Here is a 144179-nt window from a genome sequence, read left to right as displayed (position 1 = left end):
ATGACACACTCTCTTCTAACGAAAGTAATGGGAATGAAGGGGGATGGGATTGGGTAGGGGGTTGTCATTTAAAACATAGAAGAAAACTAACAAAAAGAAGAAGAAGAAGAAGAAGTGTCCTGGCCAGTGTCCGAGTCACCTGAAGTGACCCACCTGACCCTTGACGGATCACGCGTAGGATCGTACGAGAGGGTGAAAATCCCTTTACCATTTCTCCCCCTACCCCTAAGAGAGAAAGAGAACATCGGCTAGGTAGAAATTCCTTGCTGCGGCGGCGCTACTTGGTCAAAGTAAAACAGAGAAAGACGGAAAGAGAGAGTGAGAAGGAGAGAGAGAGAGAGAAAGGGGGATGGTTTTACCCCTTCGGTGGCTTTTCGATAGTCTCTTCTCCCACCATGTATAAGTTTGTCCAATTGGTGGGGATACCAGAGGGATGCTGTCGTCATGGCGACGGGTCTTTTATGGTGGGGGATGAATCATAGTGAGCCGACGGTGGCATTGATCGCTGCGCCCATGGACCATCGCAGCGTTGCCACGGTCGTAGGAAGGGGCTGAAGACGAATACCCCCAAGCCCCTCTTCCCTCTTTCCCTACATTCACACATACTATTTTACTAGTGTACTCAGTTTGTTCGCTAGTAGCTAACTCTAACCTATCTTTTCTTTCTTTCTTTCTTCTTCTACTTCTATCACACTCATACTCACATACACATACACAGGACGTATTATGGACTGTTCGTTTTCTTCCTTCTTCTTCTACTACTACTACTACTACTTCTATCATATATACATATATACATATATGGGACGTATTATGGACTGTTCGCATTCGTATGGAAGCATGCGTCCAAGTATGGAGTTTTGGGTTGAAGCTTATGCGCGCCCCTTCGTCCAAGGCGTGAATGATTCCCGACTTCGCGAGAACCTTTACCTTTTCTACCTTTGCGTTTATATCGGCCGGTATATGCAAACCCTACGGCCGGTATGGTACTGTAGGATTCTCCATACTTTTGTTTTACATTTATCTTTCAATTTTTATTTATTTATATATATATATATGTATTTGTTTGTATTTAATATTATATGTCAGTGGCACCATGTTGGTGTCATGCGGAAATTATCGAACAAACGCCGATGGTTCCACGTTGATGCCATGTGGAAATTATCGGACAAGCATTGGTGAGTCAAATTTTATTTGCAAGATAAATATCATAAATATCCAATAAAATATAAATAAATAGATAAACATGTAATAAAATAAAAATTGTGGATTTTTTTTTAATCATTAGTTGTTATACAAAATGGGACCTATAAAAAAGAAAGTAAATGCTAATCGTTTCTATGAATGTATCGTTGACATGGGCCATTCGCGACAAACCGCGAATAACAAAAAAAACACAGCTTATCATTTTGTTCTTGTTTTGGGTTGGTTTAATCGAGAATTCGAGGGATATTATAAAAGAGAGAGAAAGTGGGATGAAAGAAAAGGAAAGAAAGAAAAAGTAATACACACAAGAGTGAAACGGAACAAATTCAGCGATTTAAAGTCGTTCGTAGAGTCATTTAACTAACGGTGCTGTGCGGAAGTTTTATCGGGATCTCGGATGACATTATGCTAAGGGATAAGAGGGGTTTTTAACACTGTCGTAAGCCCATTACGCGTGGCGCCACCCTTATTCACCCCGGGAGCATGGACAACGACGTGTACAGGCACCACCAGGGGTGCTTCACTGGTGAGATAAAGATGTAAGGGTGAGATAGATCGTTTTATCTCTCTCTCTCTCTCTCTCTCTCCCTCTCTTTCTGTGATATTTTTTCCTATGTTTATACTTTTTAACAATCTCGTGTGACATGTTACAATCGCATACGTAAAAACCCTTCTTTTTATTCTGATAATATTTCAATCGTCTCTGTGTTATCATAACAAATTGTTTCACTAGTTTAACTCGTTACTAACTTACGTTATATTTTTTTTTAATCCAATAAAAAAAAAAAGAAACAATCCTAACTATCTTACAAACGTAACAACACAATGTAGATCACGAGCAAACAATTAGAAATACAAAAATAATTCACCGACATATAAACTTTTTAATAATTGCAATTCTCTTACTTTAAAGTATGCACTTGGGTAAAGTTATTAATTAAAAAAAGAAAAAAAAATTGCTTTATTACGTACGTTATATTAGTATTATTTTTTTTATTTTTTTATCTCTGAAAGTTTTTTTCTAACGATGACACTCGTCCTCCAATGATCTTCTCTCTCTCTCTCTCTCTCTCTCTCAATGATAGACGCATCGTTTCGAGAGGAAGCAAGCAAGCAAGCAAGCAAGCAAGCAAGCAAGCAAACAAACAAGCAAGCAAGCAAGCAGGCAAGCACGTTTCCGTGTCGTTCGATCGGTCCGCCCGCATCCGTCCATGCGGAAAGTACCTTCGAACGTCGACAACTTTATTCGTTGAGCGTAACGGGCCATCGTGTCGCATCGACTTCTCTCTCTCTCTCTCACACACACATACACACACACACTCTCTCTCTCTCTCTCTCTGACACACCTACACACACATTGGATTTTTTATTTTTTTTTCCAAGTTCTTTGCTAATTAAAAAATTCCACGCGAAGTCGGATTTTCTCTCGCCGCCGCAGAGAACGCCCGTATGAACAAATCCAATACGCTCGACGTCCCGTTTCACCCTGTGCACCCCTCCTCCCCCACCAACCCACCCACTCTCTCCTCACCACCCTTTCTTCTCTTATACACATATACGTGTAACTACATACACTTTCTCTCTAGTGTACATGGTTACGCTCATTTAATTCGTTATGAAACGCGTTCACCAAGACGCCAATGGTTTATATGTGATACATTATTATTATTATTACTATTACTATTATTATTGTTATTATTATTATTATTATTATTTATCGATCGGTAAATATGAAATGTGGTTCACATTTACGTACGGAAAGAAAACGTTCTCACTTCGAATATAATATATTCCCATTTCCACTTCGGTAAAATTAATTAATTAAACATATATATATATATATATATATATATATATATATATATATATATATTATTCATTTTTTTTTCTTTTATTTCTTCTTCCATCTTTCCTTTTTTTTTTATAAATTAAATAAAGTACATATAATAATAATAATAATAATAAGAATATTTTATTAAACGAACATAACGCGAGTGTCTACTTTCCCTTTCCCTTTTCACACAAATAGATATTATAACCTACCCCTGTAAACATATATACGTGTACACGTGTGTGTACGTGTGAGCGGATGAAAGCTTGCAAAAAAAAAAAAACAACAAGTGAAAGAAGCAAAAAGAAAAAAGAAGGCGTAGGGCGATTCGCGCGTGCCAGTTTATTTAACGTGCCTTTCGGCCACATTAAGGGCCCGCCTTCATTACTGGTATATTCTACCACCAGTACCAGTACGATAATGCAATTTTTAATTTTACTTGTGCACGATTATCCACAAGCAGCAGCAAGCAGCAAACAGCAAGCAGCCTTTGGGCTCTCCTCCATTCTCTCTCAACTCGACTCGAGTGAAAAAGAGAGAGAGAGAGAGAGAGAGAGAGAGAGAGAGAGAGAGTTTATAAAGCTTTTTACCTTTATTTTCCAACTTACCAACACTACTATTAACTTATACAAGCATATGTGGTGTACACGGTTATACGTCGCGACACGTCAAGGAAATTAACCGCGGTATGCGGACCCGATGCTCGTATCGTCTAATATTTACTTGAGTTGAATAAAGAGAGAGAGAGAGAGAGAGGTGGTGGTAGGAGAATTGGGTGGTGGTAACCTGAAAGCCTAGACGTATATATCCGTAACGCTGGTTTAAATATTTTTTAATTAAATTCAAATCGATCATCTCATCGGCATCGCATCGCATCGTCGTATAGTCTCGCTTGTAATTTTTTTTCTCTTCCATTTTTTTTTTAATTCCCTTCCTTCTCTTTCTCTCTCTCTCTCTCTCTGTTTCTCTCCTTTTTTTTTCAACATCGAGAAGAAACAAAAAAAGGAAAAAAAAAAAGATTACATTCTGCATTCGTTGATACACCTAGCAAACATGGTGATGATAGCAATAGATGGAACCCCTCCCCCAATCCCAACCCTTAACCCTACCTCACCCCTCTCTCTCTCTCTCTTCTGTTTCATGTGCTTTTCCTCTACTACTTATTCTTTCACCAAGTGAAAAGGTATGAAAAAGGGTAGAGTAGTAATTTCCAATCAAGTGCAACGGTGGTAGGATGTCGACCAAATCATCATCCCCCTTTTTTTTATACCTTCTCCTTCCTTCCTTCCTTCCTTCCTTCTGTCTCTATGTTTGTGCTTTACTCTTTTGTTTTTTTTTGTTTTCACCCAAACAATTATGCAATGCGTTTAAAATTCATCAGAACAATTTTATTTCAAAGTTCTTTCACTGTCATCTTATTCTACTTCAACCCCTTCTCTATCATTTCTACATACACACAAACACACTCTGAGTAGAAAGAAAAGGAAATGCATAGGTAAGTGGACTCGTAAAAAACAAAAACAAAAATAAAAAGAATTAAAGAAACCACCACCCTTTCTCAGCCCTTATGTTTCCCCACCCTACGAAATTGTTTCCATCTCTTTTTTTTGGAAGGTTTCCTTTGTTTAGTCTTTCAAACATTCTCGTAGCAACATACCTCCTTCTACATACATATACACACTTACACATACACACATATATGTAGATACACATGCGTAGATGCATACCAGACGTTGCGTTGCACGCGACGCAAGGTAGATAAGCTCCCTTTCATCCAAACAGTATACCGGTATCGCGCGAAGATAGGAGAGAAAATTAAAATCTGAGAAAGACGACGACGTGAAATGGTTGGTTGGGGTGGTGTGCAGGGCTAAAGTATCATAGCAAAAGTGTTGATGGTGGTGGTAAAACGCTAGCGATGCTAGCTAGCTACTAGTAGTAGTGGATGATGGTGGTGGTGTTGGTGTTGGTGTTGGTGGTGGTTACACCACAGTTGGAAATCTGAAACAATAGGAACCCTTGGGAAGAACGGGTCCGCTAGCGAAGTCTATGAAATCTTTGCTGCTAACTTTGCATTTAGTCCTAAGTAAGTTGTTCGTATTAATTTCCGTACAGGCTGCCAACTGTTGTGTTGCGTAGTTACACCATTTCGTGCAATCGCGTATACGTATATATATATGTGTGTGTTTCTGAGTCGTATCAATTATGGTAACGCTTCGTTCCCTTTCCAAACAACATATCCCCTACCTTTATCCCCTCCCCCTCCTTATACACCTTTAGCCCAATAGAATTAACTATTACTCGAAGAATGATTTTAAAGCAAATATTATTTCGTTTCTATAATACGTGGAAAAGAGGTTATCTAAGTCTTTAGGTTCAGTAAGTATTCGATAGATGACGCTGTATTACAATTTAATTATTTCACTTTATTAGAGTCACACGTTTTCCTTCAGATTTACGTAATATGACGTAACTAACTTTACTTTTTATATACTTTCGTGCATTTCATTGTAATTTTGGTATATTTTTATAATTATTACAGTAGCTTTGTTCTAATACTTAAACTATTCAATGCAGTCAAATTAGTATTCACTTATAATTTCAGAGAGTTGAAACAAGACACAAAACAACATAAAATTTTATCCCACCATCTCCCTCCCATTCTTTAGTCCAATAGAATTCACTCTTACTCGTAGAATAATTTTAACGCAAAATATTATCTCGTTTGAATAACAGGTGGAAAAGATAAAAATGGCCTTGAATTTGAAAAAGACTTTATCAATCATGGAAACAAAGTGATATATTCTTTTATCATGGTTCTCCATGATGGACATTATTATCTAAAAGGCCATCAATTTTATACGTAATACACATGTATGTATCTATACACATATTATTTATCTGCATATAGATTATACAATATATATATATTTACCGCAAAACTTACCGTCTGGCAGTGACAACAGGATGACAATGGGCACACGTGAACGATACTCCGGCGGCATTGTACGCAATTAGATCGACGAAGGAACTACGGGCACGAACACACCACCGTTTCCCTTTTAGGGAAGCACCTTGTGCATTGAAGGAAACGAAGGATTGAGGAAAGGGACTTTGATAAAGACGTGAACGTGTGTATATGTGTACGAGAGGGAGAGAGGGAGGGTGCAAAAGAGGGTTTGAAGTTGAGGTGGTAATAGTGGTGATGGTTGGTGGTGGTTAGTGTATCCTCAAAAGTTATCGCGACACGATCTGTCTACTATACACGGTATTTAATTCGATAGATAGATAGGAAATCTAGTAACTAGACTAAAAGGGTCCTTATTCTCTTCTCTCCTCAGTTTTGTTGTTACATATCGGCTGAGGAACTCACCGTTCTAGTTAACGGACGTATACTTTGGTACGAGTCGATGACGATGATAGCAACGCGCGATTCTGCGATGTCGTGGGAAGGATCGTTGCGTTTCTCTGCTTATACTATTGGTGGTGGTGGTATTAGTAGTGGTAGTGGTAATGGTTGTGGTGGTGGTGGTAATGATGCTAGTGGTAGTAATAATAGTAGTAGTAGTAGTAGTAGTAGTAGTAGTAGTAGTAGTAGTAGTAGTAGTAGTAGTTGTGCACTGTCAGTGGTGCAGGCCTATTGTTTGTCAGACACAAAACAGTCGGCGTACAAAGTGGCTGCTGCTGTTGCTGTTGCTGCTGGTGCATTTGCTGCGGTGAAGGTGAAACTGAGAAGGGATGAAGACTAGGAGGTAGAGGATGAGGAGGAGGTGGAGGTGGTCGACGGGACACATTGAGAGAGAGAGAGAGAGAGAGAGAGAATCACAACGGTATCAGAGAGTGGGTATTGTCTACAGAGCTAATCAAAACCAGCCCTTTCAACGAGCTACTACTACTACTACTATCGTTGCCACCCCACCATCACCACCACCTTACGTCTCTTCTACTACCCCTTTTCCATCCTAGTCCGCGAATGCACACACGCAATGCATGAGATAAAGAGAGATATAGAAAGACAGAAAGAAAACCTGCACACTTACCTGGCTAGAGAGAAGCACAGCTGTTGTACTTTGAACGATCGTTCCTTTACCAATCTCGGTATAGTCTCTTTTAGATAAATAACACAACTGCCAAGGGATTTTCAATTCTCTCATGGTTTTTCCTTTTTTTTTTGTTTTCCAATCGATATTCCTTCTCTTTCAGTTCGGTTTTTATTTTCCATTTAAAAACACTGTGTTGTTTCTATTCTCGCGTAATAATGATTTTACCCTACGACATTTTTATTTATAGATTTGTAATTTAGAATTTATAAGATTCTAACCTGCGTGAGAATGAGATAGAAGACAATATATACATTTGTTTAATTCTTAAGAAATAAATCAAGTATTTGTACAAGGGAGAATATATTTGGGTCAACGGGAGGAAAATGTTTTCACTGTGTTTCACGATAAAATAAGATAAAGAAAGAAAATATAAAATATAGATAGAAATAGATGAAAAGCGTTATGTATATATATTGGTGAGATTCAATGAATGTACTAGGAGAAGAACTTTCTCAAATCGAGAACGTGAGGTACAGCACAAAATGAAGATTTCGTTGGCTGATTGTACTCTAACGCCATTATAAGCTCGAAGTAACGGAAGCTACGTACGCTCGTAAAAGCTTCGTTTGCGCCCGGACTGATGGTTATGAGGCGTGCAATAGCAGAGTGAGATGAGAAATGAGAGATAACGTTTCTAATTTCCGAAACTAAACGTCGTACGAGTCGCTAAAATATCAGATGAATGTTCTCTAACTCTTAACAAACCCTTCCTACCACTCGTTCAATTCAATTTTTCTCTGTTTTTTTTTTGTTCTTTTAGTTTATCCCTGTAAAATCAGATATTTTCTATGTGATATTAAAGTGTTAATAAGGTTAACCTTTTAGGCAGGACGATATGCCATTATAGTGGCTTTCACGGATGCCATCTTCCAGTACGACGCGTTACTATTGTGGCTGTCACGGATGCCATCTCTCTAAACGAGACACCACTATAGTGGTTCACTCTAGTACTTTACTCGCTCATCATTTGTGTATCAAATGAATTATTAATTATTAAAATAAATTGTTCAAGTTAATGTACTCGCGTACATTCCAAAGATCAAAGTCAATTGATATACCTACGTATTAATCCTACCCTCAAAAAAATAATAATCAAACAAATCAGTATGGTATAAGTAGACATGCATAAAGCCGCAAAGAAATGAGAGGTAGAGATAGATATGAAGGATGAAAAAAACGAAACCCCCTTCTAAAACCAGCAGCAGCAGCAGCAGTAGCAGTAGCAGTAGTAGGCAACAGAAACAGCAACCCTCAGAAGGTGCTTCTTTTTGGGTTGGAATGAGTCAACGAGTCTTGCGGTGTAGGTTTCATAAAGTTAGATGTGCCATTTGTATTTGTGAGGGGTGATAGGCGTCATCTAGTGGAGATGCTGGTGGTAAACTGGTGCCGGATGAATTGGTGTTGGTGTTGGGCGTTGGTGTTGGTGTTGGCGTTTGCATTGCGTTGGTGGTGAAGTTGTATCTCTGACTGGAACTGGTCTATAACATCCATATCTATATCCCATGTACCGGGTGTCCAATAAATCTATTACCCGATCCCGTGGGGTTGAAGGCGACGGTGACTCTACGTACGAACGTGTGTAGCTATGTACAACCACCAGCTTTACACCACTGGAAAATCCTATATGTGTGTATATCGAGTAAAACACACATCCACATGAATCTTCGGTATAGACTGCATGAAGGATCGCTCCGATGCCCGTCTATCTCCGTTATGACTTCCAGCCGAGTGCCGCGAAAGCCGATCTTGTCCTTTTTTCACACGGTCCCGAAGAACCCGAACCCGAAACTCACGAAAAGCCTGCCTGTCGTCTCTATTTTCTTCTTATTTTCTTTTTTTCTTAGATATAGTCAGTAAGCGAATGGAAAGTTGGTTACAACCATCCTCCTGAGCGATATCTGTATTCGTTTTTTACTTTGGCTCCCGCAACGGGACGAGTACTTTGTCTTTTGTTTTTTTCCCCTTATACTTTTACGAATGATCTCTCTCTCTCTCTCTCTCTCTCATAAATCATATTCAAAAGGATATTTTTTGTTGAAAATAAAAGTAAACAATAATAAAATTCGATTTCGTCGATGATTATTTGGAAACATGTGAAAACAGGTGTCTGAAAAAAAGGGGCCAGGGAAAATAATTCCAATGACGACACTGAAGTGGCCACTTTTCAGTCAATTGTCACTCGAACACTCGACAAAAAAAAAAGTAGATAGAATGAAAGACAAAGAAAAACGAACAGAAGTGATTTTCTACGAAATAAACAGGTGGATCAAGAAGAAGTAGATGAAGAAAAAGAAATGTTGAAAGGAAGAGATGATATTCAAGAAGAAGGTTAGGAATAGGAAGCCTATGATTGGTGGAAAAGCAGAAGCAACAACGTCGGGATAGGTAGGAGAAAGCGAGCCAAGGGCTTTGAAAAAAAAAAAATCGAGAGAAATCCTAGGATGAGGAACGTAACGGGGTAAAGGGGGGAGGGTGTGGGTTGGCATCTAGGGGAGAAAGGAAGAGGGCGTAGAAGGGCACGTTAATACGTGAGACGGAAACGGGTGGGGGCGAGGGAAAAAAAGGGAGTGCTGCTGTGCCTAGCGGAGAATAAAACCAGAGAAATTGTCATTGTGCTGAAGAGGTCCAGGCGTATAACAATGACAGCGGCTGACGCAGCATCCCGCAGCTACAGATCATCCCTGGATATTAAAAAGTCGGTCTGCCGCGCGGCTACAAACCCCCTCCCTCCCTCCCTCCCTCCCTCCTTCTGTCCTTTTCCTAAACCCCCCACCCCCACCCCTCCCTTTCTTCTACTCTCTCTCTCTCACTCTCTTTTCCTTTTCTACATTTCTCAACCACCCACCTACCCTGTTTTCAGAGAGAGGGAGAGTTCTCCGACGTAACCGATACCGCTGTTAGAAAAAAAAAACCAGAAAGAGATGGATAGATAGATGGATAGATAGATAGATAGATAGATGAGAGGTAGACAGTAGTATTAGTAATGGTAGTAGTAGGGGTGTTGGTAGTTGTAGTAGGGATGATGACGCTCTTACAGATGTTGCTTGTGTTGGTGATACTTGAGAGAGAGAGAACCACCACGCTAACTCTCGTCTTCCTATCCTCCACCTCTACCTCCAACAACCCAACCCCATTCCCCTTTTCCTCTCCCTCTTATGAAAACAATGGGCGAGTACTTGCGATTTCGTGTCATCGACTCTACTACCTTACCAAGAATTGTCCTTGCTCTCCCGACGTTTTATATTCTCTTTCTCTCTCTTTTGCAGTATCTTCCTGCGTATTCTGCGAGTTGTCATATTCCACTCTGTTGTCCCTCTCTCTCTCTCTTGTCTTTCACTCTTTATTTCCCTTTTTGTTCTTCTCTTCCTTTCTTTCTTTTTTTCTTTTGGTTGTGTTCGGTCGGAAGAAGAAGAAGAAAGGGGTCAGGTTGAACGATTCCGGATGACTTCGAGGAGAACGGACAGCGAACTATGGTTAAAGCATACGCGTATCCTAGTATTGACATTCCTGTGGCTTGGGAATGGTTAGAATGGAACGGTGGTTTACTGACGTTGCACCAGACGCCGCCGTCGCCGCAACGCTTGCGTTCGTACTAACGTCCCGTCCGTCGTCTTCCTCGATTAATGACGAATAAACCGACGAAGATAGACTACTCGCATCAGAGAGAAAGAGAGAGAGAGAGAGTGAAATAGAAAGAGAAGATGAACGAACGGAATAATGATTGGCGTTTTACCGAGAGCTTACTATTATTATTCACTATCTCTCTGAAGAGAAGATCGTTTATATATCTTTCTTTTATGATAAAACACAATGTTCTTTTTTTTTATTTCCTAGCATCGATTTTCGATCGAAATCAACGATTGATTTATTTCTTACTAAATAGTTATTAGGTTTTTAGTATAATTATACTAAAATATTTTATTTTATGGGATATATGGATATAAGATGATTTGAGTAGCAAAATAATAGTAACAGCAGTATCGAAAAATCTACTGCTACTCGAAGATCGTCGTCGTCGTCGTCGTAGTAGTCGTAGTAGTCGTAGTCGTCGCGTCGCTTAATGAACGTCATGAAATATGGCTAAAGCATTCGAACGGATAAATGCGAGAGTAGTATGTAGAGAAGAAGCATTTGAAATTCCGTCAATGTCATTTTATCTCGTATGCATACCGTTACTTTCCCTCTCTCTCTTTTTCTCTTTCTTTCTCTCTCTCATTGGAAATAAATTACAACCTTCGAATGGATACGTGAAGTGTATGTTTGTGATAGTAGGTAATGGTAGTATATGGGGTAGGTGGTGGTACCATAGTGTTGGTGATGATATCGGTGATATCGTACGTTTCGTTCATACGTTCATTCGTTCCTACGCTAGAGAGAAATGAAATATTTCCATTAGATCCGCAACGATAATCCATCCGGTGCACTCGCGCGCAACCTGCACTACTGATGCACCTTCTCTCTGATACGCAGAGTAGAAGGGGGTAAGGGCAGGGGTAGGGAATTCGTCGTTATATACTCTCTTCTCTCATGAAGTATTCACTCACATATGGAATCGATACCGATCTCTGTCCGCATCGTTTCGATGCCCATTAATGACGCCCGTTTAATTTTACTCCTATCATAGAGACATTATACACAGGATATATTTCTCCTCTCGTCCTATCACATCTATTGTATAATACAATACAGTTGTTAGTATATATATATATTTTAAGTAGATATAACACATTACTTACTTACTTAGTTACTTACTTAGTATATGATATTAGCATTAGATTTATGAATGTTTTGTTTATTATTTTTTAAAATGATTTAATAACATTGTTTGAATGAAGGGTTGAGTAAAAGGGAGGAATTAATATTTACGTACTTTTCATTATTAAAAAATAATATTTAAATTTTAAATATATATAGTAATCAAATGTTTAATAAATCAAATTGGATTATTTTATATATATATATATATAATATTAACCAAGAAAAAAAAGGTTAGCGAACATGGTTTTGCATGGATCTGGTTGAAAATTTTGAAGAGAATGGTAGTCCTAGTTGTGCTATACTCCAAGTGGGTGTACGAGAAGGGAAAGGGAGACAGGGGGGAAGCTACCCCGTAACACAGTGCATTGCAACGTGCATTTCGGTTGTACACACAACCGAACGATACACCTACTATATATATGTATGTTTGTATATGTGTACGAACGCGTAGCATAGTGCGTATACATTGGATCATGCAAATGTGACGCGTGTGTGATGCTCGTGTGGCCCGTGACGTCTAGTGCACCTCTGCCAGTGACGTTTACTGCAACCACGCCCCGTTCGTGCTAGTCCGACGTCCATCCTGGACAGACATCGACCTCCTTAATTACCAAAGATTCGCTTGACAATCCGACCAATTACATGCAACTTCACGAGCCCTACGACTAATCCCTTTGACTGATCCCTGTACAACAAGTTGAGTAAAAACGGCTTGTGACACAAGGAACTTGTTAATATTCATCGTATTTATATATTTATCAATCATTTTTAATTACTGTTAATTACTCATAAAGAAATTATCAAAAGCTGCATTATTGAAAGAATACATTTTGTATTTTTTAGTAATATCTTTCGAATCGATACGATAATTTTTTGTTATACGATGACAATCAACTAGTCTATCTATCTGTTTCATTTGTATATATGTGTGTGTGTGAGGAAATGAGAAGAGAACAATCGTCGAACTTGGATAACAATGGGGTTTTTGATGAACGACAAATTCGTGGGTGAGGAATCCGCATCGAAAAGCTTTGGAAACAACCAGACAGGCAAACCAGGCAGGCAGGCAAGCAACCAGGCAACCAGGCAGGCAACCAGGCAGGCAGGCAGGCAGGCAGGCAGGCAGGCAGGCAGGTTGTTGGCAAGGATATATTCCGCGAGAATTTCAAGCACGACGTCGAAATATCTGTTAGGCCGTGGCACCAGCCTTCTACGTACTTACTCAGGTACGGAAATGTCCAGCGAGATAGCCACTCGTAACGAACAATGGGCCGATTCCTGGTTTCACCCAAGTCAGAGGAGTTTCGTTCAAACACCCCAACCCCCAAACCCCAACCAACAACCTCAAACTCCCACCATCACCACTACCACCCTTCTTCTCTTCTTGCTTTTGCTTCTTCACCCCCTCCTTTCTATTTCTATCTATATACATTGCCATAATACATGATATCGCTACTTCTGCCAAGTGAGCGACTTCCGTTTTCCTTTGGTCCTACATGACAATGGGATACAAATTTTAAGAGTGTCTGAGAGAATTCTACGAAGACGGTAGAGGATGGATACCTTAAGAAACATCTTCAATACTACTAGGAATATTTCTTAGACGTTTTCATCTCTATCTTTTTATCTTTTCTTACATTTTTTGTATATACAATGACTTATGAATGTATTTTTGAACATTTACTATGAAATATTATAATTATTATAATAAGTATTACAGAACTTATTATAAGTAAATATGATTATTTAGATTAAATTGATAAAATATGAATAAATATGTCATAAAAAAAAACATTATTCATATGTTAGTAATACTTAAATAAATTGAATCTAACTTTTATCGAATATAGAAATATAGAAATATAGAAAAATAGAAAAATAGTTAAAGTTAATTTGAAGAATTCGAAAATGGAACCGATCCGTCTTATGTAAGACTCGTTAATCTTAAAAACGTCTGAGATAAAATTGTGGCCAACGTTGCACGGTTTTTCTCGATCGTGTGGTTACATGTATGTATCTAGGTATGTACCTAGAATAAGGTATAGTGTGATCGAACCAGACCCTGAGCTTTACCAAAACTAATGTGCTAGAATCGGCCAACCACCTATCGCGTTAATCTTTCCCATTTTTCCTAATACCATACCAAATTTTATGAGATACCTTTATAAGGTACCTACACCAATGTCTCGATAGATCTTACGACTTTTATTTTCTTCTTTTATTTTTTACTCTATTTTTACACATTTTCTCTAACATTTTTTCATGATATCTTCAGATCAATGCTACTATTTTACAATCGTTTCTTTTATTTCGATTTATTGATAATATTTAATTCATTTAATTAAATAATTATTTTATGATACTGTGAGATATTATAAATTATATAATATTTTATATATTATATAATATAGAATAGTACATTATATTTAATAATATTTAATAATTTTTTAATATATATATATATTATATAATATATTGTATATAATATAAAGCAGAAATATATTAAATTAAAAAATAATATAATATATTATATAATTTATATTAAGTATAATATATATATATATAATTATATAATATTGTAAAAGTTATTGTAAGTCAATTTTTTTTTTGAACAAAATTGCAAAGAAAACATTATTATTATTATTTATAATTATTTCAAACTAACTTCTTTTCACAATTATTATTTTAAATGAACATTTAAGAAACATTTAATAAAAAAGATTTAGTATTGTCATTCGAATTGAAATAATAACCATGATCGATATAGAAAAAAAAAAAAGAAAAGAAAGGAAATAGAAAGAGGAGAGAATGAAAACGCATTCGATTCCATTTCGACGATTAAAATTGCAAATGGTTCTCGCACACTTAACCTATACATACTTACATTACCCTAAATTCTTCTTTTACGGAAGTCTTTCTCTCTTATCGTAATTCGTCATCGTCTACCTAAGAAAAACGAAAGGGGACGAGATTAGAAGAGGATGACATACGTTTTTTTTTTCTTCTCGATGAGAATGAAACAAACTTCGAGGGTGCAAAGTAGAAGAAAAAGAAGAAGAACCAATGAACGAACAAATGAATTGTTACTCCATTTTGTTAGAAAAAGAGAAAGTCAAAGAGAATGATTTTTTTTCTTCCCTTATTCGTTTCAATACTATTATTTTATAGATTAATGTATTACTAATGATCTAAAAGCTTGCAAATTGTTCAAAATAATCTAAATAAGTATTATATTAAATGACTCGTTTATTTTGAAAGTAACCTAACCTCATTTATACTTGAATTGAGATATTTAAGTGTTTGCGTTTCAATTATGGAGGGTAGAGGTAAGGAGTAACATCTCTTATGGGAGAAAATGTGAAAAAGTGTCCAGCGTTTTCTATAAATAATAATTCAAAAACCTTCTTAGAGTGGCACTGGTGTAGACAGAAGGTATGGTATGAATGTAGCAATTGTAAACGAATTGAAGTATGCCGAGTTATGTAATAATGTAATAAATATAACCTTAAAGAAATTATTATGAGAAAACGTGTAGCTAAAGTGATTTTATGTCGTCAACTGCGAATAGTAAGTTTATTGATTTTTTTATCATTTAATTGTATGAAAAAGTATGTGAATAATAACAAAACAGTTATGGGTCAAATTTGTGTTGTGAAATTTGTGTTCCTTGTTTATTTCTCAATCCTACTCTAATAATATTTGGCGCTTCCTTTAAAATTGACCCTGTAGCTACTAAGGCGCCACCCTAATTGAATGCATTTCGACGGACACTTTTCATATACAGAGTTGTTACTCCTCACTTTTACCCTTCATACTTTCAATGCAATTCAAAATATACGTAATTAGTCATACTATTTGAGTATATCTACTTAAATTTATGGTTATTAATTTAATTAAGCGAATAATGTGAGTTTTCTTAGACCGAGAATGGAGTTAGGTCATTTTCAAATTAATATAGTTAGATACAATTGTAATATTTTTGTCAATCAATTGGTATAAATCTTTGGTAGAAAAGAAACATAAAAAAAAAAATGTAATTTAAAGATATGGAATCGATATTATCCACTCGAGAGAGCAGGGATTTTTGCTATGCCGTTACACAGAGAACTATACCTATACCGAAAGGAGATAGAGTGGAAAGAAGAAAGGGACGACGGACCTGTCAGATGCGAGCGTTACCAGAAATGGGATTGATTATGATTTATTACGAGTCGCTAAATCGTTTTCCTCAAACCGATTTCCCCCCACTTCCCCCCTCCCCCCGCATGCTTTCTGATTCGGAAAATTTTCTACCAATACTAACGATATAGAATTTCTTTTTTTTTATTTTATTTTCATTAAATTAAGAAGTTCAACGCAATTTTTGTTTTCTTTTCTTTCGAAACAAAATTATTTTCAAATATATTCAACAGAATCATCTATTTTCATTTATTTCGATTTATTCGATATCAATGTATTTTATTAATCAATCAGTTATGGTGAATTCTATGAAAAGTGTATACACCTAAATTGTATCGTTAAAATGAATCGATGACTAGTATACTAATGTAATGTAGTTGTATGTAGTTACATTATGTTAATTAATAATAAATAAATAATATCTATATTACATTAGTATAACAAAATACAAGATAACATGTATTACATATTTATATTAAATATCTAACAAATTAAATTAAAAATAAATTCAATTAATTTTCATGTTAACAATTGAGTTTTCATTTAGAAAAAAAAAAACTAAAATAAAATAAATGTATTATTTGAAAGTATCCAAAAAAAAAAAAAAAAAGAAAAGGAAAGTGTTTGCTGTTTAAAAAGTTCAATAGAGTCAATGGTGGTTTTCTTTTTCTCTATGGTGTTCTGTGAGAATTATACTAGGCAACCGTCGATATTTCGTCGGGTATCCAACTCGACCTCGAACCTTATTCAATATTAAGGATCAACCAACAGCAACGGTTCGAACACCGGACAATGCGTCTCACTATCGCAGCTGTCGACCTCGACGAGCACGCCAATTGATACTCGAAGGAGTCGCGAATAGTTCTCTAGGGATGTTAGCATGTTCGCAAACACACACACACACACACACACACCTACATACATACATACATAAACACAAATACTATATCTCTTCCTTTCCCATTTGCTTTCTTTTTCTTCATTCTCTCTTTCCCCCTTTTTTTTTAAGTTCACTTTGTATTAATTCGAAGTACTTGTTCGTAATATTTTTTTTACTTATGTATACTTACACAATAATTAATATTATAAATAATAACATACGATCAATTAATATGATCAAAGTGTATCTCTAAATTTAATTAGAATTAATTTAATCATCGTAACGTTGTCGTGTGACACTTAAATTGATTTTCAAAAGTGTTGAGAATATAATATTACAATAAAATGGTGTTGATAGAAATTAAAGACGAAGATCGACATTTAGGTACGCACCAACGAGTGGAATATATCCGACGGTAAAGGGAACACGTCGCTCGTCAAAATGCCGATATTACCCAGCTCGGATCCAATGGAGTTAACAGATCGAGCTTGCCTGGCTATTAATCTCAGGATTAAGCGCAGAACGTTCGTTTAATTCGCCGTTAGAGTCTCCAACGTTCACCACATCGTTTATACCTAAGTACAAATGAATCTATATATGTAAGTTTAACTATGTGTGTGTGTGTGTGTGTATATTGAGTATGTTTTGTTTGTGTGTGTCTGTGTTATGGGGCAGGGGGGGGGGGTAGTACAGGAGGGAATGTTAACGCGGGAAACTGTTAAATCGATCATTAAACGCGTTCGAGCTGTTAAATTAAGCATCATATACTAGTGCTAGCTAATAAAGTGTTCGTTCATGTACTTTCCCTTTCGATCTTTACTTTCACGTTTGCTTGTTTCTTTTTTTTTTTTTTTTACCTATGTTAAATGAACCTAATTTGTATTGTATTTTATATAGGAATATTATACACACACAATTTATTCTAATTGATTAGTTAAGATTATAAGAAACTAAACAGATGTACATTTGATAGAAAATCTCAAGGAACCTTAGTTGAGAAATTTCAGATTATATTTAAAAGAAAATTAAATGTAAATACGTAACAATATTTATGTAGAAATCTAAATGTTATTTAAATAAAAGATAAAGATAAAGAAACAAAGATATTAACTGAATGTAAGTAAGGTATGTTAGTCAGGAAAGTTTGAACAGTTTGATATAGGAACGATTAAGAGGTGCCATAAGGTAATGTTCGGGTATAAGGCTCGTTAGGTAAGGCTTGCCCTAAGTGAACTCGTATAACACGGGATTTTATGTAAAGTGCATTGGGTCGCTCTCTTTGCATGCATTTGTTTTCACTCCCCTTCATTCTCAAGTGGTATACTGTTTTACCAAAAATGACGATTATCGTAGATCTTTTCTTAGTATTATTATATACAGGCTGATGAGATCATGCTAGCCAGGTTTTCGTAGTCAACTATATTAAACCTTTCTACGCATTACCCTAAATTCTCAAAGTATTCAGACGTATCGGTTAGCTCAACGGGGAAATAAAGTTAGACAACTTATTAGCCCTTTTATAGGTCGTTAACTTTTCATAAATGTGATTCTCACACTAGGATGTAGTTGGTTTTGTTAATTTTTTCAAGGACGAACTTTTTTTCTTTTTTTTCTCTAACTTGTACATTAAAAATCACTATTACCATTGCAACCAAATGAAAAAATGTTTAATTTCTCTGATTGAGAGATTCTTTAGTGAATAAATTGTTATCAAAATTTTGTTCTAATCATATTATTGACATTAACAATAATTATAAAAAAATTACACATACACACATGAAGAAATGAAAAATATGGTTTATCAATTGACACGTTTTCACTTACAGACAAAGTACTGTTGTGTCACGTGTGAGGTAACTTACGATCGTTAAGGGTAGACTTACGTTAGACGATACTAACCTAAGAGAACGTGAGAATTTCATTAATACACATTGGCTAATTGTAAGTTGCAAGACGCCAAATAGATGATGTAAGAGAGAGAGAGAGAGAGAGATACACCTACACAAGTATACATGGACACAGATATCCTCGTATAGTCAGGGTTGATTGTATCTGTAATATTAAAGGCAATCCAAGTTGCTTGATTAGACAGTGAATCGGAATCAGTGCGTCAAACTAAACGAGTCCCTTAAGATATCAGTAAATCCCTTATGTTAATTAAACGTTCATGATTTTCAGATTAATTTCTCTATCTATAGATAGGTATGTATATTGTTTAAGTTTGATCATCATAACGTTGTCTTCGGCAATGCTAGGATCATAGAATCTTAGGATTAAGGATAGTGAAGAAAATATAGTGAAGAAAGAAAAGAAAAATACTGGATTTTGATTAATTTACCACCCTTGCGCACGACCTGTCACGCTTTATTGGTTTCTAGGGCAAGAAGGGAAGGGGCTTTTTCTGTATATCTTTGCCAACCCTGTTAGGTCATCGAAATCACGGGGGAGGAAAGGGGAATGTCGTATTGCCTAGCTCTCGAAATTTGTTTGTCTTGTTTTACGACGTAGCCAGGTTGCATCGACTGTCTTATTGGATTTCAAGCCGATCATTCGGCTGAGATTCACGTGTATGAGATGAGAGGTGAAGAGAAAGGGGCTTGAACAAAATGTGTCTAGACATTTTTTCAAGATTTTTAGTCTTGTCTAGACTTTTGATCTAACCGTATGACTTTTTTTTCTGTAAATGACAATCCTATTTAGGTTACTAACAAAATATATCAGGTAAAAATGTATAGAATATTATTACTTATTATATTGGTAATATAAATATATTATATTATATAAAATTTCTTGCATCAAATATTGCAATAAAAAAGATCTGTCAATATTTTTAATATAAACATAATTTGAAACTAACCAATTACTTAATTTTACCAACACAATTTCTACTTTAATTATAAATACTGACAATTTAAGACAAAATACCATGATAATATATAAAAGTTGTAAACTAAATTATCCTTCAATCGATTGAAGACAATTTTTAAAGTTCTTCTCGTTGATATCTTGGAAGAACAAAATGAGAAATAATAAAAGAAAGAAGAAAGGAAGGAAGGAAGGAAGGTAGGTAGGAAGGAAGAAAACGGGGTAAGAGAGGTGGTGGAACACAGGCGCAGGACGAATAGCAAGCAACGTCTCGTGGGAGCCTCGTGCACCAGGTGTTGGGCTAACCCCCGTGGCTTAGATGTCTTTAGATGGCGCGTTACGTGTCGCGTTGTAACCAACGCAAGATGGTATAAGCAATCGCTTTTCTAAGGTCTTCTTCTTCTTCTTCTTCTTCTTCTTCTTCTTCTTCTTCTTCTTCCTCTTCTTTGGGAGAAAGGGTACACGTCTAGACACGAACAAGAAACATTTTCTACGTGACCGAGAAAATCATTCTTCTTGCAAACATACCCATCCCCACTTCTCATAGATTTCCAACGAATAACAAACATTGATATACTTTTAAACAAAATCACACGTACTTGTCAATGTATACATTTCTTTTTACAATTAATTATATAATATAGAAAATTTCTGTGGATTATTTTTCATACAAAATTTAACTAACATTCTTAAATAAAGTACAATTAAGTTTACCTATATTAACAGTCTGTACAAAAACCTAATGGTGATCGTAAAGAAAAAGGGTACATGGAATAATGTAACTGCAATAAAGAAAGGATAGATTTAGTATACCTAGAAACATATAATAATAGTATGAGCCTATATATTATATATAATACATAGATAGATAGTTAGAAGTAAAGTAATTGGTATAATGGAAGATAAAAAAGGGTAGTAGTGGTTTCAAGTGAGAAGTTCAAGCAAGGTCTTTCCAAGGACGACACTAACGGGACATTAGTAAATTTCAGATGAACAAAATAACCATTTTATCGAATGTAGAAAAAAAAAAGAAGGGATAAGTAAGAGAAAAGAAAGAAGATGTAATGAAAGAAAAATGTTGCGCAAGAGTAGGGATGCACATTCTCCTGTGTCGTAGATACGAAAAAGGGGTTTGGTTTCCACAGTTCCGCATGCGGTTTTTTTTTCCACGCTAGCTGCGCAAAACAGTAAAACAAAAAAAGAAAATAAAAAAAAATGTAAAAAAAAAAAAGTCAAACCCGATGCTAGCAACCAACCAACCAACCAACCAACTAGGTTGTCAGGCAGGCAGGCAGGCAGGCGGGCAGGGTTATGGTTCGATAGGGGTAGGGAAAAAGAAAAAGAAAAACGAAAGGAAGGGACGAAGAGAGAAAGAGAAAGAGAAAGAAAAGAAAAAAAACACAAGCGTAGTACGTACGTATTCGTGCAGTAGTAGGGTAGGTAAGTAAAATATGTAATAAAATATAGAACCCACGTTAGAGTACCTTCTATCCGGTGTTATATAGCAGAACACGCGGCGCACGCGGGGTGGAGAAGGGGGATAGGGGGGTAAGGAGGGGGGGGGGTTACGGTACAGCGACATGACCAATGAGAATCACGGAAAACCCGTGACGTAGTTGGACGCACGCCCTGTTTTGCTAGGAGGGTCGTAGGTGGAGCTTAGAAATGTTACGCCCTTAAAAGGACAGGTACAAAACTCACAGGTGAAAGAGGCTAACCGGAGATTCTTCTCTTTCCCTACTGTCCCCCCCTACCTCCCTCCCATCCCGCCCCACCCCACCACCACCACCACCTACGCTCCCACTCTTTTCTCCTTTCTCTTACTCTTTATTCGTTGGAAACAAACTATACCCTAAACGCGTCGCGCGTAGCGGCCCTTTTTGCAGACGCTCGATTTTTTTTACATCCTCGCTTTAGATTCCCTTTCCTTTCTATTTTCTTTCCATTTTCCCTTATTTTCGCTTTTGTTTTTCTCTTTTTTCTTCTTTTTCTTTATTTCGAGAAACGAGTAGTACCTTAACCAAGCCCTTATCTACCTACCACTGCACATCTCTCTTTCTAATTTTCCCTTTTTACATTTTTCTTTTTACTTTAAATATTAACCACCATCCCTCCCCACCACCATCAGTGCTTTTTTTTTCTTTTTTTGTTCTTCTCTGTACTTTTATCTCTTTTCTCGAAACATTAGAAACCTTTTACGTCTCTACCTATACTTTCCTTCTTTTTTTTTTTTGTGGCACTAATGGCCACCATTTTGTACCTTATTCGTGTACATGTTATACATACGTGTATATTTTCTCTATATATAAAAATACAGTGTCACATTGTTGGTTTCAAATGAACTTCGAAATTACTTAACAGATTGTTAATGAAATTTTTGGTTATTTCTTATTGCTAATGTAAATATTTAATTATTTAGAGGTTAATTTCAGTTATTAAGAGGTTATCTAAGTTCTGTAAGTTTCCACTAGATGGTACTGTATTACAATTCAATTATTTCAATTGATTAGAGTCACAAGGTTTTTTTTCAGATTTACATATGAAATAACTAAGCTTACTTTTAATATTTTTTTTTCCGTGCATTATTATTGCGAGAAGTGGGAGAGGATAAAGATAAAAAAAGAAGTTCGTGTAAGGAGAGATGGAAAAAGTCTCCATGTTTATTCCACGTAGGTGGGATCGAGATATGGAAGCACGTACATCCGTATTTCGTCGAAAGTAACTATATATACATATACTCCTTTCTTTCTTGGTTCCACCCCCCTTATACTACTCCAAATACCTCCCTTAAAAAAGGGGTCTGGGTGGAAACCGATGGAAAAAGTTGCCTTGGGTTACACTACTATCCACCATTGGAAGCTTCTTCTTCTTCTTCTTCTTCTTACATCGCATTTTTTTGGGTACCCCCTTCTATGTCAAGGATTCTACCACATGTAAGTATGCAGTGTGTAAGTACTACAAGTACGTTCAAGGTAACGCATATAAAAAAAAGAGTCACACGAATACATATAAATATATATATGTACACACACGTCTATAATCTTTACTGTTGGTGAAACACGTATGGGGAGGGGTTAGTATATACCTCGAAAGGTTCTCTCTGCAAGTTTCATGTAGTACCTCGAAGGCCGACTTCGAATATGGCCGCCTCGGGTAACAGCCATAACAGGAAGGAATATAAACGGGTAAAATGGTTTCTTTCGTTTCTTAGCTTCGAGCTATCCATTTTCGATTTCTTACTTCTTCACTTTTTTTTTTTTTTTAGTTAGAAATCTAATGCACTTTAGTTTTTTTACTGTTTTAATTTTGAATTTATGTATTACTTGTAAATTGTGAACGATTATTTGTTGTAATACATTTTAATTCATGTGAATCTTATTAAAAAATTTTCTATTAAAGAAAATATTATGTTAAAGAGATAATACGATAGAACTAAAAACATTAATTTTGATTAATATTAAATTATATTATATTATATCAAAGTGATTGTTAAATCTCGTTTAACTTTTATTTTGTCAGAAAGAACATTCATATTAAATAATCGTCAATTTACAGGAACGTTACAAGAACCTCTAGCATGATTCGTCCGCCACGTTAAGATTTGCGATAAGCTAAAGATCGAGCGAGCACGTATACGCATTTTCCTGGGATTAAAAGTTTCCTATCGAAAATTGAATCTTTCGTGAAAGAGAAAAAAAATACGACAGATATATATATAAACTGTTAATCAAAAAAAAAAAAAAAAAAAAATACAAATTATCTCAAAAAAATTTAGAAGACCTCAAATTAAAGATCAATCAAACGAATCACATTGAACTCATCTTGCAAATGAATATTGCAAAACAACGTAAGTATTATCAATATGCACAAAACAAAACGTAGAATGCATACTTAATATTCTTTTTTCTTCCATAAATTCTATTAGAAAAGAAAAAAAATTCTCCCCAAAATGTAGAAAATTTCAGATAACAGATGAATCACGCGAATCACATTGAACACACACACACACACACATGCACACGCATCTTCAATGAATATTATAAAACTACGTTAAGTATTATAAGTAAGGAAGAAAGAGAAAACGTAAAATGCATACTTATTATTTATTTTCTTCGATAAATTCAACTAGTTGGACAGTTTGATCCTGGTGGAATTTGAAAGTGGCTGTCAGTTAGGCTCGCGTACTTATTACTCTACTTAAGCGTTTTAATGGACAAGTTATTATTCTGATATATTAGTTTTTAAGCCTATCCAAGCCATTGGAAGGGGTGAAGAGAAGGGGAGAGGGAAGGGAAGGAGTGTTGTGACCTAAGGGATGAGTTAAAACACTTACCTATCTACCCACCTATCTATCTATCTATCTATTTATCTATTCCTTCAACGTCAACCCTTTTTTTCTTTAAAGCTACGAGAAGGAAAATTATTTGTTAACCTTTTTAATGTCCTTTGGAGATCAATCTTTTTTCACTGGAATAGAATTCTGATGTTGAAAGGAATGTAAGTAACATGGTTTAACTTAAATGAAAATAATTCTTCAACTTTGACATTAATTTTTGATCACTCATATCTTGAAAGGGAATCAAATGAGGGGAATAAAAAAGAAAAGTAACGTGTTATCTATCCATCTCTCTTTCTTTCTCTTTTTCCATCGCATTAATTATCACGAGTCTTTGGCGAATGAAACAAAGGAGAATAGTCTAGGGTATAAAATACATGAAAAAAAAGAAAATGTAGTAGGTAGATAGGTAGATAACAGTGAGAGTAGAGAATACAACAGTAGTCCCAGAATAATTCTCTTTCCGGAAGGAGGAATCGGATCATGCGCGATTTCTACTACTCGTGTGTTCTTTTTACTTGGTCTCTTTTCGTGTGACAACACCGGGGATGATGACGGTGGGTGAGATACTGTTGATGGTAGTGGTAAGAGTGAGCGAGAAAGAGAAAGAAGGGTAGGGCGAGTTTGAGGATGGAAAATGGGCTTTGTGCGGGACGCAAATGGCGAGAGAGTGAGAGTAAAAAGGAATAATTTCAAATGGAGCCCGCATGTGACACACGCTGCCATAAGAGGGAGGAACATGAGGGAGGTGGGGTATAGTACATCCTACACTAGACTCTTCTACACACTCATAACTCTCTTTTTTCTTTTTCTTTTTTTTTTTTACTCTCTTTTTTTCCTTCTAATAAACGAAGACGTCGTCGGTTCGTATCCACCAACGAACAAACCCACCCACTCACTCACCCATCTACTCTTTTGCTGGTTCCTGAAAGGTTCGTCCGCGAAGCACCGTTTTGCATTAAATCCATTCCAAGTACACACATATTCGTGCAATCGTGTTCTAAAAGTATCAAACAGAAATATAATATGTGACACCTATGGTTTTTCTTTTGTTTTTTTCCCCCCTAGATTATTTAGATGCGGGTGTATCGTGAAAACTAACGGGGAATTTAATTTGTTCGTATATCTATCGATTAAATGCAAACTTACTAAAACAGTGTTAGATGAGTGAATATAACACTTTGCTGACTCTACTAGCAAAAGAAAGAATGATAAACGTTTTTCGTTGGGTTAGTTTAAAAAAAAAAAAGAAAGAAAGAAACAAAATAATATTCAAATCTTCGCGTGCCGGACCAAGAAAAGGAAAAATTGTAAGAAAAAACTAGCAAGCAAGTAAGCAAGCAAGCAAGCAAGGAAGGAAGGAAGGAAGGAAGGAAGGAAGGAAGCAAGGAAGCAAGCCGTCTTTTCGTAATGCCGTCTCTGATATGCATCTACGTGGCTGCCAGGGGCAGAGTCAGGCCAAACCCTGGCTTATTAATATTAAACAGCGCCACTTTCACGACGCGGTTCAGCTATTGTCGATCGAGCCCTGTCGCACTTCCAACCAGTTCAGGGGTCTTAACTTGCTCCGGGTACGAAGTACACTTTTAAATAGCGGAACAAGCAATCCACGAGAGTGAAGGGATTGGAGGGCAGAGAAAAAGAGAGGAAAGGGTGTTCCTTCCCGTCCCCTTCTCCCTTCCCTCACCAATTCCAGGATAGATACTTCATATCTCACGAGAATGTTACGGCTGCACCGACCTTTCGATCATCTTCTTTTTTTTTCGACCCAAGGGCAACCAACCCATTCCCAACTCTAACCCTAACCCCAACCCAAATCCAAACTAACGGAATCGCTAACCAACTAGGGAAAGTGGCCTCCTTTTTCTTCAAAAAGTGTAAAATAGAAGGAGGAATAAGAAGAAGTGGAGAGGAGGGGGAAAAAAAGATCAACTGAGAAGACAGTCCTTTTCCTCTCGTAATTGGTGAAGAGAGACAGAGAGAGAGAGAGAGAGAGAGAAAGAGAGAGAGTGGGGGAAGATTGTTCCTTTTCAAAAGGAATGGAATAAGAATAAGTGGAAGAAGAAGAAGAAGATGAGTTTTTGTGGAACAATGGCCTTTTCGTTTCCGACCGTTCACCATTTTTCTTTCTCGACGATTCCTCCTCTTTACCCCGGACGTTACTCGTTTTCTACTTCCTTTTCTTTTTCTCTTTAAGATTCCTATTGAAGAATTTTAGTAGATACTTACGTATACCTTTTTTTTTCTCTCTCTCTACCCTCACTGCCACCCCCACCCCTAGTTGTTATCTCGTCCGATCGGTTGGCACCGATTCACAAACATTGACAAATCCGTCGTCCTACGTGAAAGATAACGGAACGGTAAAATCGCGATTATTATCTGTCAGTGAGGAGTTAAAGGTTGGTACGAGAGAAGAAATAAGAGGGAGGAGGAGGAGGAGGAGGAGGAGGAGGAGGTGAGGTAGAGAGGGGCAGTAGAGGAAAGTATGAGGGGGAGGAAGGTTGTCTTATTGGGACAATTTCTTCGATCGGGGCGAGATCCCAGGTGCATCCCTCGAGGAAGAAAATCCTTTTCTCGTTCGCTAAGGGATGCTTAGGAACGATGGAAGAGAAAGAAAGAGAAAGAGATAGTGAAAGAGAGAGAGAGTGAGAGAGAGAAGGAGAGAAGGAGAGAGAGTAGGAACAATGAACGAGGGAGTTATCTGTAATGGAATAAGTTGGCAACAATGGCGCATTGTTTGCCGAGACGGGTAGCATCGTTCCCGTTGACGGACATTATCGGCGGACGTTGCGTTTCCGTTGCGGACGGGTACGTCCTACTCGTCCTCGACGTACGCGTCAGAAGACGTGTCACGTGTTACGGCCGTGATTCGCGGAATGTATGCCACGCGAGAGACCGGCCAGCCATTCAAATTCACGGAACCAGCCTATCCAACTGTTTCAACGTTTTGCCGCGAATAGAAATACTCTTTGCTTGTTTCATTTCTTCATTTCTTTCTTGCTTTTCTCACTCACTCATGTTAATCATTCGTACGTGCAAAATATACTTGGATACGTCGTCCTTGAATTTGTTCAACTTTAATATTTTTAGGAACGATTTTTATGTGCTTAAATTGAGAATTAATGTCTCCTTCTTCAGTTGAGAATTTAGCCCGTCGAAATCTTTGGATTTGTAATCGTTGGAGGATACATAATGTACACCAAACCCTTGCTTCGAACGAGTTTGTTAGATCCCTTAACAACACTGTAATACCGCGAACAGACACTTTCTTCCCTCCCTTCTATTTTGCTCTAGGATTAGCAAGGTAAACCCTTTTACATCCGCGATCTTTACTTAATGATTCCGTTTTTCGTCTGTTAACGATTCTCACAATCAGAATTATTATATTAAACTTGTCAAGAATATTCGTGACGATTATTGACGAAAGATTAAAACGCTTTAGGTTTCTACCAACCTTTCTTCATTTTTCAGGTAACCTAAAAATTCCAGTCTTGCTGATTTTTTATTTCTAGAGAAAATCGTCACAAACATACTTGAACAGTCCTATACATAAACAGATTTTTGATCTTGAACATATGTAATAGTAGTAGTAACAGTAGTCGTAGTAGTGTGATAGGAATGGCAAAATCTCGTCTCATTCGTATGAGGCGTGGCAAAAGTATGGTTGCTGCTGATGGTGTAGGTTTATTTGAAAAACGAATCCTACGAGTTAGAAAGAAAAATATCAAACAAGACCAAGATAGATAGATAGATAGATAGATAGATAGAAGATGGAAGTGAAAGAGAGAGAGAGAGACAAAAAGATGAACGTAGGATGTTATCCTCGATTCAAATTGCTACGTAAAAGAGACTACGTACGAAACAGTAAGCCCGTATCGTATCGTTGAATTTTTCTTTTTATCAATCCTCCTCTTTCACCTCCACCTACTCCTCTAGCTATTCCTCAAACTCCTCTAGCTCTTTTACTTTTCGTACTGACGATAGGAGTATGAGAGTATGAGGGATGAGTAGAAAAAGGTGGAGGTTGAATGAATGGTGAAATTACGAATCCGAAAGGATGCGCACAACCTGTCGGCGACGTTTTTGTGAAGTAACAATATGCGTCATGAGAAAGTATAGAATATAGGGGTGGGGGTTGGTTGGTTATGGATGAAAAAAAAGTACCTGCACCAAGAGAGTAGGGAAAACACTGTAACAACTGGTGTACGATTGTAGAAAGCACCGATATTCCACCTCTAAACCACTTTCCCTACCCTTACCACCCTCGTCCAGGGAACCTCTTTCTCTCTCTCTCTCTCTCTCTCTCTCTCTCTCTCTCTCTCTCTCTTTTGGAATGAGAAGAAAGTGCGACATTATCGCTTACGTAGGTGCAAAGCGGATTACAAAGGAGTTAAAAGTATTAAAATCACGATGTATTTTAGTTTCAGCGTAGTCCTCTGTGTTGTGTGTATCATCCTCGAGTCGAGTGAATGAGAGAACACGTTGGATAGATAGAATGAACGATGAAAATGAATCTATATATATATACAGTAAGATAGAAAAAGAAAGAAAGAGAATCGAAGGGAGGGGTGAGCCCTGGATGGTAGAGAAGATTCAGAAGAAGGGCAAACGAATAGTAAGAGACAAAGTGTAGAGTGGCGTGCAGAGTAAAACTGCAGAGAGAGAGAGAGACAACAAGAAAGAAAGAAAGAGAGAGAGAGAGAGAGAGAGAGAAGGAAGAAGAAGAAGACGAAGAAGAGGAAGAGATAAAGGAGGAGGAGGAGGAGGGGAGTGGTGGGGGATGAAAGACAGAAGGGAAGAAGAGAGGAGAAGAGACCAAAGAGACCAAAAGAAGATGAGAACAGGAAAACGAAAATGGGGAGGAAAAAGAGAGTGAGTAGGACCGAATGAAAGAGAAAGAGAAAGAAAATAAGAGAGTAAGAGGGGGAGGGGCAAGCAGGGGGAGAGAGTACAGAGTGTATAAGTGCTCCGTCTGCAGAGACCGAAGAGATGAAAGGCGCAGCGCGCTCGAGGACACAGATACATTTGCCAGGGAGAGGATACTAAAAAATAATGAAAAAAAGAGGCAAAAAGAGAGACAGAAAGAAGAAGTTAGGTGGGGGGGGGGGTTTGTGGGGGTGGGGGTTGTGGTAGTGGTAAGATAAAGGAATGGAATGGGTTGGCAAAGGGCTATAGGAGAAAAAAAGAAATGTAATAGTACTTTTCTTTTTTTTGCGAGTTGTCGATAGCTAACATTAGAAACAAAATTAATCCTAAAGTAAAAATTTTGAGGTGATTTTTCAAACAAGGTCATACACTAGGTATTTTATATACTTTTTAGTTTGCTAACTAAACTCTCACCTTGAATTCCCATCTAGAAAAATCCATATTTGTCAAGGATTCGTGAAAATATTCTGAAAGAAACAAAATATGTGTTTAATACTAAGTAAAATTTTGTGTAACTTTTCAAACAAGGTCATATACTAGGTATTTTATATATTATTTTTAATTTTTCACTATCTACGTACCAACCCCTACCTGAAAAAAAATCAGTATTTCTCAAGGACTCGTGAAAATATTCTTACAAAATGTTCAAACGTAACTCGGGATAGAAATATTTTCTTGTCAGTTCGCGTCACGTACATAGAAAGAATTAAAAGAACCACAGAGGATTATTCCTTCTTTACTGCAAGTAGTAGTAGTAGTAGTAGTAGTAGTTTGGGATGAGGTAATGGGGAAAGGGTAGGGTAAGGTAAAAAAAAGGGGGTTGGAAAAGTAGTAGGAGTAGTAGAAGAAGAAGAAGAAGGAGGAGAAGAAGAAGAAGAAGAAGAAGAGAGGCCCCGGAGGGTGGTGGTTGCAGAAGAACGGGGTGGAATTAAGCATCTCGCCTGAAGAGACTTCAAGTCACTTCAGCGTGTCGTTCCCTTTTCCTTCCCCTTTCCTTCCCTTCCCTTTTCTTCCCTTCTCTTCCCTTTCCTCTCGTACAACCGCGGCTTCTACGACAAGGATTAAAATCTGCCTGCTATAGCGTTCCCATCCATCCAACCAACCAACCAACCAACCAACCAACCCCTAGCGCTCTTTTCGATATTAAACGGATGTTTCGATATCTCGATTTTGATCGCTGACTTCTTTTTCTTTTCCTGTATTTGAACGAAAGGAACCTAGTTTTCTTTTTCTTCTTAGTCTTCTAATTATTATATGGAATGGGAAAAAAAATCTGTAAACATTACACGTAACACGGAAACGTGTTAATAGATACGCGAATTTATCATCCCCTACTTTTACAATTAATTATTTTATTATATTATAGCAGACACTAGTCATTTATTTTACAATATAATACTTAACATGAATTATAATAATAAATAACCTATAGAATGAATATAATAAACGATCTTAAATATTATATAAGTACGTAATCGAATAAACAATCAATCGAATTAAGTATTTCCGTCAATGTAATTGAAACAAATCGATCAGATCATTGAATTTCCTTTCTTTCTTTTCCTAACTAGTATATCTAATGATCCCAGGACACAAGAATGATGATGCGTTGTAAACGAGTGACCAGCACGTGCCAATAAGAAATATTATACTACGATTCATGTGTTGTCTAGTAAAGGAAAAGAAAAAAAAACATAAAAAGAGGAAAAATCGTCTTCATCATTAGAAAGAACATATTTCAAAATAAGTATCATAGATTTAATACCATTAGGGTATCAAGTATGGCAACGTTGGTGTAATTTATATAAGAAAACATGAAAGAGAAAGGAGAGAAAAGGGCACGAATCGGGTGCAAGGGGGATAGGGGTGAAGGGTGACTAGTTGGGTGGAGAGGAGAAGTGGACTAAAGTGTGTCATGCTAGTTTATGGGGGTGTAGTTCGTAGAGTAGAAAGACGAGTTTTCTAGCATCTACTAGCATCTACTAGCATCTAGGTTGTTACTAACATTGATGCTGTTGCTGCTACTTGTGTAGTGGTGATGGTGGTAGTGGTAGTGAATGTGTCATGGGATCACCATAAGGTGGAATATTTCGTGAGACCGTATTCGTAGTTTGCTTGGTTGGTTGGTTGGTTGCTTGGTTGCTCACAGTGTCACGGTTTTTCTATCTCTCTTTATCTTATAAGAATTTTCTTTCCTTTTCTCTTTCCTCTCATGGGAATTTGGGGATCACCCGTTATATCCCCCTGGTCGACGAACGACTGGAAAATAATTTGCAGTTTCCGTTTTCTCGTGGGGAAAATGACCCCGAGTATGTGGAACCAGCTACCACCGTCGGTAGACGATCATACTACTACTACTACTAGTAATACTGCTACTACTACTACTACTACTACTACTACTACATCTCATCCTTCTTCTTCTTCTTTTTTCATGACTTTGTTCTTTTCTATCGAATTTCCTACAGAATTTTGTGGCATTTTCTGAGTAATTTTTTTCTGGTAAATCGAAAATCATCAATTTTCTGATATCTAATTTTATTATTATATTTCAATGTATATATGTATACAAATATTAGGATGAATCAAAAAGTTTTTGCATTTATTCTGTCACAAATTGTGTTTATAATACTGCATAATGGATTGTTGTTTTTTTGTAAAATTTAAACCCCACCCCAATCTGATATTTCTGTATACAATATTTAAAACAAAATCGTTAAACTAAATTGATTAATTAAACGTTGAGAAATAAATAAAACAAAAACAATGAGATTTATACAATACAGACAAAGAAAGAAAACAAACCAAAAAAAATAGTCACGTGTCTAAAAGAATCTGTCGTATGAAAATCGTATATCTTTTAACCTAGTATTATATATATATATGTACGTTGATGTAAGTATAAGGGCTGCGTACAGCCGTAACAATTTTACGAAGTCTCGTCTCGTTGTGGGTGGTGGCAAGGGATATGCCTCACCTCTTACCCCCATCACCCCCAACACAAACTTTCCAAATAAAGATATATATTTCATTTGATGTATGTAGTATTATATACACATACTTTCGTTTTGGTATCTCTCATAATCCCATTACTTTCCCTTATCTCTTGTCTGCGTTATTTTGTTTCTTCTTTCTTTTTTCTCACAACATACGTAACTTTTGATCATATTGAAGATTAGAACAGAAATTTGTAGGCAAAGGTTAAAAAATAAATAAAAAAAAACATATTTTTTCATCTTGATTTCTTAGTATATATAAATATATATGCATGTATTCTTATTCTTTGCATATATACGTGTGTGTATGCGTGCATACATGAAGTTTGCACATATAAGATGACCGAAAATAGAATGATATCGAATCACGAAATGCTAGAACATCGGAAAAAAAAAAAAGGTAGAGAGAAACATTCGGCTAAACGTTTATAGGCACTTAGGATAAGTTTTCCTGGCGCAACGCTATATGAATAAGTGATAAAGCGGTATGGGGTTAGATAGGTATAGTATATATATATATACACACATATATATGTATATATAGGGTTGTACGAACATAGTATAAATTCCAAGAGGCTGTCCTTTCCTGCCTTTCCCTGGAGTGCACCACCACACCCTTTCTACAAACCCCTCCAACTAACGGCACCAAGGCTTATATTTGATAGATACGACTCGCCAAAGTGCTCATCGTATTTTCTTTAACCGTTGCCTTCCTCGCATCACCCCACTACAACCATCAACCCTACTACAACAAATTCCCATTATACGTATACAACACATCTTTATTTCAAATTCAAATTATTTTTGATATACATTGTATTTTTTTTTTTGGTAATTAGTCAACTTTCTAATTGATATCAGATGATAATATTATTTATTACATAGACATATATACTTATCATTTGAGTATACGTATATTATCTTAAGCCCTCCTACAACACGAGAAAAAAAATTACGAAAATCTTGATACAGCACTGTGAATAACACAATGGTTGCTTAACATATTTCAACAAACTAAATTACTGTAAAAATAATGAACTCTGAATTATTATACAACACGGTTTCACTGAACACTACATGTTTTAAAAACCTATCAACCATTTTATAGAAAAGTTACCTGTATTTTTAAACCAAAACCTTGTATCAAGAGTACAAAGTACCCAAAAGCTACAAAAAAAAAAAAAAAATGGGAAGAATATAAAAGAATGAGAAGTATATCTTTTCTTTTTTCTTTTTTTTTTTGGGTTCTTTTTTTCAAATTAATAAAAGAATATTTTGTTAGAAATATTTGAATAAGATCGATCCAATGATTGATAAGGCAATCAAAGTTTTACCTTTGAGACTCAACGTTACGAGACGAAGGAGACAAAATTTTGTTCATTTTGCGAAGCTAACGACCCATTAAACACCCCTAGAGGCGGATCAAACCCCTCTCTACTTTGGTGATACACGACATTACCCACTTCATTAATAATCGATAAGCTCTTTGGACCATTACAAGGTTCGAATGGCGATAATTGATAGAATTCTCATTCAAGGCTTTAAATATAACACCTTAGTAGATACGTTCAAGATAATTATACGTTACATGCACGACAAGTGTTGAATTGATAAAATACAATTAACAAATACATTTGATGAATACAATGAATGCAATGAATGCAATGAATAAATACAACGAAATTAATGAATAATAATATCAATTGAAAAGTTGCATAATCCTTAACAAAATACAATTGATGAATACTATGAAAGTAATGAATATTAATATCACGTTCTATACGATACACCCTGTATAATATCAAAAATTAATGTGGAACTTCTATGAACTCTCATTGAAGAAAAACGAGCTTTAAGCTTATCGATAAGTTAACTACGATTTTCAAACGACAGACACGTATCCTCAGGGAATCCCATACTCCTCCCCCTCCCTTTCTTTTCTTATATACTCAAAGAAGATAATACTAGGTAGGAGAGGGGGGGGCGAGGGAGGGTTAGAAGGAAATAAGAAGAAAACTGGAAAATAAAATGAAGGTTGGATAAAGGATCGAAAGGTTGCTTGGCTTACCGAGCTGTCAAAGATCGAAGGCATCTTATGTGGGGTATGCCTTTTTCGGATGCTCGTTGCAAGGCTTTAAAGGATAACTTTTTCTCTCTCTCTCTCTCTCTCTCTCTTTCTTTTTCTCTTTTTCTTTCCCATTCTTCCATTGAACCATTGACGCTTTCGTTTGGCTCGAAAGAGCTCGTGTGGCAAGGTACGTAAAAACGTATAGTTAGTTTTGTAGTCCTTCTTCTTACGGCACCATTGGGGGGAAGAAGACCCCATTAAAATGCCTCGAATTGTTTACTGCTAGTGTCATGTAATATCTACTGTAAACCATGCCAGGATAAAAACCGAAACTCATCCTTCTATTTTTCAAACCTTTATATCTATTTTCTATTTCTCTCTCTTGATGGAATACTACAAATATATGAAATTATTAAATTATTAATAAAATATTTGTATTTGTAAGTCACGTGACAAGTGACTACCAATAAGGATGAAGTATACTTCATATCTAACGAATAAAATATAGTCTTTAGTCAAGTAATTGTTCGAATTGAAAAAGTAAAAGTAAAATTTGTGCGAAAAAATAGACTAAGAGTAAAAAAAAAAAAAAAGGAAAATTGAAAAATAGAGAAAGAGAGAGAGAGAGAGAGAAAGAATCGGATTGAACGAGGTTGTTAGATAGATACCTGTTCATTCTACGCATGTAAACAGGGACCTTCATCCCTTTTCCGTATATTCCTACTGTAACGGACCAACGACCGTTTTGTATAAACCAAGCTCGAACTTTTGTCGTAAACTATACGCTTTATGCTTGGATAGAGAGAAAGCGCGGCACGCATCTGTGCGGGACGATTAGGCGATGCTGAGTGAAAAGGAATAGAGAAAGAGAGAAAGAGAGAGAGAGAGAAAGAGAAAGGATGGAGAAGGAAGGGGTGGAGTAGGGGATGGAAAGAGGAAACGGAGGGTGGTCCGGGAGAGAGAGCTGGTTTCAATTAGAAGGCAGTAACTCTCCCGGGCATTGTTCATTTCACTCTAGATTTGTATTCCCCGTTTGTTTGTTTGTTCCCTTCGCATTTGCGTTAACCTGAGCAAAAGCGTACTGCCATGAAGCTCGCATAGTTGCTACGCGATCGGCCCCGGCCCAACCGGAAAACTATCTTCTTCTCTCTTTAACAAATCATACATATTGATAAAAATAAAAGTAACAAAAAGAAGAATAAAAGTAAAAGAAATTATTTATAACCAAAATTGATCACAGATTATGCAATTTTGTTATATAAGAAAACTTAATTACTCTTTTCACATTTGATTTTAGTAATAATAATAATTTTATTACATATATCTGATAAAATAAACCATTTACATTAAACAATTCCACTAATTATGCAATAATTAATTTTGCTATAGAATTGAGCTCAATTTCATTCCACCAAAGATAAAACATTAAGCTAATTATACCCAAATAAATTACTTTTCACATATGTAATCAAATTATTATTATACTCTCTTATATTAAAACCACACACGAGAAATGTTATGTAATAACACAAAATAATAAAATATAAAAGAATAAAATTACAGGAAACCATTTAAAACTAAATTTAAAATCGCTTATACATATATTACAAATGTTCATTAAATTGTTAGAAAAAGAAACTAACGAAATAATTAATAAAACTAAACAACGTACCTAATTAAACAGAAACTCTCACGAACAGATATCCATGATCTTCGAACTATCACGTAAATGAGACGATTACATACTTAATAATAAATCATAGGAAAGTATTGTGCTACTTTGAAGAACAAAAGTGAGGAGAGTGGGGATGTGAAGGTCTATATTGACGATTAGCCGATATTCTCCAAGTGTGTTGAATATTAACGGAGAAACTACATAAACATATCATTCTCTTTAACCTCCTCTCTTTCTTTCTCTCTCACTCTCATTTTAATATATATATATATACATATTAACTGATTTTGCGTAAGTAAACAACGAGCTGTTAGTATAGTCCTCAAGTGTATTTCACATTGGCAACACACTTCTACACGCTTTATATACCTTTTACTTTCCCATACCAACATCTAACTACCTCCTTTTCCCTCAGCCAGTCCTACCACCACCCCCAAACCACCCTCTAAGTTACCCTTTTCATCGTACGTATTTCCTACGTGCGTAGGAGTGCGAGCGTACAATTTTACACGAATCTCAAAATCGTTTGTATTTGTGTGCTTGTGTGGGTGTGTGTATGTGTGTGTGTGTGTGTGTATACGGAAGAAATTAATCTACAGACTTATGCGAACCGCCTACTTTATGCGTTTACGGTAGGACGACGTCGTAGATTCGGATATTTCCCGTTGTGTATTGTGCGAGGGCTGTGAACGTCGTAACAAAATTCACGCTCCGAGCTTACCTTCCTTCTCTCCCATCCCTTTTCTACCCTCTCACCCTTTTCCTTACCTCTTTTTTTCTTTTTTTCTTCTCTTAAGAATATAACGTGTCTTACTTTATTGAAAATAAACTCGATTTAATTTGTAACTTGTTAAACACTACGCTCCACTACAGTGGCTTTCACGAGTGCTATCTTCAAATACGACGCTTCATCATTTTTTTTTATTCAACTGTATATACTGATTCAACTTCAGCTCATTCAATTACATCTATAATCGATAGATCTCGTTTTTATTTGAAAATGTCATTAAACAAGCAGTTCATCGATTTATCTCACGTACAAATTAATATTGCGATACGAATGTTCATGAAAGAAATGAAAAAATCATCTGATGACGTATAACTAAAAGTTTAACGTATGAACAAAGAAAAATAGCAAAAAAAAAAAAAGGTTATATCAATCGACACGTAATTGTAATTAAAAAAAAAAAAAACAACGACAAATAAAAGGTAATATATTTAAATAATCTAAACTTATAACCCACATCATAGAACCTAAAACAAATTGATAAATCCTTTTTGTTCTAAATCTAAATTTAAAATTAAACAGTAAATGTTATTCTCCACTTAGAAATAACATCCCCAACATAATTCCTCCCTTAATTCATTTAAATCAACTCGACAAATGTTTTTATTGAAACAAAATATAATTGTGGGATAAATATTTATGAGTTTAATTTAAAAAAAAATAAAAAAATAAAAAAAATTAGCAAAGTATAGTCATCAAATTTCTTCCACTTACTTCCCTTTCCTCTTCCACACCCCTTTCTTCTGTACCTACCCAACCCCTTTGGATACAAATTCGACGAAAAGTTGAGATTACTCGTGGAGTATTTTCTTTCTATTATTTTTTTTGTTTTGTTTTTATTTTTGCGTTGTTTTCTTTTCGTTTTACTCCTCCACCCTGCGTTTACTCTCAGCTCATGGGTTGTTTTTTTGCATCGAAAGGCAAAGTTATCATCAAGGACTAATTTTTGTCGGCTTTGTCGCATCCCCCAATGTTGGCCGAGCATACCCAAGGCCCGTCGTCGGTTCGTTACTCCACTCTGCCACTGTTTTTTAATAACCTAATGGGCTCTTACATGCGGTACATTATGTTGGTATCACCAACAAACACAACCCCTTATATTCTTCTTCTTCTCTAACACCACAACCACCACCACCACCACCACCATCATCAACTTCTTCTTCTTCTTCTTCTTTTTCTTTTTCTTATTCTTCGTATTTTTTTTTATTTCTTTCTCTCATTCGTTCCTTTTATTCAGGTTTTTCGTCGAAAGGACACAAAAATATTCCGAATTGTAAGAGTCTCTTTAGTTTTTTGACATAAAATTCGTTCAACGAGTTCGTTGCAATTCGAAAAAAAAACGATGGAAAATAAAAATAAAAAGAGAAACAGAGACAAAAAAAAATAATAATAATAATAATAATAGTAGTAATAGTAATAGTAGGAGTTAGAGTTGGGGTTTCTAGGAGTATGATCGAAAGGGAGGTAACAGCACGCAACGAGAATGGAAAGCACAACCCACCCCACCCCCCTACACAACCCATCCCTACGTAGAAATCTTTCGCGATTTCCCTCGAACCTTTTTTTTTATTTCCAACTTTTTCACCCTCCCTTACTCACATTTTCTTCTCTCTTTTTTTGTTTTTCTTGTTTTTTTTTTTCTTCGTTGCGCATCCCTCTCGCCACCCACTTGGCCGAACGATCGTTCGTTCGTTGTCAGAAAGAACGAAACGATCGTTTAACTCTTCTTCTTCTTCTTCTTCTTCTTCTTCTACGGTCTCATTCCTTTGCCATTTCTCGTTCAATGGATATGAAGGAGAGTCGTGATTTTTATTTTTTTTTTTTTTTTTTATTTTCCCCCTTTCATTCTTCCTTTATTTTCTTTTCTTTTCTTTTCTTTTCTTTCCCTTTCCTTTCTTTATTTCTCTACCCTACCTGCCGTTATGATTCTCCGTTTACGGAAAGGGGAAAAAGGGGAAAAATTATGGAGAAGAGTTGAGAAGAGAAGAGAAAAGATACGAGGGGTGGTAGTGGTGGTGGTTGTGGTGATGGTGATGGTGGTAGTTCAAAAGCTCGATTTTAGAAAAGCTGCTATTATTTATCATCTTTGTTTCTTATTATTTATCTAATCGTACACTTTTTAGTTTAAAAAAACAACAAATTGATTTGATATTGCGCAATGCGACGAATTCTTCTTTTCTGTATTCTGACGTATCGATGTATGCAAGAAATTTCGTATATTGACTGGCGAGTTCATGTATATATATATATTCTGTATATATATAGAAGCTTTCAAATAGATAGAAAGAAAGAAAGAGATAGTCTAAAGTCGAATCTACGGTCGAAGGAAAAGCCAACGAAGCGAAATGGTCTGGAATTATCGCTAGGATTACTTCTATTCAAAATCTTCTCTGCTTCGGATGACCACTAGTACAACCATCCTACTATTACTACTACTATTACTATTACTATTACTATTACTACGATCACAGAGACTGCAATGACCCAGATCGGTTTTCTTTCGCTTTCTTATCTCACATAGATTTGTTCAACGTTTCAAACGTTTTCTTTAAAATCGATAAGAACAAAATTCAATACACATTTAACCCATGTATTTTATTCTTAAATAATAATAATAATTATTATATTTAAATAAAAAGTAACTATAATATATTGTTACTTTCATTCACATGAATGTTAATTTGAACCCTTTTGCTACTGGCGTATTTTTCGGGGTGCTACTTCTACTTTACGGTCTATTAATACGTGCAGCATCGAAATTGCATTTTATTTTTAAATAATTTTGTTGTTAATATTAACGATTTTTAATTAAAAGAAACAAAACATTAAAATTACATGCCCAGTGTGAGATATTTGACTTAGTGCTATAACTGCATATGTTCGTCGTATAGTATCTCAGTGGCATCTTATGAAGGACCACTATAATGGTCCGTAGTAGCGAAAGGGTTAATATAAAAATAATTTGATCTTAAACGACCAAAAGAATTTGAGTCTGAGTCTGAACGAGGTTAACAAATTGTTTTCTAATTTCTACATAAAAAATTTATAGTTGTTTTCTTGTTTTTTCTTTTTATTATTTTATAAATAGGAAAATAAGAAAAAGGGAATATAAAATGAACGGAAAAGTAGAAAATAATAATGAAAGGTGGACTGATTATGATTCAGAAAGCAGTCCCTGTGATATTTTCTTCTTTCTTTTTTTTCTTTCTTTCTTTCTCTTTTTAAGATTTTACGATCGGACGTTTTTAATTTCCCGCGCGCGGGCGCTACGCGTCTACACACGTGGATTGGGCTGATTCTTTTTTTTTTTTTAAAGTAAAGTCCAACTGAATGCAAATTCTGACAGGAAAGTTATGCGCACCGAGAAAATTAATATGCTCCAGACCGTGTTTCCAACCTCTCTATACTTTTACTTCCTTACAAAGAATCGGAATTTAACGGCTCGTTATGTATACACCTATACCTATACCTATACTTATAATACATACAAATACATAGTCATATATATACAGACAGGCTGATTCATTAGCTCTTGCCACCTAAATAGCTTCAAAAGTATGATAGTAGCAGAAAAATGAATAAGAACAAAGTTGCATGCAAAATTCAGGACTGTGACATTAATATTTTTTTGTTAGGTTGAGTCATTTTCTGAGATTTATTGGTCAACTATGTTTTTTTTAAATACAATGTTATATTTTATTATAGTATTATTTATAATATAGTACTAACTATAAATATAATTTTTTGAAGATCAATGAAAAAATGAAGTCTCAAGGATTGATAATTCGTTCAACCAAATCTTCAAATTACTTTCATGTTATTTTAATCATCCTATGTATAACATTATACCAAACTTATGGTATAAATGAAAGATACTTATCCAATACTTATAAGAAAGATGAGGATACGGAAAATATTAAAGATATTCGAGAAAATCAGGTAAGCGATGAACAATTTTTTTACTTCACATTTGAAAATAGAAAAAAGTAAAATAGTGTATTCCTTTTCTTATTACACACACCTTTACATACACCTTTACATACACTTTTGTATTAATAAAAAAAAAATAATATATTTTGATTTTACCTCAAAATACACACATGGTGTTTAAGCAACACACACTGTGGTGCAATCAACTATTCTTATGCAAATTTAATTACAAATTTGGTTATTTTCATAGTAAATTAATTTTTTTTAAATTTTATATAATAAAATATAAATATAGGAGTACTTTTTTTTGTTTTTAATTCTTTTCATTGTTCGATCTCACCTTCTCTCTCTTTCTCTCTCTCTCTCTCTCTCTTTTTTTCTCGAGTGATTCGTCCTTACGCCGGATGACAAAATGACAAAGGGAGAGTAGAGTTGCCCTAAGGCTTGCGATATTACCGTTTCCGTTTCGGAACTACTGCGAATACACACACACACACATATATATATACACATACACCTACACCCAACTCGTCTCGGTCTAACACCCCTTCCTACCACCCCCTTCTCCCAACCTTACACCCTTTTTTACGAACCTTTTCCGCGTGCACACCAGTTACCCGAAAAAAAACCCGTCTCGTGATTGATTATGCTCGGTGTACTTTTGGCTGGTACCCGGTCCTCAAGCCTAAAGCGCGATTGATCGAACGAAAGAAACTTGAACACCTTAACGTTTGAGAAAAATGTATGGATAACTTGAGAAATAAAAAGGGAGAAAGGGAAAGAGAAAGAGAACAAGATTGCGAGATCATTTGCAAAGAAATTTTCTGTCATACGATAGACTGAAAATTTTGATTTAAACCTTTTTAATGCTGAATACTTTCAATCAAAGTGTTTTATTATTAATTGGCATTAGGAACTTGATAATTCATTGCTGCAAATATCAAATCTTATTTCTTAGAATTAGACAAAGATTTTGTTTAAAATGTCATTCGAAAATTTCTAAAAACAGTCAGCAGTGTTAAGAAAGAAGTGACGTAGATTAAAAAAAGAAGTATCTCGTTAAAACACTGAAAAAAAAAAAAAAGAAATGAGGGAAGAAAAAAGAAGAAGAAGAAGAAGTAGGGAGAAAATGAAAAGGGAAGTTAAAGGAAAAGGACAGTCGGTAGTGGTGGTGATGGTTATTTGCTTAAATGCCACCTATAATTGGGTGTAAAAGTGGTTCCTTTTATATTTTTATTGTACTTTCTCTTGTCATTTGCCATAAAGTAAAAATAATAATAATTAAATAGGAGAGAAAAGACGAAGGACAAGAGTACCATTTCTTGAAGCATCCTAAAACATTTGTTATAGGAACTATAAGCTTGAGTTTTCTAGCCCTTTTTCCACGTACTGACAGCCACCATACCACCTGATGGTTGGTTGGTTGGTTGGTTGGTTGGTTGGTTGGTTGGTTGGTTGGTGATGCTGTTCAATGTGTTCACTGTTAGGATGTTCTCTGTTAGTTACTGGTTTTGCTAGGTTCCTAGCTTCCTAGCTTACTTTTGCTGGGCTTGCTGGGTTGGCTGGTTCACAAGGGCCCGTAGGGAATGAGATGCAGATTGCCAGAGGCCACTTCACCCAAGCTAGAGGGAGTGAATTTTTAATAACACCGAGAGACCGGTTACCTGCGGCTTCTCGCGTTCCTTCCTCTATGCAAGAGAAATCCCCCATTGTCTTCTTTCTCTTACCCACAATCTCTTTTTCTTTCTTTCTTTCTTTCTTTATTTCTTTTTTTTTTTTTTACCCATCGAGTTCGTACGCGTTGCTCACCAACCGAGAGAGAAAAAAAGGAAAAGGAAAAAAAAAAAAGGGACAAAACGAATAGGATGCGTAACGGAACCGTACCCGGTGTTATTATAACCCGCCAACATGTTGAAAAAGTGTGTGAGTGAGTGAGAGAGGGTAAAATGAGGTGGTAAAATGGGAGGAAAAAAAGAATTGTCAACTACAAGACACTCTTCGCACGGTTCTCTTCTTATTCTTCTACTTCTTCTTCTTGTCTACAAAACGTTTTTTTCTCTCTCTCTCTCTCTCCCTCTCTCTGATTTATTCTCTACTTTTTATTTCTCTCTCTCTTTTCTTTTTAACATAATTTAGAACGATCAAAGTGAATCGATCGATTCAATGAATCATCATAGATCAATTAAAATTACAAATGAATCTGATGATAGTCCTGCTTTACGTTCATTCTTGAAAAATATTTTGAAAGCTCGTGACGAATTGAAGTGGATAGATCATGCTGCTGCTAATAATCGATTAAATCAACCAAATCCTTTTTTACAGTACGTTATACAGAAAATATTAATATTATTATAATTAGATTATATGTGCCCATAATTATGAAAATGGTCTAAGTCATGTATCTCTTGTTTCGAGATATTTAAAGATTTTTATTTGAACACTAAAATGAATTCTATATAATATTGAAATAATAAATACTAATTAAATTCATTTTTGACAATATTGTAAAAATTATTACATTGAATTTATTTAGTTTAAAATAATGTGCAATGTTAAATAACTTATAAACTAATTTTGTATTTTAAATTTTGACTGAGATCACTTTCATAATTATGGGCACAATTGTTATCTCAACTTATGAAATTAAATTAAAAAAAAACAATTGGAATTTTTAAAATATTGTTCATCATAATAATATAATATCCCCTTTAAAATACTCAAATTCATATTTAAAGAAATTTTCTATAGAAATGTAATATTATTCTTTGTTATTGAATTATTCTTGCTTCCTATTCCATATTTAGATCGAATAAAGTTATCATCGATAAAAGACATGCTACGAAAGAGGAAATACCATCGAACGAAATTAGAACATTTGCTTTAAACGAACCCTTGAATTTCAATAAAAATCTGCGATATGGAAGAAGTAACAATCGATGGATTCGTGATTATGCAATCCCTTATACGAATAATGATATTACAGGTTTCAAATTTATGATATTACTTAAACAATGTAAATGATTGAAGAATGACCATAACAAAATTTCATCTCAAAATTTTGTAGATCTCAAAATTGATGCTCCAAACAAAAGAGAATCTTCTAAGACCGAAGAATCATTGGAAGAATTGAAACGTACCGTATTAGAATTAAAAGAAAATCTTACAAGTAGAAATGAAAATTCTGATAGAAATAAAGCTATGGAAAAAGCAATATTTAATAATAAAGAAAAGGACAAATTTATCGAGGATGATTCAGATAAAAGGATTATTTCGGAATCACTTGAAGATATGAACGAATCTGAAAAATCATTGAACAATGTTGAAAATCAAGATAGAAGTTTAATACTTTTGAGAAATAAAAGAACAAACTTGAGGAATGATCATTTCAACGAAATGGAAATGAATTTGTATAAACGTAAAAAACGTAGCAAAGAAAATATTAATAAAGAAAATAATTTGAATGATGATTCGTACTACGATAAAACAAATAATAATAATAATAATAATAATAATTATTGGAAAACAAATAATTACAAAGAATTAACTAACGTTGATGATTTAATAGCACAACAAGCAAAACATTTTGATTACGCTAATATCAATAATAATATTAATAATAAAAATGTCCTAAGTGAATCTGAACGAATAATAAAACGTCAAAGTCCAGTAAGACGATTATTTGGGATAATAGAAAAGCAAAGTAATAATCGATCATTGTCCGATAATAATAATAATAATAATAATAATGATAATAATTGTTTCATCGGTAAAAAACATCTACGTAAAATTCTACAAACTTACGACGAAGATAATTTGGAAGAAGATTTTCCTCTTACCAACGAAGAAAATGATTTGGAAAGGAATGAGATAAGTAGTAAAGTTGCCAAAAGTTGTCATGGTAAGAACGATGAAAGGAAACTGGATTATCAAAAAACACAAATTAATCGAGACGAAAGAGAACGAGGGAATATTATTGAAGAAAATTTGGAAGGAAACGAAGACGATGAAAATGGTATGAAATTGACAGATTTTTAATTCGCTATTATTAACTTGCAAATAATTTTAAATAAATAAATAAATGTATATATACGTTTCTTCATCTGCAAGATGATTCAGTAATACACAAAATTGTAATGAATATCGCCTAATAATAAATTACATGAATTTTGTGTTGATTTGACATGTTCAAATAATTATTGCAGATAATAAGGAAAATTTGAAAATTGAAAGAGATGTAAAAAATATGTCAGAAAATGTAAAAAATCCTTACGATGCTAGAGTTAACATGATGATCAAACAACGAATAGCATTGAGACACAAGGATGATAAAAATCATATTAGAAGAAAACGTTATCCACTGGGTATAATCGAATATTACGATTACGACGAGGAGATAAATGAACGTTCGAGAGAATCACAAATTATTGATGACAATGATCAAAAGAATACTAATCAAAATGATAATCCAATAGATTCGAGTTTTAAATTAGGTAAACAAACAATTGTTCATTTCCAAATTTGTCTTTAGTGAAATTATTTTCTAACAATGTTTTCCTTCTTTGTATTATTATAAATTATAGATGCAAGTTTGCGTGAAGCACAGAACGAAACGTTGATGAAGAAGAAAAATGAGGAAGCCGAGGAAAAAGAGAAAGAAAAAAAAGAAAAGAACAAATGGGAAACAAAATACCTAAACAACAATTTTTGATCGAGCAAGAACAACAAGCACGTGCTAAGAATGAAAATCCATCCGAGTCTCTTAGGAATAGCAAGGTCACGTTAGAGGGGGTGGATAAGGGGGTGAAAAAGGAGGTGGATGATAATAAAAGTTCGCAAATGGATCGAGAAAAATTAATTTTAAACGAGGCCGTACAACCCTCTGGCCAAATTCGCGATGAAAAGTCATTTGTACCAGGTTGTCAAACGAAATGGTAAATCTATATCAAGTTTTTATGTGAAACAAAATAAATGATAAATTTATCAAGTTTTCATATATAATTTTAATCGTGACGTGTGTATAGGTCGAACAATAGAAAAAAAGAACAAGATGAAAATGAACGAATTATGGAAGAACCTAATCAAGAAATTGTAAACATTGATAAAATGTTACCAAAGGATTCACTCGAATATATTTTACGTGCACCTGAAAATCTTCAACGAGAAATAGTCGACGTTGTTTTTGGTGATGTACAACAACCAATCCAATTACCTGAACATGACAAAAAATTGGACAATTTTGATCAAACTAGGTATTACAAATGAATTACACTTGTGTATTTTGTTTAGTTTGTGTTTTTTAAATTGTAAAGTGAAGTTTTCAAGTTAAAAACGATAATATTTGTTTTTCTTCTTTTTTTTTCCCATAGATTGGAAAATCGAATTGGTTCGAAGAAATTAGATGAGAAAGAATACGAGGATATCGACAACGTGTACGACGAATTGAAGAAATTATACGATTGGGAAGATAACGAAAATAAAAATGGTCCTCGTCTTAAAGGTGACCAACGAATGCATCCCGATGCATCTGAAGATGAACTAGAAATCAAGGCTAACGATAACAACAATAATAACAATAATAGTAACAACACATCGGAAAGTAATTATTTAGCATTGAAAAAAACGGATGATTTGTTTAAAGGTGGTTTAGAACAAAGTGATATTTTTGAAGAAAGATCATCTAACAGAAGTCAAAATCAACATCATCATCATCATCATCCTAATCATCAAAATTTGAACAATAATTATACCGGAAACATCGAATGGAAAGTTATCCCCGTAAACAATCATCATTTTAATAATTCTATTCTTATTTCATAAAATACAGTTAAACATTCTTTTATTTTCTACATACATCTATATATATATATAGGTAGATTAGATATTAAATATTATTCCTCTATTTGTTATGGGGGTGAAGGGTAAGGGGTAGTAGTACATTACTTAAAATAAATGTTTTATCGCAGGTAGTGGAAACTATAAATGATTCACATTCCAAATCAAGCGGAGTGGTTCGATCGGGGTTATCCAAGCGTAAAACTGCGCCTGAGAACGATTCAGGTTCGCCTTATGAAAATGGAAAGTACCACGATACCATGAACGAACTTGAAGAAAATGTTCCAAACGTTATAGACGGTGATAAACGTTCGGTACTCGAATCTAAAGACATGCACGAATCATTCGTAGAACCAATGGATAGAATCGATGATTTTGACGATGATGTTAAAATTCGATTAGGAAGAGGTTTGAAAACTATCGATGATAATTATTTCAAAAATAATACTATCAACAATTATACAAATCAAATTCAATCAATTGACGAAGAACACTTTAATACAACTATGAAAACTACAAACATTTCTACGACATATGAAATAATTCTTAATTCATCGTCACCATCATCTTCATCGTCATTGGATAATTCAAACGTGACTGTTAAAAATGAAATGAATTCAATGAAGTATCAAAATAATGAAAATAATTCGAATGTAAATAATATCATAGATAATAATTCGAATAGATTTAACGTGACGATGAAATCACAAATATTGGCCAATAGAAATGCATCTAGAGTTAAACGTGATGGAAATTTTTATTCACTAAATTACAATAATCATGGAAAAAATCCTTACGAAAGTTATTATTATAATAGACGTTCGAAAGATTTAACGAATGATATTTACACGATTAATCCATACGAATATAATAATAACAATGATATTGATTTAAAATACAACAACGATATTAATAATATTTATAATAATGAAAACAAAGTTGATATTTTGAAGGATAAAAATATTCATGATGTTAATAATAGGAAAAGAAAGAAGAAAAAAAGGAACAAGATGCATAATAAAAAGAAGAGAAAGAAAAAGAAAAAGATGAAATTAAATCAAAGGAAGAACAGCAATAAGAAAAAAATGAAAAAGAAGAAAAATAGTAATTGGAAGATAACGAAAAAACGTGCGAGAAATTTGAACAACAAGTTGAACGATTTATACGGTGATTCGTTAAAAATTCAGAAAAAACGTTGGAAAAATAATCCTATTGCAAATTATCGTAATAATAATTGGAAGGATAGAGTTAAAAAGTGGCAACAACGGGAGAAAAGGAGACGAAAGAATAAGATGAAAATGAATAAAAAAAAGAAGAAAAAGAAAAAGAAGGAAAAGAAGAAAAAACAAACGGATATTACGAAAATCAAGGACAATCATGAAATAGGAATTGTTAAAGGAATTCGAAGAAATTCTAATAACGATGGGATTGTTCAAAAGGATAATACAAAAATTCGAAACGTTAGTTCAATAATCTTCAATTTAATTCAATAATTTAATTTCTATACTAGATGATTTAAAATTGTTGATAAGGAGGGAGTTGATTATTAATTATTATTAATTTAAAAATTAAAAAACTTGTTAAACATTAATTCGTTTAAATTTAAGATTAACAATTCAATCTAATAAAAAATAATAAACAATTATGACGAAATTGTTGTATTTTGTGTGTAAGAGAAGGAGAAAGAGAGATGATAGTGTGGATATTTTGTTTATAAATGTTGTTTGGATAAAGATGGTGCGATAAATAACGAGCAATGAATATACAGACAATGAGAAAGAAGGAGACGGAAAATGAGGATACTCATAGAAAGAAGCTAGCAATGTTCTTGACAGCTGACAACATGGAAGATGAATCTCAAATGGATTTGGCTCTTCATGGAGAATTGGCTGGAAAAATCGTTGAAAATATTTTTGAACAAGTAAGAGAGAATATTCGATAAACTTTCTTCACTTTCTCACTCACTATCTTCCTCTTTCTTCCTCTTTCTTCCTCTTTCTTTCTCTTTCTCTTTCTTTCACATTGATAGATGTGCAATGTAGAAACAACGTGGCGGCCGAGTGGTTAAACGAAAGGGAAAGTATTTTATCGATCATTTTTGCATCGTAGGTGCAAAGGAACGAGGCCCTTAAAGTTGCACTTGGTCCGGGACTTTCTAAAAAGAATCAACATCCGGATGAAATTGTTACTGATAAGATTTATCATCATCGTGACCTCGATGAAAATTATGTATGTTAATTAATAGTATTATTTCTTTTATTTTTTTGTTGTTGTTGTTAAATAGTTAGAGACTTTCAATTAAAAGTTCTTTAAATAGAACAACTAAAGATTATTCTTTTGATAATAGATAAAACATACCGAGAAGACGATGAAGAAAATTATGGAACTTCTTGGTCGATTAGTTTTGGACGAGGTCCAAAGTAAAACTTGTGCAACATTGCCACCTGACATGCAACAATTTTTAGAATGGATCTTACAAATTAATGGAGATAAAGATTTACATATACAAGTAAATATTAAATTATTTTATGTACTTTTCTATTATTTTATTATTGATATAATAAATATATATACGGGATGATAACTACCAACACGAATTTGAAATAGGAACATGCAAACACAATGAATATAAATATTTCCTATTTGACCTTATTTCAAAGTTTTAATAATAATTTAATTAATTTAATTAACCTCTATTAATAATATAAAATTATTTTCTATTTCATTGTTCACGTAGAATCAGCCCTTAAATTGTTTGAACCACCAATTTACAAAATGCACTTTGAATATCATAAAAAGATAAAAATTAGATGCAGAAATTTCTTTTTAATATTATACAGAATAAATTATTGAATTATTTGAATTACAGACATCATCATTATTACCATTAACGACACACGAACAAGAAACAACTGAACATCCTGTAGACGATGATAAAATCATTTCTACTAAAATCCCTGATGAAGATATTGATAAAGATTTGAACGAATTTCAGAAGAAGATTCGAATATTGAAGAATCTTATAAACGAGTACAACGCTTTATCTGCTAAAGAAAAAGATAAAGGTTCAGACTGTTCACGATTATCTGGTAATATCACGAAATAGATCAAATAATCTTTGATTATTCATTAAAATAAATGACATTAAAAAGAAACTTTGTATCATTTTTTTTTTTTTTAGATGAGACAATTGAATTTACTTTTAAATTACATTAAAATAAAAGAAAAATCGAATAAAAATGCAACGAGTTTAGTTTCAAGGACAGCAGGTGTACACGGACATAATTCAGGATTTATTGTTCGTTATCAAGGTGAATCACCAAAATTAAAATTCGATAATAATCTGACGTTAATAAAAGATCCAAACGTATCGGAATATTGGAAATTAAATAATACAAGTTTTTCATTGGACATTGAAAGAAACAAACGTAATAGACCAATGCGAAGTTATTACGATAATTATGTTAAAAGTAAAAAGAAACGAAAGAAACGTAAGAAACGTCAAAGAAAACGTCGTCGTAGACGAAACGAAATAAATGATGATAAACGACGAGATGATACGCCGGAATATCGAAAACTTGCACGTCGTGCTGCTGCCATGATAAGAGAAAAACGTGACGATAATTTGGATGACGAATGGAATCAATTTGATTTTAAATACGAACAACCAAAGATATATAAATCGTTGAATATTATCAACGAACCAATTGAGTAAGCAATTTATAATAATATAATCATTCATAGTTTGTACATCGTACACATTTTTTTATCATTCAAGAAAATAACATTTAATTATTACAGATTAATAATTAAAAACATATAAAATATTATATATTTAAATATATTTTTCATTAAAAAAAAAAATTTCATTTTATATTATTGTACAATAATATTATTATTATTAATAAGAATAATAATAATATGTAATTTTTGTTTTAATAGAAAAATAAGAAACGAACGTTCGATCGATCTACAATCAAAGAAAAAAAAGAACAACTTTAGAAACGAATAACATTACCATAACGAATTTTGTTAACAATCATTTTGATGATTTACCTGTGAAAGGTAAAAATCTTGCCGAGGATGAAATGATATTACTTAATAAACGTGAAGCTTGGAAAAAGGAAAACGAAAGGCAACTAGAAGAAGTTGCATTTGGTAAAGATATGAGAAATAAAATGAAAGAGGAAGAACAATTTAAAAGATTGATTGAAATTAAAGGAAACAAAATGACGAATGAATTAAACAAATTCAGAGAAAAACGTGAAAATCTTCAAAAAGAAGCAAATTTTATTATTCGATCTAATTCAAATAATGTCACAATGTTAAATATTAACGTTACTACTGTTTCGTACAATGAATTAAATATTGCAAATTTATCTTCCAATTGTGTTGATAATCAAATAATATCGTTGGAAAAATTAAATAATACGAATGAAAATGAAGAAAAATTGAAAATTATGAAACCTAAGATAAACGTTTTTTCCGATGATAAAAATGACACGTCTATAATGAATCAAATAATTATTTAAATAACGAGAAAGACATTTTTGAGATGATATTAAATATATATATATATATATATATATATATATATATTTAATAAGTTATATTAATTTGTATATAATATAACATAATATAAAATCATATAAAATAATATTAAATTATATAATAAAAAATTATAGAAAATTATCTTCTTAATATACATAAATTACGTCACGTCACGTTGTTTGTCCACAATGGACTCCTCAATTACTGAACCGATTTTAATCAAATTTTTCACACTGTGTGCAATTTCATCCAACTTGAAAGATACGATAGTTTATATCTCAATTTATAATCGCAATATTATTTTATTGCGACGAGTTATGTCTATGAAAAATAAAGATTGGACTTTTATACCCATCATTTGCAGCAACGTGTATTAACACTTATTGTATAAATTTATATACAATAAATAATAGATATAAAAGATATTAGTATGACAAATATTGAGGAAACAAATTAGAACGAATAAGAGGAATTAGAATTCAAAATCGATGTAATAAATCCGTCGATCTCTAGGAACGTCTAAATAATTTCATCTCGTACTAAACGAACGTACGAACGAACTAAACGAACGAGCGAACAAATCGATTGCGTCGGTTGGTCGCGTTATCTCGGTCGACGTGTTCACCCCATCTCATCGGTAGTAACAGACAGCTAGGCGAAACTTCGTAAATTGTCCTGTCGTTACGATCAACCGGATGTCCTCGTGCATTTACACGAACCTCTGTTACCTACCTTCGGTTCTGCTAATCTACAACCAAATTACTCTCAATGAGATCGAACTAATTGCAAAAGAAATGATCCTCTCCTATGTTGTTGTATTCTAAAACGATTACAACAACAAATTAACCCCTTCCTTCCTTCCTCCCCCCCCTCCCCCGAAATTAGATATATGTATCAACCAATATGAGATGGCACTAACTAACAATTGGTATTAGTCACATTGTCAATAATAATTTGATCGTTAAAAAACACTTATAGGTAAAAAGCTTTGTTTCGTTCTTGGATAAAAATTCAAAAAGCCCCACCCCCCGCGCTTGCGGAAGAAGCGTATTATCGAAAACATCGCGAAAATGTGGTGAGAACGCGAGAATGCGAACGCGATTATTAAGCGCATACCATGCGTTTTTAACGATTCTCCTATCCTCTTACTCTTTCACCACGTCCTCTCCCACCTCCTCCTCTTCTCTCTTTCTCACTCTTTTCTTCTTTACATATATATATATATTTTTTTTTAATCCCTTTTCTTCACAGTGCGCATACCGCGACCGTAATCCGAATTCCCGAAACAATGCTGGCTTTTCTTTCGTTACGGGGGATTGTCCTTATTTGCAGAATTCACTTTCCAATTAGAAGGTTTACAAATGTGCATTCGATTATACGAATCGTACGAATTAACACGGTGTATTATTGGCCCACAATCGAGGCTTTTTCTACGTCGTCGTTGTCGTCAAGATAATATCGATCACAGGAGTGTAAGTGGTTGTAAGTGTGCAAATGAGAGTGGGGTGATTAACGATATTAGCTTTGATAAGTTCATTAAACATATCCGACAATGAATACTCGTCGCGGTACAATTCTATCGAAGAATTGTAGAGATCGTGTTCTCGAAATCCCTTCAAAAATCTTTTCTATTTTCTCTCTCTCTCTCTCTCTCTCTCTCTCTCTCTCTCACACACACACACACTCTTTTTTATATATATTTATTTATTTCACGAATTTGGTGTAAACCTATATTTTCTTATAATTTTCTTAAATACCACTTTGAGTGTTCCAAATGAAACCATTCAAATATTATATACAGTAGGTAGAAAACATATTGTATTTTTGATTTGCGAGTTATTACAAAAGAAAATGAAATGGTTCTTAATAAAAAAAAAAAAAAAAACATAGGTCGAAAGTTCAATCCTTTCTGTGATTTAAACTAATTTTTGTTAAATATATGTTAAGCATTCTCTAATTGATTTTATTGTAATATATAGTAAACTAGGGATGCCCCGCCACGTTAAAAGTTAGGCCACTTTCAAAATAAATTAGGTTAGGTTAGGGCACTTTAAAAATAAATGTCTCATACATAGAAATAAAATAAAATGAAAAATAATAAAGCGAATAGAAATGTATCCTATCGAATTAGGTATTCTTTCACGTGGTATCTATCTATCTAGAACCGCGTAGTATTTAAAATTTCAAAAGAGGATTCGCGAACGGGCCTCACATAGATCCCGGTAGTTGTATAATACGAAATTCTCTTTAACCATAGGGTGGGTGGGGATGAGGGACAACGCTTCATCGTATTCGCTACCTTTCTCCTGTAATATTAAACACCTTCGGCTTGGTTACAAAAAAATGGCTTTTGGTAGATCGATAATTTCTTTGTCCCTATGAAAAAAATATAATTTACAGGATAGAACAGAGAGAAAGAGAGTAGAAGTAGAGGAAAACGGGCTTGGGGATGGGGTGGGGGAGAAATAGGTTGGAAAAGTTGAAAAATAAAAAAAAAAAGAAAGAAATTGCGTCTGCTCGTTTCCGTGTTTTAACCTCCATTAGTGGCCTAAGCTTCGTACACTCCAATAAAGATAACGTAAGTGAGAGAGAATAGTAACATACACAGAGAGAGAGAGAGAGAGAGAGAGAGAGAAACAAAAAGGGGTGGGAGAGTTCTTGGCATAGCAACAACTTAATGTTATGTAAAGATAGAAGGGGTGGAGGAGGAGGAGGAGGAGGAGGGAGGGGTTTGGTTGGTCCTCCGTAGAGGACCCTTTCCTTCTCGAAAACCCCCGGGTGTATATTAATGCGCGAGAGGTGGTGGTTAGGGGGAGTTAAGGGGGAGTTAAAGGGGAGTTAGGGAAATAGAGATTCCGCGAGATGTTGCGAGTCGCTAGAAGGGATGATGCGGCTAGTAAAACGCGACTGAGAGAAAGAGAAAGAGAAAAAAGAGAAGAAGAAGGAGGAGGAGGAGGAGGAGGAGTCTGCAGATGCTCACCGTTGAATATCTAAATAAATCCGCGTGTCGACCACCCTTAAAATCTCGTCGAATAAGTAATAACGTTCGGCGTGAGTGAACCCAACTTCTTCTTCTTCTTCTTCTTCTTATTCTTATTCTTATTCTTATTCTTCTACTACTACTGTTACTACTTTCAGTTATTTCATCCCTTTTCTCTTTCTATCTTTTTTACATTCACCCTCTATAAGCTTAGCCAACCCCTTTTTAACTTGCATAAGCGAGCGCATCCGATTTTGGGACTTTAATTGGCTTAAGGGGGTGGGTGTGGATGGAGGTGGGGAAGGGAATTCCATCGCGTGGAAATTTTGGGGTAGGAGACAATTTTTTTGTTTTTTTTCTTAGATATTTTCTTACTCGTGGAAAGAAACGTAAGGATGAAGTGGGGTTGAGTGTGTGGAGGTTGGAAGAAACCTATAAATATGGTTCTTTCTTTTTTTTTTACAGTTTACTTTCCTCCAAATTCATATATATTACTGTAACTGATAAGAAGATAAGGGATTTCTTTTTACCTAGGATTTTTGTACGTCGTAAATTATCGGTCAGATCGTTGGTAGTTATGGAAAAAAGGGAAAGGATTATTATAAGGGAAAGGGGATATTCTCGAGGTGATTAAAGATTCGTAAGATTTTATTGAAGCTCGTCCAACAGAGGGTTGTTGTTGTTGTTGTTGTTGTTGCGTTCTTTTAAACGAAATAAGAAGAAGAAGAAGAAGAGAAGCATGAAGCCTTATTTTTGTTTAAAGAAACAACTTGGAAGAGGAAGATGACTATCAATTTCCGAGCAGCTTTTAAAGAACTTCGGATAAGTTAAGTTAGTATATATATATGTATATACCTATATCTATATATAATACATACACAACACCTACGAGGTATTTAATAATAAACTTGAGAAAGTTCACAGGTGTCGTAATCGCCGGATAAAAAGAACTTTTTCAATTCTTTTTAAAGTGTTAAACTGTATTTTTTTTTTTTTTTTTTTTTTTTTTTTATTTGTTCGTTTTGATACCATTTTATTTTTAACGTTCAATTTTGTTTTTTCTTATATATAATTTGTATTTTATCTAATTGAATTAAGTTATCAATCTATCAAGACGATCTAATATTATAATTAATTGTACGAAAATTATTGAGTATAAGAAAAAATAAATAAATAAATAAATAGATAAATAGATAAAAAGAGAGAGAGAGAGAGAGAGAGAGTTTCACTTTGATTTAAGCGTCGAGTACCGGATTGGTAGATAGAGAGTCGAAAGGGATAAAGCTCGTCAAATCCATCACGATTATAGGAATTCGCGGCTGAACGAGGCTATCGGTATTGAGAGAAAGAAAGACAGACAGACAGTTAGACGAATGGACAGACCAATGGATAGACAAAGAGAGAAAGAGAGAGAAAGAGAGAGAGAGACAAATCAGATCGATCACCGATAACATAATCACGAAATTCAATGACGAGCAATAGAACGCGCGTTGATCATTTCAATAATTCAACATGGTTTATATAAAATAATTCTAAAAAAAAAAAAAAAAAAACTTAAATAACAAAACAAATTAGAAAAATTTTAATACGAAATGAAAAGACATAATAACATCTGAATAATTTAATATAATTTCTTCTTAAATCTATAACGATCTTCACCGAAGTAAATGTAAAAGAAAATGGACAAATAAAATAGGAATAAAGAAGTTTAGTTCTGGAAAGGTTCTCCTGGCACTCGGTTCTACAATGACAGATGATATTTTCACATATCATGATCGTAACTAGGATAGTATTCTATGTATCCTTCAATATACATATATATACACACAGAAATAGAGAGAGAGAGAGAGAGAGAGAGAACACTAGGATAGGATAGTAGTAGCACTAGCAATACTAGTAGCAGCAGCAGTAGCAGTAGCAGCAGCAGCAGCAGCAGCAGCAGCAGCAGCAGTAGGCAACAGCAACGTACCCTGGCCTGGCATCGTCGACATGTCGATAGCAGACCTCGCCGTGCGATACATCCACCGATATCTCCGTACTAGCATGGTTAGAGGAGAGAGAGTAGTATATCCGCGACCCATCCCATCCCCCTTTCGTTCGACCACTAAATGGCCGAGCGGAGGAACCCACCACCCCCCTTATGGTGCTCAATTATTGATACTTACCCTACTCTCTCTCTCTCTCCCTATTTCTCTCTCTCTCTTTCCTATATATCCATGTGGATGTAGTATACGTGTATCTTTAGATGTGTATATATCAGGGGTTGGGTTGAGTTACGAACCACAGGACTCTTTCAACTGTACCATAGGTATTTTCTTCTCCTCGTGCTCGCCCTTTATCCGAGATGCGTCGGGTTCCTTCTATTCCATTGCGGAATGCATTTCCCCACTCCTCCCTTTCCCAATAACCAGGATCCCCACCGTCACTTTTAGATCACCACGTAAAAAATTGATTCACTTGATACCTTGAAAAAACGACGTATGGGAAAACGGAGAAGATGAAATGACCGTACCGATTGATTTCCTTCTTTTTTGGTTTTGGTTTTTTTTTTCTTGAAGGGTCGAGTGATTTTTTTGATTCCTGACTTATTGTGTTTTTTCTTTTTGTTTAATCTTATAAGATTATAAATCAATGGAAATTGATTATAAGATGATGGGAGGGAGATTTTTGAGAGATAGGGTATATAATATATTACTAAAATTTGATAAGGGTTTAAGTATGAGAACCACTGAGCCACGGAATGGCCTCGATTAACCGTTTGATCGGCTAAAGGCAGTGGTCAACGTTTTCCAGCCGGCCAGCTCGGCCTATTAGATCCTACTACGGGGTTATGTCTGGGTTGTCGAGCTTTTTTTCGGCGTAAGCGAACGAAATCGTTTCTGTGTTTCTTTCCTACCCCCTACCCCTATCTGTATTATATATATATATATATATGTGTGTAGTATGTACGTATTTATCTTACGGTTCAGAAACTCGCATGTGAACAGACTCAATTCTTAAGAAACGAAAGAAATAACAAGAAGAAAATCCCTCAAATGGATTATATTTATTTGCTTGAATAATTTTCAAATTATTTTTTCATTATAAATCTATTATTATTATTATTATTTGTTATTATAATTATATATTATTATTACTGTGGCTAATGTGAACAAAAATATGGTATAAAGATTAGGTTATGTTCAAATGTTTTGCGCACACATCGAAATCTATGACCAACAGATGGTGCTAGACTTACCTGTGTATCTGTTTCTTTATTTTTTAAATTAATTGATTATTTTATAAATAAATTAATGTAATAAAAAGCTAGCTGTATGCGAATGCAACATTGTGTAAAGATTTAAAAACAATCAGGAAAGTATTGTTTAGAGATTAGAGGTTAGGAACAAACGAAATCTACATTTTTATGTATATAGATTTATAATAAAATATTAATACTTCATTTTTGTATCAATGTACAATCTTGAAAATGCAAAATTATATTTTTATTATAAATCTTACAAAAGTATACCAATATACTTAAAACAATCCCATCCTAATTACAAATGACCATTAAACTATTACAAAATATTGATAAAAATTAATTATTTATTTATAAAAACAATATACTAATCGTGATATAAAATATTGAAAAATATTCTAAACAAATGAAAACAATAGTATATGAGTATAAACCTTAAAATAAATGAAGGAAAAATTGAGGAAACATCGGACGACCAGGACGTCTCTGATTAAAAGTTTTCAACGAGATAGAAACAGAAGGAGAACAAAACGAAAGAAAGAGAGAGAGAGAGAGAGAGAGAAAGAAAAAAAATCGTGGAGAGGGTTTAGGGCCGAGAATCGTTAGGTTGGACACGTTAGATTCGATAAATCGAAACCAGTTCGCACAAATGCCTAGGACGAAACTCTTAAGACGCGACTTTTAACGAGAGACCAAGCAAACAAACTCTCCTCACCCCGGCTTCGTTATTAAAAAGCGAAACGATCTCCACCCCCAACCCTCACTCCCCTCTTTCCATTTCCACCCCCTATCTAACAACCCATCTAGCATCTTTTTTTCGTGGGAGAATTTGAATGAAAGGCAGTCATCGATTGGAATGTCGAGTCTTTTGCCTAAAAAGTAAGTTTGAAAAAAGAAAAAGTTAAAAGTAAAAGGAAAAAAAAAAGGGACAAAAGGGAAAGGGAAGAAAAGGGAAGGGTGGGGGAAGGAAGAAGTTAAAGAATAGCAGAGAAGGGAGGGTTTAAGAGAGAAAGAGAGAAAGGAGAAAAGGAAGGAAAAGAGGTCGTCTCCATAAAACGATCGGAGCTTCCCTTTTTTTTATGTTCCTTTTTCACGCGACTATATCTGTCTCTCTCTCTCTCTCTCTCTCTCTCTCTCTCTCTCTGCACGCGCATTATTTCGCATTCTTTCTATCTATCTTTATTTTTCTCTATCCTAAGTGTATTAGACCTCTCGCGTTTCGGATCGTCGGACGAAGGCAAAGAAGAAGAAGAAGAAGAAGAAGAAGAAGAAGGTGGAGGTGGAGGGTAGGTTTTGAAGGGTGCGAGACCAGGAGGGTGGTCCGAGGGCAGGCGCGGGCGCCACCGCGTACGGCCCTGTACCCCGCTAATGGCACCCTCGGGGTATTCCCGTAGAACCCTCTCGTATTTATTATTTAGCGAGGATGCTGCTGTGAAGAGGGAAGAAGAAGAAAAGAGAGAGAGAGAGAGAGAAAGTTTACGTGAAAGGACGAAGAATGAGAGAACGAACAAATAATCGTCCAACTGGAAGCTTAGAAAAGAAAGAGAAAGAAAGAGAGAGAGAGAGGGAAAAGGCTGGCCTTTTTCACCCATCTCCACCCTCAACTCAACCTCACCCACCTCCCTCTACAATTCTCTCCCTTCGGTAAACCACGAGGATTTATCCGCAAACATCACACATCGGAAGAACTCGGACTTCCGTCTAACACGATTTTCTGAGCAACGTAGAATAAACCGCGGAAAATAAAATGGTGACATAAAAAAAAAACACACGCGAACAAGTGAGCTTAACGACACTTAAAGACTTGGGAGAAAATAAGTCAAACTACCCTTGTTTCTTTTGTTTATTATATTGGAAAATCATATGGTACAAATTTGATACAACAAACTATCATCCCTTCCCCTTTATTTCTTTGGTCTTATAACAAATTATATATTGGAAAAATCAGGTAGAACAAAAATTCATCAACAAATCATAAATAAAAACCCTACTAAAAAGAAAGATGTTGACAGAGATGATGGTATAAAGGAAGAGAGAGAGAGAGAGAGAGAGAGAGAGAGAGAAGAGAATTAGAGGTGGAGGAGAGGTGGAGGAGAGGTTAAAGCCGGAAAATCGAAAACGATTGTCGCTGGTGGGCCTCCATCCTCTCGCCCCTTCATCCCCCTGTTCGAAAAGGGCTCGTTCGTTCGCTAGCTTGCTCGCGCGCGCAATTTGCGCGTCAGGGAAATGCATGCTTCGGTGGCAGCAGCTGCGGGACGTTATTGATACTACATTTCTCCCGATTTGACGAATTGCCGTACTGGACTAATGGTCCGAATACGAAAAGCCCTGGCCCTTCAACAACTGCTTTCTGACCCGTACCACCATCACCACCACCACCACCACCCATCTATGCTTTCTAAAGAGAGAAAGAGATGTTAGGATACCTAAAATTGTTTAACCCGTCGTGTTGTACATACATACCTACGTACACTGTATATGTATATATATGTGTGTGTGTTTTTGTGTGTAACTATAGTTTGCTCATAACTCTTCGACAAGAGCATTGCCTTCGAAAACGTCCAGTTGTTGGTCAGAAAAGAAAAAACCCGAAAGAAAAGAGAAATGAAATACATATGTTACTGTTAAAACGTTCAATACGTTAATTCATGAAATAACTAATATTATATATTGACGTGTTAAAGTATGAAAAAAAAAAAAGAAAACAAAAAGCAGTATTGCATATTTTAAATAAATAATAAAAGAATTCACTAAAGTTTAATTATAATATGAAATTAAAATTGTATCTGTATCTGTAAATTAAATTGCATAAGTATAATAGAATATTAGTATTCAGAATATAAAAATAAATAAGAACAAATAACTTATGAAGATTATTGTAAACAAAAAAGCAAACTTTAAAGACAACAATCAAATTGATACTTCTCTTCTGAAAATTCATATTTTGTTTAACTGTAAATATATAATCAAATTCATTTTATATGGATTACCTGAAAAGCCCCTTAGTTATTTCGTATAAAACTTAAGATTTATCGTGAATTAATTGAACGAAACATTTTAACTGTAACGTATGAGCACATAGAGAATGAAATAAACGTGGAATTACGAATGAAATGAAATTTATCAGAATTAAACTTAATCGTATATACATATATACGTTAAATCAAATGAATTACATACGTGAATTTATAATTACATCATGAACGACACCTGTATATATATATATATATATATATATATATACGTACCCAAATAGAAATTAGAGACGGCGTCAACGACCACCTGTTGTTCACCCTTTTAACGAGATTCCAAAAAAATATATATATATTTATACATATATATGTGTGTATATGAATATGTAAAATAATAATGATAGGATGAACTGATAAAGAAAAAATATTAACGAATCGTATTATATTGGGTTGTTCAGAAAGTAATTTTGTTTTTTCTGATACAATAAAGGCATTAGTTAATGCAAACCGGCAAATAACAACACGTGACATCGGTAAGATGTTAAATTTATCAAATTTAACAGATTAAGTCCACTTGAAAGGCCTAGGTTTAATCTTTAAAGTAAAATAAAGAAATTGAAGCTTTTCGAAAATAAAGTTGTTCATAAAATCTTCGGGTGCAAAACGTGATGAGGAAACGGCCAAATTGGAGAAAACCCCATAGTTGAAGTACACTTGACTGTACAACAAAACCGGACATCATTAATGTCGTAAAATCGCGCCGATTAAGATGGGCAGGTCACGTGGCGTGCATGGGGGTGGATCGAAAGGTGCATAAAATACTGATCGGTATACCAACAGGAAATATACCACTGGATAGATGGGAGGACAATATTGTTTCGGGATCTTAAAGAAATGGGTTACGAAGACCGCAAATGGACGGGGTCCGCGCTCATGAGTGGGAACCCAGTTCCTATAAGTCCAATTAATAATAATAATAATAATGTAAATAAAAAAGAAGCTGCTATCACGGAATAAAAAAAGATGAATAAAATGATTTGTTTTGTCTAGTCGAACGTGAACAAGAACGTAAGCCAACATTACTGACGTAACAGTGCACTATTGACTTGCGTGCTATCGGCTTATGTACCATCACCTTGTGTACTATTACCTCGTGTACCATTGTAGTGTTCTGGACCGAACCTCACCCGCACACAAACATAGACCCTGCATATCCATGTTTGTCCACGATTTCTCTCTCTCTCTATGAACGAGAATCAAAGCATTCCGCTTAAATCGTTCAAATACATTCGCATTACTCAACTACCGAAATTCACTCTTATTCCGTGTGAGTACTTGGATTACTTTTAAAAAAATATATAATAACAAGCATTTAATCCATAAATACTTTTACGTAAAAAATGGAAAGTAGTTAAGTTGATTAAAAATTGAAAAAAAAAGAAAACTTACTGAAAATGTATTTTTATTTTCTTCTCGATCATGGACGACTCGAAAGTACTGTAATATTATATTCCTTTAGTACACAAATGAAATTGTTTTGCAAAAACTATAGTTTCTGGTTTTTTTTCTTTTTTTTTTTTGAAAGGGTTAATTTATTCATAATACATCTCTTGAACGATCCCTTTATTTTTATATCCCGTTTTAATTTTACTTGCGCGCGTTACCGTGACGTCTAAGGGCCAACGTGATTCGTCGTAGACTGATCTATCAATGAATTTGTACGTTTGTATCGACGATATCCGTTGATAATAACAGTCGATAACTACCGACGCAGACACTTACCTGTCGATAACTTTTCAACTTTGACCGATAAAGTTCTTTATCAATGATTCTTAATATATATATATTCAAAAAATACAGAAGTACATTGAAACTCACAAGTATGCTTTTCGTGTAACCAGAATAATCGTAGTTAGTACCGAGACCACCAGTCGACGATAGTTAGTACTTAAACGGATGAAGGTACAATACTATCGAAGAATACTGTATTTTAAAATAGAATATAGTATTCTATATATTACTATATTATATATTCTATATAATACTGTAAATACTGTATTTTATTTTAGAATACAGTATTCTTCGATAGTATTGTACCGTCATCGGGTTACGCAACTACTATCGTCCCCTGGTGATTCCAGGGCTAACTAAAGCCGAAATGTGAACTTTTGAGCTTCAATGTACCTTCTGTATTCTTTGATAACACTCATTTGTTTCTTTTTAATTAATTTTATTTCTTCTTTTATTTTTTGATCAATTGTTTTTCGTTCTTCACATTTTTTCGCTACATTTCTGAACGTTTAACCGCGGTTTATTAAAAAAAAAAAGAAAAAAATTACTATCGTAAAATATTTCAATAAATAATTTATTACATTATTTTCAATTATTTTACATCTCGTTACAATTAATACATTTTATGGATGTAAAAATGAAGAAAAAAGAAAAGTAATAAATTTATAATAAAAAAATTCTATATAAAAGATAAATGTATTAGTAAATAACTTTCACCGCAAGATGGTATTAGCATCGCATTGCAGGTTTTCCGATGAAAAATATTCAACGCTTGACACTCTCAGTAATATTTCTATTTGAAGCAAATCCCGTTCTATCTGATTCTACCCCGTTACACCCAAAGTGGATACCTTACGTTACTTTGGTTCCACTTGTTTTTTCATTCAGTCATATTAGTTTCACCTATTTGCATTCTACAGGTTGTACCCATTTACTTCTTAACATAGTCATTTATATTTTTCGTGACTGATATTTCATTTGAGCAAGTGCGTAATTCCGAATATTTTCATCCGTAAAAGGTAAGCAGAATATTATAAGTTAATTTCAAGTCAGACATTCTCCAATGTCTATTTAAGACAAGGAATTTACAATTGAGACATTCCATTCTAATTGTTTTCTAAACATGGTGTACCATACTTTTCCAAAAGTTCTGTTTCAATAATTCAATTCGTATAAGCACCCACAGCTATGGTCTAAATTTAAAATATTAATCCTACACATATATATGTATGTATATATATATATATATATATACAATATTATCAAAGACATGATAAATGTACATAAATATTGAAAATAAAAACTACAAAGAGTACATTTAATAATTGTTACTCAAATCAAATTGGAAATAGTAAAAATATATATAAAATATTAAGATATGATCATTAAAGTTAATTATTATTTAATGGCAGATGGCATTTAGCGAACTTGAAGAAAGAATTAGTAAAATTCGACAACAAAATGAAGAAATAAAAAGAAGACACGAAGTAAGTTTTACAACATATTTTGTTAATATGTACAAATAATGTATAATTAACATTTAATGTTAAAAGGAAGTAGAAGAAGATAAAAAGAATGCAGCTAAGTCAAATGCTTTGGTACAAATGGTACCATCAACAGTTTGGCCAGAAAGAAAAGAACCACCGGAATATTCAAATCCACCTAAAACTAACCATAAACAAAAATCTGCTACTAAGGAACAATCCGAACATGTTCAACAGCATCATCCTAATGATAGAAGAAAAGTATGTCTTATTTTGATCATTTTGTATAATTGATTAGGTCAATGTGTATATTTTATGTATTCGTATTGAAATAATAGGGTGAAGGACCACCTCCTGATCCTAAATATAATTTCCTTGCTGATGCTGAACGAGAAGAATACAGTACACCGAATAATCAAAGAGACAATACTGGAAATAAAAATCACAGTAGATCTACTCGGGGTAATTTTAAAAAAAGAGGAATGGGAAAAGAAGGCCAGCAACAAAAAGTAATTGTAATTATTTCTTAATGTTTATGTATAAATAATATTTATTACACGTAGTTTCATATCATATGTCCACAGGGTAGAACATATCATGGAACACATAGAGATGAACATAAACCTGAGTATGAAGCATGGCGGAAGGAAAGAAATCGCATCGATGAAGATCGCATTAGTAGACAAAAAACTGCTGAAGGCAACTGGCGCAGAGAATGGGATAATGATAAAGTAATTTGTTATTAATTTAAAAAAAAAAAACAAACAAAAGTATTTAGACTTGGTCAGTTACTAATTGAACAAATTTCATGTTTATTAACAGGCCCATTTAGTAAATGAGATTTCAAAAGGAGATGGTAAAGCTACTTTAGGAGATTATTCAAAGAAAGATGGGAGATACTCCGATGGTAAAATATAATGTTTGAAATAATAATTAATCTCTTTTTTTTTAATTTTGAAAAGTAATAGTAACAGATATTTTGTTTGTTGATCAGGTAGCGGATATGTAAGTCATAATCGTGGTGGTTATCATAAATCTCATCGAGGATCTCCTAGAAATTATCATAATAATTATGATTACTCTCATATGAATGCATATGATATGCCTAATCTTGATACGTCTTCCACGTCAGTTTCTCTTGATGAACGAACTGTTGTTGCTACTGATAAAAGCATTAAGGTAACATTAAACCAAAGCAATTTGACAAAGGGTCCTGTTTTGAGTGTTAAAGGTATTTAATTTAATGTTATTAAATACTGTACATTTGTTGTTTTAACATTTAGTCGACCACGCGCACCGCAGCGAACTGTAAGAGCAACATTTAAAATGTAAAGCACTGCTTTTTTTGTCCATTTCGTGGTTTTTCAAAGAATATTATAATAAGACATATATTGGTCTGCACGATTGACCCTTTTCATCTATTTGAATCTATTCTCTACATTGAAACGGGGAGATCTCCCCGATCGGTCGGCTAAGTGTTAATATGAACTGTCTTTCATATGTATAGAACTGAAATTATTTCACTTGTTTTAATTTTTGATTTCATTTTAAACTTATAGTCAATTCACCAAGTATAGCCGGTACAGGAAGAGTAGGTCCTCGACAAAGAACTCGTGTTACTTACAGTAGTCATTCTGACATTGATACAAATATATACGAAAATGGGCCATTTTCTCGACAAAAATCGTTTGAAGATAAAACTAAAGGTAATCATTATAATAATGTGCAAAGGACTGTTAGCTTAAGGAGGCCTCAATCTCAAAAGAAGAAAGAGAATGGTGCTAAATCTCCATTTACACAGAGAAAAGAATTTAGGAAGGAAACATCATTTGCTAATTCATCTAAACATTATGAAAATGGATCGCAATCTAATTTTGTACGGAAAGAATACAAAGATTCACAAAAGTTTCATTATCCATCTAAATCACCAAGAACGTTACATAAAAATATTAAAATATTGAAAAATGATTCTGCTGATGTAACGAATGACAACAACACAATTAAAGATGAGAAAAATGAAGTAGTTTCAAATGATAATGACGTTTCTATTGAATCAGATAAAATCGATATAGAATCTCCAAATGAAATGAAAGATGACGAGTGTATTGTTGAAAATGAATCGAAGAGTGACATTGAAGAAAAAAATAATGAAATTATTTTACAACATTCTGAATGTTCACCTTCTGAAGAAGAAATGATTAATGAAAATATTGAATCAAATGAAGATGATGTAAACGTCATTTCTGAAACCATCCAGGATGGTATAAACGTAGTTTCTGAAACTAATCAGGATGATGATGATGTAAACGTTGTTTTTGAAACCATCCAGGATGATATAAACGTAGTTTCTGAAACTAATCAGGATGATGATGATATAAACGTTGTTTCTGAAACTAATCAGGATGATGATGATGTAAACGTTGTTTCTGAAATCGTTCAACATAATCTTAATATTTCGGAAGATAAATTCGAAGAAACGATCGAAGATAATATTGTCGTTCAATTGGAAACGCAAGATACGCAAGAGACGCAAGATGAAAATAAAGAAATAGATAATTTGACTACGATTATAAATAATACAACTGAGGATAGTTGTAATACTGACAATAATACTACGAGTATATTACAGTGTATCTCTGAACTAGAAGATAAAAAAACAGATGAATTGATTCAAGATAACGTGTCTAAAATGACAAATAATGAAATATCTAAAGAATCATCTGGTAAAAATGATTCAGATCAAAATAATGACCAAAATGATATTGTTGCAATGAATAGTAGTGATAAAGTATCTGAGATTATGATAGAAACTTGTTCTAAAGAAGCATTGCATCCTCCTATTGACAAATCTGTGATGGCTCTTGAAGAGAATAATGAAGTTCCCATTGAAAAAAGTGAATTACTCGTAAATAATATAAATGATCAAACTACTATTGAAAATATTGAAGATAGTTCGTCAATTTGCATTAATAAAGTATCGTCCAATTCAGCTGACATAGAACAAGATAAAGATGTAAAGTCTGAGGAAATAATAGTTGAAAAAAAAGAATTGCAATGTCAAACTGAGTTTGAGTCAGTTGTAGTAGAAAATCGCACTGAAAGTGATGTTGTTGTTACACAAGCTAATTCTGAAAATTAAGTCAAACTGGATATATGAAAATAATTAAAAAAAAAATTATCTACTAAATATTGTCAACATAAAAAATAAGTAAATATAATATCTACTATTAAAATCGTAAGAAAAGAAAACAAAAACAAAAAAAATTAACAAAAAAAAACAAAAGAAAAGAAAGAAAAAAAAAGAAATACAAAAATGCAATTGCATTGAAATTATATGAATATAATAATACGAAATGAAAAGAAATTTAGCTGCTGCACAAATTATATTTTTAAATGTTATTTCGATTATTTATATATACATATATATAAATAATAGTTAAAACGTGAAGAGTTTTTTTTTTTTTACTATAATTTGTGATTATGTTAATAATCTTTTTCCTAGTGACGCAAGAATTAAACGATTTTTTATTAATTTTGACATTAATGTGAATGCTTTAAGCAAACATTTATTTTACAAAACGTCTCTTAAACAATAGAAACATATTTAAATTATTAATTAATTTGATATATGTTTATTATATGTTTGCAAATGTTTATATGCAAAAATTCGCTTGTATTCATTTAAAATTGCGTTACGACATTTATATGTTATTTATATTCTATTTATATAATTATTGTTATGTTATCAAGTTTATTATTATTATTTTTTTGCAATGTGCAATGTGATTTATTTTCGTTGTGTTTTTTTTTTCTTTTTTTTTCTTATAAATTTGACTTGCTGATTTTACGTCGAATCAGGAAAAAAAAAATGATAGTATTTTTATGTATCTCATTAGATGATCGAAAAATATTTTTATAATTCGCTTTTACAATCAGCAAATTAAAAGGAAAAAAAAAATTACTAAGTCAATCCTATTATAAACTGAGATTAATATCTCAAAAAAAAAAAAAAGAAAGGTTTCTATTATAATTCGGATTAATATCGATGCCAAACTATTATTATTCATTTATTATTATTATTATTATTATTTCCTATAGTAATTAATTGTTATATTATTTTATAGTTTATTTGTATTTATTTTACTTTATTTTTTATTTTTTTTCCAATTTATTATTTGTTTTTATTACCAAGAGGTTTATGTTCAAAAAAAAAATATATATATATATAAACTTTAAGTTTTTCTTAGAAGCTTTTAAATATATATAACACAGATTAAATATCTTAACTCTACATTTATTATGCCCTTTAAACATTGGAAAAAGAATGCATTTCCTTTCATCCTGAATCATTAATTTTAAAAAGATATACTAACAAAATCTTCTTTTTCTTCTTCTTCTTCTTTCTAATTTTTGTAATTTTGACTATTTCATACTTTCATCTCATTTTATTTAACTTGCAAAACTTCGACTTCATAATTCAACAATTTCATAAATTCTCTTATTTCTTTCAACAATTCATTATTTTTAAGATTATACTGAAAATGTATCGTATATTATTATTATTATTTTCTTTTTTTACCTAATAATATTTTATAATTATCAATATTTACCTTGATAGCTTGTCTGTAACATAAAATAAATTCGTCATATCTTTTCAGAGAAAGATTCAACAAACATAAATATCCCCAAATGTCAGCGTTGCAATTATCAATCTTGTTTGCTTCTATCAAAGCTAATTCGGCTTCTTTTAATTGATTCAACTTAAAAAACAAAAAAAAACCAAAAGATCATTTAATTAAAGTACAATGAAAATATCTTGTAATAAAAGATAAATATTGTTTAACTTTATAAAAAGAAATTCCAAGATGAAACCAACTGATAGACGTTGGTGAAGATTGGCAAGCATTTAACAATACTTTATTAGCTTTTTCATAATCCTTTTGTCTTTCATAACACAATCCCATTCTAATAAAAAAAAAAAACATATTAAAATCATTTTACACATTTAATTTTGCTTTAAATATCATTATTATGATACCTTAATTGCATAAGATAAATATCATCTGGTCTGTCAAAAACCATATTAGCAAATTCATAATAATTTATAGCTTCTTTCAAATCACCATGTTTAAAATAACAATGTCCCATTAAACAACTTATCGAGTAATCCTAACGAATGAAAGAAAAAATTTGAAGAAACATTAATTTAAGAAACCAAATCGTGTATATTTGATTATATATATATATATATATATATAAAAAAAAAAACAATGTCAAACCAATCCATATTGACATTGAGCTTCCTTTAAATGAGATAATGCATCTTCGTATCTGTGTAAGAGATAATGTTCCACTGCCATATAATATAATAAATGCGTCGATCTACCAGTTAATGACATTTCTTCTGCTAATGCAATACCTGCCAACTATTTATAAAAAAAAAAAAAATAAATCTTTTCAACTTATATGAATGGAACTTTAAACAAAACAAAAACCTTAATTAACCCTTTGCACTCCGCTGTCTCACCGTATGAGACATTAAAGTTTATTACGGGGAATGAAATTATTTCAGCACAACTTTTTGAGACATGCATGTTTCACTGATGTTTTTTCTTAAAATAGCACAAGACATCGAATCAAAATAAAGTAAAATGACAAAGATATATAAAAGAAATGTCAACGAGTTTTGTGTTTTAAGAGAATGCGCTCTTTTTCTTTTTTCAATTGCAACGCTATTACACACATACATTCTTTTGGTAAAAGTTCCTTAGGTAAATATATTCCTTGATGTCTACGGATTAATATAAGTCCAATATCATTAGAATCCGTTATTTGGTTTCAAAGTTATACTAAATAATACGAGGGTCTGTAAATATGCCATTTCTGTGGCGCGAAGTAGCTGCTACCCCCAACGTTCAGAATCGTGCGGAGTGCAAAGGGTTAAGTAAATCAAGTATTATAAAATTAAACAATAATAATAATTACATCATAGAGATGCAATTTAAGCAAAAACGTTATTGTCATCGTGTATATGCTATCTCGTGGACAATGAATCATTGACCATGCAAATGGTTCTTGATTATTGATTGATATATCTTGATCTTTATCTTTCATGCATTCCTTGGCTATTCGAAACGTGACATCTATTCCTAATATAATAATACCATTTTTACATGAGATCAGTATGAATCTATTGTATATATGTGTGTGAGTGTATGAATGCATGTATGAGGGAAAGAAACAAAAAATTAATAAATAAATATTACTAGGGGTGCCCCGCCACGCGTTGCTGTGGCTCACAATCAGTCCAATACACACGTCTTTAAGTCAATTGCAATTATAAATTGAGATATAAACTATCCTATCTTTCAAGTTGGATGAAACTGCACAAAGTGTGCAAAATTTGATTAAAATTGGTTCAGTAGTTTAGGAGTTCATTGTAGACAAACAACGTGACACGTAATTTATATATAAGATATACAAGAACATGGTTCCTTGTAAGTATAAAAAAATAATAATAAAATTGAATGTATTTAATTGAAAATTAAAATACGTCGTGTAAAAAAACCGTGAATAGTTTTGAATATAATCGAAGAATCCTTGTAAGTATAAAATAATAAATAAACGAATAATTAATTAGTTATTTAAATTATTTTGTTGTTGTAATTGAAAAGTAAAAATTAATTTTAAACGTAATTGAGGAATGATAATTTGATTAATTAAATAATACCTGAATAATAATCGGTACGAATGTAAAATAAATGTAAGATCATCCATCCTTCGACAAATCTTGGATAAAAATTGGTAATACTTCGAAAAAATATTTCTGCTTCTCGGTAAAGTCTTTTTTTCATTAAAATAGCTCCATAAACTAATAATCTAAATGAATGAAATAATTAATTAATTATTTCTAATTTGATTAAATTACGAATGATTTAATTACGATATTTTGTGACGATTATTCAAACAAATAGCTTCACGGCAACATTCCTCGGCACGTTCTGTATCTTCAATTTTTAATAAAAATATCGCATAATTGATCCACGCGTCAGAATTATTTTTCATTTGATCGATAATCTATAAAAAAAAAAAAGATATGGCAAATTTTAGTCAACAAATTAACCAAAAAGAAAAAATAATTTGATTAAAAATTTAATATAATCGGTATGTGTGTGTGTGTATGTAAAAATATATACAGTAGTATAATATTTTCTAGCTTCATCGATGTTTCCTAATTCATAAGCTTCTTCAGCATAGAAATATAATCGATTTGAATCAGATATCATTGACGAATCCTTCGTATAATTTCCTACGATCGTTTCATTAACAATTTTTCTCATTGATTCGACCAAATAATTATATACAGTTATTATAAAATTCTAATAAAAAAAAAAACGGATGATGTAATGTCATTTAAAATTGAACGTTTAATTATAAAATCGATTAGATAAAATGATCTCATTGACATGATTTACCTGTTCTTCGCAAGAATCTAAAGTATACGATGGCATTTGAAATTTGTGATCTAAAAGTAAAATAACTTTAGTCTTCAATGCATTACGTATGGATAAATAAACTCCCGTTTTATATAAATATTGAACGAAACATGTTAACTCGTCCTAGAAACAAAAACAAATTACTTATTTTTATATACAGGGTGAGGTTCAGCAGGTTTTGTCAATCTAAACAGCACCGAAAATATGATAGTAGCAGAAAAGTTGCATGAAAAATTCAGGACTATAATATATCTTTTTTTTTTCGTGGGGTTTGTTAATCCGGGCGCTCAGTCCTTGGGCCAACGTGCCCGGGCCCCTTGCGGAGAAAAACCTATCATTGTGGCGGTCCCGCGGGCAGCCCCGTCCCCCGTACGAAGTGCAGCAGTCCGGTCGCCCCCGAGGACCACCAAGTCGAATGTTGGCGGTGGGGTCCTAAGGACATCATTTCTGACGCCCACGAGCCCACATAAAGCCAAGACGACGAGCAGGCATTGCTCCCTCGTTCGTTGTCGGAGAGCGGGGACTCAAACCCGCGAAAACTTTGGGTGGGAGTCGAGCGCTCTGCCGACTGAGCCATGCCGTGCTCTAAAATCTGACATTAGTATTTTATTGCTTAGGTTTGAATTTTTATTAGAAAACAAAAAATGATAGAGAGAACAATAACTAACCGGTACATAACAAAATGTAGAATTTTGGTCTTTGTTAGTTTCATGATCAGATAAAATTGATTTCTTATTTGTTTCTTGACAAAAATCCTATCAAAAATCGTAGAATGTCAATGAAATAATATTTATTCATATTAATTATTAATTATTAATAATCATACTCTATAACTTTCCGTTAAAACATGAAATAATGTTTCAATACATTTTGCATATTGATCTTCAACAACGTTTATGGAATATGGATAATATGGTTTCTTATCTGTCGGTGTTATCAATTCATCAATCCTAAAGTAAAACAAACAATTTATAATAATGATAAAAATTACAAAGTTAATTATAAGAATTATCATTTACAAATTAGAAAAATCTTTAGCTAATCGACATGGAACAAGGGGACAATTAAATTCAATTTCGATTATTACAAAAACTGGTTCATTGTTTTTTGTGATTACTGGTTCACCCGTTAATGTTTCTGCTTCTGATACTACTGACGTATCCTACAAAAAACAAAACAATTAACAAATTTAATAATAATAATAGGCACTGGTGTCTCCAGGTGCACCAGTTATAAATTTGATAAAAGATAAATGTGATCGCACTTTCGTCGAAGTTTTTCCACGTTTATCTTTTTCTTTAGGTTCTTTAGTTTGATTATTATCTATTAAAAAAATATTTTTATCATATCCAGTTTTTTCCATAAGTTCTATGGGATTGTAGGTATACAATTGCGATGCAATACGTGTTTTTCTTCCTAAAATATAAATTTGTTTTTGTTTTATATTACATGCAATAACTTGTGTTTTATTTTAATTATTTATTTGTTAGTTTATAGGCTCACTTCCAGGAAATAATAATTCGCTTAAATCAACGTAACATTGATAATAATAATTTGAATATTTCGTAGATTTTGTTTTTCCATTTAACTTTTGTACATCCGATGCCATAAATTGAAATGGCCAACATTTATACCTATATAGTATATTTGTTTATAAAAAAAAAAGTTATTATTATAAAAATGATTAATTATAATCTTATATTCATGAAAAAATAATTAATTTTAACTTTGAAATTTGATTTCGTAATTTTTCAATAGAATCTTTGAACAAAATGTGACGACTCATAGAATTCCATTCAATTCTTGTTACATCATTCTCAACTATGTTCTTTAAATAATTCAATTATTATTATTATTAAAGACATTAGAAATTTTCTTTGATATAAATTACGTTAATGAAAAATACCTGTAATTTAAGTTCCTTATCCAGAGTATTTTTTACATCATTGTAATTATAATCAATTTTATATTTTGATAATTTAGCACGACTTTGCAAATGAAACAAACAATTCCAACATTTTGTTTTACATATATCTCGATCATTCATCAATTTACCACCATCGTGTATTATCCTTTTCGTTTCCTTTGATCGAATAATTATTTTATATAAATGTGGGACGAGCGCCTCCATGCCAAACTTATTGGGCATTCGTGAAAAGGATTGGTCGGTGGGCCCTGGATAGCTCAATTGGTTAAAAGAGAGCAGTCGCCCGTGGTGGTGGAGTCCCGGTCCCAGTCAGTCCAGAGGGTCCAATTTTTTTCACGAATCCCACATAAATATATTTAAATAAAAATAAAAATATACCAACTTCGTTTTCTTCACCATAAATAATAGTGCCAGCTTTGTAAACGAGATTATCAGTGAACCATGACGGTGGATGAAAAATACTTTCTACAGTGATGTTTACAAAATTATATTTTAAATCAGAAGGAAAGAATTGTTCTTCATCTTGTTGTTTAACTTTGATTGTTAAATATGGAAGATTAGGCCATGACGAAGAAGTACCATCAAATTTAAATTCCATCGTTTCCAATATTAATTTTTCAGTAAATAAATTCTCTCCTGTATAATAATTACATAATTTGATGATAATCACAAATTTATATACAGGGTGTATTGTAAACTGATTTTATAAACGAGCAAGAATTAGTTTTACATGCAAAAAAAAAAAGAAATAAAAAATATACAATAAAATATAAAAATGGTGTTGGTATTTCTATACCATTTAATAAAATTTAATAATAAATGTGTGCATAATTAATTAATAATAAATATTTGATAAAAATTTGTTACGAACACATTTTATTTTATATTTTTAACTTATTAGTTGTTATTTATGTTGAATAATAATTTCATGCTGGTTTGTATCACAAGTTACACATGAAACATTATATATATATATATATATACTTAGGTTAGAATATATTTACAGAAATTTGAAGTTACCTAATAAAATTGGCATTAAATCGACGTTGCATAATCCAATAACAGTTTTAGATGATTTCGTCAATTCCTTTTTCTTTCTTTCTGTATTCAAAACATTAGTTGTAACATTTCCATCTTGTTTGACGTACGATAAATTAACTACAGATTGAAAAATAATATTTAAAAAAATCATTTAATCGATACAAAATAAATAAAATAAAATATTTTAATTAAACTTTACTTAAAATTGGAATGGAAACGATAAGATCAATGCTATTTCGATCGTTCAAAAGTACTGGAATTTTAATTGAAAAATTAACATCGTATATTGGTGTTGGTTCTTTGATACCAGCTTCGATTTTAATTGGATTACTTTCTCCTAATATATTTGAATTATGTTCTATTGAAATGATTACATACATATCTTCATTTTTTATCTGAAAAAAATATAATTAAGACACACACATGTATGTGAAATATTTTTATACAAATTAACTTACGATATTTTCTAATGTCATTACAGTTAATTCGATAATTCTTTCATTTGTATCTTCATCTAAGTTTAAAGTCAAATTTAATGGCTCATCATCGTTTGACTGTAATTAATATTAATATTTAAAAATAAAATAATTAATTAATATATATACATATATAAAAAATACAAATAGAAAATTGTCATTACCTTATCCATTTTGATCAACTTTGTTCATTTGTTTGATTATTAAAAATGGGGTTGGATCAGTTTTTGATATTGGAAAATTCAAACTCAACAAGGATGCCATGAATCGATAAAATTTTAGAAACTGTATACGAAATATATCGAAAAGTATAATATCAACAAAAAATATCGACTAACTTCAACCTATAAACCTGTATAAATATTTAGAAATAAAAAATTAATTAAATAAACAATTTAAATTGGAACAAATTGTAAATCTAAACCATTTTCGAATTCATCTGAAGACACACAAAATATTTCATTAAAATCGGTCCAACTGTTTAGGAGGAATTCAGTGACATACACACGCACAGAAGAATTATATATAGGTATTTTACAATAGACACAACTCGAGATATTCACATATTATTATTTCATATATTTAGATAAAAAAATTCATTTTACAAACCATATATGATATAGAATATATACGTAATACATACATATATGTATCTATATATATATGTTATATTTATATATATTTTAATATATAAAAATATATGTGCATATAGATTTAAATATATGTTATATATTTTTATATATTAAAATATGTATTATAATGTAATATAATACACAAATATAAAAAAATGATGACCAATAAAATTTGGCCGACTAGATTAGACGATTAGATTAGATTATTATGATCATCATAGATCAAATGATCTAAAATAAAGGATGTATGAAAAAGAACGTATTAGGAAAATCAAATAAAATTCAATATTTTACATGATAGTAATCAATATTTGTTGATCATCCTTTACAAATAATTATTGATGTCTTCCTATATTCTTTTTTTTTTTTTGTTTTTTTTTTAATTTTTATTCTCTTTTTCTTATTTCATTTTATTTGTTTTTCTTTTCACATATACGCCCTCATACTTACAAAAACTAAATAATGATAATAAAATGTAATTGAGCTTTTTTTAACAATTATTTTGCATTGATTGTTTAATTTTCTTGATTAAAATTGAATGATTTAAAGTTTATCGTGTCAACTGTCATCACTGAAAGTTGAAAATTTGAATTGAAATCTTGTCACAAATTGATCTCGTTTTATTAATTATTATTTATGGTAATCAGATCATTTGTTTTTGTTTTTTTTTTTTTTTACGTATAGGAAAGAGAAATTATTGCAAAATTTTAATTTCCATTTAATAATCGTTCATCGTTCGTCGTTCATTTAAAATATTTGATTCAAAGAGATTTCAAAGTTTTATCGATGTGCCTTAAGGTTTTTTCTGGTACAGCATCGTTCAATGCTTTTTGGAAACCCTCGTAATTCATTAATCGTCGAAAAATCTTCTTTGCATGGTTTCTATAAATAATAAAAACATTGAATTAAACAGTCATCATTAATAAGGTATATTTATTTTAAGAGGAGGACACCATTAGTGTGAATTGATTGCCGCAAATATCAAATCTCGCCAGTGTTTCCGTCCCTGAAATTGAAATTGCGAATACTTCGCTTAATTTGTAATGTTTTTCAGTCCAAAAATTTGGTCATTTATATTCATCAAATATTCACGATTATCTCTTTAAAAAATTGAAACATTCCATGTAGTAGTTTATTTGAAAAAAAAATTCTAGAAAAATCACCTTTCTTTCAAGCGTTCACACTTAGTGGTGTCCCTTAACAATATTTTAATTAATACAACAGGTGTTAAAAAGGATTTTGATTATTTACCTAGCATCTAAATTTCCATCCATCAATAATTTAGCTGCTGAATTAATTAATTTATCTCTAACATCACGTGGTAACGTCATAGCGTGTTCAGCACCAATACGTTCTACGATCGATGATAGTAATCTCGCAGTGGTTGCTCTTACAATTGCATTTTGATGACTACAAATTGAACGATTAATTAATATATCATTTGAATTAAGAATAAAATTAAAATGACTTCTTTTTTGTTCATACTTTGCACCACGTAATACGATAACACCGATAGTTTTATGGGGTGGAAGTGATTCGATCATTTGATCCAATGCTGCGTTACTATTAAATCGTAAAAAACGATTTGTATCAGCTGTTCTATTAAGCAATGGTCCAACGATATCATCTATATCCTGTAAAAAGTAATTTTTTTTAAATTAATGTGAAGAAAAAAAGTAACATTTTTAAGAAAAATCTGAGTTTTAAGAGACAAAGAATATATATATATATTCAAATGTTTATTGTATATTTATATTTAAATATATATATGCTAATATATAAAATATAATATTATATTTAAGAATTTAGTTTATATATTATAATATTATAATTTAATTTAATTTACCTGTTCTATACTACGAATTTGACATGTAAAAATATCACCAGCAGCTGTACAAGCAGCACGTGCTACCTGAGAACGAAGACTTTTAATGTGACGACCCAATAATCGTGCTATCGTACCACCAATATTATTATCCAAATATTCCGGATGTTGTTTAGCTATTTGAGATAAAGATTTAAGTCCTTTTATCGTTATCTCCCTATTACAAACAAAACAATATTTCATTTAAATATTAATATTTCATTTTGCAATACAATTAACCCTTATTGGTCATCAGGTTTGTAAATTAATTATTTTCACTTATGTAGGAGATATTTATTGAATTATATTAACATATTTTTATATTTGTAAGTCACTTCTCACGTGACATACGATCAATAAGGGTTAGTTAATAATGTATTTTTTTATTTTTTGTTTTGTTTTGTAAAAATACTTTACCAGTCTTTATTATCTAATTGTTCGAAACACTTGTGCATAATATTTTTCTGCATATCCGTTGTTTTATTCGAAGGATGATGATGATGATGATGATGACTACTAGTGTTTGATTTATTCAAAATAATCCTAGATTTGGTCGTATTACGAAGTACATATTTAGGTAATGATTTTTTAATGGCTCCTACATTTTCTATAGGTTGTTGCTAAAAAATATAATAACAATTTTATTATTCATTAATTAACAAAAAAAATCAATTTTATATTAATTTCATAATATTAGGTCAAGTCATAAATAAGTTCCGTTTCTTTATGGTGTTTCTGCGACTGATAAGTGCAAGACACCTTTCATGAAGTTTTTTTTGCACTATTTGCAATTGTTCAACGTATCTATTGGATTTTGCTTCCAATATTACCTTTAAAAGGTTCATCAAAGTCGGTAAATACGTCCTGCACTTGGTTCATCTTTTAAGATCGTATCTCCAGAACAGAATTTTACAAAGCAATTTCTGACTGCCCTATCAGTTATCAGTCCTGCACTGTATACGCTGAATATTTTTTCAGTTGCCACTTTAGTGCTATTGCCTTGTTTCAATTCTTAAAGCATTACATGTCGTATATGCACTTTTTGCTATCCATTTCAGTTGTTAAGAAAAATGGTTAAATGTAACATTGACTACATCAAAAAGTTGACAGAAGACTAAAACTGAATCCTCATCTATACAGTGATATCGAAAATCCGTTTGTTTCGGTGACTTATAGTAGGTAAATACGAAAAATAGATTCTACGGAAGTTACTTATGACTTGACGTAATAATTCATTCATTATTTATATAAATTTTTAACAAATATTATATATTATACATACTTCTATTTTAATGATAGCAGGTGTTTCATTATTTTCTTTATTATCTTTTGTTTCGACATTATTATCCGTGATATCGTCCAATTTAGTAAAACTTTCCGAAATAATATCAGGTATCTTTGTAAATGCAATATTTGTCGTAGAAATGTCATTAGAAATATTTTCCAAATCAAAATTAGATGCAACATTTCTAGAATTATCAACGTAATCCGAAGTATCATTTAACAAATTTGAAACAGATTCATCAACATTATCTAATTTATCAGATAATATCATTTCTTCATTTTTAATCATCATAGGTTCATCAATATGAAACATTTCTTCCTTTTCTATATTTTCCAATAATATATCGATGTTATCATCATCAAACTATGAATAAAATGATCAATATATGTAATTTATTAGAAATAATGAAAATATTCAATTAACAAATCTATCGAAATTCTAATCAATTATAAATCAAGAATTTAAACTTACCTTTTCTAAACTCGAACGATTAGAAAATCTTCTAGGTGAACCGAACAATCCTAAATCATCAATCGGTGTAGAATAATCCAATTCGGATTTGACTATAACTTTGGAATGTTCCGGTGATGATGAAAATGACCAATTGTCCGGTAAAGTTTTGTTCATTTTAAAATTAATTTCCAATGAATTTTGACCAGATGACATGGATAATTCGTTCATGATAATTTCTTCATCGATTTTAGTAATGTTTGATTTTTTACGAGAACTCATGTCATTTGTATCATCGTTCATTGTATCAGAATTTTCACTATTGAAATTAAAATCGTCATCATCATCATCATCATCATCTTCTTTAGATTCATCACTCTCTTTTAAAATAATATTTTCTTTGTTTATCAATTTGATTCCTTCATCGCTACTCCAATCCTTTAAAATTTCATCTTCGGCCATTGATGTACTTGTAACTTCAGTTGAAGTATCCGATTCTTTTGTTGTTAACTATAAAAACAAAACATATGTTTAACAATTATAGATTATATTTAATTAATTCGATATTTGTTGATTTGTTGTTGTTGTTGTTGAAAAACTTACGTCATAGGAATTATCGATAGGATTATTTCTTTCCTGTGATTTATTTGATATAACGTCGAACGCTTTTTCATTAATTTCATTTTGAAATATCAATGTACCAATTGTATCATCATCATTATTATTATCATGACGTCTTTCCAATAATGATCTCAATATACTATCATTTCTTTTAGGTTTCGAATGATTATCCGATGTATCTGATGATGTACTGTCAGGACTTCTTATTCTTACTGCATTTTTTTTATTTTTATTTTTTTTTCATTCCATAAATTACACCGAAAATTAAAAGAAGAACAATTTAAAAAAAAAACAATCTTTAGATATTCATTAATTGATTAATATAAACTATTGTTATTAGATGATTATTTGTCGTTGATTAAAATTGACGATAATGTTCGATCCAGTTTTATACTTGACCAGTAGTAAAATATTGATTACTTTTCGTGCCTGTAAACTCAACTTGGACGTTAAACTACGTAGGATATATACATGTGTTTGTATGTGTGCATATGTGTATACAAACATACACATATATATGAAAGGTTAAGAACCTTTTGCTCCAGTTCGTCGTACATTCGATCGTCTAAGCTGATTTTACAGTTAATTGTATCGATCGTTATCGTATTTACATTAAATTACTATTAATATAATAATATATATATATACCTTTGTGAACTATTTCATCGTTGTTTAAAACTTGTCTAGGATAAACATTATTTTCTGATGAATAATATTTCTTGTTATGTCCATCGTTGTATATTTCTTCATTTACAGGTGCTTTATCTCTGAAAAATGATCGAATAAAGTGTAATTATTGATCCATGTATATTGATTCCACGAAAACACCTACACAAGGAAAAAGAATAAGACATATAATCAATTTTTTCAATATTTTTTTTTCATATTATAAATAAAATATGTTTCACTATTGATTCAAGTTGTATATTAATCATAGATATTAATATAAAATAACATCTACTATACCATAGAAAAAGAAAATAATCCTATAACCAAATTTTCTAATATTTTTCATATAATATATAAAATATATTTTACTATTGATTCAAGTAGTATATTGATGGTAAATATTAATATAAAATAACATCTACTATACTATAGAAAAAGAAAATAATCCTATAACCAAATTTTCTAATATTTTTCATATAATATATAAAATATATTTTACTATTGATTCAAGTTGTATATTAATCATAGATATTAATATAAAATAACATCTACTATACTATAGAAAAAGAAAATAATCCTATAACCAAATTTTCTAATATTTTTCATATAATATATAAAATATATTTGACTATTGATTCAAGTAGTATATTGATGGTAAATATTAATATAAAATAACATCTACTATACTATAAAAAAAGAAATAATATTATAACCAAATTTTCTAATATTTTACATATTATATATGAAATATGTTTGACTATTGATTCAAGTAGTATATTGATCGATCATAGATTTAAAAATACAAGTTAACACAAACCTAAGAATAATAAAAATACAAAATCCTAATATAAAATTAGAAAAAAAAACGTACATTGTATCAGTACTTCTATGTAGTCTCACTGCTATCACCGGTGTAACATTAGGATTAGTAATGATCGTTGATATTGATCCATTATCATCGTTATCATCGTTTCCAATACCGATCGATCTTCTACACCGAAATACGCAAGGACAACAACGGAGAACGGTACCAGCGAAATTAAATTCATTATCACCATCACTATTTTTATTATTGTTGTTTAATTTATTATCCTCTTTAGTCTCGTTAGACCACACGCAATATTTAAATATCATTATTCCATTTATCGATCCACTTTGTTATTATTATTATTATTATTATTTTATTATGATTTTTATTACACTTCATTCTGTCGTTTATTTTTTTATTTTTTTTTATTTTAGTTTTGTTTTGTAATATCACCGATAAAATACTTTATCGTCCATTTTAAAGAAATGATTGAAATAATGTATATGCATATGCTATATATGTATGTGTATATCAATGTATGATAGAATGCAACAAGCGTACGAATGGACGTCATATTTTAACGATTAATATTTCCATTCTATCCCCCCATTGTTCTTTTTTATACATATAATATAATATATAATATTAATATAATAATTTAATTATTATATTATTATTAAAAAAATATATATTATATATTATATATTATACTATATATATATATACAGTATAACAGTTATAACTAATATATAGCAATATATATTAGTACTACTATATTAGTACTATACTATATATTATATAATTTAAATATTACAATAATTAAAATTAAAATTTGTATATTAATTGAAAAATGATTAATTGTTTAATATTATGGTTGAAACATAGAAATAAAAAAGAAGAAGAAAATAAAAATGGTTAGATACTTTTTAATAGAAAGGTCAGAGATATAATCGTTGACAAGTATTAATACCACCACCGTACGTACGCACAACTATGACTGGTTGGATGGCGCCGAACGCACGGACGTCTAGCGTCCCGACGCTACTGACCGCTACCCCCACCCATTAGGGTTGTCCTAACCCTAGCTTCCCCCATTACAAACCACCCACCTATTCACCCTCTTTTCTTTCTCTGTTACCTTTACACTTTGAATGGTAATTTTGATTACTTTACTTGGACTTTACTTTGTACTTTTGTTTTCGTACATACGTCCTTGTCCTACGAGGGACAAGGTTGTTCAATTTTCTTTTTTCATATCAATTTAATATTTTATAATATAAGTTTTATTAATTTATATTTATATAAATTATATAAATATTATTAAATTAATATAATTTTTATGGTACTTACGCATTAACGACACCGTAGCAAAAATTGCGCTAATGCGCCAATAAACAGCAATCTTGTTGTTCGCATACAACAGCCTTGTTGTTTGCATATAGCAACCGTCAGGGTTTCGTCAGGATTGCATCAGATTTTCGTCAGGGTTGCATCAGGGTTATAGCGACAGCATCAGGTGAAAGAAAATAGAGACTGTTCTAAATCTATGTCAAATTTTATATCAGCCCATTTTCCATCGACAAAAATATAAAGTTTATCGTCTACAAAAGATTTGGTACTGAACAGAAACCCTGAGGCAACCCTGACGCAACCCTGACGAAACCGTGACGGCTACTTTGTGCAAACAACAAGATTGTTGTTTGCGAACAACAAGATTGCGCTTTTATTGGCGCATTAGCGGAATTTGTGCTACAGTGGCGTTAATACCTGAGTACCATTTTTTTATTGTACTAATTTTTTATTTCATTTTGTTATTGTTTTTATTGTTGTTGTCTATTTCTTTTTAATTCACGGGACTAATGGTTTAGTTAGTATTTAGGTTAACGAATAGTATTATGTAAAAAATGTTGTAATGATGTTTTCAATAGAAAACTGTCCTGACTCACCCTTTCAACGTTTTATAGTCCTATTTTCTAAGAAATTTCGATCTATCGATCGATATTATCGTATTACGATCTAATCTTTGTACTGTTGGACACAATGCGTGATGGACATCTATTTTTCCTACGAAGTATTCCTTTTTTTTTTTTTGTTTATGTATAAAACTGTATTAAATCAGTTGTATTATCATTAACAATAGAACAAGAATAAATATAAATATTATACAGGGTGTCTCATGTAATTATATTCACGATTTTTCAAGTACTTGACACGATAACCTGACAGAAAAAATACAAACGAAAGTTAATCTGTTTTTTTGATTGACTATACAAAATTATTTATAAAAACTGTTAAAACTATAAAGACTGTAAATGTGTGTATGTGTGTGTGTTGTGTTGTGTTAATGGATTATACGTATGTCCATTTTTGAATTTCATTCCCGCATGTTTTCATATAACGAAAGATAAAAAGGTAAAAAGGTGTGCACATGATTGGAAGCAAAATACCTCGATAAAAAGAAATATAAGTAAAACTGTATTCTTATGCTGTATAAGCGAATCCCTCCCTGCTACCACAAGAACCCTTCCATTTTTTTTTTTATTATCGCAGTAAGAACGACTTTGTACACGCAACTTAAAAGTGACCTAAAACTCTTCTCTCTCTCTCTTTATTTTTCTTTCTCTTTAGCAACCATAATTACTGCTACTTTAAAATGTAATTATTTTAATGGTTAAATAAAGTGTCGTCTAAAAATATCGTACGTTGTAAAATACTATATGTGAAATGTATGTTGTAGAAAATTTCAGTTCATTACACTTTTGTCCCTTATGTTAGATGACATTGATATGTCAACGTGTTTTTTTTACGATGTCTACGATTTCACAAGGTGTTTCATTAATTAAACAAATGTCACATTGACGTATACCAAAAAAAAAGAAAACATTAATAAATAATTTTCAATAAATAATAAATAAAATTTTATAATTATAATAATTATTAATAAATAAATCATTCTATAGATCAATAAAAAAAGAAACATAAAAAACAACCTAAATTAAGTGCAATATTAGATTAAATTAAGTGATATTAAATTAATTGCATTAAAATCATCACAATTGTTTTGTCGTGAAGAAATTTAAATAATTGCTTTTATATAAAAATATACTAAATTTGTTTTTAAAATGTATACAATTAATTACTGCAATTATAATATTTTTCTATAAAACAATCAAAATTTAGCATAAATATTGTCAAAAACGTATTCTACAAAGAAGGAAACGTTTGAAACATTTCATTGTAAATAAATTTCTAAACAAATAAAATGAAAATACTAATAAAATCTACTCACATATCATGAACAGAAGATCCTTGAATATTGTTGTATGCAATTACGGTGAATCTACCTTGATGATTAATTTCCGATGGTGATAACGAACGTATTCGTCTTCTGAAGGGACTATTTACAAACACATGATCATCCGTACGTGTACTCGATGATGATTGGTCGGTCTCGTTAAATTGTTGATCAGTCGTCTCGTCAATTTTCCAATCGTTTCTCAACTGTAAACAATACCTCATCATTTTCATTTCAATTTCAAATATCACAAACAATGAAAAAATACATTTAAAAAAAGGAATAACAAACAACAACCACAATTATATTACATATCATTATACCTGTCCGTAAGATTGATGATTAATTATTGTTTCTTCACCTTTTGTATTGGCCAAATCTTGATAATTACGCTTATACGTAGTTGTAGTTGAAGTAGCAGTTGTTTTAGTTGTATTCATTGTTTTAAACGATGATCCATTTGTTAATTGACATTGACGTTGAACTGTTGTATCAAATCTAAAATTAGACAAATGTATAAGGCGACTAGTGTTTCTTTATTATATGAAATATAATAATATTTGAGAAATATTATAATATATTATTAATATATAAATAATAAAAAATAATATTTAAGAAATATGAAATGTAACAAATGTTGATTATAAAACTAACGTTTTAAAAGTTGGTAATTTGTTATGTTGATTATTATCAAATGTTGATGTATACTGTGACGGTAATGTTGTTTCAATTGGTTTCATTTTGGAATATTTTAAATATCCGTCAGAACTCTTTGAATATCTTTCCTTGACTAATGTTCGTGATTGTTCTTCAGATACAAATTTCGATCTAATGTTTACATCGTTAGATATATTTTGATTACTTTCCACGGTATATTGTGAATTTATCGTACACGATAACGGACGATAATTATTTCTATGAGAATTAAATGTTTCATTTGTTATTTGACTATCTAACGATGTCATTGGCGACATTTCTGCATCTTGTTGAAAACGTTTACGTCTTTGATACGTTGTTTCTAATCTGTATGGTGTATATCAATAATATTATTTATTATTAATTTATTATTCATGTGATGATTACATTGGCAGAAAAAACATATGTCGTATTTATTTTTTAATTTTAATTTTAATTATAATCAAATTAAATTAATTTGAAATTAAAATAAAAAATCAAATCAAATTAAATTAATTTGAAAATTGCAAATAATGCAATTCTTCTTCTACTTTCTTATTATTTTTTATATATTTACCCGATATTTTTACTTCTCAATTTCAAAACGTTACTTTTATTATCCGAATTATATTGAATACTTTTTCTTAATTTAGAATTAAATTGATCTAAATTGTTATCCAATAAATTATTAGATGATTGATCGTTTATCTTGGTACTAGAAGTTCCTCGTGAATAAAGTATAGGAATTTTGGATTCCATTTTGATGTTAGATGTTTCTTGTGACAATGGTTTAACCAAACGATCATCTTGAAAATTGTTATTTTCATTAACGATAGGTCTAATATTATTTCCATTATCATTGAAATTAATTTGTGATGTTATTTCACGTTGATTAACATTTATATTGTTTCCATTTTTATTCGATGTATTTATATTTTGATTATCACGAGTTATACGTGAATGACCATCTGAAACATAATAGTAAATTGCAATTGTAGTTGGTTGATCTTGTTTTCATATTTTATTAATTAAAAAATTGATTTACCATTGTGATTATTTATATCGTCAAATCGTTCTTCCAAACCATGAACATCATTTAAACGTGAAAAAGTATTCTCCTGAAATATAATTAATTAATATTAATTAATCATTGTCTCGTTTTCTAACCTTGATTATTTTTTAATTGATTAATTTACATTCGAATTAGACCTCGTCATAATTGAATAATAAAATAACGATGTTGCATTATCGTTATTAACTGTGATATTATATTTAAAAATGACATGTATGTATATATATATATATATAACAAAATAATCTGTATAAATTTAATCAAAATTTTCTTACAATAATAATTCGATTAATTTATATGATTTTGACAGATGACAGATTTTACAAACATAATGGTTAAGTATATCTAACAAGAAATGAACATAATTTAAAACATTCACTTCTATATATAAAAGAATTAGTATGGTAAATGTTACAAATGATATGCAAACTTGCAAACTGATATGTAATATGTGATTGTAATAAAAAAAAAATGTTTCAAGCTTAATCACGAAGCAACTTTAATTTCTAAAAAAAAAAAACAAGATAAAAAAATGCAAATTATACAACGTAAGCAAAGTTGTATTATAAACCGATTGTATGTATGTTATTTTTAGTGTAGGAATTTTTGTTCTCGTGTGACCTTAAAAGAACGAGAGAGAAAGAGAGAGAGAGAGCTTTCTTAAAAAAAAAAAAAAAATCAAATATATTTAAATAGCGTGATAAAATTGTTATCACGAAAATGCAAATGTAATTATTATTAGTGAATCATAAATATTCGTCACGAAATCTACCCACTGAGAGAATCAACTTTTATATCTATGTTCAACTTTTACGAAAGTTATTATTGCTTTATAAATATGTGGAATTCGTGAAAAAAATTGGACCCGTTGGACTGACTGGGACCGGGCGACTCGAACCACGGATCTTTCGCTTTCCAGGGCGACTGCTCTTTTAACCAATTGAGCTATTATTCAGGGCCCACCGACCAATCCTTCTCACGAATGCCCAATAAGTTTGGCATGGAGGCGTTCGTCCCACATTCCACCCCCCTTTAACAACATTCAATCCCGAATGTTATGGCAACCCAACATCATCATCTCCTCTTTTTGTGGCGTCCTTCGCCACCAACTTCGTCTTTTTGTCATCAACTTTCAACTTTCGTCTTTAATATTTTCTCGTGGCGTTGTAAGAATGTGGAACGTGTTACGAAACAGACCCTCCAACCCGGAGAGGCCCCCATGTGTGGGATTCGTGAAAAAAATTGGACCCGCTGGACTGACTGGGACCGGGCGACTCGAACCACGGATCTTTCGCTTTCCGGGGCGACTGCTCTTTTAACCAATTGAGCTATCCAGGGCCCACCGACCAATCCTTCTCACGAATGCCCGATAAGTTTGGCATGGAGGCACTCGTCCCACACTAATAATAATTTATATATATATACTTATGTATTTATTTTACCTGATTTTGTGGTAATATTTGCCATACCACGGGTTTTTCATTGGTAGAACGTAAAGCTATACCACGAGCAAATAAATTCTGTCTGTTTGTCCATGGGCTTCCATATTTCTTTGCATTCTTATTTCTAAATAATAATAATAATAATAAATAATCTATTATATTATAATAATTTTAATTATGAATATTATTAGGTGAACCATGAGATCGTGCGATCTTTAAATTAACACTTTACATAGTAAATTTTACAGCAATCCATTATGCAGTTTTAAAGTAAAGTTTCAACGCAGTGAACGCATGAATTTTTAATTTCACCCTAATATTTATAAAAATCAAAATACAAATGACATAATTGCCTCAAAAAATTTCCCCTGTCAGGTTTGGCAGTTGAAATTTGACGTTTGCTACGTCCTGTACCAGGTGAAACAGAACCACTTCCGGCTACGATCCAATCAACGTCTGGTCCTAAATAAAAATGATGTGTTAATTTTTCCCCCCCCAAAAAAAAACAAATGTTAAAATATAAAATATAAAATGTGTTGTATTACAAAAAAATGTAAAATATTGAACACAAACGGATAGATTAAGAATTGATCGTACGATTACCGGTTGCAATTTGTACGGTTGGTGAAATTTGTAAACCATAAACTACCAAACCATCGGCAGATACCAAAGGCAATGATTTTCTAGCTAGACGAGATCTTATAGCTGAAAACATAGCCTCACCATCGTGCCTACTGGCCGATGCTCTTTTCCCTGCTCGTAAAACCTCCTTTAAATAAAAAAATAAAAAAGACAAAAATTCTTAACTTAACATTTTTATTATTATAATATATAGTTTAAATTAAATTTTTAATTACCTCGGGTTCGTAAATTTGTGCTAAAACAGCTAATGCATCTAAAGCAGCTTGTCTTACTCTTCTACGTCTGTCAGCAACCATAAGTGCAACTTTATGCGCCACGGTTTCTACTTTAAATTCTGTACTGGGAAAAGTGACGAATGAGAAGATCAACAATTGCAATGCGTTCTCTCTCGTCTGTAAAAAAAAAAAAAAAAATACAAACAAAGTAAAAAGAAAATGTCAAAATGATTACCAGAAATTAATTTGATTAAGTTATCAACTTAAACTTAAGTTATCTTGGTCGTCAGGTTTAAAAAAAAAAAAAAAAACTTAATATTATTTACCTTAGCATTTCTAGCCCCGAGACATTGTGGTTGTAACAATTGTTCCAAAAGATACGATGGTTTTAATCTAAGCATAGCAATTCGTGCAAGTTGAGCAGCACTAGGCCCACCTTGTCTAGCCAATCCCCAAGCTAATTGACCTAATCTTCGTTTTAGTGCATCTTCCGTGACACCGGCAACAACGATCTAAGATTCAAAATAATATGCAATAATAATAACATCGTTAATAAGATGAAATAAAAACTAATGAGCATGTAGTTATTGCAATATTTCGAGAATGGGGGATTAAAAATGTCCCACCGTGAATTAAAATGGTGATGGGACACTTTTAATCCCACCCAAAGAGTTAAATGAAAACTAAAGAAGATATAAATTAGATAAATGTCAAATTGAGGAATGTTTGTAAAACATTTCCTAACATCTTTGTCAATTAATAATTCAATGTCTCTTAGATAGTACCTTTGCAACAGCTAAACCAGCAGCTGCTACCCGACAGCTCCTTTCACCGCCAAGCACAGCATGCAAAAGTGATCCTAATCGGGGTTCTATCGCGATTAGTGCTGAGGGTGTTCGTAATGCCGATGCTACTCTTTCCAGACCCCTTACACGAGCACGCCAATCCTCCTATAAAATACATTTAGATGACATAGTTGAATAATGTTTTGAAGATCATTAAAAGGAGTGTCAAATCTTATCATTCTAATTAATTACTACCATTATTTAACAAATAATATGTTTTCGATAAACAATTCAATCTAAAATATTCCCAAGTTGTTAAATCGTCATATACTTGAAGGCAACATTTGCTAGTCAAATTTTCAGAGAAGAAATTGATTTGTTCTAGAATTCTAAATTCATATCTAAAATTGAGCTATTTAACTCAACAACACAAGCTGTACAATTACGAATCAAAATTACGTAATTAGAAACTTAAAATATAATTCATAAAGTCGACATTGTTCTGTTTCTAGTAGGAATCATTTGAAATAATCGATATTTTGTGTTATGAGGGTATTATCATATTGTTACACGGGTTTACATGAAGTCTGCTAATGTCAATGTCCTCTTGATAATTCCTAACTATACGTGTATATTACGTGTTAGTTAAAAGAACATTTAGAAATGTATTCAATATTAGATATATATCATTGATAATTAATAAATGAATCTAACAACTAATACAATATATACATCTATTTGTTCAATCATCATTAGTATTGTTGGTGTAATGATAAAACGTATGAGTACATGAGTTTAAACATTATCGATCGTTGCAGAAACATAGCAAAACGTTGTTGTAGTATAGCATCTGCATTACCTGTTCTAAATCAATTATTACATTTATTTGTTAAGTTATATTTAATAATTGTTAAGATAAAATAACACTATCAAGGTGTGTACTGTAAAAGTACTACAAAGTGACTAGTGACTAGTCACAGTTACAAGACTAGTCTCAGTTAGTAGTTAAGTTATAACAAATTTATTTTGAATTTCATTATAATTTGAATATGTGTATCATGTTTTTAACATTTACTACACATAGTTAGAACAAATTTCTTTCGATTTGAATTTCATTATAATTTGAATCCAGTAATTTTGAATAAGACTCGACATAGTGACTCATCTATCAAATCTTTTAGATGAGTATGAGTAAAGTCTTTTTTGTAATTCGTCGAAAGTAAATTGGCATTGCAATTGCAACTTATTTGCATATACACGTTGGTAGAAATGACGCCTTAACGAATTGGCACGACACGCAACACCATGTTGTAACGTTATACATTACTTCCTAATTATTTTCTTGCAAGTTAGAAGTACCTATCCGTTCCCTCGGTTAATTTCGATTTCTTATTCACTCATATTTTCTTGTTAGATTGTGTGGGGAATTTTAGATGGTATAGGTGGTAGTATATAACAAAAAAGGGAATCTTTCATTTTCCTATCCTAGGAATATTCATATCAAAATCTCAACCACCCTTGAATCCTATCGCGATACTACCAACTCAACTAGGGGTTGTATTTTGAATAATTTATAAGTTGTAATTCATAGAAGAAAAAAATACTTAAAAAAAAAAAATGAAAGAGGGCGAGAAAGAAATAATAAAAAGGAATCTTTTCAACTTCGTTTTACATATATATATATCAAAGCTTTGATTTTAATCTGTGAATAAATTTACTTAACTTTTTGAATTATGTGTGTGTGTGTGTATCTCTTAAAAGAAATATAGTAAAATATACAGAAAAAAAAGTGTATCAGTATACTTCTATTTAATATAATTATTAATTAAATTAAAAAATATTTATTAATTATTAATAAATAAATATATGTACATATGTGTAACCTTTTTTTTTTTTTTTTTATTGAAACTTCACGTGGACCTTTTTTCGTCATTTTCTTCTCATAGAAAATGTAAACGAAAAACGTCATCGGATCGATTTCAAAACTGTTATATTTCTTTACATACTCTCTTATTCTACCGACACGTTGACAAGGTTACTCACGCGTTCATGAAAAGGTCTCTCTAGTACAATACATCCTTGAACTTACATTGAATGAATATAAAATATATGACCTAAACTAAAGTTTACGTGAAATGCTCGGTCATAGTTTCCCGAAAAAAAAAAAAAAAACAAATTAAGAATATAACAGAATTAGTGAAATACAAGTAAATCTGATTCATCCATTCAATAAGTTTCAACTGCAACCGAACAAACATAATTAATATTCATGAGAATACTCGAAACCTCGAGACAAGACTTTCTCTTATTCAAATTTAAAGACTGGATGATTCATTCATTCTTTTAAAAAGAATATTTTTATTCAGTATTTTCATTTGTAATTGTAATAAAATTATTAGTTCAAACAATTAATATCATAATTTAAAATGAAAAATAACACAAGATTCATACATATATCTATAAATTGCTCTAAAATAATTCTTTTCAAAATAATTCATATGTTATATTTTATATACAAGGTGCAAAAGAAAATATATACAGTACTGTATTTAAGTTATCACGTAATCGGTTAGTCAGTATCGTACTTGGTAACCAAAGTGACAGATTTCTGAAGAAGAGTTCTTTGAAAATTCGTTGGTTATTTCTACAAAATGTGATTTTTTTTTTATTTTTTTTTTAAATGAAGAAGAATAAATCAAAACAAGATTAGAATGAAATGATTTGCATTGAATTAAATAGAAGATAAAATCACGCACGTGTAACTAAACGTGTAGTCATGCATCGATCGCAAAAACGTCTTATTAATCAACTAATCAAAATAGTAATTGTGTGCGGTTTAATCTTGATATTATTTAAATTAAATGTCACTATGAAAAATAATGAAACCGAGCCTATATTAATTTTGACAGATTTATTGGTAAGTAGATAAATAATCCGATTAGAATTTGTTTTATTTATTGTTGTTTTTTCTTCTTTTTGTTTTTTTTTTTTTGATAATAAAAATGTTACGAAAATGTTAATAAAATTGTTGACGTTGTATCGAATAGAATGAAGCGGATAAAATAAATAAGGAAAGATTATTAATCGTAGATGAAGTATGTAAAGAATACAAATTAGGTTTTTACAAAGATTCTAACAAAGTTTTGTTTAAACATCCACCCGCACCACAATACAGTGTTTTCTATATTGTTAGGTTGGTACACAATAAATTATGAATTATTTTTTATAAATGAAATTTTAAAAATATATTTTTTTTTTTATTATTTTAGAGATCATAACATTTCATATTGTCCATTATATAAAGCAAGTAGTACAACTTGGTTATATAATTTATGTTTGTTAATGAACGTATCAGAAGAAGAATTAAACAATGGTAAAGAACAATTGTCAACCATTGCTAGAAGAGTCATAACTGAATTAGAATATCCTGAAGCTGAAGAGGTAAAATATGATTTAAATATTTTAAATATTAACTCATTGTCACTCATAACTGAATTAGAATATCCTGAAGTTGAAAAGGTAAAATATGATTCAAATATTTTAAATATTAACAATTAAAGATATAAAATATTTGAACAGGCATTGAGAAATTCAAAAACATTATTAGTGGTAAGACATCCATTTGAAAGATTGTTGAGTGCTTATCGTGACAAATTGGAAAATTCTGTTGCTGGTCATGAACATGGAACTTTACATTTTTATCAAAAATATGGAGCAATGATCGTTAGAAAATATCGTAGTGAGTAATAATATTCAAATAACATATAATAAAATAATAATAATAAATATATATAAAATACATTTTCAAGAAAAATATTACTTTACTTTTCACTTTCACAATAAGTTACCTCAATATTTCAACTACCTGAATAGTTACATTTATAATTTATATTATAATACATACAATATTTATAAATATATATTTATTTATACTGAATTCATTTTGTATAGGTAAAAATTTTGTAAAACCACGTGACGATGAAATAATAGTACGAAAGGGTGTTCAAGAACCAGCAGGTATCGAACCAACATGGCGAGAATTTGTTGATTATTTAATAAACACGGATTTGGCTAATTACGGTGACGATCATTGGATTCCATATTATCTTTATTGTACACCATGTTTGATTAAATACGATATCATTGCTAAGGTTCGTTTAAAACATAATGACTTAACAAATAATTATTTAATATTATTAATACTGATTAAATATGTGTCAATTAATTTAGGTTGAAACATTATCGAGAGATCAAATTTATGCATTGAACAAATTAGGATTGGATAAAAAGATTAAACCAATTTGGAGACATGGTAGTGGTTATTCAAATGCTTCCAGCATATATTTCAAACAATTGAGTAAAAAAATGGTTGAACAACTTTACGAAAAGTTCAGATTGGATTTTGAACTGTTTGATTATTCTCCTGATAATTATTATAGATATGCCAAAGCCTCGGATTAAAAAAAAAAAAAAAAAAAAAAAAAAATATGAACAAGATAAAGTAAAGAGTAATTATGTAAATAATATCTGATAAATATTATCGATTAATAATTATTATGAATTGGATAAAAGTCAAAAGAGAAAGGAAGAAAGTGAGTGAATGAGAGACAAGGGGAAAGAGAGACAGAGAGAGAGAGAGAGAGAAAAAAAAATGCAAAATTTGATGAAAATTTTTACGCGATCCTGTAATTAATCGAGTTTTAAATCGCGTTACGCCACGCGACGAACGAAACTTTTGTCGACAAAATCGATTGACCTACTTACTTCCAACAATAATGTATCGGAACGATCTATCCCTAAACCCCAAAAGGTTTGAAAACTTAACTAGCGATGATACCTCCTTAATGACTATCATACAATATTCATTATCATATACATCCTTATTAATACTATATGACTCAATGTAGAATATATTTTGAAAAAAAAAAAAACAAGAAATCTAGTTAGATATCTAGTTACATTTTTATATAATCTTTTCATTCTAAAACAATTTGTTAATTAATACATTTAAAATTATAAAGATTTTATTAAAATGCTTACCTTGTTATGCAAGTCATCCAAAACTTCACGATTAACCAATCCCAATTCTTCCCAACTTGGTTCCTGTGATTTACCCTCGTTCCTGTTGTTGCTTGGTGTTGTGCCACCACCACCACCACCACCACCACCACCACCATTATCACCACCATCATCACCACAAGTAACGTTTCCATTTCCTTTATCATGACCTGTTTTAATTCTATATCGTATTTCGTCGGATTCGTTGGAAGTTTTCCTCAAATTCAATTTATTCACCGAATCAACACTTTTGTTAACTGATAAACATGAATCACGTGAATCACGTGAATCACGTTTCAATGTTTTCGAACTATGAATCTTACGTGTAATATTAATTGATTCACGTTCATTAGATTTGAATCCTGACTTTGTTGGTTGATTAATGTTATCCTTTGTCTTTTCATCAATTTTCAAAGATCTTTCATCGTCACCATGATTCAATTCGCTCGAGACAATACTGTTATCGTGTTTCGTATCAAACGTAGATAAAAATCCATTATTATCAGTAATATTTTCATTGGACAAACGTATATTGGTTTGATTTTTCATCGATGACATTTCAGGCATATCATTATTATTATTATTATTATTATTAAACGATTTATTATCTTTATCTTTAGTTTTGATCTTTTGTTTGAATTCTTTCGTTTGATAATTATTTTCAATAACTTTCATAGATGGTACGCTGAACGATCTAAACAATTTTTTATCAACATTATCATTGCCATGATCATTTTCTCGTTGTATATCATCGTTGAACGATTTATCTTTGTTCAGATTTTCTACGAACGATCGATTAGATTCAACGTTATTTAATTTTGGTGATAAAGATCGATTAAAAACCGTTTCTATTGATTTGTCATTATGTTTATCTTTGTTATCGTTCAACGAAGTTTGACGATCGTTCGAATCGATAAGAAAAAGTGGACTATTGGTTCGCGTTAGGATACCTTTTTTTGGACTTAGGTCAGCATTATGTGTATAAAATTCTCTTTTAGGACTATTCGAAAGTGATCGTGACAATCTTTGATCAATTTTACGTCTAACAAAATGAGGACTATTTGGTTGTGATATCGATCTACGACGTGATCGTTCAGATGGCATTTTTGTTGCAGGTGAAACTGGTAGGGGTATCCTAGTTTTCGTAGAAACTATTACAACCGATTCGGTATCATCGCTATCGGGTGTTCTCAATTTAACAATTTCACCACCAAAGTGTACTCGTCTTGGTGTTTTTCTCTTATCGTTACGTTCATTGGTTATTATTTCCGTTTCGTTTCTAACATCTGTACCACTTTCTTCAGCTTCGTCATCTTCCTCGCTATCGTTCGTTGATTTTTCTTCCAAAATTGTCATAGTTATTGCAGTCTCTTCGTTGAATTTTATTTCAGTTTCCAATACCACGCGTGCCGGTGGTGGTGCAGATGAAGGTACAGTTCCTGCATCAACAATTTCATCTTCTTCCTCAACAATACCGGATGTATCACTATCGCTATCCCATATTCTATCATTAGGTTCAACTTCATCATCATTATCTTCTTCTAATTTATTCATTTCTTTTCTTTCCAAAGCTAACTTAGTTTGGTGGTTCTTCTTACTAGATTTAACGTTGTAAACCTTGCAGAGAACTTCCAAGTGTTTTTTCAATTCGCCATCGTAACCGGAAATAATGTCGTCGAATTCACCTTTGCCAATCGTATCGCGAATTTTCATCAATGATTTTAAAATGGCTTCTTGATAGGTAACTTGGGTCAAACGGGATGCCAAAGAAAATGTCACGTATTTGATGATATCTTTGCTAGGACGTGTAGTATTCGATGATGGGAATAACAATGATGGTGCACTTAATATAACTCCTGTTATCAAATTAGTTTGGAATACGTCCTGTGCATCACGTCGATTAAAACCATCCCGAAATATCTAAACAATTATGTACACGATTTTATATCATAAATCCAAATTTATTATCAACCATTACGTCAAAGTTTAACCATATTCGTGACTGACTTTTGTTTGTATTTAATTATAAATATTTCTTCATTAGAATGCAATTAGAAATTTTCAAAATGTCGATCACGAATGTGTTCATTATTTAATCCCTTTGAATCCTTACATTTTTAACGATCCTTTCTCTATCGAAACAATGTACGAGGTAAACCCTCAATGCGTCCAAAGCACCCTTACGTACGGCCGGTGCTGCATGACCTAAATTATTTAACAATTCTGGTACCACCGGTTGCATTACCTCATCGACAATTTCTGCGGATAATGTTGGCATCACGTCCATTAAAACACGAACTGCGTGTTGACGTACCTCCCATTCTGGATCTCGCAATCTTTCCGATATTTCAACGAAGATCAATCGTGTATCGATTTCTGTTGGAAATCTTCTCGTTCGAACCTGTTTGAATTATGTTTTTCTGTCTTTGTTTTTGTTTTTGTTTTTTTTCTTCTTATATTTTCAACTGTGATTTTTCTCGTGTTATAATAATAATTCATTTTGTTTTTATTTGATTGATTTATCAATATTTTCAAATGAATGATCAATTAATTATAGAAATATAATTCAATAAAATGAATACCAATCACATCATTTTTCACAAGCAAAAACAAAAAAGGCCAAAACTATATAATAAAGAATTAAAATAAAAAAATATGAGTAAACATTTTTCATTTAATACGAACCACATGTTCCCAAAGTGGGGTCAGTTGTATTGGTGTACCAGTCGGTGGTGGTAATGGAGTCATCTTCCGACGAGGCTGATGATGTTGACTTCGTTCCTCGTTCACGAATGAATCGTGTGAAAACAATGTTGTCCTTGTAGGAATTGGCGAGGTTTCCTGGGGCCTTAGGCCCTCCGAGCTTGTAGATCCTGTCATAGATGTCGAACCGATGGAACACACGAAAAACTCGGATACTCACGTTTCGTTTCGTTGAAACCATCTGTTCTTCATCCTATTTTTCTTCTTATTATTCTTCTTCTTTTATCAAGGATCTTTTTAACAAATTTTTATCCTGTTGAATAAATTAACGAAACTATTTTTCAAGTGAAAACTACTTCAGAATGGGTGTGATTAAAGGTGTTTTATTATTTACTTTCTTTGTAATTATTGTTAAAATGTGCACCTGTATGAATGCAACCCTCCAGACATACTTTGAAAATGTTGCTTGCGAGCGCCATCTACTGGGACGGAATTTTTTGTCTGCCCGAAAGATAGGCAACCCGTCATACATACGTGTATAAACAGTTTTGACTGCAAAAAAGTTCCGTCCCAATAGATGACGCTCGCAAGCAACATTTTGAAAGTGTGTCTGGAGGGTTGCATTCATACAGGCGCGCATTTTTATAATTAAATTAATAATTAAATAAATAATTACAAATTAAAAGTACAAATAATATTATATAATAAATTATTCTCAAAACTTATTTATTTGAAGATTTCACTTCTAACTTGTGTGATATGCACACATGTTTTTTTAATTTTTTTCTTTATCATAATTATCGTTCGATTTTTCCAAGAAAGTTTTTAAAACGATCCAATCTACAAAAACCATCATCACAATAACATTTTGTATAATTGAGAATGACCCGTATACTAAAATAAAAATCCTATTTACCAATGCTGTATAATTTACTTAACTCTTTTTAACAACGACCATAATGTTTCCTTATTTCGTTATCGTTTCTAACTATACCTATATACTTCTTATTATTTATTATTTTTTTTTTTTCGATATGACACGACTCTTTTTTCATTCACGTGTCCAGAACAAAATATACTGGCAACAATTACGTAGAAAGGGTGACTTACCTTATTACCAACAATATGAACACGTTTTATCGAACGATTTTTATGATATATGATATTTTTTCTTTTTTATGAGCTAGTATGATTACACATATATATATATATATAATATACCTGTGGGATCTGTATGTGTATGTGTATTCATATTATATATAGGGATAGAGTTTGATTAGAATATTGCACTTCAACCCTCTTGTTATATTCATCGAGTTAGAACCAATTTATATTTAAAAGCAACAAGGGGGATGTTCGGATAGCATCGGGGTACTTTATTAGTTATTATAAACTTATCAGCATCCTCTCTCTCTTTCTTTTTCTTTTTCACCCCCTTTTTCGAGGTGTACTTTTAAAAAAAAAAAAAAAAAAAAAAAAAAAGCGACCTACCGAACGGGGGAAAAACTTGTGCCAAGTTTATCGTCAAATCTCACGACACGAACTTGGATGGTATAAAAGTAGTACACACGAAATGCACGATTGCATAACCAAAAGAAATTCACCCCCGTATAATATACAGAATGAGATAGTGTTTGTAACTGTACTTACATTTTCTCGAAACGTTTTACGTTTGAAAATTAGAATACAAAATTGCGAAGAGAAATAACCCAACCCAAAAAAAATATACAAACTTAAGGTTTTTAATTTCTCTATAAAAAAAAAATGTTCAATAAATAAATATATATGTTTGTATATTAGCTCGAACGTTTAGTTATGTAAAATTTTAGTCCAATACGCTAATGGTTAATTAAAAATGACGTTAACTGTCATAATTATTCCAATTTTGTATTAATTATTATTGTTTAAATTAATATTTATTAACTTAAACAATAATAATTATTAAATAACCCTTATGTTTTTTTTTTATTAACTTACTGTATATATTTACTATTCTCATTTCTTCCTACTGTTGTTGTTTTTGTTGTTGTTGTTGTTGCAATTGTTTCACCAATCATAATTTTTATTTAAATAAAATAGAAAAACGAAATAATAAAATTTGTAAGTAAGTAAAAATTAACAAATTAAATAAATAAATGAATTATATTTATAATGGTGGATATACACGCGCGTATATTTGAGGAAACGAAAGTGTGCTGACTACAAACTTGTATATCCTCACTTGACCACGACCGGCATGTGACTATTGCCCCTGTTCCTCGCAAGCATGGTGGTTCAAAAGTAATATCGACCATTTCATCCCCACTTTTAGTAAAACTGTTTCTAACTTCTTCAACCTATTACTTCGACGTTAGAAGAACGAATACCAACTTCGATCAACTTTTTCTTCCTTCTTTATAGCCTGTTTTTCTTTTTCTCATACTCAAAGTAAATGCAAATAAGATTGAAAATGGTGCTACATCTAGTGTTATTTATCATTTTATAATTATTTATGCTTGAAATAAATGAAAAGATTTGTTTTTTGTATGCAATTCGAAACTTTGTAGCTTTTCTTCGAAGGTCAGATAAACAATACCTCTTTATACCTCCATTATCGATGTTCAATATTTATCTCCCCTTTAGCGTGACTCCCGATTGATCATTTTATTATTAAAAAGCAGTCACGAGATTTTCTCTTTTAATAATTCTTAACTTCTCTAGTTATTTCAAGTAGTACACGTTAACACAATGTATATTAAAACTATGAAATTATTTAACAGTTTACAATTGTTCTTCTCTTTTTTTTTAATTATTTGTTTATTATTATTAATAAAAATTTACAATTTATTTAATTATTATTTTGAAGCATATTTTGTTTTTCTTTTTTTTTTTTTTTATAAGTATTCTATCGTCCATTGTTTTATTATTTGATCAACATTTCAAGCGAGTGTTTGTTGAATGAAAATAATTGTATTAATAATCTTCTTAATATATATAAATTACGTGTCACGTTGTTTGTCCGCAATGGATTCCTAAACTACTGAACCGATTTTAATCAAATTTTCCACACTGTGTGTAGTTTCATTCAACTTGACAGATAGGATAGTTTATTCTTATTTGTTTATTAACAAAGAGTCATGATTATCTCGGTTAGTTCGATAAGATTCTAACAGATTATGGTATAAGATAATTCGTTGACTTAAAGACATTTTTTTAAATGAATATTTTTATTTTTAATAAAATTATAATAATCTTTGTGACATGTTCGCATTTTGAATATTCCAGTTTGGTAACAATATGTTTCTATTCTACATATGTAATCTATAATTATATAGAATGTATCAGGACTTTTCAAAATGTAGATAGCAACCCCATAAAAGAGGGTGGTCGCGACTCTCTAACTAAATTCGTAATTTTAATGCAATTGTAAAATTATATTCGTGTATATTAGACAAAACTGTTTTAAAATAAAATTTCTTTACAATTTATTATCAACAAACGTTTGAATATTTTGCGACTAGAGTAAATAGGATCACCAAAGTGAAAAAATTGAAGACAAATTTCTGACATATATTATATAAATCAACAACTTTGGGAATTAATTAATTCATTAAATACATACATATATATATATTGGTGTATTTGTACGACATATGTTTTCACACGTTTGTACGTATAATGTCCTATATATATATACTTTCTAATAAGTAATATAAATAACTATTATTATAAATTCTATAAAATATATAAATATCACATTCACATATTCTTAGTTAAATCTTTGATTATTGATCGTTAAATTAAAATAAACTAAATATTTGTTCGATAGAATAAAAATACTTTGTTCAAATAAAATAAACTTATTATTTTAAGTTTTATACTGATTTGAAATTAATACTTTCTATATATATATATATGTATATTATAATATTCTAATAGCTTTACTCTTTTTGACTATATTGCTGTAAGAATTCATTCATTCATTATTATTATTATTATTATTATTATTATTATTATTATTATTATTTTTATATTTATATTTAAATAATAATCTAATTTGTGTACGACATTTGTTTTAAACCAATAATTGTTTAGATTCTATTTCCTTTGGTTTTTCATTATTAACCGGATTTTGAGAATACAAAATTACAGAATAACTAACCATGGCAATGGATATTACTGTATTTATAAAAATAGGTATATCGAATATAAGCCAACATAAAACTGCTGTAAATACTAATTCTAATGCACTAGCAAATGTCTTTAATATTGAATTTAAATTTTTCAAAAAGAAACTTGTTATTATACCAATGGCTGTATTGTTAAACATTATTATTATTACTTTGGGTTGCATCAAGATACTAGATCCGACATTATTAAATATACCGGTAACATTAGTTTGAAATGTTATTAATACTAAAAATACTATAACGTTACATAAAATACTATCAATGTACATGAAGACATTTTGTACAAAAATATTAATATTAGCTCCTTTCTTGAGTAAATATTCATTATAAACGCCAGCTAAGCATGAACAAAAAGTCTGCAAGATAAAATGTTTAATTATTTATGTAATAACCAACATACGTTTTATCAAACAAATATATATATATATATATATATATATATATATATATATATATATATACAGGGTGATTCACTAGCACTTGCTACCTAAATACAATAGCATAGATATATATATATATATTAGGTCAAGTCATAAGTAACTTCCGTAGAATCTATTTTTCGTATTTACCTACTATAAGTCACCGAAACAAACGGATTTTTGACATCACTGTATAGATGAGGATTCAGTTTTAGTCTTCTGTCAACTTTTTGATGTAGTCAATGTTACATTTAACCATTTTTCTTAACCACTGAAATGGATAGCAAAAAGTGCATATACGACATGTAATGCTTTAGGAATTGAAACAAGGCAATAGCACTAAAATGGCAACTGAAAAAATATACAGCGTATACAGTGCAGGACTGATAACTGATAGGGCAGTCAGAAATTGCTTTGTAAAATTCTGTTCTGGAGATACGATCTTAAAAGATGAACCAAGTGCAGGACGTATTTCCGACTTTGATGAACCTTTTATAGGTAATATTGGAAGCAAAATCCAATAGATACGTTGAACAATTGCAAAGAGTGCAAGAAAAAACTCCATGAAAGGTGTCTTGCACTTATCAGTCGCAGAAACACCATAAAAAAACGGAACTTATTTATGACTTGACCTAATATAAGTATTATATTTTAAATATATGACTAACCTGAATAAAGATGAGATATATATTTTTATTTAGTACAAATTTTGCACTAACATTCCCATCAACGCTAATATTTAAATGTTTTATCATACAACCAAGGGTCAACAATACTAATGACAGCCATTGTTTTACAGATAATTGTTTTTTGAATATAACCTGAAAAAAAAACAAAACAAAAAAGAATATAATATATATTAGAAAATATTATTGATAAATAAAAATAAATGTATAAATGGTTAACCTGAAATATAATTCCTGTCATAACAACACGAAATTGCAATAGAACATAGTAAGTTGTTGGATCAAATGCAGCCAAATTGATAAATGCCAGATTATTATACAGGCAATATAAAAATGATGGTATTAAGTATAATAGAAGCACTAAAAATATAAAATAACAATTGTTTAAAATTTCAATGTTATGTTATTAAATGTAATCTTTTACATGACTAATTACATACCCTTTTTATGCGTTGCTATTTCTTGAAAAAGAGATAATATTTTATTACTGTAAACATAAACAAATGTTTTTAAATATTTATTTAATAAAATTAAAAAGATTTGTTTTTCAATGTACTTACTCTTTCCAATATAAAACAGCTGATACAATTAATTTCAAAACTTCTGTTAACAATACCACTGTTACAATATTATATTCGTATTGACCATTTTTTTGAGACCATGTTACAATTATTCCTGTAATATATATATATATATATATACACATATAAACAATATAAACAATAATTTGACTTTAATTAGTCAACAAGTAAATGCATGTAAATAATCACTTTATAAATTTACATAATTCTTACAAAATAATATAATTATATTTAAAAAACAAGAAGTATTTCCATAAATATTACTATTTTTCATAACATTTATCATATTACAATAAATAAATGACAAATGTGAATGAATTGAAAATAATAACTTAACCTCAAATTTACCTTGATTAATAAAAAGTGCCATATAAGATAGAAAAATAAAAGGACTCCATCTTCCTGGAAACAATTCTCCCCAATTTATAGATCCCATATTAATAATTATTTATTTATATTTAATATAACATTATTTTAAAAATATAAAATATTATAAAATTACATGTTTTTAAAAGTATTAATACAAAACAAACGGACGTGAGAAAGCCGCTTAATAACGTCCATTCGTTATCTACAATAGTTCTATATTATCATTTCTTTCATATCAGTATTAAAACAAGAAAGGTAATCATTTTACTATTACTTATCAGTCAATTTTGTCATTTTTAAATTTGTACATTATGTTAAATCATGTTTTTTTTTTTTTTTTTTTTTTTTTTTTTTTTTTTTTTTTAATTGGAGATGATAACACATATCCTCTGATAAATATGATGATACCTCAAAAAAAGGTTTTTTCTTTTTTTTCTCTAAACAAAACAAAAAAAAAATGAACAGGTGAATAGATTTACTTTTTAAAAATAAGATTCTTCTTCTGTTAAATTGTTTTGCTGTGACTTATAATTATTTATTATACATTGTCTTCTATAATACATATATTCTTATTTACATTTCCATAATAATGCTTCGTCTAATTATTTTAAATGTTATTTCTCTATGAATAAGTTTAATGTATATTTATATATCATTGTTAATTTATGTAATTTACTTTTTGTTAAATATTTTATTTAAGATGTTCTTCTTTGGAAGCTCAAACATGAAATTTGTTTTCTTTTGTTTTCTTTTCTTTTGTTTTCCTACTTATATTGTACAAATGTAATATTTATATAATATAATAACAGTATAATATAAATTTAATCCTTTCGCTACTATGGACCACTATAGTGGTCCTCCATAAGATGCCACTGAGATACTATGGGCCATTATAGTGGCCCTATTTTACATACGACGAACATATGCAGTTATAGCACTAAGTCAAATATCCCACACTGGGCATGTAATTTTAGTGTTTTGTTTTTTTAATTAAAAATCGTTAATATCAACAACAAAATTATTTAAAAATAAACTGCAATTTCGATGCTGCACGTATTAACAGCCCGTTACAGTAGAAGTAGCACCGCAGAAAATACGCCCATAGCGAAAGGATTAATTTCATTAATTAGTATTCAAAATTATGTAGCTAAAAACTGATGTAAATCAATATTACAAGCCAATTTGTTTAAAACAGTCTTTCTCTACTTAAGTCTGTGATATAAATCAGTGTATAATAAATAAACAAATAAATCTATTAATGCGTAAGAGACTGTAATTTACAGTATTTATTAATTCGATTATAAAAGTAATAAATGTATTATTATTTTTTGTTTTTTATTTGTGAGAGCATAGAAAATTATGAATTAGAAATATTTTTATCAAGATACTTCTTAATTAGACTTTAAGGATCAATTTTTTCTTTACTTTGAAATAAGTTTATGTATATTTATTTATATATATATATTGAAGAAATAATGATTAATTTTCCTAATAGCAATTATTTTATTAAACATTTCATATTTATCGTAAAAATGGAGTTTTATATGATAAGAATAAAGGCAATACAAAGTCAGTACTATTTTGTTTGAATTTTTTTTTCAATAGATTCAACTAGATTTCATATGATTCATATAATATTGTAATATTGGTATATATATGTATTATACTAATAGCTTATGTCAACAAAATTTAAATGGACATTTTTTTATGATATTCAAAAAGACAAATATAATTTCACAAAAAAGAATGATAACATTTGTTATGTTTAAATTTTAAAATTAATTAACACATTTTGTATGAATTTATTTTTTTTCTATATAAAAAACTTATTTTTTCACAAATCACTAATGTAAGACAAAATACAATACATATATAATTGCGTTACATCATAATTATATAAAATGAAAATATCTTTTAAAATGAATGATTAATTTGCCTTTGAGTAATATAACACTCACATCATTCATTTAAGTTAATATTTTAAGTACTTTAAATAATGTAAACTTGTAATAGAAAATTTCAACGATATTTCATAGATTTATATTGATACCATGATAATTATATTACGTTTAGAAATGTTGAAGAATGAATTATAATTTGCTATTCGATTATATATATATATATTGTTTTTTTATTTTGAGTTTTTGTAATACGTAGGTTGAAACTTAAACAGTGCCAACTATTTATTCACAAACGATACAAAAGAGTTACATGTTTGCACCTGTTACTGTCATTCAAAGTAGTCACCAGTGTTGTGTAGAACCCGTTGCCAGCCATGTGGAAGGCGTAGCATACCGTCAGCAGAGCCTGTTCTGTTGATGGTGCGAATGGAACAGTCTACTGCCATGTCTCATCCAGTGATACGATACGGCGTAAGAAAGCCTCTCCTTCACGCTCATAGTGCTCTAAGTACGTCTGAGCAGCTTTGTAACGCATCCATTACTGTATTTCGTCAATTCATGCGAAACCCATCGTGGCATTCGCTTCAGAACTGTTTCAGAGATTCGACAGGCAGTAGACCACTTCATTTGCACCATCAATAGAACAGGTTCTACTAACGGGTTCTACACAACGTTGGTGACTACTTTGAAGGACAGTAACAGGTGCAAACATGAAACTCTTTTGTATCGGTTGTGAATAAATAGTTGCCACTATTTAAGTTCCAATCTACGTATATTGAAGCCCTCAGTCTTGCATGTACATTATGCATTAAGAACTTGTTAAAATCTATTAAATAGAATCATAGTTTCTATCACAGCCAGTTTATAAAATTTGTGTGAAAAATAAAATGAAATGAAATGAAATATGTTTTTCCTATATGGCATATATGTTAAATATAAATATAAAATGGTATATGTGTGTGTATCAACATTATTGAAGGCAAAATGTGTTTATATGAAAGCTACTATTAAATGTTATATATAGTCAATATTTCTTTTCCTTATATTTCACATATAATGATTTATTAAAAAAGAAACAATTTAAGTTCTTCGCATAATGTACAACATGACAAATTTTTGACTAGACTCGGGCCATTAGCTCACAACGCAAGGTTTTATAAGTTATCCTATAATACAATAAAAATCTATGATTTTGTAGATATATATATATATATATGAAATATATGAATTGATCCAAAGAGAAATTATGTAAATTCTTCATTATTATTAATTATAATAAATGTTATCATGGTCTACCGATTTTGTAGTACCTTATGAATTTAATTATGTTAACTATTAAAATAAATATGTATATACTGTATTAAGCAGAGATAAACATTTATAATATTTTATATTTATGTATATATAAGATAAATTAAAAACTTTATAATAAATATATTATTCACAAATGAATTTATTCTGCAATTAAAATCATTATATACTATAATTCAATTATTATACTCATTTAGAACTTACATTACTTTCGTTAGATGGTTCCAATTGTTTTAGAATTTGTTCTGTGATTAATGTAGTTGCTTCGCTAGCATTAGGTATAAGAAATTTATCCATATCTGTGATCACTGTATGATTAAATTGTGTAGTACCATATTTGAAAGTAATTAGGTCTGAATGTCGTTTTCTGGACGTTATTTTAACAATACTAGTTAAAGGACGTTTAACAATTACGTGTGCTGCACCTTTACGTTCTTGTATCTCACGGAGTACAATGAGATGACTATCAGTAATTAACAATAAGCTGTAAAACGAAAATTTCGAATAAATACATATCTATCTCAGTCAATTGAAATTAAAATTTGATTTACCTATTACAAAGGTCTCCATTAACTTTAACTTCTTTACACTTGAAGGAATGTAATAATTTAGGATCTTTCATCCATTGTTGGATAGACACAACCTCGATAGGTTCTTCACTTTCATTATTGGTCATTGTCATATCTAAAAAAAAACTTGCATGTGTTTTCAATAAGTATATATATATATCTATATAAATAATTAAAGTATTGATTATTAACTCACCTAATTCTTGATCATCATCAATACTAAAAACTGGTGGTGTTTTTCTTGATCGTCTAATATATTCTACATCTTTATTACCCCTCATATCCATATTACTATTAACACTTGCAGAAGGATTAACTATATAATCAAAAAGTTTTCCTTTTACTTTTTGACTCTTCAATCTCATTACCATACCAATTTTTCCAAACAGATCGATATTATTGTTCTTAGTTTTATTTGGAGTTGCTTCGTTAGAATTAGTCTCCGACATGTTCGCATTACATACCAAACAATGTTGCGAATTATGATCGACCAAACTAGAAACCACTTCGTCTCCAAAATACTCATGTATTGCTACAAAATTTTAATACAATCTATTATTATTATTATTATTATTTTGATGCTATATCCAGTGTCTATATTTAATGCTATATTAATGCTAAGTTTCTCATGTTTAGAAGATATGTATAGAATATATTTGATTATACCTTGATACCCTGAAGTAACCATGCTCACATATTGAGTGTGTTTTTGCAAAAAAGAAGCCACTACCATATGAGTATATCGATCTTCCTCTTGTCTGCCACTACCTAAAAAGACAAGATGTTCTCCTCCTGCGTAACAACCAACAGCTATTGCATGACGTTGTGCTTGTAATAATCCTTGTACCGCAGTAGCAAATGCAGCTGGTTCTTGTAACATCTAAAACAATAATATATATGTTAATATAAATTTTATCATATAGTATTTATAATAAAAAACATACCAAATTACAGTCCAAATGAAATGCAGTTGGCAAATGTCCTGCATTATATTGTTCTGCAGGTCTACAATCAACTAAAAAAAATCTAACCGATTCAACAGAATTGTTAGACATGGGCGGAGTTTCAATAGTATTTTCTACTAATTCTTGTGCAGATACCGGTAAACATAAAGCATGCGATATCAATTTATTTTCATAATTATCACCAAACATAACAGGGTATAGGTCGTGTTTAAAAGACGATGGCGTTTTCATTGCATAATATTGTGCTAATGAACAAAAATCTGTTACATCTTCAGCTTCCAAAGCACATGGCATCATTGATATGGCATTTATTATACTTTCTTTATCTTCATCTTTCATGCTTAATATTTGCTCTCTGTAGAAAAATATTGAAATGAACGAAATGATTTAATTGAAATAATAATTTTATACAATTAAGTAAAAAATTAATTGTGTTTTCTAACCTTGCATTTATTACCATTATAAGAGAAAGAAATAACATAAAAAAAGGATCAGCTTGCATGAAATACAAATCCCACATTGTACATACAGCTGGTAATGAACATACACCAGCAAATAAAGTATTCACCCATCCTTTTGCATATTGATCAGGTGATACCCTTTTTGTATCCAAAAAGGAACACAATTCTGGTTCATGATATAACAATAATAGTCTTAATACAGCACTGTATATTTCACCTCTGTAAAATACAATGAACGTTATACGTATTGAAATAATCAAATTCATATGATAATAAAAATTGTTACCTTGGAATATATAACTCTTTTATTGCCTCAAATAAATTGTATGTTGATGCGCGTGGTAATTTTAGTGCTACTAACGGACCAAGTAATTCTAACCAACCATTTCCTTTTTCATATTGTACTCCTTTAGTTTTACAATAATATGTTATAATTGATTCCAAATCGGAAACAACGAACACTTTATCTTCATCCTCATTTCCAAGTTTTGCTATATTGATAATGAAAAACAAAACTCATTGAATTGTGAATTATTTCATGTTGAAATAATACAAATATGAAACAAACTTACCAACAAATTCTACGCAATCTTCTCGTATGGTATTTTGTTCCGGTAAATCAAATACTTCATTAAATTGACTTAATTGATTACCTCGATCAGCAACATCTAAACATGCTTGCCAAACATCTGGTCTAAGATCTTCAGGTACTGCTTGACCTCTGCATATTGCATAAATATCAGACGCAGATGGTGCTTCAGTATCAAGCAATGCTGCTTCTAATTCCAGTATCCTAAATTATTCATTAATTGTAATTAATTCATTATTCAAACAGATATTTTTATTATCTCAGATAATTCTTGGTTATAATATTTCAAACTCATTATTAGTAATATTTATTCATGTTATCATAAATGTGTGTTAGCAAAAGTATATATAGGTGTGTGTGTATAACAGAAAAATAAATAAGAGATAAAGAAGCTTTAAATTAACTGATAATATTCACACATAATTATTGAAAGTGAAAACAATATAATGAAAATAAGCTCTACTTTGTTTAATTTTTAAAGCAATTTATCAATAATAATATAGAATTGGAATTTTGTTTATTAGTTTTAAACAATATTTAAATTTATATATTAAAAATATTGATTTAAATGGAATAATAAATATTACGAAATATCTAAACATATTTACGATAAGTTGATAACTATATACATATAGAAATTTAAAACAAATTTTAACAAAATTATTTAAATATAGTAAATAAAAAATGTGACGTTAAATTATGTGTTAAACATAAATAATTGTTATAAAAACTACTGATATTAAAAAATAATATTTTCTTATAATGACGTACCACGTCTTGCCTTCCTCTAGTATTGCCATTTTGACTAGTGTCACTATTTAAACGAGATACAATATTAGCTTTAAAAAACGACACCTTTTAATTATATTTGCTTGCATATACTATATTACTTCGACTAATATGCATCGTTCAAAAAATTTGATAACTTTTGTGACGATTCTCTAACTTCATAACCTCTTCAAAATTTAACAAGCTTCTAACATGAAAGTTGATAAAGCATCGTTCCTGTTGACAGATCATCTTTTCTGCGCGTGCGCATAAAAAGAGCGCGAAATTTTTAAACGCATGGACAAACAGCGTTAAAATTTATATCCTGAAAACAAAGAATATTAATATAACGTTTTGTTTAATTATTTTATTATAATTTTACAATAATAATATTAAACATAATAATAATAATATGTTATTTAAGAAAAAACTAATTATCACTAGAACTATCCATCACAACGTTTCATTACAAAATTATTATTACATATCATTTTAGAATAATAAAAATAAATAATAGATAAAAGAATTGTAAATTTAAAACAATATAAATGAAACAATAAAAATTATCTTATATAACTTTGGAACAAATAAGAAAAAATGAGTAATACACAAGGGTATCTATGACAAAAGATAATTTCTCGATGCAGCGAGATAAAGAACTAAACGGTATTATAAGTTATAACGTTGGTAATCGTATACCCAAGGAAGTGAAGTAGTTCACGGTACAGATTAGTGTGATTAATTGTAGGGTGAAACGTATTTTGTAAAGGCAATGTAAGTTCTTCTGTATTAAAATAGATTAAAATTAAAACTGGAATGAACTAGAAAATAGAAGATTATTTTCTTTCATCTTTTATACGAATACAATTATTACGCATGATCGTAAAACTCTGTTTATTCAAACGCTCTCCAGCAGCGTATCGGTGTGAGCAACGGTGAAAGAGAAACAGAACGACAGATAGAGAAAGGAAGAAAAATTAATAAAAAAGAAATAGAAAAAGATAAAAAGAAGAAGAATTATTTTGGAAAATAATTAAATTATTCTTGATAATAAAGTATGCCAGCAGCAAACAGTGTGGGTAGTGTAACCAGCAGTGCCTTACCAAAATGGCAACTCGCTTTAGCGGTAGGAGCTCCGGTAGCTTTGGGACTTGGTTACATGTATTATAAAAATAATAAAAAACCATGCTCGGAACCAGAACGTGGTAAATCTAAATATGGCTCCCGTGAAAATGGTACTACTAATAAGAACGATAAGCAAATTTCAATCGATGGAGATTGCAACTCGAAGACTGAGAACACACCAGAAATTGAGGTTAGAAATATAATTACAAATTTCATTGATCGTGTATATTATCTTAATAAAACGTAAGATATATTTATTTGTAATTTAAAGAAACATGTCACATAATTCAATGTTTCATAGTGTATGACAGATTAATATTCATTAATTTAATTAATGTCAATCAATTTTTAATATACTATTTATTCATTTATACTGTGAATTAAAAATCATTACTTTAATGATAATATTAATGAATTATAAACGAATAAAATGTTCATTGATTTATACTAAAAGTTCATTTATTTTAGACACCCTTAGAAAAGGCAAAAAAATTTAAGGACGAAGGCAATGTTCACTTTAAAATGGGAAAATTTGACGAAGCCATAACCTTATATAATAATGCCATCCATGCTTGTCCACAAGATAATAAAATAGAATTAGCTATATATTATCAAAACAGAGCTGCAGCTTACGAACATTTGGTACCAATTGTCTTCCTAATCGTATAGATAATCACTATTATAATCAATATGTATATATACACGAATTAAATATTATGTTATAGAAAAAATATAGCGCAGTAACAGCAGATTGTACGAAAGCATTAGAATTAAATCCAAAATACGTCAAAGCATTTTTACGTAGAGCGAAAGCTTTGGAATATACCAATGATTTAGAACATGCCTTAGAAGATGTTACCACTGCGTGTTTCTTGCAACGATTTACCAATCAATCTGCCCTAACAATAGCTGATAGAGTTCTAAAAAAACTTGGTAAATATTGTTTTTCATTGGAATATCATTTTGAAAACTTTCGAATCAAAGCTGAACTTTTCATATGTGTTTCCCTTTCGATTGAAAACAAAATGTTTATTTTTATAGGTAAACAACGTGCTCAAGAACATTGGGCAAATAAAAAGTTAATAATGCCAAGCAAGCATTTTATCAAAAAATACCTCACTTCGTTTCATAGTGGTGTAACAGAAGTTATTAATATTCTTTCATGTTCTACGGAACGCCCGTAAGTATTCATCAATGATTTTAATTGATATCTTTAAATAATTATATTCTTAATGTATTTTTCTCTAATACTTCAGAGGCTGTATGAAAATTACAAAAGCATTAGAAGATCAAGATTATGATAACATAATATCACTTTGTACAGATGAAATTGAAAACATACGATTACAAGATTTACCATTGAGATTGGAAATAATACTTCTAAGAGCAACATTTTATTTACTCTTAGGAAAACATGAAGCAGCATTAGAAGACTTTAACACAATTATAGATGAACCTGGTAATTCTACAAATACAGAAATAAGAATTAATGCTTTCATCCAAAGAGCAAGCTTACATATGCAACTTGATGATCCAAAAAAAAGTTTTGATGATTTTGAATCAGCTGTTAATTATAGTCCAGATTGTAGTGATATCTATCATCATAGAGGACAGGTAATATAATTACATATGTAATATTTTAAATTATATAAATGATATATATATATATATATATATATTTTAATGTGAATAATTAATTTTAGTATTATATGAATTGTAGATAAATTTGCTTATGGACAAAATGGATGAAGCAAAAGAAGATTTTCAAAAAGCTGTTGATTTAAATCCTGATTTTGCATTGGCAAATGTACAAAAATGTTATACGGATTATCGTTATGCCATAAACAAGAGGGATGTACAAATGGTAGAAGTTTGTTTAGAAAATTTTAAAAAAATAATTGACAAATTCCCTGATTGTCCTGAATGTTATACATTGTATGCAGAGGTATATTAAATATTCTATGTTTATTTTATATTATAGTAGACCCTATTGCATACTATTATACATTATTATTATTATTATAATGTAACATTTTAAATATTCGAATATATCTATACATATCATTATATAATACAGGTGTTATCAGAAACATTGGATTATGCTTCAGCAGATAAATATTTTGCTAAAGCAATTGAAAAAGATCCATATAATGCCACTACATTTGTGCATAGAGGATTAATGCAATTACAATGGAGTAATGATATTAATAAAGCTGTCGAATACATAAAAGAAGCATTGAAAATTGATGACAAGTGTAAATTTGGATATGAAACTTTAGCAACGATAGAAGTACAAAGGTACATTAAATTTTTAATATTATACATAATTAATATATTTACATAATTGAATCATTTATTATGAAAGTGGTGTATAAGTAAATTCTTTTTTGTTTTTTTCACAATAAGCGATTCAATTGATGAATTTGACTTTAATTGATAAAATTGACTAATACTTATATCATATTTTATAGAGGAAATTTAGAAGAAGCAATAAAACTGTTTGATAAAGCTATAGAACTAGGTCGCACATCAATGGAACTCACACATATTTTCAGTTTAAGGGATGGAGCAAAAGCGCAGATTGCCATAAGAGACAAATTAGGAATAGATCCAGATTTTCAACATTTTCTAAATATGTCATAAAATCTTTTAAGTTTCTATGTCATGAAAATTTTGAAATAATAGGTATAATAATGTATAAAATAAAATTTGAAAATGTATTAATTCCTTGCTCGAACAAATGCAAAAGAAATACGTTCCTGTATGAAGCTATAGTATAAATTTACATATTATATATATTTATATATAATATATATAATTTTTCTTTTACTTATTTGTTTATATATATTATATATATGTATATATTTACTATTGGCAAAACTTTCTTGTAATGTGTGTACACTATGATTGATTGTTTAGTACTTTCTTTTATGTCGTTGCTATTTCATTTCAATATTTTTCATATTCAATTTTTGATTGTATTTTTAAAATTGCCATATAATTTCTTAACTTTATATTTCTTTTTTTTTTTTTAGAGATTATTTTTAAAATGATCTCATTTTTTTGTTGTAATACTGTATAGCATTTATAATTAACAGTTAAATTTACTATGAATGATAATATTATTGAGTCAATATTAAATGTCCGATTTCGAAGTGAAAGTTATCGAACGTTTTATACTTCATAATAATTTATTATATTATATTCCATCCATTGAAAACATTGAATAGTACTGAAAACATTATCGAACAAACTTGATATATATATACAGGGTGTCTCATTTAAAACAATATTAGTACAGATAATATGATTATCCTCAGTATCATTTTTTGTATCAAGTATTTATGAAAGGCTATATATTTTTTCATTCTTTAACATTTTTCCGATATTATTTGATTTATAATGTCATTTATTAATTTCTGTTTTTTTTTATTATAAATTAAAAAAGAATATGAAGTAAATAATATATTAATTAAACGATAAGTTCTCTAATCATTAATTGAAATACATTTTTTTTTTATTATCTTGTACATAAGATTACAGAAAGTTTTTAAACAAGTTATACACAATTTATACAACAGACTTAAAAACTTATATAAGCTTATATAATAAAATTATGTCATTTATATCTTTATCCTTTCAATTACCTCTTATTAAGGAACTTATGACATGAATGTTAATGTTAATTTTAGGATATATACATATTTAACAGTCTTACGTAGAAATTGTACATTTCTAAGATATTTTAAAGTATATGCCTTTCATATGTATTTTTATTTATAATTTACATATATAAATCTATATTTAATTTAATATAAAACAAAACAAAAATCACAGTAGTAGACATCATATTACTACAAAATCTTTTATATACAAAGAAGTATGTAACACTTACTACTACACAGATATAAATATTTATCGTTTTTATTCTATACTTCAGATATCATAAAATATTGAAGCAAATGGGTAACGTATAACAAATGCTAAACAGCTACAAAAAACCTAAAAAAAAGATTCATATATATATATATTAAAGTGTACATATAATTGCATATAAAAAAAAGAAACGAAAAATCTATATATACAGTTAGTATAAAATATCGTTAAAAGTAATACCTGTATTAACATTAAAATTAATGTTAGCTTAGGTTCCTTTGTTGGTCCAATATTAATTAATAAAAAATTGATTAAAGTTAAGTTATTACATATTACGGTATCTTCGTCACTACTTTGCCATTGGACAATTTTTACAGTTCTAAATATCCACATTGAAAATTTACCTATTTAAAATAAAAAGAAATTATCTTACGATCTAGATAAAAAAAAACAAACAAAAACCAATTTATCAATGACAACATACCTAAAGGATTTAGTTCAGAATATTTGAATACAGTGACACTGGCTTCCAATTGATCTGTATCTTTGTTATACCTACAGACATATAAAATTAATGTTGTTTATCTCTTTTTATATTTTTCTTTTTTAGAATTTTAATTATAAATGTTATTATTTGATACGAAAAGTAAAAAAAGAACTTACTTTGGAAGTCTATGTCTAGGGCATGGTACAAAATGAAACAGTTGTGGTACACTGTATAGAAAATTGATGATTTGTGGGATAAAAAATAATAAAGTGGTTTTACTGAAATGTCCAATAATACCAACAACTGCAAATGTCATTCCAGACAGATAACAAAATGTATCTCCTACAAATACTTTCGATGGGTACCTTAAATGCAATAAGAATATTTTAATATTACATATTATTATTTTATATATTAAATGTATACATATTATTACAATCAAATGATTTATATATATATATATATAATGTTAGGGTGAATGAAAAGTACGTGGCGTTTATTGTGTTGAAACTTTACTTTAAAATTGCATAATAGATTATTGTTATTGTCAAATTTACTGTAGTAATATTAATTTAAAAAACGTATGAACTTTTAGTTCACCCTATAAATAATATAATAATAATAATAATAAATATATATATACTATATAATATAATAATATATATACTATCTATACTATATCATACTATATATATATAATTTATTATATAAAAATGTATAAATATAAATAAGAAATATAGTAATAGTTTTATGTAAAAAAAAAAAAAACAATTATATATATGCTAGTCAAAGAAGAATATAAGATGACTAAAATAACATACAGTTTCTACATTGAACATTTCATGATCGACGATTTTCTAAAATAGTCCAAACCAAGGACGCGTGCGCCTTACGAATAGTCACGATCACGCTTGCCGAGGAATTTGACGAATGAACGATGAGACACACGAGTATAGTCGCCCATTCGGGCGTGGTTTGGATAAGAACATGTAAGACGATTTCAAGTAAGTCCTCAGAAAGATTGTAAGAGTTTCAGATTAAAGGAAGAAATCTCAATTAAGGAGTAGTACAATATTAAGGTTATAATCCTAGGAAATTTATTTAAAAAAATAAAAAAATAAAATATGTTTTACTGTAGAACTAAAAACGATCTTCCTATCAACGGAATACCGAAAATCGTATAGGAACACGTATAGTCAACATCGTATAGTCAGCGAGGACGCTGCTGTTGTCTTCTAGTCATAAGGAACCATTCAAAATTAAATGGCACGTTGGAGAACAGTGACGTCACGACTAGAACGTCACGTCGCGGGGGCATTGAATCCTCGTCACGTTTCATTGTAAGTTTTTTATATCAAATTATACAATACACATTTGCATTTAATTATCTCTTTTATTGTAAATATATTATATCTTCATATGGTATTTCCTATTATATTTCTTTAATTGATTATTTGGATCATCAATTATAATTATCTTATATATATATATATACCATTCTAAAAAGAAAATATTCAAATTTGTGTTAATATATTACATATGTTTGTAATATGATCTTTTTTTTTTTTTAATCATACAACAATAATGGGCTAGAATTATTCAAGTCTGTTATTAATGAAATATATAAGGAAACCAAAAAAAAAAAACATGTAAATTTGTTAATAAACTTAGACTTAGAAAAGTTTTTATTTTCAGATTATATTGATTATTGTATTTAGGTAGAAGAAATATGTCTTGCTTCAGGAAAGATACGTAGAGAAAGACGTAAAATGAAAAACTGAAGCTTTTCTTTTTTTGAGAATAGTGCCATGCAGACCCGCCTAGATGGGAAGCTGGCGTTACTTTATACGTTGTTGGTTTTACAAGTTCTTATTGTTATGGTTTACGTTGTAACAACTCCGCCATCTGAAATAGTTGTTGCAAGTACACGTAGCTCTGTTAGTTTTGTTAACTTTGAAAAAACTCAGGTATAACAAGACAAAAATCTATGTATATTGTTCTATGAAGATTTTGACTATTTCAAAAGAAATATTATTTAAACTGAATTATTATTTAATTGTAGGGTCATCATACAGAACGAACAATACACAAAAGACTTCCAAAATATCAGACAATCAGCGGTGAGACATACCTAAATGATATCAGAACTTTTCAATTATTTCGAATATACAATCATACTACATGCTGGAAGCATGGGGTCGATGATCGTAAAATGGGGATTAACGAAATCTCGGAAAAATGTATTTGCAATCAAGGTTGGCACGGGACAGACTGTGGACAACCCGAAGTGGTATGGAGAGCGATCATGGCATCTAAACAAAATATTAAATTGAAACATCGTAAAATAGCTAGACGTATAATACATACTTTTTACTTAAACGAATATAATTCGGCAATTGCAGAAGTTATTGTAGAAGAATTATACGACGTAGTTGATCTATTTGTAATTTGTGATTTTAATGGTGCAGAAGATAATTTTCATCATAAATTATCTAAAGGATTGTTGCAGCGGGAACAAAAAAAGATTTTATATATTAATGCAGCAACAAAATCTCGCAAACCATCGAGAGTACTATCTAAGTACATATGGGAGAAAGTAAAGACTGCCGTGAAGAATTTAAGAGACGATGATATTTATGTAATGACTGAACCAGAACAAATATTAAATTCTAGAGCACTGATGTTCCTTAAAGTATACGATGGATGGCCTCAACCGATAGGCTTCAGATTAAGATGGTTGATCTATGGATTTTATTGGCAACATCCACTTAAAACAACAATAACACTTAACGCGTGTACTATCGGATTAATGCGTGAAGCATATAAGTCTAATTCTATAATTCTGCAACAACAACAATTATTGGAAGAAACCAACGAAAGAGATGTTTTCGGATTAGTAATTGGAGATTTAAATCATTATGGAGGATGGTATTGTTATCTATGTCAAGCCCCAGCTAATATTATAATTAACCTTCGCAATACAAACAAATCTAACAAAATGCCAAAAATTGAGAAAAGGATTGATGTTCCTTTTATAGAAGATCTTATAGGAAGTGGATTATGGATAGATGGTAAAACTAATCTCTTAAGGGTCTCCAAATCTCATGATTTGTATTTTGCTCCTGAAACTGTACTCAATAACACATGGAAATATGACTGGCTGATAGAAAATTTTTACGCTAAGTTAGACTACTATTGAGACACTGGTCATAATCTGACTGTGATATTACTTCATACTCATTACTCAGCATATATTGTATGATATTATTATTATTATTATATACTGAATTTATATACTAAAGTACTATGTTGATTAAAATATGAATGTTAAATGATTTATACATATATAACTTATAAAGAAATGAATGGCCTATATAATTCTACTTTTAATTGAAAAAAAAACAAAACAAAAAAAACATGTGTGCAGATCACACGTGTTAGAAAAGTGAAATCTTCCAAAAACTAATTTTCGAGAGAATCAGACGAATATAAAATATCTGATGTAGGATAAATTGTATTCTCTTCTTATTTAGTATCGCGGTTGTTTCATTTTCTCCCACCGCTCCGTTACATTTTTTCAAATCATACCAATTCTAAAGAAGTTTTCACTTCAAAAAACAAAAATCTCCTTTTGTTTTAATATAAATTATAAATATTTACTTTATCATTTATATATAATATTTGTCAAGTGATTAAACTTACCAATTATATTTAAGTAGTGCAAGAGAAGTTGCTATGTATGGAAATATAAAGTACAATGAAAATCTATGAGCTTTCCACAAATCTCCAGATAGCTCTACAATATTGAATATTACTATACTGATAGCTATTATCAAACTTTGTCCAACTTCCAAACCATTTATACCAGCCAATATGTTAATAGCATTTGTACAAAATACTGCTAACATTCCCATATAAACGTAATAGAATATCCATAAATCTACCGAATATCCAAGCCAAAATCTTAAAGGTTTTGGCACCATAATCAATGTTGAATTAAAGTTTACATAATAGACCATTAAAAGTGGCAAAGTGGCAATAGTAGGTAATAATAATTTGTGTCGCCAACGAAGATCCAAAACATCATCGGCAAAACCCAAAAGCAGCATACAACAAATAGAAAGTAGAGCTGCCAAAAATTCAACAAACTGTAATGTAAGTTTACAAATTATTAACTTCATTCCAATATTCAAATTTAGAATTTTTTTCTCTACAACATATGTGGACATCATTTCAAGGATAGTTTTTCTTTTTTTTACTTTAGTGTACTTGAAACTAACCCTAAAGTGATTTATACACATATCTTTAAAAAACACTGTATACATTTATTATTAATTATTTTCTATGTCAGTTAATATTTATTGAAAATCACATAAGTATGTTGATTTACCTCGTTATGTGGAAAATGTTCATTTTTAAAAATATAATCTGTGAATGGTACAGGAATAAATAAGAACATTGTTATAAGAAATATACATCCTGTAACAACCCCTAATGCTTCTGGACTGTAAGAATGAAGTTAATAAAGGTAAAAATGTGTCATTTCTAAAAAAAATATTCATTTGTTTTGATAAATATTTGTTCATATAACTTACACTTTCAGATTGTTCCTCTTACTCATATCAATTCCATATAGGTTAGCTTTAATGAACAGATCTTTTAATCTAGGAATTATATTAATGGTAAAAAAATATGCACCAATTGACATAATAACATTGATGGATAATGGAAAAATTAATTGCCACATTTCACTTTCAAAATTCATTTAGCACTAATTGAAAAAAAGAAACAAAGAAAAAAATAAAATAAACTTTGTATATGTGTAGTCAAATAAATGAAATCCAAAATATCGGCGTTGACATACATGTACGAGGTTATTACGTGAATATAAGAATTGATAACTCAACCACGATGATATCAAATTAAATTTATGTTGCAATCTTTTTTATCAATTAATTAACATGATTTTTATTGTAAACAAAATCGTTTCACTATTCTATAACAACAAATACTATCATAATCGCGTGTACATGACTGACTGGTACTTGTTCATTGAATGAACATTCAAAGAAAAGCAAGTCAAAACTATGAATGAACACAATATATATAGAAATAAATATAATTTTATTCAAGAAGACGAATAAATATAAATTATCTATAATATATTATGCACATCGATCAAAATAATTGTTAACGTTTTAATGTTGATTTTAAAAGTTACAATTTTCCCGCTCTTTTTAAAATTTGAAAAAATAATAAAAGAAAAAAAGTAGAAATACATTAGAAATAGATCGATGCAACTTATTATTGATGTTTTAAAGATTAAAATGAAAGAATTTTGTTTTACTTGTTTTTTTCTTCTTAATTATATATTAAAAAAATTAAATATAAATTTGAATCATATTTCAAATTGAGAAGCCTTTCTTATACAACTTGTAGTTCAATCGGTCATTCATAGTTCGATAGTATTCCTCAGTGTTTAATTCAACGAATTTATAGTGATTATTAAAAATAGATAATTCTATTTGATTATTTTGAATTTGTAAGGTTGGTAATTATGTCAGAATTAATAATAACGCATTAAAAAAATTCATTATTAAAAAATCGAATTAATACATTGATTTCACAACCTAACCTCTATTCCGGTATACTTTATTTACCAAAGAGAAAAATAAAAGATAAGTATTATAAAAAGTATAAGACGTCATACACAAGAAGAAACAAATAATAATACTAATAATAAATAAAAAGGAAACATTGAAGAATAAATCAATTACAATGGATACGGAAAAACAGAAAGATGAAATTACTGCTTTAGAAAGTATTTACAATGAAGAAGAATTTTCTTATAACAACGAGGATAAACTTTATCAATGTAATTTCAAGATATTTATAACATTACCAGAAGGATATTATTTTACGTATAAAGATAATAGATATCCAGAAGAGTCGACAGAGAAAGTACAAATATCACATTTACCACCATTATCATTGTATGTTACATTACCAGAAGATTATCCTTCAACTTCACCGCCAATGTTTTCCTTGTCTTCAGTTTGGTTATGTTATGCATCGCTTGCTAAATTGTGCACAAAGTTAGATAATTTATGGGAAGAGAATAAAGGCCAAGAAATATTGTATTTATGGGTTGCATTTTTACAGTACGAAACCTTACAATATTTAAATATAAAAGAATCTATCAGCATGAACACTGTTTATACGTCTTATAAAATAACTTTGGATAAAGTGCAGAATTTTGATAGAAGCATTGAAGAATCAAGTAAACACGTGGATGAGAAAGAAGCAAAAGAAACTACTGCTAAAGATTTGAATAACAGCAATAGAAGTAGTTGTAGTTATAAAACTAGTAAAAAGGAATTTCAAAGGCAACGTTTCAAAGGAATAGAAAATAGAAGAATAGATAAAAGGGCTTTCTCCGATTGTCCCTATGGAAAGAATCCAATACAAGTGTTAATAGATTATAATGAGAAACGTAATCAAATTGAATTCAATAAAAGTATGTATACTTGTAATATTTGTTTTACAGATAAATTAGGAGAACATTGTTTCCAATTTTTACCATGTTCTCATATATTTTGTAAAAGTTGCATCACCGGTTATGTAGAAGTCAAAATTAAAGATGGTGATGTACAAGATATTTCTTGTCCCGAACCAAAATGTACTTCCGAAGCAACACCTGGACAAGTATGTGTTTTATATATATATATATATTATATTATATATACAAGGTGTCTTATATATAAGAGTAAAGTGTTTAACAAAACTGCATGTTGTACGAAACTGATCCTCAGTGAAAACTGCGACACTCTGTATATAAAACAAATATTATAATAGTTATGTACTTTGTTTCATATATAAAATATTAATCACATTATATTTCTTTATTCAGATTAAAGATTTGGTTAGTCCAGAATTGTTTGCCAAATATGATTCTATATTGTTAAATGTTACGTTGGATACTATGACAGACATAGTTTATTGTCCAAGACGTCATTGTCAATATCCAGTTAGTCGAGATCCTAATGAACAAATGGCAAACTGTCCTGTTTGTCAATATGCATTCTGTGTTTATTGTAAAATGGTTTATCATGGTATAGAACCATGTAAAGTAGCTTCAAGTAAGTATAATTACATAATTCATATTACTGAAATATCATTATGAATTATTATTAACAATTATTCTAATAATAATAATAATATGATTTAACAGCTGAAAAGCAACAATTAGTTAACGAATATCAAGCTGCTTCTAACGAATTAAAACTTATAATGGAGAAGAGATATGGTAAAAATCAACTTCAAAAATTAGTTGAGAATACTATGTCAGAAAATTGGATCAAAGTTAATAGTCAGAATTGTCCTCATTGTCGTGCTTCTATTGAGGTTTGTATTTATCTTCTTAATATATATATAAATTACGTATGTGTCACGTTGTTTGTCCGCAATGGACTCGTAAACTACTGAACGGATTTTAATCAAATTTTGCACACTGTGTGCAATTTCATCCAACTTGAAAGATACGATAGTTTATATCTCAATTTATATTACATAATAATTTTGTGTATTTTAGAAATCTGACGGTTGCAATAAAATGACTTGTTATAAATGCCACACGTATTTCTGTTGGTTGTGTGGAAGAAAATTAAATCCTCAAGAACCATATTTGCACTACCGTAATCCGGAATCACCGTGCTTTAATATGTTATATCATGGCTTAATACTAAATGAAGAAGAAGATGAAGAATATGATGATTTGATGTTTAATGAAATAGTAGATGACGATATTCCATTTTTTTCTGATGATGAAGAGTATGAAAATGATGCTTTATTCATTGATTATTAAGCTCTATTTTCTTCTTCTTGTTTTTTTTTTTTTTTTTTTTTTTTTTTTCATTATATTATCGCAGAAAAAGAAAATTTTAATTTTATTATTATTTTTTGGATGATGAAATACACCTACTTTACTTTTTCTTTTGTGATCAGTTGATTTGGTTCTATACAAAAGTCATTATTTTGTTTCACAATAATTAAATATGTCGAATTAATAAAAATTTGTTTCTTTCATGTTATACGATGTATTTTAATTAAATACTTCAAATGTATGAAAATAATTTCAATCGGTTTGTTAATAAATGAATATAATTATATAATTATTGATTTTGTACGAGATATTATTTATTGAAAATTAAAAATTATCTTTCTTAAATTAAATAAAGTAAATTTTAAAATCTTATTCTAACTTTTACAGGGGTTAGATTACTTTGTTATCAACTGCTATAAGTTATTGGTAATGTAGAGTATAATAAATCTGTAAAGTAACTACTATCGCCCACTGGCAGTTCCGATGCAAACTAAAATGAATTTTTTATCAACAAATGCCGATAATATAGAAAGTGTTTTCACCTGATTTATCGACCGTGTAAAAAATTCATCTTAGTTAACACTAGGACCACCAGTCGGCGATAGTAGTTAAAATCTCTATTTTTTGTATGGATATTACCTCCTATCGCCCTCTGGTGGTCTCGGTAGTAAACGTGATGATTTTAGTTACACCAAAAGTGGACTTGTGAACTTTATGTACTCCTGTTTTGATAAATCCTCATTGATAATGGTTACCTTCTTTTTTGATAAGGATACATGAATCAACCAATGATAATACACGTTAGGATTACTAATCATAGCTTTGTAGAAAATGAGAACTCCTTTATCCTTTATTAGAAGTACTACTTTCTATTTTCACTTAATTAAATGGTAATATATTCTACAAATGTGTTTTAGTAATTATCCCAATTATTATAAAAAAAAGAAAGTTCTAAATTAACTGGTTAAAAAAGAAATAAATAAAGAATGATAAAAAAAAAAATAATTGAAAAGATTGAATAAAAAAAAAAAAAAGATAAAAAAGTTAATTAGAAATCTTGAAAGAAAGTAAGTATGAGTCACGTGTCATGCTCGATTGGAAGTAGTTCGACTGCAAAACTGTCCGTACATAATTCCTCGGATTAAAGGGACGCGTCCCAGAGGATAGAAGATAGAACGGGGGGAGTGAGTATCCTAGAAGGAAGAAATACGAGAGAGAAAGAGAGGCTTAGGTAGGTATGCTGTTCGGTCTCGTTCTTGGTATCCAGGCGGAAAGGGTTCTTCTCGGTGTAAAGCCGAGAATCCCCAATATAAATGTCAACTTTGCTCTGACATCTTCCTCTTCCCCTTTTCTTTTACCATAGTCTTCTTCCTTCGTATTTCTTCCCCCTCTTACCACCTACCCTCTTTCACGAGTAGTATTCTGTCATCGAGGTAGGGACCGGGAGTTCTTCTTCTCGACGAGGCCTCTTACTCTTTTGGTATCGGTCTTTTTTAACCCCTCTCCAAGCGCTCTCTCGTTTACTCGTTTTATCCGAAAATTTTCAGTCCTCTTTCAAGTGCCTACACACATCAACCAACCAACCAACCAACCAACCAACCAACCAACCAACCAACCAACCAACCAACCTATACAAAGAAACCCTAGAGAGTGTATATACAAAACAGGGCTAACTTCCCTACTATTGTGAACTACTATATCCTCCCCTTTCTTCACTGATCTTTTTCATTCTCCCTTTCTATCTATCTTTCTCCTACTCAAAGTTGTCTCCTGAAACAACAAACAAAGTAGACGAAGGCGGAAACATCAAGCATGCCAGCCTGCGTAATCGCGGACGATCTTTGAGCAGGAAGTGAGAAGGCAATTTAGGCGAACCGCACACCACCAACACAAAGTGGGGTTGGGTCCAGTGGATAACGAACGACTCGCCGGGAGGTAATTAACGGTGTTTTCCATCCCCCGGAGTAATGCTCCTCGTTACGACGGGCTTCCCACTCGTAGACTATCTCTCGCGTAAATGGGGGTTGCAAGAATTTCTCTCTCTCTCTCTCTCTTTCTTCCTAAACTGGTGGAAAACTTATATGCTTTCCTATAGATCTTGGACGAGTCCAAGAAGTTTCTTACCTTAAGCCTTCACAAAGTAGTTTATACAGACTCCTTAGGTAGAACTTGGTAGTCACAACAAAAGATACCCACCAGTTTTACATCTTGCCATATGGGATAATCGTATTCATTTTTCTTAGGTTAGGTAGGTTAGATTCCTAGAAAGTGTTATATGATAACCCAAAGTTCAATTTGTAAATATGTTAATCAATCAATGCTGTATCAAATGTCATCATTTTTTTGGGTTATCGTGTTAGAACAAGACCGTGTTATAGGATTCCATATTTTGTCTATTATAAATGCAAAAGAGAAAAAACAAATATACAAAAATTCTGCAATTCTATAAAAGATTGAACACCAACGATAAATGAATATATCCATTCTTTAAGGGTTGGCTGAGAATCAAGGTTCTTTGTGGTCAGCTTTAGGGACCACAAGAAGCACAAGAAGATTTTTCACAGTAGTATCGGAAATTCTATTCTACTCGTAAACTCAGAGAACGATGAGTGTCCGCCAGTACAATGTGAGGTCTCGGGGAATCCTTAGGTAATTCAAACATACATGTACAACCCCCACACACATAAACACAGACATAGGACCTGCGTGAGCTTGTAAACGTCATCTATGTGCTTTCTCGTTCCTATACACAACCGTGTATTATGAGTCTGTTTATGTGTATGTGTATGTATATGTGTGTGTGTGTGTGTGTATTCATGCGGACACGCCTACCAAACGCCACGAATGCGGCGAAACGCGGCCAGAGAGAGTTTGCCTCGCTTCGGTAAATAATGCAAGCCGGGGTAATGGCGCTATCTCTGCGCATCTTTTATTAAACGTTCGCTTCACCGCCCCCGACTAGCCTACCCCCCTATCTCCTACCACTACCACTAGCACTACCACCACCATCATCACCAACCAACCACCCACTAGCCAGGCAGGCAGGCAGGCAGGCAAGCAGCCAGCCAGCCAGCCAGTCACCCCCACCCAAAGTTTTCTCCTTGCCGCCTCATTCACCAACCTTGCCCCTCCCACCCTTGCGATATCTACCAAATCTACCACTCTCTCCCTCCTACCCCTAACCCCTTTTCTCCTACCTATGCTATCGTATTACCTGTGACTGTTCTCTTCGCGGAATCTCTAAGAATTTTCCCAAGTGACCTGCCCTTCTTCCCTTATCATCATTTTCTTATTTTTTCATACCTTTTTTCTACATAGGATTGGTAATAGTTAGAATTCTTCTCTAGGATTTTGCGTTACTTTGAATGACAGTTAAGACGGTTCCATGTCGCGCGTACCATCGGTGGTGCACGTTAAACTTGATCTTCAGGCCACGTGTACCACCGGTGGTACACTTAAACATATTCATTTAAAATCACATGGCCTGAACGACAAGTACGTGTCGTGTTAAATTTCATCTTCAGGCCCCAGATTTAAGTAGTCCCACTTGTCCTGCTGAACGAAACATCGTAGCGACTCTCAATTGCCACTCATCCACAATCTTTCAAAAAGGTATTAATAATCGTGTCATTTTCAAACGAGAGGATTTAACGTTGAATTTTCTTATTGTAAAGAAAATTAAAGAGAATAAAGAGAATAATTGTGAAAAAGATTTGACAAAAGAGGGAGGGGTTTAGGGGGAGGGGTGTGAATCGTAGAGCAACCACCCTGGTGCTGTCTGTCGATTTTCTCGGTGTGCTGATTTCAATTAGCATTATTATTAGAGCCCACGACGAAACCTGCCGATAAACGTCGTCGTACTCTCATATATATATATATATATATATATGTACATGTTCATGTATATCAACACGTATACTACACGTACATATACTAGTAAAGAGAGAGAGAGAGAGAGAGAGGTAAGGACAACATCCACGGGCACGATTAAACGCGCAGGTCTCACGCGCGCCACATATATATATATACACACACACACATACATCATACATACATGAACATGTACAAACGCACGCATACATATATAGATACACAAGGACGAAAAGCCCCGAGCCTCGACTGACGCTTTGCTAGGGGGTGTTTGAAAGCGGTGAAATCAATGCCTCTGTTTGCACTGTTGAGGTCGAACCGAAATTCCGTTCCTGCCTGCCTGCCTGTGCCACACTGCCTACCTTCCTACCTAACTACCTACCTATCGTCGTCGTCGTTGTCGTCGTGTCTACACTACGTACTGTCCATGTATCTTTCTCTCTCTCTCTGTCTTTCTCTTTTGGTTCAAATGTATGGGTTTGTGAGCACGCATTTGTCAGTGTGTTAGATCGTTTACATGTAGATACAGAATATTGTAGATAGTTGTCCCTAATCATTTTTCAAAGTAACTATAAAAGGTGAATTAATTATTGATGTTATTAAAGGAAACTACTTTATCAACGTATATAGTAAGATTTATAAAATGATCAGATTTTGTGTGTTTTCAGATTTGATATTATTCTAAGTATGTTTAAAAAAAAAAAAAATAGGATATCCCTAATTAATTGGTTAACCTTCCACCCCAAAGAAAAAATAAATATTATACGTTAAATTTTATTGCAAAAGAATGCAAAATTGAAACAAAAAAAAATTAGTAGGAAGAAAAAGAAGATACAATGACAACGATATTGTAACAGACAACAGAGACAGAGACAAGTAGAAATAGTAAGTTTGAAGTGAAAGAGTCGATAGGAATGGTAGAATGAATGAATGACAGTGTAATAGAGTATGTGTATGTGTATGTGTTTGAAAGAGAGAAAGAGAGAGAGAGAGAGAGAGAGGCACGGACGCAAAAGATAACGGGCCGCGGTCGATCGATCGATTCGCGGAGGCTTTTGTTCGTCTCCGAAAGCCCCGGGGTCTGCTATCCGATTTAACTACGAGACAGGAGCCAGCAGCAGCAGCAGCAGCACTCTCCGGTTGCCGAGGAGTATCGAGAAGGAGGAAAAGAGGGAAGGTGAAGGAGGTGTAGGGATGAAATCGTCCCGGTAAGAAGCACGATGGCTTTATCTCGCCTCGGCTTAAGCCAAAGTGCATCGGTTAGGTATATATTTCTATAGATACCCTCAGTGAGAACGAAGGGCTGTGTTGGCTGGGTGTATACTTGTTATAAGGGTGTTGCCAATTCTTTCAAGGACGATAAAAGAACTTTACGAAGAAATCTACAACGAACAAAGAAACAAAAGTAAGGAAGAATGGATGAATGTAAATGAAATAATAAGAAGATGAAGAAGATGAAGTTGATAATGAAAATGAAGATGAAGATGAAGATGTTAATGAAGATGAAGATGAAGAAGAAATTTCAAGATTAGGCAAAGTTAGTTTAATATACCTGCTAGAACGATTGGTTAACTTGGATGAAGGGTAAAGGAAGGAATGAAGGAAGGAATGAAGGAAGGAAGGAAAGGAAGGGTCAGGGGTCAGAGGGCACGAACGCGACGGCTATTGAGCTATTACACGCTTAAACGGACCGACCCGATTCCCTCGACGTGTACGTACCCTCGACCTCGAATCACCCGAGGCTAAAATACATCAGAGTGAAAGAGAGAAAACTGGAGAAATCCAAGAGAGAGTAAGAGAGAGAGAGAGAGAGATTTGGTGAAACAGTCTGTTTGCTTGTTACCAAAGAAAAAGGTCAATGAACTTTAAAATGAGTCTAAATGTCTGTGTGTGTGTGTGTGTGTGTGTGATTATAATTGTTAAATTATAGGAGAGAAAAGTTAATGTTCTCTTTTTTTTGGTTTCAACAAGAGAAAAAGACTCATCTTATCTGTCTGGGTTAATTTTCCACTTCAAACGAGATGAGATTCTTTTTCAGATTCTTTTGATAAGGGGTTTTTTCTTTTTATTGCAGTTTCTATTAATACCTACGAATTAACTCAAACCTCTCGAATGGGTTTGATCGTACGATGGATAAAGTAATAAATTATTCTCTTAATGAATTCGTAATGTAAAATGACGAGTAAAAAATTAATATAATATATCTATATAATATAATTTAATAAAAATAGTAATTTATCTTTTTGTTTTCTTAACTATAATAAATGCAATTTATTGCATTAATTTGCATAAAAGATAATTTAATGCAAATATATAATAAATATATAAATATATTATAATTATGTTATAAAGGGGAATATTTCTATTTCTTTTTTGTTAATTTAAATATTATAAAATAAAAGGAAGAAAAGAATTAATAAAACAAAATAAAAATAAAAATAAAAAAGAAGAAGTCATTAAAAATTATTGTCGAAATATTTTCTCTCTCTCTCTCTCTCTTTTGATGATAGTAAAGGGAAATATTTCTCTTTTTTTTGTTAATTTAAATATTATAAAATAAGAGGGGAATGGAGGGAGAAAATAAAAAAAATAAAATGATAAAAAAATTGGGGAAAAAAAGAAGACAGCTTTAATTGCACGAACGTTAACGAGATTCGCGCGATTATCTTTTCAAGCGTTTCTGATTTAATTGAAAATATCGGTAGGGATATCCTAAAATCTGGTGTGTTGCCTTTGCCGCCATTAATACGCGAAACGCAATGCACAAACGCAATGCAACGGAAACGCAATTTTCTCCATTAAAATCGACGCCGACGTACCTGTCTTTGTGTGTGTGTATGTGTGTGTGAGAGAAGAGAGAGAGAGAGAGACCAATCGAGCTCGGCTTTTAAACGGTCGACGTATTAATGGCAATTTGGGAAAATTGTGTTTGCTTCCCGCGTATATGTCTATCTATTTATATCTATCTATCTATCTATCTATCTTTGTAATTTTATCTTTTTTTTTTTCCACTCCTTTTATTTTATTTCATTTCATTTGATTTTGATTTTAATTTTATTTCATTTAGTTTTGATGATTTTGATTTTGTGTTATATTTTATTTTTATTTCATTTAATTTTGATTTTTATTTTTATTTTCTATACGTATAATTATATTTTATTTCATTCGACTATTATTTATTTAATATTTTTATTTTTATTGTCCGTATTGCCGTAACGAATAAAATTGTACAGGATGATCCTTCCTATATTTTTCGTGGTATTTTTTTGGATGTCGTTTTATTTTGTTGTGCTGTCTAGAGAGGGTAAAAACGTTACGATTTCCATTCAACCTATCTCGAATTATATCGAGAGAAGATAATGGCAAGAAAAAGAATAAGAAAAAGAAGTAAACGAAATCGTAGCTGGCAATCGCGAGCTTACGCCACTGTCAGAACCTCCAAAACGTAGGGAGAAGTAAAAGTGTCGCGAGCTAGCAGCAGTAGCAGCAGCAGCAGCAGCAGTAGAAGTAGAAGCAGAAGCAGAAGCAGCACGGGGCTTGGGTTATTTCACGGTCCACTCGGTTCACTCGCACCCCTTACGGACGACGGTGACGGGGAACCCCCTTTTCGAAATCCACCCCTAAGAATTAATTCGAGAGAATCGTCCGGCGAGCGACACCCCCAACCCACACCCAACCCCAACTCCAACTCCACTTTCTTCCACCACCATTTCCCATTTCACCCAAACCCCCGTTCCCACCCCCTTCCTTCCTTCCTTTCTTTCTTTTCTTTTCTCTTCTTCTTCTTCTTCTTCTTCTTCTCCAACGGGAGATCAGTCGAGATTTGTGCTTCCCCATCAAATCTTTCTTTTTCTTTTTCTTTTTCTTCTTTTGCTTTCTTTCACACCAACGCTTTAACGTTTTTTAGGATAAAGGAAAGAAAGTAAATTGTGGCCTGATGTTAATGTTAAAGTATAGAATTTAAGGGTTATTTATCTAATCATTTAAATAATACTATTAACAATAGGGTAGTTTAAAGAAAAAACATATAAAAAAAAAGGTATTTTATATTATACACTTTAACTAATTATTTTAGAAAATAATTATGATGCACTATTCACAATTAGATGAATAATAGTTAAAGTATGAGATTACAATTATACAGTATGTTTATCTTTTTACAATAATATTCATAGTTATTACCATAATCATATTTCCATGTAATTTAAAAAATCAATGTTCTGTATTTACATTTCAATTTAATACTTCAACTATTAGCTTCTCACGTGAATTCTTATATTATCTAATTAAGTAACCTAACCTTTTCTTTTTTCATATTATACTTTGATCAGTTATTATAATTTATTTCATAATGAAATTCATCATTTTATGAATTAATCTCACATATATACAGTTTCATTTATCATATTTGAAACATTAACCTTCGCTTACCACCCCCTTCTCGGAGTAACACGCTTACCACACCTGGGTCCTTTGGACCCGGGCGAGAAGAATCATTATAAAAAAGAAACTATTGCATAGATTTACTTCAACAATTTTTTTTGAAACTTCTTTAATACTTACTTAAAAAGACTATATAGGTTTGATAGCTTTATATTATATTTAAATATGTTTAAAAAATTACCAAAGTTGAACAATTGAGAACAATGACGACTCATGTTGCAAAAAAAGGTCTGGTGGGGGGGGGTGGGTCCTTTGGACCAAGTGTGCTAAGCAAAGGTTAAAATTCCTAATATTCATATAGGTATGTGTGATATCTTTCTAGTAACCAAATAAAGTAACTAAGAAGTTACTAAGAAAATTGTCAAGGGAAAATTATATAGAGAACTTTTGCACGTGTTGAAAGTACGAAGAATAATAATAAGAAGAAAAACGAAGAAGAAGAAGAAGAAGAAGATGATGATGATGAAGAAGAATAAGAAGAAATAGTAGAAGAGGAGACACCTACTAAATTTAGCATCAAAGAGAACCAACCACGAGCAATTTTCCGTCGATCGAACTTGGCCAGCTCGAAGGATGAGAGAGAGAGAGAGAGAGGGAGAGAGAGAGAGAGAGAGAGAGAAAGTCGAACAAACGTCCCTTGTCCTTTTCGAGCCACGCGCGAGAACGCGTGTGCCTTCTTCAAAGACGAGAAATAATCTTACGTGAAGTTTCTTCTTCTTCTTCTTTTTATTCTTATTTTTATTTTTATTCTTCTTTGTCATCATATTCTTCGTCATCCGGTCGTCTAATGGCCGAACACGTTTTAAACGCAACTTTTTTCTTCTTCCTGTCGTTCCCTTCAAAAAGGTTCCTCCTCTCTCTTCTTTCTATTTTGTTTTTTTTTTGTATTTTTCTCTTTATCTTCAATTTCAAACTTAAACAACAATTTTCATCTTCAAACTTAAACAACAATCTTCATCTTTCAAACTAAACCTTAATTAATGATAATTAAAATAAAAATACAAACACTACTGATTCTTATAAAATATGATTAGATTGAAATTTATAATTGTATGGTTGACAAAACATTCAAAAAGGTTGTACAAGTAACATAATTATTTTTCAAAATAAATCAGTCATTAGTTGCAAGACATTGTAATTGGTTTAATTTTCATTCATACACTTCTCTGTCTCCAATTAAAAAAACAAGAAAAGTTACTTGTACTTTTCTATTGAACCAAACAATTATTTTCAATACTCAAAACACATATATCTATAATAAGTACCTACCTTATAAACAATTTGTTTAACTTTTGATTTAATTTTACCAATATAACGACAAATCCACAATCCGCATATCATCCCACGTAGATTCCCAAAAATGGTTTTACCCTTTTTCAAATTACGTAGGTGTCTGACGATGAAGGTGGTTTTAGTTGTCTCGTTGTAGATAAATAAATATCACATATAATAATTGATAAAGATGATTTAAATAAAAGAAAAGAAAAAAGGGTTTATTAACACGTTGAATGCCACGCCAATTTTACTGGGATTGTTCCAGTATACCAAGTTGTGAATTATATATCTAAATTTCTATTAAATATGTGCGTACCGATCACCGGTGGCCCGCATGGCATCACTGCCAAGTTAAGTACCGGTCATCGGTGACTCCCGTGGCATTTAACGAGTTAATACGATTGTAGATCGATTTTAATCGTTCGTCAGACCGTCTCTCTCTCTCTCTCTCTCTCTCTCTCTCTCTTTGAAAGTTTATATAAGTGTTTCATCGTCACGGTGATTTAACAGGTAACGACACACAAATTTACAAGGCTTTTATCCCAACCTGCTATTTATTCATAGTCGGATCTTCTCGTTCTTACTCATTTTAGAGAAACGGTCCGAACGAAGCATTGAAATCGGTCTTCCTCGTGTCTCCTCCCCTCCCCCCACTCCCCCACCACGTGTCACATGGAACTCACGTTTTGGCAAAGGTTTTACGAGCGTAACGTATGGTAGGCATTTATTTTACAGAGAAACGCTCATTGGCGCCTCACGTCGTTCGTTTTTCCACAATTTCAGCACAATAAATTTGTCCTTGTATTCCCGTGTGCTCCACCAAACTCCTATCCATGTGTGTGTGTGTTCTGTGATGTATGTGTATTTTATGTACGTGTATAAATGTATGGATTTATGTTTTGTGTTTGTTTCAAAGTTGACGCGTGTATATTAGTGTGTTTTTCGCTAAATTCATTTTGATTTCTCGCGTATTTGCACCTGCATACTATCTCTCTCTCTCTCTCTCTCTCTCACACACACACACATACACGCACGCACTATAGTTTTTTCTCTTTCACTTTGGTATATTTAAATTTCACTCGGACGTATTATTTCACTCACTGGTCACACGCATACCTTAAAGCTACAAACTCTTTTTTATGGGATAGAATCTACTTTATCTTTTCCCCCATATTTTTTTCGATGGTGGAAAAAAGAAAGAGAGAGAGAGAGAATGATAAAAGAAAAGATTAGCCAAAAAAAACAATCAAATAACATGATACGTTTTGTTCATCAAAACCTTTTACTTTTTAACACGTTCCGTGCCCCGTATACCACCAGTGGGATACACTTAGACATATTTATTTAAAATCAAAATGGCCTGAATGACAAGTCAGACAAAAAGGATTTGATTGTAATCTCTTGTTCTCTCTTCCTTCTTTCAGTGAAATAAAATGGAATATTTTTACAAAGGTGAATAAAAATTGTTCATCTCTTTGTTTTCTATCGCAAATTGATCCTTATTAAGAAGAAGAAGAAGAATAAGATTCGATCATGGATGAGGATTTTCGAGTTCGCTACGCGTGCGGATGGGCGTGAGGATGTTGTTGTGGATGTGCTGCGTGAGTATGTGTGTGAGATGACAGGGCCAATACCGAGGTTGAGGAAGGTGTCGAAGTTGCAGCTACCGCTGCTGCTGCTGCTGCAGCTGCAGCTGCTGCTGACGCAGATGCAGCAGAGGCCGTTGCTGCCGTAGGCGTTGTAGGAAGGTGATGTCCGAAAAAGGTTGCTGCTCCTGGTGGAGCATAGGCCGTTGGTGGTGCTGCAGGATGATGATAATAACCGGGTGGTGGTGGTGGAGGTGCAACCGCCGACGGATGATGTACGTGCGCGTGTGAATGTGGATGAGGATGCGCGTGAGAATGCGGCAAAGGATGTTGATGTGGATGGGTTGCGAATAAGAAAGCAGGTGCATAAGGTGACGGATGAGGTGGGGTCGTTGGTACGGTTGGACTGTTAACGTCCAATCCAGGATTTTGTTTCTTCCACTTGGTCCGTCGATTTTGGAACCAAATTTTAACCTGAGTTTCCGTCAATGACAACGACAATGCAAGATTTAAGCGTTCGCATACCGACAAATATCTCGTAGTCTTAAATTTGTTCTCCAATGCTACCAATTGTTCATAAGTGAAAGCAGTCCTAGCTCTTCTTGGTTTACCACCTGTACTACCACCACCGTTGTTACCACCACCACTACCACTACCACCACCACTATTACCACTACCACTACCACTACCACCCCCACTATTATTCGAACCGTTTTGAGTGTTCTGTTCTTGACCATTTTGACTCTGACAGTTTTGTATTTGGATGCCGCTCGACGATGAGGACGACGAGGAAGAGGATTGTCTCTTCTTGCAACCGTTCGATGCACCGTTATTATTATTATTATTATTGTTATTGTTGTTGTTGTTGTTATTGTTATTATTAGAACCAATAGAGGGCTGATTTCCTAGGTCACGTGTTACGTTAGAGGGGTCACGATCGACCACTACTCTCATTTCTATATCCTCCTCCTCGTCATCCTCTTCCACGTCCTCCTCAGTTTCCTCCATCCCAGTTTCAACATTGCCCTCTTCGTCCTCTTGACCGCTGCCACAGGCAAACTCTCCACGTGAGTCTCCATCTGAAAGCAAGGAAAAAGATTGTCAGTCAGTCAGTCATAATCTTTCCTATCACATGAATCCATGAGTGTCTCCTTTTACTTTAGGGAATGGAAACGATACTGAAGAGCAATAATAAGCGTGATGTTCGCGCGTCATGAGTTAGGTTCGTTCGTACATTCGTTTCCTGCGAAAAGGTGTCGCGTGACGAAAATTTATTATACTAGGGACACAAAATTGCGTAGCTGTCGGCAACGGGAGTGTCGGTTTTCCTTCGTTGGAAAATGTAACGTGATACTACTTGCGATATTTCTCTCTCTCTCTCTCTCTCTCTCTCTCTCTCTCTCTCTCATTTACGTATCTTATATAAAGTCCCCCTTTTTCAGTGGTCGTCTCTCGATCTGTATGATACTACTTTCTTCCCACCCACTCCTACCCCACCGGTAAGATAGATTTGTTTCCTTGATGTTCTTCTTGAAACATATAATACAAAAAAATATCTTTTTACTGTGTAACAAAAAGAAATGAAGAAAAAAGAGAGATAGGTGTAGGATCGACCAAATGATCGTTAACGATAACGAGTCAAAAAAACGAGATATATAGATAGATAGATAGATAGGTAGATAGATAGATAGATATAGGGTGTGTGTGAGAGTGAGAAAGAAAGAAAGAGTGTGGCCGGCCAATCGTTCGTTCAATGAGAGAGAGGAGATTGGAGATTCAATCAGCACGCAGATGTCCCGGGGACAGATATTCCCTGGCTCTCTGGTCCATGCTGAAGCTTGGGGATGCCCCTGGGAGGAGAAAGAGGAGGAAGAGGAGGAGGAGAATGATGATGATGAGGATGAGGAGGTGGAAGAGAGGATGCTTGCGAGAGGGGGTTTGTTGGACGAGAAAGAAAGAGAAAAAAAGAGAGAGAGAGAGAGAGACAGGAATAGTTGAATCGAACTGCGTGGGAGAGAGAAAGAGAGAGAAAAGGTCGGAATGGTGGTTTGAATGAGAGAATATCGGAAGCGTGCGACGTTGGTTAGGTTAGACCTCTCTCTTTCTATTTCTATTTCTTTCTCTTTCTATTATACGAGTTTAACGGAGAAAGTGAGAGGGACGGATAGACAGATAGGTCCGGGATACAAGAATGAGTGAGCGAGTGAGTGAATGAGAGTGAGTGAGATAGAAAGATTTTATCCGAATTGGCGTGGCTCGTGGCCCATAGCCCATAGCCCAGTACTGCGGCTGTTGCCTGGGGGCTGAAAGTCCGTAGGGGGCGACGGATCGAGAAGGTTTACCCCGTAATGGGATTTGTATCTCGTTAACGCGCGATCGTTCTTGCCCCCCACCCACACTCCTCATCCCATTCCATTCTAACCCCCACTTCAACCCCCTTACCGTCGTCGTCGTCGTCGTCGTCGTCGTACAGCCCACTCAACCTGGCTACCACCTTTCTCCCTTTTTTTCTTTACTATTTTTATTCTTATTCTTATTCTATTACTTCTATCACACTATTATCATCCCACCCCCTAACCCTTTTATTTCTTCTATTTCCATATCTCTAATTCTTCTCACCCTTTCATCGTTCAATTATTCTCATAATTAAATGAACAGTGGTCTAAATCAAAATTGAACCTTTTAGGTAGAACGATGTGCCATTATAGTGGCGAGTTGTGAATACCATCTTCCAGTACTACGTGCAACTAACTATAGGGGATTTCCTGAATGCCATCTTCCAGTATGTAGCGCCACTATAGGGGTTTTTGCGAATAATCTCTTTTAAAACATATTACATCTAATTTTATTATATTAATTATTAAGTTATAGTATAATTTAATGATCCAAAAATTGATTAAAATGTATTTGAACTCCTTCCGTACAGAGAAACAATCCCGCACCAACATTCAACTGTGCCTAACCTAAAAAACTTAAAACAAAGTGTAAATAATTAGTTTATCAGTTACGTTACACACGTTACACACGTTACACATTATTTTATAAATTAAAATAAATTTAATGTAAACATTTGTCACGATATTTAATAAAAAATCAACTGATTAGATATTGTCTTGTTGTTTCAATATATTATAAATAAACAATTCATTTATAAAATGTGCAATAAAGATATATATGACTTAGACCAATTTCATAATTATGTGCACAATTCACTTTATTCGTTTCTTTCTACTTTTATTCATTTTATTTCTTTTTTTATCTCTCTCTCTCTCTTTCTCTCATTTTCTTTTACCGAGTTTTCAGCCACCACCACCACCACCACCACCATCAGCATCACCTACACGAAACCGATCGATCGCGTTTAATTGAATTGCGTAATTTATATCGTTGTTCCGTGTCCCTAGAAAACGATTCCTTTTATTCTATTTTTTTTTTTTTACTCTCTTTCTCAGAGAACTACCTACTACTATCGGTTATCCATCCCCTTCCTGCCACCCCCCTTCCCCCAGGTTCTATTTCCTCTCATCAAAGGAAATGTGTCCCTTTTTTTTTTACTTTCTTTTCTTCATTCGTTTCTTTCCAGTTCTCTTTTTCTTGCAGTAACACTTTCTCTGTTCATCTCTTTTTAGAAATTTACAGTTTTCTTCTTGGTTGTTAAAGGGGTTGGAATAGGGGGTTCATTTAAACGGGGAAGGCGGGGGGGGGTGGAGGGTTCTTCTTTTTCTTATTATTTCCGTACATATTTACAGGGGGAAAAAAAAAACACGTTGCTGTTGATAATAACGAGCTTCGGTAACTCGTTAAACGTCAGCACGACTCAACGCCTAGAAAGTAAGGGAAATTATTATGCAACTGTTTCCTAGTCTCATCCCTTTTTTTCTTTCAACAACCAACTACCCTCTACCATTCCTTCATTTCCTTATTCAATTGTCCCTCTACCTATCTAGTCATTTCTTCGGTATTTTTTTATCGGTCTAACGTGGATGAATCTGATCTAACTGTTAAATGGATTTCTTTTTTTTATTTCTCTCTCCTATTATCACCACCCCCCTCCATCTCCTTTTTTTAAAAATATTTATTGTACCACTTTGATTATTTTTATTTTATTATTGATAAGCATAATTCATCTGTTATTTGAACACGTTGAGTGCCACGAGAGTTACAGGTGACCGGTACTCAACTTGGCAGTGACGCCATAGGTGCTACCAGTGACGCCCTAATAAAAATTCTTTTAAAATTAACGTGGCATTAAACGTGCTAATTTAAAATAATATTATTACGTTAAAAAATGACTATGATTAGGTTTATATTCTAAAGTTATGTTTTTATATTCTTAAATAATGAGAAATCATTGGCTCGTTAAAGTACAGAAAGGGATGTAATAATAACTGACGGAAATTCATTTATATCGCTTAGGTCTTTTTCGTTCTCCTCCCTTTTAGGAAGGTTGAAAAAGGGCGACAACAGAGAAACGATTGGGGGATGGCTGGCTGGCCTGGTTGCGTGTTCCCAGGGGGTACGTTAAAGGGGGTACACTTGGGACTTAGTGTACCAAGTCTCTCTGGAACCGTTCGGGAATACTTATCTCGTCTCGGTTTTCCTCATTAAACACAATGTGCCGGTGTTTAACGACGTTCAAGAACGAACAAATATTCCCTATACGCGATTTTATCGTTCAAAGAGCACAAATGTTCAATCTTGGCAATGATCTAACCTAAAAGATTCCATTTTATTCTGTTTATAGTTCAGTTTATTATTATATCATTTCAAATAAGTTTATTTATTTGTTTAATAATTTTATATTTTAATATAATTATACTTTATTTTATTTATTTTTATTGAAATGAATAAATGATAAAATAGAAAATGTATATTAGACAAATTTTGTTGTTGTACTTTTAATATTAACTCTTATTGGTTGTAAGTCACGTGGTAAGTGACTATGTAGTTTATTGGTCGTAAAAGTCACGTGGTAAGTGACTATGTGGTTTATTGGTTGTATAAGTCACGTGGTTAACAAGATATGTTAATAATAATTAATTAATAATTTTATATATATTTGTAGTACACTTTTAAGAAAATCAATAATTTCTAAAAAATAATAAATTACTGTAAAATATTTGCGAAAGCCACTATAATGACACATCCTACTGAAAAATGTAATCCGCGAAAGTCACTATAGTGACGCATCATACTGAAAAATGGTATCCACAAACTATAGTGGCCACTATAGTGGCGTATCGTTCTACCTACAAAGTTAAATTAATAAAATTATTTTTCAACGCGTAATATATTTGATATGAGAAAGAAACAAGTTGATAATCAATTTAACCCAAACTCATTCGATTATAAAACTTAACCCAAACTAAAAAAAAATAACTAGACTAGACTGTGATTAAAAACTTGCTAGGAAATGTAGCGGAAGTCGAATGGATTTCGAAGTACGAAAAGCCGAGAATCACACTAGGACGTTTGACGAGAAGAAGAGCTTGTGCTACTAGGGTGGTGGGTAGGGGGTAGAAAATAGAGTGAGTATGAGAAAGAGAGAGAGTACGACATGGGGTAGGAGTAGGGAAACGGGGAGATAGAATAGAAAGAGAGAGAGAGAGAGAGATAGAAAGTCATTGTGATGCAGAAGAGCCAATTTTCTGGGCGGCTTGGTTTGATGCGAGACGCGGATACGGTGTGATGCCAACCGATTATCATAACAACCGACGATATTATTCCGTCGGCGGATTCGGGGGTTGGAAAACTCGACACGCTCTCTCTCTCTTTCTCTCTCTCTTTCTCTCATTCAACTACCACCACACGCGTTCCAAACGGATTTTACCGATCGGCCCTGGCACTGATGCACTTTTAATAGGAACCTCTGACCACCCCCCTATAAGATGGATTGCTCGACGAGGATCGTGTAATTCCGATTTTCATCGTACGATCGATCCGATCAACCCAAACCCCTACCCCTTCAGAGACCCTCTTCGTTCTCTCACTTCATCCCTCTCAAATACAGATATCATTTCTTCTCACTCATCCTTCTCTTTTCTTTTTTTTTTACTCTCTTTTTTTTTTCATATGTAACAAGTTAAATATGTTATTAAAAATGATCTCATAATAATACGGTTCAGCCACCATCAAATTGGACAACGTTATTTTTAATAATCGATTTACTTTTTTATTAAACGTCCATTTATCTTCTTTTTCGGATTTTTTTTTCTTTCTGGGTTTCATTATTTCATCATACTCTTTTAATATTCATAATGTAACTTTGTGTGTGTGTGTGTTTTATTTTTTTTTGTTTTTGTTTGAACAAACCTCTTTCTCTTTCGGATTTATTTTAATTAACGATTCATTAACATTCCTACGTTTTCATGAATATATACATATACATATATATATATAAATTTTTTTTTTCTGGGTATAAAACACATACTTCCGTGTATGTACAGTCCAATATAGATATCAATAGTTTTTGTTGGTACGCGGAAGATGGACAAGTTTAGGGCTGATCTTGTCCGTTGTCCCATGCCGGGATAAAGGGACGATCATGATAGGAAGGGGTACGGGGTAGGGGGAAGGCAGGGGGGGGGACGGGGATTCAAGGACTGGTTAACGCAGATTAGCGAAGCAATTTGTCACGCTCCGACAGCCCTACTTCAGTACTGTATCCATCTCTTTTTCTCTTCAAATGTTCACCCTCTTCTTCTTCTTCTTCTTCTTCTTCTTTCTTCAATTCCGATACTTCTTCGTAACCTTTATCGCCAAAGGTTAGAGATACCTTCTTCTTCTTCTTCTTCTTCGTCGCTTATCTGTCTGCCAGACTCCATTAAATTCGAAAGTCAACTGTGAAATTGGCACCCTTCGGGACATTTATTCCAACCCAACTAGTCGGGCCAATGAACATTCGAAAGATATCCCTTTTGAATTTTTTCTTTTTTTTTTTTTTTTTTCCTAAACCAAGTGTAATACTTTCTAAGCTGATGTTTGGGTCGGTTAACGATGATTATTATGATTTATAGTTTAATGATAATAATTCAAGTATTCTAAGTATTTTTTGATTATCAATCAATGAGGGTGAAATTGGGGTATTCGAAGAATTCATCAGGAGTTTAATATTATGATTTATTCTGATGATTATCATCTGGTCTAACTTTGAAACCTAATAATCATAATCATCCTCTAAAAACTTAGAATCCTTTTTACTTAAACATGAATTCTGTTCCATCGTTCTAACAGATTGAACTTACATTTTGGAAATACATTCACACCAATTGGAATATGTTTGTGGTACCTGAAAAACCCACTGTGTTTCACTTATTTTTACATTCTTTTTATCCCATTACTTGTATTCGTGAAATCCCAGAGGAATAGCGCTGACTAATTCTTAAGTCTAACATATATATAATATTGTATATATATATACATAGGTTAGGTGCACAAATAGCCAACGATGGGAGGAAAAATCTTGCCTGGTTTCTCTCTCTCACTCTCTCTCTCTCTCTCTCTCTTTTAGTCTTTTTCTTTCTTTCTTTGTAGAGGAACTCGTCCTTCCAGTGTCTAAAGTTAGAACGAGGAAGAAACGTGAGAGGGTGTGTACGCATGTATGCGAAACTGTCCTCTCCTCGTGTCGAACGACCAAGAAATGTTAAGAGAAAAATACGATAAACGGGGCGCCAAACTGACGAAATTTAACTAACCTTACACCGATGAACATTTTAGTGAAAATTACTACAACACACGACTGACTCGTGTATATCTAACAATAATTTTCAAATACGAAGAAAAAGCAAATGACGAATAAGAAGAAGAAGAAGATATGAGAGATTTCTGTAACCCTCGCAAGAGTGTATATCTGTTTGCCAAATAAATTTCTGTGTAAACTATTTACGAGGACTGGGATTTAAAGTCCAAAGTTAATATAAATTCTTACTCTCGTAAATATTCAACTACTACATCGAAATATGTGATGGGTGTATATTCCTACCCCCAATGAACCGATTGATCTAACGAATCTTTTTTTTTTTTGAGTACACCAAAAGGAAGGTTAATAAATAACAACACGCTGGTGTGGTTAAAAAAGATTATTCACCTTCGTGTACGCTGCCGGATCGATGACGATGACGTCGATGTTGAACCCGATTGTGGATAACCCGTCCACCGGTGAATTTGTTTGGATCTAATATGTTTTCAACGGAGAATGCTAAACACCTTTTAGTTGTTGGTGGTACGGTATTGGTTGACGTAGTACTCGTTATATTTCCAGTTGCTGTTCGCGAACTTGCATTACCGCCGGAACAAATTGTCATAACCGCGGAACCAGTAGCAGCTACGTGTCCGGAAATGTAGACCGACGGCGGCACGTTGTGAGGTGTCGTTTGAATTCCACCACCACCACCAACACCAACACCAACACCACCACCACCACCAGGTGGTCCAGTTCCTTGAACGCAAGAAAAAGTGTGCGTCATGCGAGTGGTACCGAAGGGATTAAGGAAGAGTTGTTGTTGATCGGTACCCCTTGACGAGGGTGCTGTTAAATCTACCGGACTACTTGGATTACTTTCCGGACTTTCTTCTCTGCAAACGTCAACTTCAACATCCTCCTCGTCCCTGTTTTCTCTACTGTCTTCTTCATCTTCTTCTTCTTGTTCCTCATCCTCATCCTCATCGTCCCCCATACTCCTGTTTCTCCTTTCTATCGTTTTTCTCTCATCGTCCATGTCCTCGTCGTCGTCGTCATCTTCATCTTCATCCCTGTCACGTTCCTTTCTTCTTCCTTCCTCTTCTTCATCCTCATCCTCATCATCCATCTCCATATCAACATCGTTCTTTCTATCCCTAATCCTGGACCCATCCAAATCCTCGTTAGTTCTTGCTACGGATCTCAATATCGGTGAAATCGTCGTCACGCCAGGACTCGACAACGAATTAGGTGGTTGTTGTTGATGATGATGGGGTGGTGATGGTGGCGAGGAAGACGATACTTGATTAGTCGCGTTAGTTTGTTGAGTCCTAACGTTGTTGTTTTCGTAACGTAGAAAAGGATCGGCAGTGCGTACGTGTAACAACACGTGCCTCCTTTCCTGGGAAGGCATCGAAAGTGGAACACGCGTGTCGGCCTCCTCCCTAGGCAGGACGACCGGTCCTAGAGGCGACACGATTCTACCCTCCTGCATCCTCCACATCACCCTTAAAGCTAAAATACCAATGATTCTCTTAACCGATCTCCTTCATTCTCATCATCCAACTATTCTTGGACAATTACTTTCACTCGATGACACTAACGATGACGCGAGAATCCATCACAAAAACTATAAAGACAACTAAAACACACCGAGATGATGTTGTATATATAGATATATAATCTGTATAAGTATAGAAAGTATGCAAATGACAACTTAGCAGCAGAACGATCAGAGTGTAGTTCAGTTTAGTGCTTGGTGCTGCTGCTACTCGGCGTGGCCGATCAACGACGTCTTTCCTTAGGCGAGGATGCGATGCGCGGACCGTGAAAGCTGCGCCGAGAACTCCCACGTAGAACCATGGTGGCAGAATAGGTGGGTTATATATCGGACGTATTATTAGTACTCTGGAGGAAAACGTCGTCGTTGTCGTCGTCGTCGTCGTCGTCGTCGTCGTCGTAGGAACGATGCGACGAGATGCGAGCGAGATGAGAGAAACCGAGAAAGCGGGGTGGATGTTCCGCCTCGAGTGGGCGGAGTGTAGGCCGGCTCGCGCACCCGGAAAGCTCTTTCCTCGGCCAATGGGCGTGCCGATAGTACCTTTTGCGGGGGTTGCGCGGACGCACGTGCTCTCTTCCCGTTAACCCACACATTTAAATGTCGCGTGCCGTAGAGGAGACTACGACGACGACGACGACGACGGTGCCAACCAACCAACCAACCAACCAACCAACCCTCTCTGCCCTCTTCGAGTCACGCTCGGGCCTGAATGAACGAGTGCGAGTGAGAAAGACAGACAGATAGACAGAGTGAGAGAAACCTACAGAGAAGGAAAGAGATAAATGGATAGGAGTAGAGCTAGACGCGTGCAAACGTTTCACGGTCCTCGCCAGTGTGAGCGAGCTTTCGCCAGATACTCGGATATGTACACAAGACTATACCACCCAAACCCACCCACACATTCCCATCCCACCCAGCGTTACCTCTCAAGCCACCACACCCCCATCAACCCCCTCGTCACGATCCGACTGGCTAAAGTGGTTTGTCTTTGATTTAACCACCGCCACCGCTACCGCTGCTACTACCACCATTACCATCGTCACTACTACTACTATTACTATTAC

General features: G+C 32.1%; 12 protein-coding genes and 2 long non-coding RNA genes across 23 annotated transcripts; 8 read left to right on the top strand and 6 right to left on the bottom strand.

Annotated features, from left to right (window-relative positions):
* The first annotated feature begins 621 nt into the window (after nt 1-621).
* On the top strand, nt 622-8183 carry LOC149031902 (uncharacterized). Of its 7 annotated transcripts, none has more exons than XR_016177215.1 (4): nt 622-981; nt 1090-1178; nt 5774-5911; nt 5995-8183. It is a non-coding gene; the product is annotated as an uncharacterized LOC149031902 (long non-coding RNA). The 7 variants fall into 7 exon arrangements; XR_016177219.1 differs by having other exon boundaries at nt 622-986; XR_016177220.1 differs by having other exon boundaries at nt 622-1178; nt 5995-7135; nt 7966-8183.
* Nucleotides 8184-43531: 35348 nt separating this feature from the next.
* LOC107072169 (uncharacterized) lies at nt 43532-50901 on the top strand. The gene is given in 17 exon segments (XM_089174361.1): nt 43532-43550; nt 43602-43952; nt 44103-44549; nt 44740-45027; nt 45118-45189; nt 45192-45468; nt 45559-45786; nt 45904-46312; nt 46501-47829; nt 48138-48290; nt 48479-48598; nt 48717-48878; nt 49239-49424; nt 49426-49458; nt 49551-50080; nt 50312-50348; nt 50350-50901. Coding segments are annotated over 17 exon segments (5193 nt in total).
* Nucleotides 50902-62664: 11763 nt separating this feature from the next.
* LOC107072212 (uncharacterized) lies at nt 62665-67666 on the top strand. The gene is made up of 8 exons (XM_089174453.1): nt 62665-62923; nt 63317-63391; nt 63458-63649; nt 63727-63897; nt 63973-64119; nt 64211-64295; nt 64383-64619; nt 64948-67666. The coding sequence occupies exons 2-8, from the start codon at nt 63317-63319 to the stop codon at nt 66525-66527; spliced, it is 2487 nt and encodes an 828-aa protein (XP_089030579.1). The 5' UTR covers nt 62665-62923; the 3' UTR covers nt 66528-67666.
* Nucleotides 67667-67767: 101 nt separating this feature from the next.
* On the bottom strand, nt 67768-75173 carry LOC107072168 (cilia- and flagella-associated protein 70). The gene is given in 19 exon segments (XM_089174360.1): nt 67768-68148; nt 68233-68353; nt 68427-68557; nt 68668-68814; nt 69374-69537; nt 70119-70267; nt 70332-70465; nt 70585-70767; nt 70828-71007; nt 71711-71834; nt 71904-72046; nt 72149-72300; nt 72388-72518; nt 72612-72712; nt 72791-73080; nt 73082-73447; nt 73832-73969; nt 74052-74247; nt 74311-75173. Coding segments are annotated over 19 exon segments (3066 nt in total). The 5' UTR covers nt 74329-75173; the 3' UTR covers nt 67768-67950.
* A 141-nt stretch (nt 75174-75314) lies between these two features.
* LOC107072167 (uncharacterized) lies at nt 75315-98798 on the bottom strand. 2 transcript variants are annotated; one of them, XM_089174450.1, is made up of 24 exons: nt 98522-98798; nt 96527-96857; nt 95955-96242; nt 93824-95761; nt 88784-88948; nt 88325-88510; nt 87999-88175; nt 87739-87910; nt 87495-87603; nt 87142-87265; nt 85673-85745; nt 85205-85595; nt 84607-84975; nt 84276-84450; nt 83947-84158; nt 79829-79947; nt 79163-79392; nt 78581-79069; nt 78107-78472; nt 77242-77444; nt 76807-77002; nt 76446-76594; nt 76212-76370; nt 75315-75842 (listed from the first exon to the last, which is right to left on the bottom strand). In XM_089174450.1, exons 2-24 carry the CDS (start codon nt 96719-96721, stop codon nt 75722-75724), a joined length of 6606 nt encoding a protein of 2201 aa, XP_089030576.1. In that variant the 5' UTR covers nt 96722-96857; nt 98522-98798; the 3' UTR covers nt 75315-75721. The 2 variants fall into 2 exon arrangements, with proteins under 2 accessions (XP_089030576.1, XP_089030577.1); XM_089174451.1 differs by having other exon boundaries at nt 87745-87910.
* LOC149031901 (carbohydrate sulfotransferase 11) lies at nt 91338-93816 on the top strand. Its single transcript, XM_089174456.1, has 6 exons — nt 91338-91700; nt 91831-91976; nt 92053-92224; nt 92363-92522; nt 92735-92934; nt 93014-93816. Exons 1-6 carry the CDS (start codon nt 91560-91562, stop codon nt 93242-93244), a joined length of 1050 nt encoding a protein of 349 aa, XP_089030582.1. The 5' UTR covers nt 91338-91559; the 3' UTR covers nt 93245-93816.
* Nucleotides 98799-99731: 933 nt separating the features above from the next.
* Nucleotides 99732-102968, bottom strand: senju (UDP-galactose transporter senju). The gene is made up of 6 exons (XM_015331899.2): nt 102748-102968; nt 102379-102493; nt 102259-102305; nt 102039-102178; nt 101801-101953; nt 99732-101069 (listed from the first exon to the last, which is right to left on the bottom strand). The coding sequence occupies exons 1-6, from the start codon at nt 102833-102835 to the stop codon at nt 100599-100601; spliced, it is 1014 nt and encodes a 337-aa protein (XP_015187385.2). The 5' UTR covers nt 102836-102968; the 3' UTR covers nt 99732-100598.
* A 265-nt stretch (nt 102969-103233) lies between these two features.
* LOC107072186 (uncharacterized) lies at nt 103234-105968 on the top strand. The gene is made up of 2 exons (XR_001476551.2): nt 103234-105177; nt 105258-105968. It is a non-coding gene; the product is annotated as an uncharacterized LOC107072186 (long non-coding RNA).
* TBC1D23 (TBC1 domain family member 23) lies at nt 104457-109588 on the bottom strand. The gene is made up of 9 exons (XM_015331918.2): nt 109336-109588; nt 108548-108768; nt 108262-108466; nt 107958-108194; nt 107494-107869; nt 107216-107429; nt 106746-107081; nt 106532-106664; nt 104457-106464 (listed from the first exon to the last, which is right to left on the bottom strand). Exons 1-9 carry the CDS (start codon nt 109362-109364, stop codon nt 106170-106172), a joined length of 2046 nt encoding a protein of 681 aa, XP_015187404.1. The 5' UTR covers nt 109365-109588; the 3' UTR covers nt 104457-106169.
* A 432-nt stretch (nt 109589-110020) lies between these two features.
* Nucleotides 110021-113177, top strand: Tom70 (translocase of outer membrane 70). Its single transcript, XM_015331917.2, has 8 exons — nt 110021-110647; nt 110926-111099; nt 111183-111390; nt 111499-111637; nt 111714-112071; nt 112178-112402; nt 112535-112755; nt 112929-113177. The coding sequence occupies exons 1-8, from the start codon at nt 110390-110392 to the stop codon at nt 113098-113100; spliced, it is 1755 nt and encodes a 584-aa protein (XP_015187403.1). The 5' UTR covers nt 110021-110389; the 3' UTR covers nt 113101-113177.
* Nucleotides 113178-114212: 1035 nt separating this feature from the next.
* On the bottom strand, nt 114213-119894 carry Alg7 (Alg7 dolichyl-phosphate N-acetylglucosaminephosphotransferase). 2 transcript variants are annotated; one of them, XM_015331915.2, is made up of 8 exons: nt 119685-119894; nt 119416-119591; nt 119211-119325; nt 118523-118968; nt 114997-115185; nt 114818-114888; nt 114574-114737; nt 114213-114459 (listed from the first exon to the last, which is right to left on the bottom strand). In XM_015331915.2, the coding sequence occupies exons 2-8, from the start codon at nt 119583-119585 to the stop codon at nt 114394-114396; spliced, it is 1221 nt and encodes a 406-aa protein (XP_015187401.1). In that variant the 5' UTR covers nt 119586-119591; nt 119685-119894; the 3' UTR covers nt 114213-114393. The 2 variants fall into 2 exon arrangements, with proteins under 2 accessions (XP_015187401.1, XP_015187400.1); XM_015331914.2 differs by having other exon boundaries at nt 119416-119894.
* On the top strand, nt 115643-118332 carry Mgat3 (beta-1,4-mannosyl-glycoprotein 4-beta-N-acetylglucosaminyltransferase). 2 transcript variants are annotated; one of them, XM_015331913.2, is made up of 4 exons: nt 115643-115824; nt 115959-116160; nt 116516-116787; nt 116883-118332. In XM_015331913.2, the coding sequence occupies exons 3-4, from the start codon at nt 116629-116631 to the stop codon at nt 118017-118019; spliced, it is 1296 nt and encodes a 431-aa protein (XP_015187399.1). In that variant the 5' UTR covers nt 115643-115824; nt 115959-116160; nt 116516-116628; the 3' UTR covers nt 118020-118332. The 2 variants fall into 2 exon arrangements, with proteins under 2 accessions (XP_015187399.1, XP_089030580.1); XM_089174454.1 differs by having other exon boundaries at nt 115643-116787.
* A 319-nt stretch (nt 119895-120213) lies between the features above and the next one.
* LOC107072180 (E3 ubiquitin-protein ligase RNF14) lies at nt 120214-122991 on the top strand. Its single transcript, XM_015331912.2, has 4 exons — nt 120214-121525; nt 121731-121959; nt 122052-122224; nt 122412-122991. Exons 1-4 carry the CDS (start codon nt 120599-120601, stop codon nt 122682-122684), a joined length of 1602 nt encoding a protein of 533 aa, XP_015187398.2. The 5' UTR covers nt 120214-120598; the 3' UTR covers nt 122685-122991.
* Nucleotides 122992-132997: 10006 nt separating this feature from the next.
* On the bottom strand, nt 132998-143772 carry LOC107072176 (uncharacterized). Its single transcript, XM_015331900.2, has 2 exons — nt 141963-143772; nt 132998-134955 (listed from the first exon to the last, which is right to left on the bottom strand). The coding sequence occupies exons 1-2, from the start codon at nt 143056-143058 to the stop codon at nt 133847-133849; spliced, it is 2205 nt and encodes a 734-aa protein (XP_015187386.2). The 5' UTR covers nt 143059-143772; the 3' UTR covers nt 132998-133846.
* Between the last annotated feature and the right edge of the window lie 407 nt (nt 143773-144179).

The sequence above is a fragment of the Polistes dominula genome, unplaced genomic scaffold (assembly GCF_049000335.1).
Source record: "Polistes dominula isolate Pdom_NZ unplaced genomic scaffold, Pdom_raw_medaka contig_83, whole genome shotgun sequence".
Taxonomy (NCBI): Eukaryota; Metazoa; Arthropoda; class Insecta; order Hymenoptera; family Vespidae; genus Polistes; species Polistes dominula.
Note: the sequence above shows the minus strand (reverse complement) of the source record. Positions and strands in the feature narration are given on the sequence as shown.

Coding starts and splice junctions, on each gene's coding strand:
- senju (XM_015331899.2), bottom strand. CDS start 102,835: ATGGGATCTATAAATTGGGGAGAATTGTTTCCAGGAAGATGGAGTCCT. Junction 102,494..102,747: donor GGCACTTTTTATTAATCAAG/GTAAATTTGAGG, acceptor TATATATTACAG/GAATAATTGTAACATGGTCT. Junction 101,954..102,038: donor TGACAGGAATTATATTTCAG/GTTAACCATTTA, acceptor TTTTTTTTTCAG/GTTATATTCAAAAAACAATT.
- TBC1D23 (XM_015331918.2), bottom strand. CDS start 109,364: ATGGCAATACTAGAGGAAGGCAAGACGTG. Junction 108,467..108,547: donor AGATTGCGTAGAATTTGTTG/GTAAGTTTGTTT, acceptor TTATCAATATAG/CAAAACTTGGAAATGAGGAT. Junction 107,082..107,215: donor GGTTACTTCAGGGTATCAAG/GTATAATCAAAT, acceptor AAAATTTTGTAG/CAATACATGAGTATTTTGGA.
- Mgat3 (XM_015331913.2), top strand. CDS start 116,629: ATGCAGACCCGCCTAGATGGGAAGCTGGCGTTACTTTATACGTTGTTG. Junction 116,788..116,882: donor TTAACTTTGAAAAAACTCAG/GTATAACAAGAC, acceptor ATTTAATTGTAG/GGTCATCATACAGAACGAAC.
- LOC107072176 (XM_015331900.2), bottom strand. CDS start 143,058: ATGTGGAGGATGCAGGAGGGTAGAATCGTGTCGCCTCTAGGACCGGTC. Junction 134,956..141,962: donor ATCCGGCAGCGTACACGAAG/GTGAATAATCTT, acceptor CCTTGCTTTCAG/ATGGAGACTCACGTGGAGAG.
- LOC149031901 (XM_089174456.1), top strand. CDS start 91,560: ATGCATCGATCGCAAAAACGTCTTATTAATCAACTAATCAAAATAGTA. Junction 91,701..91,830: donor TAATTTTGACAGATTTATTG/GTAAGTAGATAA, acceptor TGTATCGAATAG/AATGAAGCGGATAAAATAAA. Junction 92,225..92,362: donor AATATCCTGAAGCTGAAGAG/GTAAAATATGAT, acceptor ATATTTGAACAG/GCATTGAGAAATTCAAAAAC.
- LOC107072180 (XM_015331912.2), top strand. CDS start 120,599: ATGGATACGGAAAAACAGAAAGATGAAATTACTGCTTTAGAAAGTATT. Junction 121,960..122,051: donor ACCATGTAAAGTAGCTTCAA/GTAAGTATAATT, acceptor ATGATTTAACAG/CTGAAAAGCAACAATTAGTT. Junction 122,225..122,411: donor ATTGTCGTGCTTCTATTGAG/GTTTGTATTTAT, acceptor TGTGTATTTTAG/AAATCTGACGGTTGCAATAA.
- LOC107072167 (XM_089174450.1), bottom strand. CDS start 96,721: ATGACAGGATCTACAAGCTCGGAGGGCCTAAGGCCCCAGGAAACCTCG. Junction 79,393..79,828: donor CGATGAAATAGTTCACAAAG/GTATATATATAT, acceptor AAAAAAATGCAG/TAAGAATAAGAAGTCCTGAC. Junction 75,843..76,211: donor GATGGAAATTTAGATGCTAG/GTAAATAATCAA, acceptor TATTATTTATAG/AAACCATGCAAAGAAGATTT.
- Tom70 (XM_015331917.2), top strand. CDS start 110,390: ATGCCAGCAGCAAACAGTGTGGGTAGTGTAACCAGCAGTGCCTTACCA. Junction 111,638..111,713: donor TCATGTTCTACGGAACGCCC/GTAAGTATTCAT, acceptor CTAATACTTCAG/AGGCTGTATGAAAATTACAA. Junction 112,072..112,177: donor TCTATCATCATAGAGGACAG/GTAATATAATTA, acceptor TATGAATTGTAG/ATAAATTTGCTTATGGACAA.
- Alg7 (XM_015331914.2), bottom strand. CDS start 119,585: ATGAATTTTGAAAGTGAAATGTGGCAATTAATTTTTCCATTATCCATC. Junction 114,889..114,996: donor CCTAGACATAGACTTCCAAA/GTAAGTTCTTTT, acceptor ATATGTCTGTAG/GTATAACAAAGATACAGATC. Junction 114,738..114,817: donor TTCTGAACTAAATCCTTTAG/GTATGTTGTCAT, acceptor TATTTTAAATAG/GTAAATTTTCAATGTGGATA.
- LOC107072212 (XM_089174453.1), top strand. CDS start 63,317: ATGGCATTTAGCGAACTTGAAGAAAGAATTAGTAAAATTCGACAACAA. Junction 63,898..63,972: donor AAGAAGGCCAGCAACAAAAA/GTAATTGTAATT, acceptor ATATGTCCACAG/GGTAGAACATATCATGGAAC. Junction 64,296..64,382: donor AGATGGGAGATACTCCGATG/GTAAAATATAAT, acceptor TTTGTTGATCAG/GTAGCGGATATGTAAGTCAT.